Genomic DNA, 110,505 nt, shown 5'->3' with positions numbered 1-110,505 from the left:
TAAGTGAAACAATTGTATTTGGTTAAGTCAGCTATTGCCAACTTCGCAGTTTTTCAATTTGGGAACTGCAGGGTAGAAAAAGAGGGAACAATTGCCAGTCCGACGGGATTCAAACTACATTCCCCGTCCCTCTATTTGGAAGGATCACTAAGCTTTCTAACTTATTCATTTAAATGAAAACATGTGTTTCTCTTGTGTTTCAGCCATTCGATGCATCCTTGAAACCGGAATTGAAAACTGTCATCCTTACCATTATCCTCTCCTGGGCATTCTCGCTTGCAATTGCTTTTGTTCCACTCACAACTCAACTTCAACATTTGTTTGAAACCAAAGCTTGGATGAATGAGAATCCATTTTTTGACAATGTTGCAGTCGACTTTTCTAGTAAGATATTGTCGTTGATGTTGGTGTATACAGGCATGAATAACTTCATGGATCGATTTGTAACTTTCCAACACAACTTCACAAGCAACGATTCCCAAGAACTTAACACTGCCCTCATGCGAGTGAATGATGCTAATTCCTGGATGATTTTTATGGATGTTCTTGAGGATTACAATTACGCAGGGCTATTTGATATTTCTGGACATTTGGGGTTCGTTTTTATTCGCGCAAATTTTTTTTTCTAGCGAAATTTTATCGCCACAAAATTGTTTGTGTGTAGATATTACAGCAGCAGCAGTGTTTGCATCAGCAAACTATATGTAACAACCAACAACAAGGCATGGGGATATTCAATCGCTATTATTACTCCTAACTTCCTGGCCTTCATGTTCGTGTCAATTACGTATATTTGGATTTACAAGATGACAACTGCCAGTGCCAGGAAAGTGAACGAGAGACCAAGGGATGGAAGGGCTGCAAAACAAAACAAAGGTAAGCACATTCCTATTTGCAGACATATTATTCCATTAATGCTGTTTGTTTCTGCAGAAATGCAAAAGAAAATCCTCCGACTGATAATTACCGATTTTCTCTGCTGGGTTCCAATTTCCATCATGGCATTTGTAAACTTCAGTGGAGTCCCTATGCCTCCAGTGATGTACGCTGTGTCAGCAATTATCCTGCTCCCCATCAACAGCTATCTAAATCCCCTCATCCACTCCAACGCACCGAAACTGCTTTATGATAGAGTCCGGGATGACCTACGTGCCGTTTTCAGACGTCAACCACAGGAAGAGCAACAGGAGGATGTGGTTGTGGTTGCTAACCGAGAAAACTTACATGTGATTGAAGCAGAAACCGCTCTGTAAATAAACCTTTCATTCAATTTGTGAAAATGTGTTTTTTCCTGGCATAAAATGGATAGAACCGAATATTTTTTTGACGTCACGCGTACCTTCCATGTGTGGAATACTATTTAGTTTGTGATGGCAATATAATTACAACATAAAATTGATATATCAAGTTACAACGTTTGATTTAAAAATCTCACAAGAAGGACAAAGTAACATCTTTGACGTCAGACCCAAACAAAAGAACAAAAATACGTGGATTTTGGTTGGTGTACGCACTCCGTTTGCTTAGTTTTGCTTATTGGTTGTATTTTGTGGGTCTTTATTTCATGTACCAAAGTATGAGGCCACGTGATGGGTTGATCGGACGTCACACGTCATCCAACACATGGACACTCTTATCATGTGTGAGTGTTGGAAAGCTTGGCATCAACTTGGGTAGAATCACTTTGGACATTACAATGATGCGGTGATTCCCCTTGCTTCCAGTGACTTCCTTACTACATTTGTGTCTGGATCAACGTTTGTTTGTAAATATGATGTTATGATGTTGGAAACATTCCATGTAATCAACTCATGGAATACAAACTATCGACAAATGAAAATATAATCTTCTTCCTTCAAATATCACCAAAAAAAGTTTAAAACACTCCCCTCAAAACCCCCTCTCACACGCCTTGTACATAAACCTCGCCCTTTGTATTTTGTGTATCATAGATAATTACATTTTCCTGCAAACAATATGTCGTAAAATTCTTGGCAGGACAAACTCTCTGTGTAAATCGCATCATAATTCACATACTATCGTTAAAATTGCATCAAAGTTTTTTTTCAACTTGTTCGTTCGCGGCTAATTCAAACTTTCACCAAAATTAAATCGTTTTGTTGAATGTTTGCAGAAGAGAAGCCAAGCTCGTGAATTTCCCGAAAGTCAAATATCTTTATTTACTTTCAAACCATATCTGTCCCTGAATATTTTATTTACCTCCCACTCAACAACATGACGCAGGCCACGTTTCAACTCGCTGTTCGACTCTTCGTATACCAACATTGAGCTGCATTGCTATCTCTATTTATGCGATGGTAACGTGTTAATGCAGCTCACCAAGGTCTGTTATAGACCGCAGAAGAGGGAGGGTTTGACTGCCGTAAAGTTGTTTGTTCACTGAGGGTTATAAATTGTCTACAATTGCACGACACATTGACGAAAGCAGTTTCCAAGTTACTGCAAGCAGAGGGTCGCCAACAGGTTTGCTTTGGCAGCGGCTTCATTTGCGTGATGTGAAATTACGTATTTCGTGGAAGTCATGCAGTGAATGGAACCAATGTTGTTGATTAATGATAATAGGAAGTAAGAGGAAGACGGAAGTCGCGTGTCGTGCGTTCTATGCTCGTTTGGTCGCTTGTGGGTCCGTTTTTATGGTTGTCACACATTAAAACAGATGAATGAAGATATTGTCATGCTGGACATTACTAGTTGCGATTGCAGTGGAGACCAAATAACCAATAAATTGTTTGCCATACCCGAAAGTGCGATTGGGCACTGATAAAAATATAAGGGTCAACGAGTCAGGAATCCAACATTAAATATGCCAGACAACGTTGCTTGAGATCGCGTATTGTCGTTGGGATTTATGCTCGGTAATGGGATTGTACGAAACAAACACTGAGAAATTTAACACGCGAAGAACAACATTAGTACAGAAATATGTCGCTTTCACGCGACCAACCTCGTGATGACGGAAATATTTGAATGTCGAGCAGGAATTCAGTTGTTGTTGAAGAGGGAGACCGAGTGTTGGAATAAAAATCTGCGGGAAAACAGAGCTGAGACTCCGGCTAGGTTAAATTTAAATTTGGACCCGGCAAGGTTAATTTAATTAAGCGTTTTCCGAAAAGGTACAACTACATACAGCAGATGAGATGACAAGGCATTAGGATGACGTTTACCTTACCTGGATTTAACGAACTTACGTGGGTACAGGAAGTTATCCATTAAACAAAGGAACTTCCACTAATTATGTAAGAGTTAAGATCGGTATGATAATAAACCTACACAATGCAGACGTCAGAGATTTTGGCTACCGACAGGCCAAGACAACCCAAAGGTAATTCTGCTATGTGGGAAGTCTTGGAGTTGATAAACTGTGGGTGAAAATCATCAGAAAACGCAAAGATAGTAGAAAGGTTGCTTAAACCAGTGCATTGTACTTCACCAGCGTACGGTGATATATTGATGCTTCCATAGGGAATCAACAAATATTTGCAAAATTACAATATTTAATTTATTACTATGATTTCTTGGCCCTTTCCACTTTTGCAGGCATTTGATGTTTAGAATTTGAAGAGTATTTCTTGAATCACTTACATAACTCAAAATATTTTATGTTGTGAAAGTCTTTGGTTGATCTGAGAGAGAGTGGATTTAAGACGGATCAGGGCAGGGTCCGACAGACTTAAAATGGGAGCAAGGTTTGTGAGCTATTTAAATTCTCTTCATGTTAAAAAACTGCAACATTTTTGTCGAAAAAAAAACAATAAATATGCATAATTTTTACGCGAGATAATAATGAACAAAAATATCTTCTCGCGTCTAACTTAGCGCAAACATATTTTGCCGTTACTTCTGTACAGAGTCGCATCATGGTTGGGACAAGCATTTTGATTAGGGTTTCGTCTAGACTGGAGCTAAGTTAAACGCGTACAACCTTTGAATCAAAGTAAATGTTTAATGAGACTTTTCTCACGCTTCGCCAGTCGCATTGTGAGCGCGACACGAAATTTTAGTCCGTCAATATCGCGCAAAAATTATTTTAGAATACTACGGTCGCTTACAATATTTTCCGGGCCTCTAAAGCCCTGGAAACCCGACAGATTGGCTGGAGTAAGCTAAGCGTGGTTTAAAGTATTTGTATCAGACATATGGTTGAACCAGTGTTGTGATTAAAACTTTTGTTTTGCCAAAAATAACAAAAAAACCATTCAATGTAAGTTTCATCAAAAAATATGAATGGTTCCATGAGCTGTCGAGATTTGGCGAAAACTACTGAATATTTATTCTAAGCGTTTGAGCAACAAGCGGATGAGAATAGAAAGAAAAACGAAAAAGTGACGACAGTTTACATAAAAGCCATTTTGGAGGTTACCAGTTAACTTAAATAACCTTGCAGTGTTCCTTGGACATAAAGTTTGTATAACTCCACTAAAATCCATGATGGCGTCATTTCCCTGAATTAGAGAAATATATCATTACAAGATATAAACTCTTTGTGTTTTTATCAGGTATTGGTTGAAGGTGGTTGGAATCCTGCTCTCTTTCATCACAATTGCTTCAGCAAAGTATAAACGTAGCGATCGTAAGTATTTTGTTACAAATCATAAACTCTCAATTAATTTAATATATTGGTTAGTTTTGCGGATTTTGATGGATTTCAAATCGATTTACGTTCATGTGTTTTGTGCAGCGTTCACTTGCGATGATGGGTGGGAGGTGTTGGCTGAGTGGTTTTGTGATGGTATTTACACCGATTGCAGGGACGGAAGTGATGAGAAACCGGCCAACTTTTCCACTTATCCTGAAAACCTCACCAGTCCTTACATGAGGTGAAAGCACTTAAATATGTTCCCTACATTCGTTGTATTAGTGTTGACCAACCAATAGACGATGTTATCAGGGGTTTCACTTTACTTGAAATAACCAATTTTGAACAGTTTATATTAAAGTCGGGTCAAATAAGACAGTTTCAAAACCCCATGCGTTCAGAAGTGTTTTTAATATTTCAAGGGAATTATTGATTGCGAAACACTCACACGCAACAATATTGTTGTTGAGGTAAGAAGTGGCCAGTGGGTGGCGCAAAGAGTGAATCTAAGATTAGCAAAGGTTTATATCAGTGGTGGCCAACACGTCGATCGCATCACAGTTTGCGTTGACTTTACAAAATTTTAAATAAACGTAATCGTCATCAACGTCCGGAATCTTTTTCCATGGTTTTTTTGTATAAAGGCATTCTATAGGTAGCGTCTTGTCCAGCATCTCATTTCAAAATGTATAGCAACGGTTGCTTTCTCACGTGATTTGATCTCGTTACTAGTTTCTACGCATTAGCAGTGTTTTCATGTGATTTTATTGGTCAGCTTTAAATGTGTCGCCTTAGAGAAGTCCTTCATTCTTTTGTGTAAGAGTGCGTCTTTTGTTAACTGTTCGCTGACCGTTAGTCCTTCTTTTCACAACAATTCGTTCGCTTTGTTTCTCTCCGGTTTAAAATAATGTGACTTTCCGTGTGCGTTTAGCTTTAGCAGAAGCCAAGGCAGGGCCTACTGTGCTCTCCTCAGTTCATGAATTAACTTAGTTTGGCGTTGGTATAATTGCGTTTGTTGGTTTCGTATCCAAAATTGTTCATGGTAAATAAATATTGGTGTGGAGTTTGCATCGAGAGTTAATTGAGTCAGGTTAGGAAAACACAACAATTAGAACTCACGTGCGATCTTATGTCAAATGCATTAATCGAATAGGATTCCCCATCGATCATAAATAATATTGTAGGACCCAACTCGAGGCTTATACATTTGGCATATAGGTCGCAACTTTCTCTTTTTGGCGTCCCGAGTGAGGAGCTTCAAGGCATCAAATTCTCTTTTGGTGCCCACGAGCGATCTTTTGCGTTTTTGCAGAAGTTTTGTTGTTTTTTTGTCAGTCAGAGTTTAAGGTTTGGTCAAAATCAGGTTTGGACAGTTTGTTTTTCTTTTGATTTAATGTGTCGACTTATTTAAGATAAATGCCAAACTGCTCTTAGCATGTTTTGTGACATGTGAAACGTTTATTGTTAATAAGCATACGCCTGACTGTAGTGGCCATGTCGATATTATTTTTATTGAGTTTATAATGTTTAGAATACCGTCTGCACAAAAAAAGGTGACAGGTGAAAAGTGTTGTTTAGATTTAATTAAATCATGTACGAAACGTTAGTTAATTTCTTAAACGGATGTGACTGATGGCAATTTAGGGTTGATTGTGGAAATTGGTCATAGCTTTGTCGGCTCAGAAGTCCTCACGGAGGCATGACGTCAGTAAAAGGGCCTGACACGTTGTTTTCATTGGCGCTGACGAGGTCGCCGTCGGTTTGCGAATTTGGTTGCTTTTGTCCCTTTTTAGGAGAAACCCTCGTGCTAGTTTAGGGTTGTTATGTCTATTTGAAGCAAGAGATTACTAATTAACCACTCTCATGTATGATTTTTTGGCTATTTGATAGTTGACATGAGATAAATGCAAGTCTAAACCAGCACTTTTGCGTTTGAAATAGAGGTTAAAATTGATTCACAACAACCTGCGTGAGATTTGTCATAACTTTGTCAGTAACACCATGTTTTGTTGTGTATTGAAAATTTTGTTGTTGAATTTTTTCATTTGAATTTTGTGATGATTGTGGCAGATTGATTGCTGTGATGGTTGAAATGATTTTTCATTGTGGTGAATGTGATTAATTTTGTTGAAATTGTGTTGAATTGTGGTAGTTTCATTTGTTGAGGAAAGGTGTGGTGATATTGTGGAAATACTTAGTGTCATAACAATTTGTACATAACGTAGAAACAAGTAGATACAGTTCCATTGTGCCGTTGTCGTCGTAGATCGCAAATGGTCCGATAGTAGGGATGACAGTTATACGGTGATGCGCCATGGATGTCCGATTCCAAATATGGCAAGATCATGCTTCGGTTGACATTTCCCGATAGATGATGAATTAATGAGAAATAAAGCGCCTTTGGATGTTTCCATGATACAGGGCGACGCCAGTCTTGAAGGATGGCGGATTAATAAAATGACCTCCATATACGTGACAATAATTGGCAACAAAAAATTCAAGGAGGGTCATGCGGCCGTTAAGTAATAGTGTACCCAGAAATAAATCGCGCGTCTAGGCATATAATGTCTTTCCTGGCCAGGCTTGTTGTGTGCATGTAATGCAATGTCATGTAATGTGCATGAAATCCATTGTTTTGTGATGTGCATGTAAAGTTATGTTTTGAAATGAGCATGTTCTGTTAAGTATGTTATGTCTAATGTTTTTGTTTGGTTTGTGTTTGCATGTATAATAAAGAAAATGCTTGGCGACATTTTCGATCCAACAAAGACATCCCAACACACATGTGGTGTGCTACGACTAAAAAAGGCACCATTTCAAAAGGGGGAAATAAGCCAGTTGAAAAGATTGTTTTCAAATTGAGCATTGTTACCAAACACTTGGCACGTTGTTACGTAACATGTGGCAATGTTACCACACATGTGGTATTATTCGGCAATACAAAGAAGCAACATTCTGTGCCTTTAATTTTATTTTCCTCAGTAAAAAATTTTTGCGCAGAACGAAAGTTAAAATATTTGTGATATTGTAGGTGGTATAAATACGTTACAATCATAATGCATTTACTTCTACAACTCTGTGTTAAGGAATTGACAATTATATCGCACGAAAAGTGTATACCCACTTACAACAGGCACGTATTTAATGATATTCTGATTTACTTTCTTATAAATTCAGTACCTGGCGCACGTACCGACGTAAAAGCTTTTGTTTGTGAAATGCGTACTTTATTTCTTCGGTAATCCAACACAACTACGCAAACTACCTTAAATGCGACGCCGCAGAAACCCACATAGGTTTTCTGCCCAACTCGAACTCAATCAGCAAACATGGTTCTGCGAAAATATACAGGAAACTTCACCAAAAATTCGACCACCTTTTAAATATTCCGTCGCATGTGAGTCGATTATTCAGAGGCTCGATTATTTTCGCTGGCAAGTTGGCCACCTCTCCATACCAAGAAGAAAGTCTAATTGTGGCCGGGGTATCCTGGACAACTGTCTAGGAAACTTTCGTTTCAGGTTAAAATCTTTCAGTCTTCTTTAATTAGACATATATATTTCGCTTCGTTAAAAGCATCATCAGTGTCTTTAAAAGCAAATTAAGAATTAGGTTCGAATAAAATAAAGTAAAGGCTCTCCACTACCTCCCAACACGCCCTTTACACAACTAAAAACCTGCCACATACATCGGGTGGAAGCGTTGAGAAACCACGGAAAAGATAAGGACACAGGAAAAAAATAAAATAAAAACACGGTGATGAAAAAACACTTTTTGTTCACATTGCTTGAAGCACATACTGTTTCTTTGTTTGTTTCTTTATCTTTCCCGTGTTTGGATAGGCGTGAAATAGTGGTGTAAAGATTTCAAGGGTGGTTGTGCAGAAGTGACAGTGAGGGTTTGATTCAAAGGTCGAGTAATTTAACTATTGGCATTCCAAGGTTGTATTTAATGAGGGAAAGTTGGGGTGTTGTGGGGATTTCCAGTATGCGGGGTTTGTAATATTGTTTTGAAGGAGAGAGAAGTGAGAGGTCAACAAAGAGGGGGATGTTGACCGCGTCGTAACAACCAATCCCTACAGAGGCACAGATTTCAAGAGGATGGGACCGGAAGTCCTAAATGCACACACGTGTGTACGAAGTAGGCACCAAGTAGGCTTGGCCCAAGTATGGCCCTGTCAACGCAAGTTTGCTTTGTCTTCGATGCATTTTGTACAACGTTGCTTCGCACGCCTAACTGGTGCGGCCATTTCCTTTCTGACAATTATTTTTGTTGCAAGGCTGTGCCTGGCATTCTATGCTCTATCGATTGCCACGTAAACTGCTTATGTGAAAAGGATTGAAATTAACATTACCTGCTTTGTGTCTTCATATTGGCATTTGGTAAGAATAAAATTGTGCATACAATTGGAAGATTAATTAGTTTGAAACCAGAAGAAAGGAAATTGCCAAATTTAAGCCCCAATGCTCGGGCCTTTTGAAGGTCAAGGACTCTATAGTGAGGTTCACCTATTGCGGCATAAGTTGCAAAGTCATTTAGTATTATTGCCTCATACAGTTACACACAACCTTATCTCCGGGCATTAGATTATAACATGTGCCACATGTTCAACTAATCGATAAACACTGGCAGTTTGTGTTGTTACAATGGGATGGGTTTCATCCGGTGCCCTGTCGTCACATTGGCAAACACTGGAACCACTGGAGTTGTGGCGATATCTTTTTTTACCACACCGGGATTTGAACCCAGGTTGGGATACGAGTCGGGCGTCTGTCGTTTGGACGAGCGAAGCTGCGCCCGCCTCTGAGGTCTTAACCTTATCTACGGTTTGAGTGGTTTTGCACCTGCGTCTGCTGCCGCATTTGCTGCTGTTTTTCGTTCATTGACATTTATTGAAGCTTGGAAAGTCTTTCTTCTCACAAAATCACACTTTTTCGATCCTCAATTTTTTTTTACTAAAACGCAGGTGCTCAGGAATAACGTTTTGGGCGAGTACTGCTGATGCTTGCTGTTATGATGTTAATTGTTTATTTCATACATGAGGCTTTAAGTCACTGTAACTAAAGAACAACTGCAAAACACATAGATCGAAAGAAAACAGTACATACGCCTGGACAAGAACAAAAACCCCACTAACAGAACATAAGGTTCACAGGCTTCGCAGCCAAGGCATAACAGAACACGTGCGCGGCAGCACACGGTCAATCACTCACACAAGCGCAGAGCGCGCAAGGCTCAGGGCAACTTGCGTACCGCCGTTGGCACTTGCCTATTAAGACAAGTCCTGTCTTAATTTCACAACATTCTCCCCAGCTATAAATTGTTGCCATACCGCGGAGGTGGAACACCAAAATTGGAACGTGAAGAACGACGAAGAACTGGTTCTAGTGGCAAATTACTCGCGCGGTCATTATGAACAATATCGTCATTCACAGCTGGTTCACTGTTGGCCTCAGTGTCGAGCCCAACATTATCACCCGATTCATCCACATCAGACGATAAATTATGGTTTGATTCATCCGCAGGTGGACAAGGTGATAAATCACGCACTGACACATTATCCTCTCGCCCGTCAGAAAAACGGATTCTTGCGTACATGGGGTTAACATCTTTTAGTTCCACCTGTTCAACCAAATCATCGTTCTTATGAGAACGCAAAAATTTTCGGAGAAAAGCGTAATTGGAATCTCGTAGCCAAGATGGCAGTGATTTCCCATTCGGTGAGCGATGGGAAAAGGCGAAAAATAACTCATGGGGCGTGGAATTGGTAGCGGTGCACAACAACGAACGAATTGACCGGAGTGCATTGGGCAATACTAATTCCCATTGAGTAACTGGCATGTTGTTGGAATGCAAACATAGACGAACTGCTTTCCATATAATGCCATTAAATCGTTCAACTTGCGAATTACCAAGCGGATGATAAGGGGTTGAATGGCTGGACGCAATGCCACGTTGGAGCAAATAATCTTTTAACTCAGAAGATATGAAGGATCTACCGTGGTCCGAATGAACGTAACTGGGCAAACCACACAGAGAATAATGTTTCGAAACATTTTACAACAGTGGTTGATGACATCTTCGCACAAGGAAAAACAAATGGAAAACGCGGGTACTCATCTATGATCGTGAGCATATACACATTTTTTGTTGATGATGGCAACGGGCCTTTAAAATCAACAGATATCCTTTCCCACGGGTGTGTTGCCTTAATTAATGTAGCATCAGAAGGTGAATAGAACTTAGGCTTTAGTTCTGCACAAACTTTACACGAAGTGCAAGCTCGTCTGACATCACTCGTGGAGAAAGGCAAATTTTTAGACCGTACGAAATACAATAAACGTGTTACACCAGAGTGGCATAATCCAGCATGTATATCCATAAGCGACAATGGGAAAATAGAACAAGTTGCTCGAGTAAACGTGTCCGGGCCAATATTGTCTTTTCCAGGTCGGTATCGTATTTCATATGAATAAGAAGCAAGCTCCAATCTCCAGCATTGAATTTTGCTGTTCTTGATTTTGGATCGACGACGATTGTCCATCATGAACGAAACTGAACGTTGATCTGTAATAATAACAAAGGGAGCTCGGGCCAACAAATGACCCCACTTTCTCAAAGCCTCTATTATAGAAGTTGCTTCCTTTCGACTGCCGGGAAAAACCGTTCACTTCCTTGGAGAACACGAGACCAGAATGCAACCGGTCGTCCCCCTTGGTTAAGTGTGGCGGAGATAGCAACATCGGATGCGTCGCATTCAACCACGAAAGTCTGATGCTCATCGATGGCTGTCAATGCCGCACGTTCGATATCCATTTTCAACTTTTCAAAATCTTGAACAGACGCATAATCCAGAGGAAAAGTCTTGACTTGTCTCAGCCGATGAACTTTATTTGCGAAGTCTTTAATCCACTTGGAATAATACGCAAACAATCCAAGTACACGCTGCAAGGATCGTTTGTTTGATGGTGGCATGAGAGAGCGGAGTGGATCCAATCGATCAGCATCAGGCGCAATGGTACCATTTCCAACAGTGTATCCAAGAATATTGATTTTAGTTGCGTTGGAAACAGTTTTAGCCTCATTTAGTGTGAAGTAACGCGATGCTATGGCACTCAAAAATGCTTTTACATTGCGATCATGTTCTTCCTTTGTAATCCCAGCCACAGTCACGTTATCCAGATAAGGATATGTATCTTTTAGATTGCAGTCTTGAACAAGATTGTCCGTAACTCGTTGAAAAGCAGGGACACCATTAGTTACTCCAAACGGAATTCTGTTAAATTCCCATAACTTTACATCACCTTCGAAAGCCGTGTAGGGTTTGTCTTTCTCGCAAATTGGAACCTGATGATAGGCAGACTTGAGGTCAAACGTGGAAAACCAGAAGTATTTCGCAAGGTTGTTAACAATGTCATCAATCCGGGGTAACGGATTTTACTGCTATCGGGTGGCAGTTTTTGCTCAAGTTAGCAAATAGTGATGGAAAACGTGCTTCGGCAGCCGATATTCCACACACATCACTTTTGTCAATTCTTAAGTTTGGGAGATCACCATTAAAAGTGAAAACAAGCTGCTTATGCCTCATTTGAAAATCTTGTCCCAAAAGTAAATCGCAGCACAAGTCCTGAAAAACACCAAGCGTAGTTTGAGGATAGATTCGTTCATCAAGTTTAATATAAGCCACACATCGTCCAACTACTGTTCCTTGTAGACAAGGCGCCGCCATTGACACCTTTTCGATCATTGGCTGAACCTTCAGTTTCAGTGGCTTAGTCGTTTGTTCATTGATGTACGAACCAGAACTACCAGTATCAATCAGTGTTGACAACTTATATTCTCGAATATGGGCATTTACTGTTGCCGGACTTAAGGCTGTCTACAGATTGTTGCAGATGTATCGGATACTGACTTACACATCTTCGCAAAGTCACCCCGTTTTCTGCATTTGTAACATATCGTATTTCGCGCTGGACAGTCACGGCGGTCATGAGCAGAGTACCCACAAAACGAACACGGGGTTTTGCGCACAGCGCGATATGTGGAGGCTGTTGGTGTCGCGGTGGTCTCTTTTAAATCCTCTTCGTCTTGCAATTTTGAAGCTGTGGAAACTATGCCATTTGCCTCGTAGGCTATAGAATTCTTTTGTGCAACGTCATAAGCCGACGCCTGCACGAACGCAGTTTCTAAGCTCAGCTCTATATTTTCTAGGAGGCGCTGTCGTATAGAATTGGACAGTATTCCGCTAATAAATGCGTCTCTAACATATTCTTGTCGATAAACCTCAGCGGTCACCGACTTAAACTTGCAGTCTTTGCTGAGATTACGAGGTTTTTGCAAAAACTCGTCCAGAGATTGAGGATAATGTGTCAGTGTGTGATTTATCACCTTGTCCACCTGCGGATGAATCGAACCATAATTTATCGTCTGATGTGGATGAATCGGGTGGTAATGTTGGGCTCGACACTGAGGCCAACAGTGAACCAGCTGTGAATGACGATATTGTTCATAATAACCGCGCGAGTAATTTGCCACTAGAACCAGTTCTTCGTCGTTCTTCACGTTCCAATTTTGATGTTCCACCTCCGCGCTATGGCAACAATTTATAGCTGGGGAGAATGTTGCGAAATTAAGACAATACTTGTCTTAATAGGCATGTGCCAATGGCGGTACGCAAGTTGCCCTGAGCCTTGCGCGCTCTACGCTTGTGTGAGTGATTGACTGTGTACTGCCGCGCACGTGTTGTATTATGCCTTGGCTGCGAAGCCTGTGAACCTTTTTGCACCCGATTAGTGTACTTTACTGCAAGGCAAACGTAAACGAATATTGCCTAGATAGTAAAGAATATTTAGAGGAACTTCACAAGTGGAAGATGGAAAATGCTCAACACCTCTCCAAGAAAATGCGACACCAGGAACTGTGTATTGTAGCAAGTGATGTAAAATCATTATATCCCAATCTTCCCAGATCCATTATACGCCAGGCTTTGAAGGCGGCTTTGAATGGTCACTCAACATTCACCGCGCGGGCAAGAAACACTATCATTGAATTGACAATGTTTTGCATTGTCAACGCCTTACTGAGGAATGCAGATTCATTTTATTGCCAAAAAGAAGGTATTGTCACAGGTGACAATAACTCAGTATCGGTGGCTAACATTGCTGTTCACTTCATTGTTTGCAAAGCTGCCACAGCAATAAACAAGTCGTACATATTTAAGTTTATTGATGATATAATATGGTTGTGGCTTGGGGTTAAAACCACCAATGCTATACGACATAAGTTGGTGGAATGCTTTGGTAACGCAGGCTTGGAACTAACTTTCCGCCAAGCCACAACGGCAAAGTCATGCACTGGTGTTGAATTTCTTGATGTGTGCCACATTATCGACCCCATGTCACAGATGGGCTTCAAAACCACCAATCACACTAAGCCCACAGCACTTGACCGTTGCTTTCTTAATGGGCGTTCTCACCACCCAATCCATGTGTTTAAATCAATTGTGTTTTCCGAAGCCATACGGATGCGGCGCTTAAACGAGAATGAAAGCGACTACAAAAAGGCCCTATTGTGGCTGAAAGATAAAGCTGCAAAATCCAACTTCCAAGTGAGGATGACTTGCGATGTGTTGGCAACAGCGAGCACTTGGAAGACAAGATTTTTCCACAACAAGTCGGTAGACTCGCTTCCAAGGCACAAACTCATCTGGGCAACAGCATTCCCGAATATACTGCGGCTTTCTGCAGGCAAATGCTTCTATCGTTAATCGGAGAGGACCAACGATGTTCAAGAAACTATGCCACTACAAGCAGCTTGCCCACCACACCAAGTCTCTGGACACTGGCCAGGCGGCCCCTTGTGGCCACTGTGCGCTGTGTGGGCACCATGGTAACCACGAGCCCATGGTGCCAACGACTACCTTCCTGTGTACTCCCAAAGGCACAATAATGTTGCGTCAGAGATTGACATGTCGCGACTATGGAATATATGTGGCCTCGTGCAAAACATGCGGAGCCCAGTATGTTGGGCAGACAAAAAACAAGTTTTCCACTCGCTGGAATGCCCACAGGTCCACTTGGTACCAGTTCGAGTGCTCGCTAGATAGCGATGCAACGGCGCTAGGTAACCATTACCTGCGCAAGCATAGTGAAACCTTCCAGCAAAGACCCACATTGCCAAGTTGCTACGACGTGATGTTCGTGCAAAAACCACCTGCAGGAGGTTTGGATCTATATGAGGACTTATGGTTGCACAGAATACGGGCACAGATCAATGTGCAAACCATGGTAACGCCATCGTGTCAATAGCTTGGTTCACATTTTCCCGCCCGCAGGTTTATGTTTGCATTGCAACGGGTTGATGTTTTTGTGTTGTTTGTCGTTAGCCTGTTTTTATCAATTTTATCAATCACCGAGTCTTATCGGTCACACCTGTTCACCCACAGGCCTACATGCCTGCAGTTCGCGACATCCATTCCCTTTCACATTTTTTTCTGTTATTTCATTCAGTTGCTTCTGTCTGTTCGTGTGCTTACTCGGTGTCAGCGCCAGTGGTTTTAATAGTGCAGGAGTACAGGCGGGTTTAAACCCAGCAGTTATTGCTTGAAAACCGCATATTTTTATACCTTTATTTAATTTTTTATTCATTTTTAACTTTTGTAAAAAAAGCTTTTGCGTCAGGTACTTAAATTTTTCCTTTCTCTTTTTTCCTCTTTGGCAGTTGGAGAAACTGATGATGCTTTTTTAGGCGAAATATATTTTTCTCACAAAAAAAACATCTGAGCTGTCCTTAGATTGCTTTATGAAATTTAATATATCATTATATCGATACGGTGAGCGACCGACAGCCTGCCAGGGACCTCTGGTTTTGAATTGATTTAGTATTCATTCATAAATAACAATTTTCTTTCTATTAGGTATTTTTCAGAAGAAGTTACGCAAAATTATTGTAAAGTCGTAGGTTGTGTATTGTTATTCACACATCTGCATACACAATCATGCTTGAATAGTTTGCATTAAGCTGGTTTATTTAAAACCAAACCTAATGTATACAGATTGTCAGTCATTTGCAAGAACAATATGTCGCGAAACTATTGTTATATGACGTAATACATTACTTTTGTTACAGTTGCGACAACAAGTTTAGCTTCCTCGATTCAAAGAAAGTATGCGCCCTAAGAGTGAAGGAGTTTTGCAAAGGAATAATCCAATGTGTTGGAAAAACGCTGTGTGACATCTGCCCCTCCCAATTCCAGTGTCCGAATTCAGCTTGTTGGAAACGTTCGACCGTTTGTGATGGCGATCCTTGCAATGACTGTCCAGCTTTCCAACACTGGAATAATGGACATGGATTCAAATGTGTTCGGAATGGCAGGAATTGCAATCTTCCGCAGATGTTTCTATGGGACGGTATTGCCGATTGTGACGATAAATCTGATTTGTGTTACACCTCGGAGAATGGAGATGTCAGGTATTTTGTTTTTGATTGTTTTTTTTTTCTTGCATATTGCATGCCAGCACTGCCCCAGACTCCCCTCTTCCTCTGTGCTCTTGTTCTTACTATATTCGGCGTCACATTTCCTATTGCAGTGAAAATGAAAAAAAAACTGAAACTTTTGCAAAGATGAATATAGTTTGAGTCAAATGAGCTTTGTTGTTTTTATTAATGGTCATAAATATTAATAAAGAACAGCGATAACTTCTTGCTTGTGGTAAAATATTGCATCCATAAACAAATATGTTATTGCAGAGATATTCGTAATTCTTCATCTATGAACGAACGATTGTGTTTCCAATGTACAAACGACCCCATGATTATCTCAAGGTCAAGTGTTTGTGATGACGTCATAGATTGCCCTGATATGAGTGATGAATGCGGTTGTAATGAGAAATTCCATAAGCAGTGCAGCAACAACAAGAAAGGGTATTTGAGTAGTTTTGAAAAGACCTTTTATTTCGTTAATGCAAATACACTATTCATTTTATTTAGATCAACACCACGTTGTGATTGTTTCGACATTAATGGAGTCTGTTACAACACATTGGATCAAACCAACATTTCCTGTAACTCAAAAAATGAAATCTGCGACAAGCTTGCACATTGTCTGGGGAATTCCCCCATGTGAGTACCTCTGCCCCTCCCACTTCCAGTGTCCGAATTCAGCATGTTGGAAACGTTCGACTGTTTGTGATGGCGATCCTTGCAATGACTGCCCAGCTTTCCAACACCGGAATGTTGGACATGGATTCAAATGTGTTCGGAATGGCAGGAATTGCAATCTTCCGCAGATGTTTCTATGGGACGGCATTGCGGATTGTGATGATAAATCTGATTTGTGTTACACCTCGGAGAATGGAGATGTCAGGTATTTGTGAACTGTTGTGGTTGGTTAAAAATTCCTACAGATTAAGATCAGACAGAATGGACTTGTGTCATTTGCAGAGACATTCGAAGTTCTCAGACATTTAATCATCGTTCATGTTTCCAATGTACAAATGACCCCATGATCATCTCAAGGTCAAGTGTGTGTGATGACGTCATCGACTGTCCCGATAAAAGTGACGAATGTTTTTGTCAAAGTGGAAAAACCAAAGATTGTGGCAAGTTTCATTAGTAAGTTATAAAGCATTAGTTTATTCTTTGGATTGAAACCACTGACATCCAATGCGTCACCAGAAATCTATGACTTGCAATAGTGTAAGGTGTGTTAAGTGTCTGTAAATACTACGTGACTTGTTTTCATTGTCATGACTCATAAACTAATGCAGGTGTTAAGGATGTGTTTCGCCGTTGCAGGAAAATACCCATTCCTTTAATGTCGATTACGTTTTTGACCTTGTTTACAAAGTGTAGCATTTTAGTCGAAAAAGACTTTTGCAAGTCAGCACATATCTGGGCACTACAAGCCACCAACCTTTGGGACGCAAATTGTTTCAATAATGGACGACCAAGCATAGGAAATTGCATAATACCAAGTTTACAGTTTTAGTTGTTGGTTTAAAATAGTTTCAATTTGTTTTTCTGTTCTTCAGCTACCATGTTTTGAAAACCAATTAAGATACAGCGAATGTTTGGTATTGTTTATATTTCTTGACATACTATTGATGTTATGACAAAATGTTGTAACAAATCCAGTGAGGCATTTTTGCTTCAGTGGAGTGCAGCAGGTGTTTGAAGATTAAACTATCATCTGCATTCAATTAAGTTTTTAATCATTAAATAAACGCGAAACATTCAAATATTTTTAGTGTTGATGAGGAAGTGAAGAACGACTGCTCAACAACAACAACCAACTACATACAGGGGGAGTGGCGGTGTCAAGTAAGTGAGAATACATAACTTATTGTTTTGTCGGAAATAAGTGGTTTAGATGTTTACGTACATTTGTAGATTCTTACCAACACAATGTACTTACTCACTTGCTGGACAAACTCCAGTTTAAACAAACGTTTGCAACAATGTTTACGCAGTCGAACGTAATTATTACACGAACTTACAAAGATTTCGACTTATTTCGCCAAACGTGAATATTTGTTACCTCAATGGTTTGGTTTCTGTAGTTTTCCAAACTACTGTGGAACAAACCAACACTCAGAGACATGAAGCGAGTTACAACCAATGTTGTGGTTTTGCAATTCACCTGTTTCAAAGCGAACTAATCAACGAGGCACAACGGAAAGATTTTTTAATACGATGCTTCATTCTTATATGATCAAAGAACGTCACATTGAGCAGAAGTTTACTGTCGGTAACTTACGTCACACTACGCAACTACATGAATACCTGTGTCTCGAAGGTGTTTGTGTTAGATACGGCAATGTCGCAGTATCGAGACCATCCACTTATTCCAATTCAAAACGTCCCTGTCTGTGGCGCCTTCGCGACCACTTCAAACACTAAGACGTTGTTATACACCGGTGGACAACATTCAGTGACATCATACACAATACCCACACTACACCTACTTCGTTGCTACAAAACACAGGGTCCAAGTAATTCCTCCAAAGCGCGTTGCATTCGGCTGCTCTATGGTGGATATAACTTCAGCCGCATCTCACTTTGCCATTATCTTCACGGACGATGTACGAACCCGGTGGCTCATGAGGTTGAGCCTCTTCGTAATACCGAACTTAACCGTCGTAGCCGACAAAGATCCCCGTAATGTTGTTACGGATTCGTTTGAATACTTTTATCGCGAGTTATAAGCTCTTAGATATTTTCAATCAGATTCCTTATCATCATGGAAGATTGTTCGCTCTCTTTGACACATTGCACATCTTTTAACTGTTTATAATGTACTTAAATCTCAAAAGCTCGGAGTTTGGAATTCCATCCCATTGTTTAAAACCAACTATGGGATGTGGTGGCGAGTAAAACTAGCTTCGCATGCAAGATTGCTCATTGTGAAACATTGAAAAAAATAATTGAAATTTTTATATTGCAAAAATTGAAACAAGACTACGATTATACCTGATAATAATTATTTACAGAATCCTATTACTTTACTAAAGAAATACCTCCAAGGTTGCTAAAAGTTTCTTGTGCAAAGTTGACATGCGTGGAATTTATGTGGTATTTGGGTTGCACTGAACCACACAACACGGCATGTAGTACTGATTTGTGATAACTACATTTTTAACAATTGCCACAAAAATAACAGCAGACTTTTGTTGGTACTCAAAGTACTGCGACCACGGCGGATAGAATATTATAAAATGCGAACAAAGCTACGAAGTGTTTGGAAAACGAATCGCGTAAAAATTCAATTTCGTCGTCACATTCCACACGTTTAAGAGTAAATCCTCGCTTTCGTCACAAATCGTATTCGTTCGTCAAGCTTATTTTGCTATTTTCTTTGTTTTTTACCTGGTTGATGTAAAAACTTTAACAAAACTTAAAAAAATAAACATCTTGTAATGCATGACAATCACATAGTGATCACATTCCCAGGTATAAAAGTCTCGAACAAGTTTGCTGTCATGACGTCTGTTGCTGTCGATGTGTCGTTGGACGTTTGGAGGTGTCCCACATGGGCGCTGCTACCTGACAAATTGAGTTTATAAGCAACAAGTTTACGGTCACTGATCTGACGCCACCGGATTTACAGATTTTGTGGTAGAGAAATCTGTTTGAAAACTCACTATGAAACCGAATGTAACAGCCACGAAATCCCGACAAGCCTTAGAATTACTGATAAAAGATTCGTTTATAATAATTAGAAAATATTCCTTCCAGCATTGCAACAAAATGTTCGCACAAAAACATACCAGGAACCACGTGATGTGTATTATATAGGATCTGTTGATGGGGAGGAGTTTCGACAACAAATTACTGTTCGATGGGAGGCGGGATTGTGGGAGAAGGATCTACAAACCTGTCACAGATCAACGATTCGACCACGATGAAGATCCTCAACTTTGCAAACATCGGAAACACTGCGACACAAAAGACGGACTTCTCAATATTCCTATGTCCAAAGTATGCGACGGTTTCATCGATTGCAAGGATGAAAGTGACGAATATCCAGAACAAAACTGCACAAAGGAAGGAAGATTCTACTGTCCAACGTTAAATGGAGCCAAAGTAAAGTTATTTCTTGTCAACAAAACCACAAAAAATTCAAGACACCCTAATTGCAAGAGTTAGAGTAAAATCACTTCAAAGCTTTATTTTAACTACAAAAAGAAAGTAGGTTTCGATGTCTGTTGTTCAGTATTGTTTCATAATGCCCTATGTTTCTGTGACAGATTTCTATAAACGAATCGGTTGTTTGTGACCTAACAGTTAACTGCGATGATCAAAGTGACGAAATAAACTGCACAAAGGACGGAAGGTTTTATTGCGAAAATAAAGATCCATTGTTCGTTAAGAAGGAGAAGGTAAACACATGTCAACAATATTTAAAGTTTTGTGTCCTGTGGCAAAGATGTTTTGATTCCGTGCATGTTACTATTGTGACCGAAATTAATTCAGTTATCTCGAATTCGGACTAAACTTATTGGGAGGGCGGGTATGGAAGTTTTAGGATCGATTTTGAAAGACATTTTCTCCGTTTTTTAGCGCTTAATTACCCAACCCCAACCATGGTAAACGCTAAGTTCACCCTGCACTAACGACTCAACGTCAAAACAAAAGTTGGGAGCCAAACTACAGAGGCGGATACTTTCATAAATAAATAAAATGACGTTAATATGAATGAAACTTTAGAAGCGCCCAATGTTAAAAGGACGAATACCAAAGAATAAAGTGCGACCCACTGCACAAATCATGTTCTTTACACTTCACCACACAAGCACATCTCAACGTTTGCCACCAGACAAGAACTGTCAGTTTACCAAATATTTTTTATTTTTGTCGCCAGCTTTCTGGCCAATTAGCGCGTCACACGCCTTCCAAGTACACAAAACTACACATGCATTTTACAGTACACATTTTTTGCCCAATTTCCATAGTTCCGTTGTTCACCAATTACATACAAAACAGTAATTTCGCATTGTGCTGTTTACAGACGCCAATATGACCAACTTAACTACAAAGTTTTCTTTAATTTACTCCACATAGAAATTCAATGGAGTCGGCGACTGCTCTGATTGGTCAGACGAGTGCCCAACAAATACAAAAGTGATCAACGAAAACATATTTTCATCACGATACGAGTTGATTGCAAACCCATTTCTACGAGCCATTGTGTGGATAATGGGGGTGCTCGCCATTGTCGGAAATTTGGTAAATTAAACTAAGTTTGAGTATAAATAGACTGGCCCATATTGCTGTTAACACTGTCATGTTAAAGACGTTTCGACAAAAACTTTTGTCATCATCAGTCAGCATTATGAGAAAACCCGTGAGTTGTGTTCCTAAGTTTGTGGGCAACCATTACGGTAAACTAACAAAGAAAAGGCTCAGAAAAAAACTAAGTTTGTTTTGTCTTTGTTGCACAATAGGAACACGTGTTATATTCCTTTAATTTGTTTTGAGGTTGTCATGGTAATGGAAGGCAAAACGTTGGCGACGACAGAATCACAATCTGCTGCATTTCGCACAAACCATCTGCTCGTTTTAAATCTATCCGTTTCCGATCTACTCATGGGAGTTTATCTGATCATGCTGGGAGCCGCTGGTGTCAGATACTCCGGAAATTATTGTGCCAATGACCTTATTTGGAGATCAAGCGGAAGTTGCACCACAATGGGGGTATTGGTTTTGCTTTCAAGCGAAACATCGGTGTTTACAATGGTTTTGTTGACCATATTCCGACTGTATGCTGTGAAAAACGTAAGTGAAACAATTGTATTTGGTTACGTCAGCTATTGCCAACTTCGTTGAATCGGTGACGGCCCTTTCCAAAATTTTATGACAACTTTCTTTTTGGAAATCTTTTATCTCCGTGAACTTATTTATTATCACTCTCACAGCTATCGCTAGATTCTAAGCCTGACATGAGAAACGAAACTGCAACGAATATTGTTAAAATGACACAGTTTTGCTCAGTTTGGGATTTACAGGGTAGAGAAAGAAGAAACAATTTCCAGTCCGATGAGATTCGAACTGACAACTACATTCCCCGTCCCTCGATTTGAAACGAACGCCGAACTTGCAAACTTATTGTTTTTAATGAAAACACGTCAATGTTCTCTTTTGTTTCAGCCACTCGATGCATCCTTGAAACCGGAATTGAAAACTTTCATCCTTACCATTATCCTCTCCTGGGCATTCTCGTTTACAATTGCTTTTATTCCACTCACAACTCAACTTCAACATTTGTTTGAAACCAAAGCTTGGATGAATGAGAATCCGTTTTTTGACAACGTTGCAGTCGACTTTTCTGGTAAGAAATTGTCGTTGATTTTAGTGGTGAAACCAGTTTCGAATGACACTAGCGCTGCGTATACAGGCATGAATAACTTCATGGATCGATTTGTAACTTTCCAACACAACTTCACAAGCAACGATTCCCAAGCACTCAACACTGCCCTCATGCGAGTAAATGATGCTAATTCCTGGATTGATTTTATGGATATTCTTGAGGATTACAATTCCGCAAAGCTATTTGATATTTCTGGATATTTAGGGTTCGTTTTTATTCGCGCAAAATCTTCAATTTTATCGCCACAAAATTGTTTATGTGTAGATATTACAGCAGCAGCAGCGTTTGCATCAGCAAACTGTATGTAACGACCAACGACAAGGCATGGGGATATTCAATCGCCATCATTACTCTTAACTTCCTGGCCTTCATGTTTGTGTCAATTACGTATTTTTGGATTTACAAGAAGACAACTGCCAGTGCCAGGCAAGTGAACGAGAGACCAAGGGATGGAAGGGCTGCAAAACAAAGCAAAGGTAAGCATATTCGTATTGGCAGACATATTATTCCATTAATGCTGTTTGTTTCGGCAGAAATGCAAAAGAAAATCCTCCGACTGATAATTACCGATTTTCTCTGCTGGGTTCCAATTTCCATCATGGCATTTGTTAACTTCGGTGGAGTCCCTATGCCTCCAGTGTTGTACGCTGTGTCAGCAATTATCCTGCTCCCCATCAACAGCTCTCTAAATCCCCTCATCTACTCCAACGCACCGAAACTGCTTTATGATAGAGTCTGGGATGGCCTGAAGGCCGTTTTTAGACGTCAGCAACAGGAAAATGTGGTTGTGGTTGCTAACCGAGAAAACTTACATGTGGTTGAAACAGAAACCACTCTGTAAATAAACCTTGCATTCAGTTTTGTGCAAAAAAAAATACTTTTTCTGACATCGAATGGACAAAACCGATTCATTTTTTGTCCTTCCATGTGTAGAATTATATTTGTGATGGCAGAGTAATTCGAACACAGAATTGATATTTCAAATGACATCTTTCTGTTTCAACATCTCTCAAGTGTGACGAAGTAACATCATAGACGCCAGATCTAGTCTGCTCAAACCGTTTGGTGGTTTCCTTGTCTCTATTAATGCCCGGTCATGCTTTTTGGTTGTATTTAGTGAGTCATCATTTTATGTACCATGGTATGAGTTACTTGATGAGTTGGTTGGACTCGTCGACCACGTTCACACGTCATCCAACACATGGACACTCTTATTATGTGAGAGTGTTGGAACGCTTGACATCAACTTGGGTAGAATCATTTTGGATATCACAATCATGCGGGGATTCCCCTTGCTTCCAGTGACTTCCCCACCTTATTTTGTTTTCTATCGAATTGGAGGAAACATTTGAGTGCATTTGTGGCGTGTAAAGTACCAACCATCGTATATGAGATGAAATATGATGAAGTTGGAACATAATGGGGATGAAATCAGTGTGTTTAACAACGGATATGAACTTATCGTGTTGCTGGATGATCGATCACTTGTAAATATGATGTTATGATGTTGAAAAATTTCACCAAAAAAAGTTAAAAACACCCCCTCAAAATCCCCTCTCACACGCCTTGTACATAAACCTGTGTATCATTGTTGACATTGACAAGTATGTTTTTATGCAAACAAGTTGTTGTAAAATTCTTGGCAGTAAGAATTGACGTTTTATCGTTTACGTTGCATCAAACCTGCAGCAACAAGATTTTTTGTTTGAAGTTATTTCTTCTTGCCATCAATTACCGTTTGGTTCACACTAGCGGCTGGTTTTATACCTTTAAAATTTGTTCATTAAAAAATATTCAAACTTTCACCAAAATATAACAATCGTTTTGTCAAATGTTTGTTGATCGTCAATATTTTGTGCCACTTATCGTCGTCATCAATAAACCCAGTGTTGAGAGAGTAAAAGTTTGTGCATTCTTAAACTTTATAATGTAGAAGTTACAACCGTACGTGGTGAGGATGTAAGGGAATCTGAATCCATTCATCACTTGTATCGCCTGAATTCCGCCTCCATCGACGCCACATGAAGTAATGAACATCCGTTTTGGAAATAATGAGATTGTTAAAATCAATTGGAAACTCGATCTATATCCTGATCGAAATTATTGGCCAGGATAACCGCCGAAATTCGCGCCAAAGAATTTTTTGCGAAACGGAATCCTCGAATTATTGGAACCCGTTGTGGTGAAAAAATAACAATATAATCTAGAATATAAATAAACAAAAAACAGTGAGTTTAAGATCAAATGTTTAACCTGCGGAATCCTAGTTTAATGAAACTATGTGTGGTCAAGGTAGCCAATGTGTCTGGCTGCGTCCATTCTTTGTGGTCAGACATTTTTATGAAGAACATTGAAAATATTTTTGAGCAATAAAGGTTAACATCTCTTGGCGTAATGTTTATGTGTAATAGTAACATATGTATCAAAGACAGCTTTCTAATAAAGGCAAATATATTGCGTTGTGAAAAGGACAGTCAGTACACTATTAGAATGAATCCAATATACGTTAAAATGCTTGTGTTGGAACCAATAATGATTGGAGTGAGATGCGGTTACGCCACTGTTGCGAGGAATTTAATTCTCATCCGTTCAGCTTGCTGCCTGATGACTACTTGCCCGTAAAACCAGACGAAGACTTCAACATTATGTTGACTATTTTACTGGTTAAAGAGATGTCAGTGTCCTGGTAATAGTTTTATATGTGGCTGTGGAAGTGTAGCAAAAAGTTATAGATCACAATCTACAGTCGTCTTAAAAGCTATAAAGTTCCAGCACAAAACACAACATTTGCATGAAAATTTTGGAAACTTTTAAGTTGACCCATAAACTTTGCTAATGAATTAAGTCCTACCCCATAAATATCAAAGTCTCTTATTTCACCACAAAGATAGTATTGAAGCGAAGGCAATAACGACTTGGCAATGTAATCTTTCATTAAAGACGGTTGCCGGCAAAATGTTGTTGGCTATTAATGGTGGCGAAATGTTAAACGTCACTAAAAATATTGTTTTAGAATCAATACCTTTATGTGAGGGGGTTCCATCAGTATCTGCCTGCAATGTCCTTACAAAACATCAAAAATTAGAACAATATTCTTGTTGAATGGATTCTGTTTATTTAATTTGTGTTGTTACAAAGATTAGATCAAGCTTCGATGAACATTTTTGACCTATGTTGTGCTAATATTGACAAATGTCATCCGTTTCTGTACAAATCCAAATTTGGTGGCCGTTCCGTTTATCCGAGAGTCTTTGTCTTAAAATATATTTTTTTTATGAATTTTTCCACCCGAAGACTGTCCATACATATGTGCAGAAGAACCATAATTACCATTAGGAGCTGCAGGCAGGTGTAAACGGTCAACAGCTGCACTGATGAGTCCTTGCAGGTCGAAACAGTGTGTACACCTGTCTACTGCTCTCTCTTCCTCATATGTTCGTGTTGCCTAGTTACATATTATTAACTGCAGGAAGTTTAAAATCGTGGAGAAATGTGTTGAATAATCGTAACCTCAGCCCGCATTCATGTGGAATGTTGTAGTCATGGTCACAAATTTGCCGATATTCGTCCAACACTGTGTGAGGTGGGCAGTCGTAGACGTAGGGACCTCCCGAAACTGTGCACGTGTAGTACGTGGTGCACTCGTACATGTACTTTCCAGGCGCCAAGCTCTCCATGCACAAATGTGGTTGTAAAAATGTTAAAAATCCGAGATCTTTATGTGACACAGATGCTTAAATTTTTGCATATAATGGACATTTGGATAAAACAGGGATTTGATCTTTGGCAAACTCGGCTTCGTTTTGTCTGTAAAGATTCGTCAAGCCTTACAATAATCTTCCTGTAGTGAAACTTTTAGTTTAAGTTGACAGTTTTCATAAAGAGTCTTTGTATGTAACCACTATCTGAGAATTATGTACTTAATTATTTAATATGAACAGAATAGCCAATACAGTGCTCGAAAACTTCATGTAAACGTTTCGATTGTTTCTACAACCATTATCAAGTACTTAATTATGTTCAGTAAATCATATAACTACCATCACTAACCTGGTCACTAAGAAGGACCACTTCAAATTGGTGTTATAGTAGTGGTTGCACTAGTGGTTGTTGTGCTTGTGGATATACTGGTCGTAGTACTGGTTGTGGTGCTTGTGGATATACTAGTCGTAGTACTGGTTGTGGTGCTTGTGGATATATTGGTCGTAGTACTGGTTGTGGTGGTCGCCGGAACTTCATTTACCTCAGTGGTCGTAGTCGATTGCGGGTTCTGGATTAAAACGTAGTTTTTGTGTCAACCCGCGTTTGAACTGATTGAAAGTCACTCATCCAGTTTGGAGGAGCAAGAGTTGGTCCCGTTCCTATGGCAACGTCCGTAGAACTCTGGAGTCCGCATCCCAGACAGCATTCGCCCACCCCATCACAAGCCCAGGAGTTACCTTCAAGGAGACATATAGAAAATAGTTTGTCACTGACATTCGTTTTCGTTTAGTTTTCTCTTATATTTGGTTCGGTTTTAACCGAATGAGGCGAGATTTTATAAAGCGAATATTTTCGTATTGGCGGAGGTCGGCATCGCACCGGCGTGGTATCTCCACTGGAGTACGCACTGGTCACAGGTCAAACCAGTAGGAAGTTTGACCTTGATGTTAAAGATCCAAGGACATCCCCCTCCTGTGGTGACGTTATGCCGGGTTCCCCCACCAACCAACTCCAACAAGTTTCTGACAAAGAAATAAAATTTTAAGATAAACTTATGCAAACTGAAAACCTAGCAATAAATTTGCTTCTGTAGTTTGGTTTCTGCGTTTGCTTCCAAATGTGATGAGGTTGTAGATGCAAAAAAAGGTTGGCCCATAACCTTTCGAAATGCTAGTTTCTTATGTGTTGAAAACAACGTTTATTACGTAATGAGACAATCGTTCCTGGCTGGAACCTCTGGTTGGTTCCACTCGCACAAACGAAACTCGAAAAATCCAAGATTGTGGGCCGTCAATTCCATTGTGATGTCAATCTCTGAGTCTACGAAAACAAGAATTATTTCTGTCCAAATTCACAGCAGACTTACTATGAAAAGTACGCCTTGGTTAAAATGCATCATTTTCCTTTATCACCATTTGTGTTTTTATGTACTTTAAATCAGATTGGCTATTCTAAACAAAACTTTAACTAGCAAAAAAGTAGAAAATCCAATCTGCATTGAGGCACTGAAAACAAATTCGAATGCCGATGTGGTTTGTAGAAAGAAACGAGACTTAAATTGTAAAAGCCATTCAGCCAATAATGTTTTTTATAGTGACTTTGTCAGGGATCGCCAATCGAGTTTAAAATAAATAAAAACAGATATGTTTGTGGGTATATAAAAACGTTTATAAAAAGCGTAGATCTCCCATTTACGACTTGGATTGGTTTTGGAATTGAAGCGTTAAAATTCTTTTATTTTTTTATTTTTATTTACATTTTAATCTTTAAAACCGTTCTAATCCATCTGGTATGGTGCCTGTAAATGTTATCTTTACACCCGGGAGCCAACCGCTGATGCAACAACGTTTTTCGTTGCTACCGTTCAACTGCTGCTATGCTGGTGTGTTTTTCATTTGGTGTGGTACAGGATGGCGGTCTGGAGGTTAAGTGTTTGCATGTTAGTCTTGATGTGTGCTATTGATGCTAATCACTACGATTACTCTTGTTGTTTTTAGAATACTGAGGATGCCGCATAGGCGAAATATATATATTCAAAAAAAAACTTCTTGGTTGGATGATTAAGTAGAAATCTAGGACAGTCCTAGTTATCACTGTTTGTGGGTAGGTACTGAAGTACAATGATGCCCTTCCCGTACTTTCCGCCTGCTTCATTCTCACGAACTCCATACCAGGAATCACCGCAAATTCCGCATTTTCCTCCCAAATTCTGTTGGTACTGTTAAAGCATGTAATTGTTAACACGCGAGAAAATATAATACGATGTCAAACACCTGTCTGTGTTTTCTGGGATCCAAATCGAACCAACCAATAAAACAACCTGGTAAAATTAAACAATGCAAAACAAATTTTACGAAGCGCCGAAGAATGGTTTCCAATTCACTGGGTCCTAAACTAAAATGGGTAAATCCAAACATAACGACCGAAACCTAATTTGTTTTGTCAGAAGAGCTAATTGAGTTGATTGAACACCTAAAGTTACATTAAGTAACCTGGAACCCTCCGCAGAACAACTGATTGTCGCTCCAATTCTCCTCAACAAACTACAAGTAAGGTTTGATGTGGTCATCGTCTGGATATCTTCACAAAGTCAGACGACCATGTGATTCCACACAACACACAGGATAGGCAACGACGTAGATCACTAAAAACATTGAATTTATTGAGTGATGCAACTGCGGTGGAGAATTTCGTCTCTCTGACTATAACGGGTGCAAGTTGAAACAAAACGTATTAAAATAAGAATGCCTCTAAACAAGTAAACAATTTCAATATCATGTCATTCCTTTTCCTACCAAAAGAACATAGCTACTTATACCATATGTGTATGTGATGCAGACCTATTATAGGATATATACATAAATATAATAAATGTTTTATTAACTATTTAAAGTTACGAAACACATCGTAGGTAATTTTTGCCTCTAAGAATCATCTTTGCGCTCTTTGAAGATCCGCCAGGAGACTTGCTGCCAACTAACTCTGGATTAAAACCTTTGAAACTGGGCATACATAAGAAAAACATACGTTCCTATCAAAGTAATAACCACGTTGTTAAAGCTTGACGACATTGTTTCCAACCTATGCACGTTCCAGTCCACAGGAAAACACATCCTAACCATCATTACATGTTTCGCTCGTCTACGAATTTAAAGCGTTTATTAAACGGTTTATAGACGACCGCGGTTCCGTAAACGCGGGTCGTAAAAACCAGTAAACCCACCAGAACGACTGTTTTCTTTTCTACCTGTGTTCCCATTGTTTTGTAACAATGGAAACCTTTCACAGGATTGTTTATTATAAGAAGGATGCCTTTGTTGTTTCGCACCAAAAGTTTACAAAAGTATTCAATACCTAAAACAAGCTGAGGCGCAGTTTGCGCTAAAGAAGATCACAGCAGAAGAAACAAAGTACTTTCACGTGGTTTCGGCCTTGGACCAGGCCACAGCAGCGCAACTTATTGACTTGCTTGAACGATCGCCTGCCGAAAACAAGTTTGAAGCCATTCGAAGGCGCTTGCTGCAATCATTTGCTGTTTCCCCACAAGAACGTGCAGCTCGTCTCCTGAACATGCCACCGTTAGGTGACAAGAAGCCGTCGGTTTTAATGGACGAAATGCTTGCTTTGCTAGGTGACCACCACGCTTGCTTTCTTTTCCATCATTTGTTCCTACAGCACGTGCCGGAAGATATTAGGGTGGTTTTTGGCCCGTGAGGATACTGCAGATCCGCGGCAGCTTGCCCAACGGGCGGATTTATTGTGGTTTTCTCGCAATAACAGCGCGGAATTTGCTGTCAGCAAGGAGCAAAGCACTCGGTCAGCTCCACACCGCACTGCGAAGCCCTCCAGCATGTATTTTTATCACTGGCGCAGGAGCAGACGCGCGCCAATGCTGCCCTCCGTGCACTTATCAGGGAAACGACAACGCCGGTTGCCGGTAATGGCTCGGGCAACCGGCGTCTCTTCAAGCCTGTTCTTTCTTTGGGACAAGGTTTCCGGCCGCAACTTTTTGGTTGACACTGGTGCTGAAGTCAGCGCACTTCCCCCCACTGGCTTCGAACGTCGCACCACACAAGGGTTCCGTTCTCAAGGCCGCTAATGGAAGCTCCATAGCCACTTACGGCTACAAAGTTGTTCAACTGCACATCCCCTCTGGTGTTTACAAATGGAAGTTCGTGTTTGCCGATGTCTCACGTCCACTGCTCGGTGCTGACTTTCTCCGCGCTAATCGCCTGTTTTTCAACGTTGTCAGGAAACGTCTTGTTCACTTAGAGGTGTTCGCGAGCTACCCCTTGAAAACGTCTCTACAACAACCGCCACAACTTCGAACTCTCAATTCCGTGCTTTGCCCTACGAGAAGTTGCTGGAGAAGTTTCCAAAGGTAAAAACACCTAGATTTAGTGATTCCTTGCCTAAGCACGGTGTTCAGCACCACATTGTAACTGATGGGCGCCCTGTACATTGCCGAGTCAGGCGCCTCTCACTTGAAAAGTTAGTGTTGGCTAAAGCCGAGTTTCAAAAACTGCTGGATTTAGGCATAGTGCGCCGATCGGCCAGTCCTTGGGCATCCTCTCTCCACATGGTTAAAAAGCTTCCGGTGGCTGGCGCCCTTGCGACGATTATCTTCGCCTTAACGACGCCACACAGGCCGATCGTTATTCCATACCGCATATCCATGATCTCACCGCGCGTTTCGCGGGTTGTTCCATTTTTTCGAAGATAGACTTGGTACGTGGTTATCACCAGGTTCCCGTGGCTGAAGCTGACATTCCGAAGACAGCTGTAATCACGCCATTTGGCCTTTTTGAGTTTCTTCGAACCCCGTTTGGATTGAAGAATGCGGCTCAAACTTTCCAACGGCTCATGGACGCCATTTGTCAAGATTTGGATTTTATTTATGTCTATCTCGACGACATTCTTGTCGCAAGTCCAACACATGCAGCCCACATGGAACATCTCAAACAGCTTTTCCAACGGCTTTCGGACCACGATCTCGTCGTCAACTTACAAAAGTGCGAGTTTGGCAAAAGCAGCATCAAGTTTCTTGGGCATTTCGTCGACCAATGCGGCATCAAACCCTTGCCCAGCAAAGTTGACGCGGTGAAGAACTTCCCTGTGCCGACCACCATCAAAGGTTTACAGGAGTTTTCATGGATGGTCAATTTCTACCACAGGTTCGTGACCAATATTGCCAATATTATGAAACCGCTCTATGGTACTTTAGCGGGCAAACCTAAACAACTGGTGTGGTCGGTCGACCTGCAGCGGGCTTTCGATAGGCTAAATACGCTCTCGCCAATGCTACGCTTTTGCATCATCCACAGTGGCAAGCCTGCATCGCGCTCACGACAGATGCCCCTGCGACCGCTGTGGGTGCAATCCTTGAACAATTTTCCGACGGTCATTGGGCCCCACTTGCTTTCTTCAGCCGTCAGTTGAGAAAGCCGGAAACAAAGTACAGCGCCTTTGACCGCGAGCTTCTTGCGCTGCATCTGGCTATCAGGCACTTCCGCTATTTTCTGGAAGGGCGCAAGTTTACTGCGTACACCGACCACAAACCCCTTACTTTCGCATTCAGGAAGGCTGCCGACCCTTGGTATGCTCGCCAACAGCGTCAACTTTCTTCTGTTTCAGAGTTCACTATACCGATGTCCGGCACATTAGCGGCAAGTCGAATGCTGTCGCGGACGCACTTTCCAGGTCTCTCTTGAGTGCCCTACGTGTGCCTCTATTCGACCTTGATTGCGAGCCTCTGGCACGCGCGCAACAAACCGATGAAGTGCAGTCTTATCGCACAGCAATTACCGGGTTGCGTCTGCAAGATGTCCCGGTTGGCAATTCAGGAACCACGCTGCTGTGTGACACATCCCTTGGAAGACCTCGGCCCGTCGTTCCCTCGTCCTGGCAAAAGAAGGTGTTCGATGCCGTTCACGGATTGTCCCACCCGTCCATTCGCACTACGAAGAACCTTGTTGCCTCCAAATTTGTTTGGCATGGGTTAAAGAAGCAAGTAGCGTTGTGGGCCAAGCAATGTGAAGCTTGCCAGCGCGCCAAGGTTCAGCAGCACGTTCGGGCTCCACTTGCCGAGTACCGCCCTCCGATATCTCGTTTTAAACACATAAACATCGACATCGCTTGTCCTCTTCCACTTTGTCGAGGTCAAAGGTATTTATTAACTGTGGTCGACCGCTTCACCCGATGGCCGGAAGCGATACCAGTCGATGACGCCACCACCATCACTTGTGCACGTGCTTTCGTTTTTCATTGGGTTGCGAGGTTCGGCATTCCCAGTCACGTATCGTCAGATCGTGGCCCTCAGTTCACGTCCGAACTGTGGACAACCATTGGTCAACTGCTCGGTATCTGTCTTCACCGGACGACAGCTTTTCACCCACAAGCGAACGGCTTGTTGGAGCCATTTCATCGCCATTTAAAGAGCGCGTTGATGGCGCGTCTAACTGACTCCAATTGGTTGGACGAGTTACCGTGGGTGTTACTTGGTGTTCGTACCGCACCCAAAGATGACCTGCAGGCCTCTTTCGCGGAGATTGTTTACGGTACCAGTTCCCGCAGTTGCTGTACCCCAGCGAGAGGCAGACCAAGGTGCAATGTACGGCCACCGCAACGCTATTTAGTGTGACACTTGCCCCCTTCTGGAGGGGGTCCTGTGGCGACCGAACTGTAGTGTTCGCCTGTGCATTGAAGCGTGCTATTGCCCTTTTCCCGTGTCGCAATTGCCGCCTTATATACACGTGTTTCGCCCCTTTCTAACTCTCGCAATAATACATCAATCGGCTTTACTACGACAGAAACTGTTTTCGGTCAAAAAATGCGAAAACTTACGCTATTTTGACAGTGATCCAAATATCTTTGCAGAGTTTGATATTTTATTAGTTCAGCGATAATACCATAAAAGGATTTTAAAATGTTCAATGGCAGAAACCGTTAAGAGAAGTTTTGTAAAAGCCGTCTGGTATCAACAGGAAAAGGGGTTAAACTTTACGCAGAGTGGGCGGCTTTACGCTGGCAGCAAAATTTATCAAAGCAGTCGTTAAATTTAATGATCGGTAAAACTTTATGTTTTTCTGGTGTGCTGGATATAAACCTACTTTGGGTTGTTGACAAACTGGACCCTGAGGAAGTTATGTTTAATTGTGCCGAAAAGACAGAATAACAAAATAAAAACGAAAAACTTACAAAGTCATTTAAACGCAGCAATTCAATTTTCTCATTTCTACTGAAATCTTAACTCCCAATAACTTCAACCTTTCCTCGCTTTTCAAATAACGCGAGTTGAATAAAACACATACCTTCGTTCCTCTCATCCACCTTAATACCAAGGTAAACATCGTACCTACGTCACGAGAAGATATGACGTCATGTTATGCCGTGCCATGTAACATACCGTGTGTCGCCTGTTAAGGACATACCGCTGTTGTAGTAATTCGCGACCTACACATCACGTGATTATTGTAGCCAATGAGAACAGAGTAATACTGGAAGTATTTGGATAAAAAGATACTGTCGCATTTTGAACAGATCCACATGCAGTTTGTAAAGAAAGTGGAGCTAAACTTGTTTCGATTATATTTAGTGACATAAAATATAACACAAATATGAAGAGACAAACGCTCAAGGTCCACATGCAATGACACCTACAGTGACGACATGGGGTTGGTTGTTTTCATAAAGATCTCCAACATTAAAAACCTTCAATTGACAAATGATGAGGAAAACCTTTTCAACGTTAGTAATGGTTGGGAATTTTTAATAAATCTGATAACTCATTTGACACAACGACATCTTTGCCAGGATGTTGACCAGACGTAGGCAAGAAAATGGCCAAGGAAATGCCAGTTATGAATGTCAGTGGTAAAAAAACACAGAATTCGGAATATACCTATAATCATGTAGTAGGATGAGGACAATTTTCACGTTAGTACTGCTTCGGTTCTTTCAAAGTACATATATGCACACAACGACCTTTTGTTATGCCAGGATGTTTTTTAAACGTGGCCAATAAAATAGGTGCAAAATATGGCATAAAATTCGATCGCCATCAAATAGTTTAGATGGTTTTTATCAGCGTGCGTTGAGTTAAACATATGTCCATTGATATTGAAAGCGATTTATTTTGTCAAATATGGACAATATTCTGCACGATTACATTTTAACTGAATCATGTAAGTGAATCAAATCATGTAAGTGAATCATGAAATCATCACGAAATGCTTACAAATGAAATCATTTCTATTTTTTACTCTAACTACGCCAATGAACAACAAATACGAAACATAAAATGTCATGGGTCCATGAAACCATTTATGGAATAAGTCCGATTGTCGCGGAAAAATCCAAGTTTAAATTGTAGGGAAATAAACATGAATTCTAACCCCAAGTTCAGTCCCACAAAGGAAAAAATGCATGCATATCTTTGTTAATTACCTTCTGTTCTTTTGTTAGGTTATGGCCAATATACACACAAAAAGTCGATGACTGGTCGGTAATATGGCTATGTTTTCCCGTTCGATGTATGCGAATAAATAAAAATTCCAAGACAACGTGTCAACAATTTATCGACACACGAGAAGCGCAGAGCAAGAAGCTGTCAATCAACTTGCATCCATGATTGCAACGTCATGATTATGGAAATATTTAAATGCTGAGCAGGAAATCAGTTGTCACGCTGTTAAAGACGAACACTGAGCGTTAAAAAACAAAAATCTGCGGGAAGCAAGGTAAGATCTTCCCCTAGGTTGAAATTATACACTGCCTATATTCCTTAACTTTATACGATGCATGTTTCGAAACAAAAGAAGTCAACACAGTTGTTTTACAACATTCACTTTTAATCCGCGCCACCACAAAACAATTTGCCTTTTCAGGGAATTTTCTTCATAAACTTTCATAATATGATAAGCAATGTGGAGCCAATAATATGAATTTGTGCATAAGTCTGCAGTCTGCAGCTTGTCTGCAGCTTATACAGAAATTTCATAATATGATCTGTTATTTTCAATTTTAAACCGAAATTGTCGCAGGGTGGTGAAAGGATTTTATTTCATCAAAACCGAGGAAATTTGATGGTGAGTTGACCATAAACATCCCCACGCATAATTATCATTGCTTTTCTTTTTAAATTAGTTGGAAAAAACACATGTGTTTTAAGTTATTGCTTGTTGAGTCTTAGTATATTAAATATTATAACACCGGAGCATATGAGTGAGGTTTGTAGCGGTTGGGATGTTTAAGTGTGTAAATATATAGACTGCATGAACCGAGGAAATCCTTTTCAACGTTTGTCATAATTTGGATTTTTTTGACACAATGACGTTTGTTTCACAGGATGTCTTTGAGACGTGTGAAAGACAGTGGATTAGAAACTGTCAGTTTTAAATGTCAGAATATAAAGGAAGAATGCTTATAATCCATATATTAGTGCGGCAATATGTGGATATGTTTAATTGCCGCCTAGGGTGCGGATTTAAACCTATAGGAAGTAGAAAGGTTGCTTAAATAGAAACTAGGCTTCTCTCTTCAGTGAAATAAATATATTCATTTTGATTTCCGTTTCTATAAAACGTCTACAAATATTTTTGTTGCAGAGTTAGGATATTTTACTGTGATTTAGGCCAGCTTATTTGCAAACAAACTTTTCAATCTTATACAGGTATGGGTAGATTGGCTGCAATAAATCTATGTCAACAAACATTATATCATAAATTCGTTGGCCTTGTAGAAGTCGTTGGTTGATCAGAGGGTGGATTTAAAACGGATCAGGGCGGGATCTGTCGTGTTGACCACGGACCAAAAATGGGAGCAAGGTTTGTAAGCTATTTAAATTATCTCCAAGTTAACAAATAGCCACATGTTTCTCGGAAAAACCGTAAATAGGTAAACATTTTACGCGATAATAATGAAAATAAATATTCTCCCGGGTCAAACCAAGCGCGGACATTTTTAATTATTTAATGTTGTTATTTCTCTGCAAAGTCTTATCATGGCTGGGACTAGGGTTTGTTGAGTCAGGTTAAACTCGGCCTAGCATGTGAATCAAAGTGAATAATTAATTTGTCTCATAAACTTGCCCGGTGTCTCACGCTTTACCAGTCGCACTGTGACTGCGGGACGAAATTTTTAGTCCGTTAATATCGCGCAAAAAATGTGCCAGGTCACTATCTGACATCTGGTTATAAACGGTCGCTTACAATATTTGCCGGGCCTTGGTATGCACTGGAAACCCAACGGATCGGCTGGAGTAAACTAAGCGTGGTTTGAAGCATTTATATCAGACATATGGTTGAATCAGTGTGGTGATTAAACTTTTGTTTTGCCAAAAATGACAATAAAACTCTTTCAATGTAAGTTTCATCAAAAAATATGAATGGTTCAGTGAGCTGTCGAGATATGACGAAAACTACTGAATATTTATTCTAAGCGTTTGAGCAACAAGCGGATGAGAATAAAAACAAAAAACAAAAAGTGACGACAGTTTATATAAAAGCCATTTTGGAGGTTACCAGTTAACTTAAATAACGTTGCAGTGTTTCTTGGACATAAAGTTTATAAAACTCCACTAAAATCCATGATGACGTCATTCCCCCGAGTTAGAGAAATATATTATTGTAAGATATAAACTCTTTGTGTTTTTATCAGGTATTGGTTGAAGGTGGTTGGAATCCTGCTCTCTTTCATCACAATTGCTTCAGCAGGGTATGAACTTGGCGATCGTAAGTATTTTGTTACAAATCATAAACTCCCAATTAATTGAATGTATTGGTTAGTTTTACAGATTTTGATGGATTTCAAATCGATTTACGTTCATGTGTTTTGTGCAGATTTCACTTGCGATGATGGGATAAAGGTGCCTGCTGCGTGGTTTTGTGATGGTTCTAGCTCCCAATGCTTGGACAGAAGTGATGAGAAACCGCCCATCTTTTTCACTCAAAACCCCACCGGTCCTTACATAAGGTGAAAGCACTTAAATATGTTCCCTACATTCGTTGTATTAGTGTTGACCAGCCAATAGACGATGTTATCAGGGTTTGACTTTACTTGAAATAACCAATTTTGAACAGTTTATAATAAAGTCAGGTCAAATATGACAGTTTTAGAACCCCACGCATTCAAAAGTGTTTTTACTTTAATATTTCAAGGGATTATTGATTACGAAACACTCACACGTAACAATAATGTTGTTGAGGTAAGAATTGGCCAGTGGGAGGCGAAAAGAGTGAATCTAAGATAAGTAAAGGTTTATATTAGGGATGCACCGAAAGTTCGGTTTGCCGAATTTATTCGGCCGAAACTAAAGTTTTTATAATTATTCGGTTTCGGCCAAATAAAAAAAATGCTGCTAGTTTTTGTTGCCAGGCATCCTAATTAATCGGAATTGCTCTTCTGGCACTTAGTTTCTAAAGTATTTATTTAAAACCGACGTTTCGTCTGCCATTCGGCGAGACTTCCTCAGGGTTATGTCGATGCTAATGCATCAAACGCATAAACAACAAAATCCCAAGAAAAACGTAAGAAAAACACAAGAAAAAGGGGGAACGGATAACATTGGCACAGCTTGTATTGTCACGTGACCAGGTGTGTAGCGGGTCGTAACACTTACAACAAATTGTTGTAAACCGCTGGAAAGTACACACATTGTCCCTTGTCATTCACGCATTGGTTGTTCTTGTGAATGTGGAGCGTCTCTATGAATAAACGCTTTGTGTGGTCCTCCTCCATCTCTAGGATTTGGACCTCATTAAAGTTAACTCGGTGGCCGAGTGTGGCAGTGTTTCGCCAGTGCTGTCCTCTGTCTATTCTTCGCTGCAACGTCGCGTCGGTGCTCTTTTTACCGAGTCTGTAACGTTCTCCCTGTTTCACCGATGTACGCTCCACCGCAGTCCTTGCACGGAATGTCATAGACGACGCCTTTTGGTTGGGCAGTACCCTTCTCGATAGGGTGAGACAACATCCTGCCCAGTGTTCTGTGTGGCTTTGTGTGGACCGCAATACCATAGTACAACATCATACGCCTTAGCGTGTCTGTTAAAACCGGAACATATGGCAAAACGATCGTACCGGTAGTTGGCGCTGTTTCTTGTGGCTTGACTGCCGGCTTTCTTCTAAACATCCATTACGGTAGTGTGCGGCCTTGCGAGAAATGGCAGATAAGCCAAGTTACGCGCAAGTAGCATATAAAAAGTCGGCCGAATGGAGATGGCCAAACTGTCGAAGTTTGAAGGCGGAAGGCATTTTGAAAAGAGAAACTGTGTTAGAAACTCTTAATAATCTACAGTACTCAGTCAAATAGCTTACTGGAATTCCTGAAATGAGGGGAAACTCTTTTGACATCACCTGTACATCTAGAGAACATGTGCTCGACCTATATGCAAAGCTTAGTACCCTTGAAGGGATAAAACACCTACGACTTTATGAAAGCGACAAAGTTAATGTCGCTGTAGGATGGGTTCCAATACCCTTTCCAAACCAGGCAATCGCAGAAGAGTTGCCAAAGAAATATGGGAATGTTTCCGAGATGATACATCGTAAAGGAAGAGAAGGTTTGCTTTCAGGCGTGCGTATCGCCACAATGAATATATCCGACCTAGAAGATAACCCAATCCCAAGCTACGTCAGAATAATGGACTGCGAATTTTATGTTACCTACCATGGTCAGGTAGCAACCTGTAAATACTGCGGGGAAAGGGTCACAAACAATTCGTTTGCCCAAAACGTAAATTGGATTTCCCAGAGCTTGCAAATGTTCAGCCATCAAAACGGGCAAACACATCAGAATTGAAGCAAAAGAAAGGTAAAAAAAACCGGAGCACCAGGTGCAAGTCTGGAGCAACCTGATAAGAAAGCTGCGACTACAACTGATAAGAGCCCAAAGGGCGATAGTGCCAAAGTGCCAAACGCTGTAGCTGATTACAACTTGACCGATGAGTTCCAAGCCACGGAATTACCTCACGCAAGCACGCCCATTGATAACCACCAGAAAACGACCAACAAGAAGCCCTGAAGACCTGCCTAAAAGCAAGTCAATTAGTCTTTGCGAAAGTGTGATTTCCTTGAACTGTCCAGAATGTAAAGAGGAAATCTTGGTTTCCTCCAAATCTTAATCAACACGCTGCTGGAGATGCTCAAAAGAATGGAATGTGGCGGTACAATGTTGCAGAGATGAACTGTTCTTTGTGGAAGTGGGGAGTAAAGTCTGCAAATGTCCGACATGTCAAAGCACAATGCGACTTACGCCATGTTGCCAGGACTTTCAACCGAAATTTCGAAATGAGGAGGGCACCTTCGAATGTATCCAATGCGAAAGGTACTCTATCATATGTGTATGTAACGCGATGAATCGCGTCCCTAAGTCAACGATGAGCATTGAGTAACTGTGACTGTGGCAAAGTATTTGTGCAGCTCATAAACCCTGGCGAACCCTTTCGTTGTCCGTGCGGCATTGAATTTGAGTTGGACATCGAGATTGGACTAAAAAAATATTAAATAATGTCATAATGGCGTCCCATATTGTTTCCTTTAATGTTCGGGGCCTAAACAAGACTATTAAACGAAAATCGGTGTTTAACTTTTTGCGTCGCAAGTGTCGCGTTGCTTTTATGCAAGAGACCCATTCCAGTCCTGACAACGCGAAATTATGGCAACTAGAATGGGGCGGGGAAGCTATTTGGTCACATGGCAATACTAACTGCAGGGTAGTAGGAATCCTGTTCAACAAAGGCCTCTCTTATACGTTAAAAAACACCGTATCCGATCGCGATGGCCGATTCATTTTGGCTGAATTAGAAATTAACTCCAAAACAATAACCCTAGCTAATGTTTACGCACCCAACAACAACTCCCCAGAATATTTCCACAACAAAACCGGAAACGCCCATCACCCCAAACAAAAAAACAAAACCGGAAACGCCCATCACCCCAACAAACGAGCAAAGGAGGCCTTACAAAACTACATGCAACACTCGAATCTTACCGACATTTTTCGACTTAAATTTCCCTCAACAAAAATTGTTCTCCCGCACTCAGAAATCGCCACTGTCACTATCCCGAATCGACTTTTTTCTTGTCGATCGCAGCTTAATCAGGGACGTAGTAAATGCTGAACTTGTCCCAGGAATTATGTCAGATCACAGTGTGCTAACTTTAGATGTTGCAATAAACCCATCTCCGACAGGAAGGGGCTACTGGAAGCTAAATACTATGCATTTAAAAGACGAAAAATACAGGGCAACAATCAGGAAAGTCATCAACAACTTCATTCTTGAAAACCCAGAAACAGACACAAATTCCCACACCAGATGGGACGCATTAAAAGCAGTAATTCGGGGTTAGTCGATCCGATTTGCGGCCGTACTAAAGCGCAAATTAACCGTCAAACATAACGCCTTAGAGAAGCAAATTTCGTCACTGGAAACTGAGATAACCAACCTACAAGGGGGCGATAAACAGAAGCGAGTCGAAGCACTTTCAAAAGCTAAAGGAAACTTGGACACCCTTTTAGAGCGACAAACAAAAAGTGCCATTATTCGAAGTAGGGCACGTTGGGCAGAAGAAGGAGAAAAAAACACAAAATACTTCCTGAACTTAGAAAAACGACATGTCGCAAAAAAAATGTTCGACTCCAAATACCCTGCTGACAAGTAACCTAGAAAAGCTCGCGCTGCCAAAAATCACTTGCGAACAAGCGGAAAAACTGAATGAGGACACAGCAGAAGCGGAATTTTTCAATGCGATTAAAACCATGCAAAAAAACAAATCGCCAGGCTTGGATGGTTTCCCGGTCGAATTTTGCATGATTTTTTGGGATGATATCAAACTGGTCTACCTAAATGCATGGAAGTTTACGGTTGAAACCGGTAAAATGTCCGCGAGCCTATCTGAAGGACTCATCACCCTAATTCCCAAACCTGGGAAAGACCTTTTACAGACCCAAAATTATCTCCGCTAAACGTTGACAATAAGATCGCCGCGTGTTCAACACAAGACGCGGTGTTATCGACGATATCGTATCCAACGACCAAAACGGCTTTCATCCACGCCGATATATGGGAACAAATATCCGGTTGCTGTCCGACATGATTGACAGTACGGACCATTACCGCGTTCCTGGGGCAGTACTGTCTTTAGATATTTATAAAGCCCTTGACACTTTAGGGTGGGAATTTATCTACGCAACTCTCTCTGCGTTCGGTTTCGGAGTCAGATTTGTCAACCTCATTAAATGCTTTTACCAAAATGCCTCTGCGAGAGTCACCAATAGCAACTTTCTCTCAGAATCGTTTGACATAGAACGTGGCGTCAGACAGGGAGACCCACTCTCCCCAACGTTATTCGTGCTCTGCATCGAATGCCTAACAACTGCGCTTAGACAGGGTGATTTTGAAGGCATACGACTAACGACAAGAAAACATCATTATTTGCGGATGATACACTCGTTTTTACTAAAGGTTCTGATGCGGATTTCACCAAAATCTTTCAAATTTTGGAGGAGTTCGGCGAAATGACAGGTTGCAAAGTAAATATGGAAAAATCCTGTGCCTTTTTCATAGGTCCAAATCGCTCAAACCATCACAAACCATTTCAAAAGAATGGTCTTTAATGGCCCTCGGAATCTATTAAGTACCTTGGGGTTATAATACCACTTACAAAATACAAAGATGAGGAACTTATCGAACTAAACTTTTCTCCGGCACTAAAAAAAAGCGAAAAATAGACCTAGGAGCGCTGCACACCAACATCATAACGTGCGATTGATCATCAGCAAGACCTACGATGATTCAACAAGCGCAACCTCCATACGATCCTGACCATCTCCAACCAAAACCACCACGTTTGGACTGTCCTCGGGACGTTAAGGTCTGTCGATGTGAATCAAAGGAAACGTTCTGAGAACCGAGTTGGCGTTTGCGTTTCGATGGGTTTTGCTTTGGCCAGCACGGCCGGGTGGCCACCTTTTCGTCACATGCAGCTTGTCGCAACCCATCACCTCCCAGTGCGACTGGCTGCGATCCTACGGCAGACGGTGATTCTCCGTGAGGAAATCACCAATACATGGGCGCCTGACTCGATAACCTTTATGGTTTTATCGGTGCCCATGCCATTTCATTTCCTTGTTTTTTGTTCGTCGCGTAGTTGCTTTTCTCGCAAAATAAACATGATTTGAACAAGTATAATGAACCCTTCTAGGCAAAATAACAATAGCTAAGAGTCTCATTATACCCTTATTGACATATAAACTGTGCGTCCTACCAGTGATGATCCCAAAAAAGTGCATTTGTAAAATCGACCGAGCCTTATTATGGGGCTCATCTTGGGAACGAATTAAAAGAGTTACCCTGTGTAAAAGTTTGGATAACGGTGGGGCGGGTATGATACATATTGAGAACTATATGTTGACTCTAAAATTTAAAGCGCTCAGGGAATTATTTTGCGAGGAAACAAAAAATATAACGGGTCTTCAAACTCCATTCTTACACCCAAACAGATTGGAGGCACTATTAAACGCGACGGTCGGCCAATCAAGTACAATTTTGAGGAGCCTCATCCAATTGAGAACCCTCCGTTGTATCATAAACATTGCAAAATCAATCCTGAGCAAAAACGCCCGCGACGCATGCAACAGACCTCTCTGGCTCAAAAAACATTAAAAAAAACGCAGTAAACCCTTCTATTTCGAAAAATTTATAGACGCGGGAGTAATGGCCCACAACGACCTGCTAGACCACAACGGAGAATATTTGAAATTTAATGCACTTACTACAAAATTTAGTCTTGACCCAAGTACAATAGATTTCACTAAGTTTCTCAAGCTTATAGTCCCGAGGAGTGGGACTATGGACCAGTGCCTTCACATAAAAACCTAACAGACGTTTTAAAAATAGGCATTGCGTGAGCACGAAGACTTTGTATTCGTGGCTTCAAACCGCCAATATAATTCAACCCAAAGAACCGAAATATTACAAAAGAAAGTGGTCCTACGCTGCTTGACGTGAAGCATATACCCAGGAACTTGTCTCTTTTGCTCATTTCTCGCCATTGTGTTTAACCATTGTTTTTTTGTCTTCTTGCTTAGCCTTTTCTTCAATTGTACGCCTTTAGCGTCCTTTTTCAATAAAAAAAGTCATCGAAAAAAATAAAATTCTAAACATCCATGACGGATACAGTTTTTTCAGTAGTGCATTCTTCATGAACTTCACCTCTTTATCACGGTCTTCTTCTCGGGATACCTCTTTATCACTTTATGCATCAGCGACTGCACTACCGCTGTCTTGTGCTGTATCGGATGTGCCGACTTAAACGACAAGTACCGATTGGTGTGCGTCGGCTTGCGATACACACGAGTGCTGATTAAACCATTCTCATCACGGATCACCTCTGTATCTAAAAACGGTAGTGTACCTTTCTAAAGTAAATGTGATGGAATCCTCCACATGGTTAATGTGGTTAAGGAACAACTGGAGCTGTGCTTCATCAACGATGGCGAAGGTGTCTTCGACATAACGCTTCCAGTAACGGGGAGGATGTGCAAAAGTGACGAGTGCCTTATCCTCAATTGTTTCCATTACAATATTTGCCTCTACCACAGAGGTTGGTAAAACACACCACGAAAAGATAAATAGGTTGCGTTCAAACATAATTTCAGCCCTTCTGCGATATCCTCACAGGATAGCAACGTGCGCTGCTCAAGGTTACCGTCAACTTCTAAGCGTGCCATGACATTAGCAACAGCTACCGATATTGGCACATTGGTGAAATGAGACACGACGTCAAAGGACGCCATACACTCATCATCCGCTATTGCTAAGTCCCTCACTTCGGCTGCAAATTCACGTGAGTTTTTAACGTGACATGGGCTGTTCCCAACCAAAGGGGAAATAATCCTATAAATTTGGCGAGCATATAAGACGGTGACCCTATAAAGGAAACAATGGGTCTGAGGGGCACGCCTGGCTTGTGGACCTTGTGAAGCCCGTACAATTCGGGCGTCCTACCGTCTGTGCAATGCAGCTGTCGAAACTCACCAACAGATAACGCCTCACGCTCCCTGTGTAAGTAACCGATGAAGCGGTTTATTTTTCGTTCTAATGACGGGGTCGGGTTTCTGGACAACTTTTTGTAAGTTTTTGCGTCACTTAAAAGTTCCAGCAGTTTAGTGTTATATTCGGAACGGTTCATGACCACCGTTCGATTGCCCTTGTCGCACGCAATATGGCGATGGTCTGGTTGTTGCGAAGTTCTCGTGCAGCCGACATTTATGACCTAGGGACGTTAGAACCAACGGTATTGTGGCTACTGTGGCTACGAATACAACAACTTTGCCCTGCAGGCGAGTAAAGAGGATAGGAAAAAAACGCCAGAAAGAGGAAGTTATGTTAAACGTGAAGAGCAAAAAACAGAACAAATTAAGTAATGGTACAGGATTAAGTTTATCGGATGTAAGAATGGGGTGGAGAGAAGGTTAATTAATATATATTTATAAAATGTTTCACATCGGAGAAGTACGCTGAGGGTGTTTTGTTACCAGGGTTAATAAGTGCTGGATGGATGGGCAGTCGTGAAATAGGTGTGTAAAGATTTCAAGGATGTCAAAAGTGACAGTGAGGGTCTGATTCGAAGTTCGAGTAATTTAGCTATGCGGATTTCAAGGTTGTATTCAATGAAGGAAAGTTGGGGTGTTGTGGGGGTTTCCAGTTTGCAGGGTTTGTAATAGTGCTTTAAAGGAGAGAGAAGTGAGAGGTCAGCAAAGAGGGCAATTATTGACCGCGCCGTAACAACCAATCCCTGCAGAGGCACCGAGTTTAAGAGGTTGGGGCCAGAAGTCGTAAATGCACACACGCCTGTACGAAGTAGGCGCCATTGTCAAAAACAATAAGAAAAGTAAAAGATAATTAACCTCCGCATCAAAACCCTTTTTGACTGGGGCGAACTTCGACATGTATTCTAACAATGCCGACATTTTAATACGTGGGTGCACCTTCGACAAAAACACCCGCATTTCGTCGTCGCAGTGGGCGTTGGCGTAGACTGCCTTGCAACTAGCTCTAATTGCGGCAGCGAGCTCTTTGGCTTTGTAAGCGGAAGAGCAGTTAAAGAGCACCTTTCCATTCGGGTAAGGGATAACACCCTCCAAAGCCTGAATACAGACTTTTTGCTGTGTTAAAAGTTTGTACAGCTCTGGCTTCTTAAGCCCAGGGTTAAAGCGGGCTTCAACGTCGAGATTGGGGTCGGTTGCAAAGGGGGCAACCGCTTGCACATTTCCGGCCGAGACAACAGGCCGGGAAACTACTGCTTGAGCGTAGTTCAACATAACTGGTTTTTGTGCGTCTCCACAAATAACGCACGGGGTGGCCACTGGCAGCTCAACTCTCTTCTCAAAACAAAAGCAGCCCTTACAAGGGCTGGGCTGGCTTTGCTCAGTGGCCTTAATAAGTCTGTCACAACAGATCATAAAACAGAAATCTAAGGACGAAAACTTGATACTGCTTGAAATTGGCAGTTGGGCTTCATCCGGAGCCCACTCGTCACAGCGGTATTTTAAGTGTACTTTGCTACATAGACATTTAAGATGTTTTCCTGATGTTGCGTAGGTAGTGGGGCAGTACAATGTTTTTTCCGAGACCGCATTTCTTCCGAGACAGGCAGTACAATGTTTTTTTTTCTTTGCGAGACCGCATTTCGGTAATGCCGTTGTCACGCAAGGTTGACTTTGGGGTGGATGTGGCAACTGGTTACGTGGTTGCTTCAGTAGCAACCACTGGAGTTGCGGCGATATGAACCCAGGATGGGATACGAGTCGGACGTCTGTCGTTTGGACGAGCGAAGCTGCGCCCGCCTCTGAGGTCTTGCTATTATCTATGGTTTGCGGTGGTTTTGCGCCTGCATCTGCTGTCGCATTTGCTACTGCTTTTCGTTCATTGACATTTATTGAAATATTTTTTCTTCTCACAAAATCTCACCTTTTCGGTTGCCGATCATACATGACATCAACTGATTTTTTACCAAGACGCAGGCACTCAGGAATAACGTTTTGCACGACTCAAATGGCCAACGGGCTGGCCACTGGCATCTCAACTCTCTTCCAAAAAACAGCACAGACAAGGGCAGGACTGGCTTTGCACAGAGTGGCTTCAGTAAATCTATCAGAACAGCTCATTAAACGAGAAAGCTGAAACAAGAAAACGGAAACAGGAAAACTTCACAACTTCGCGAGAGACTTGGTGCATTTGGTTATGCTTGACAGAGTTTCAGACGCGAATAATTACCTGATTACGATAGTTTTCGTTTATAATATTGGCTCCAATTTGCTTTCCAATATTTTTTTTTCAGCAGATGTTACGCGAAAGTATTGTAAAGTCGTAGGTTGTGTTTTGTTATTCAGATATTTGCATACCCAGTCGTGCATGAATAGTTGGCAATAATCTGGTTTATTTAAAACCAAACCTAATATATACAGATTTTCAGCCATTTACAAAAACAATACGTCGCGAAACTATTGTTACATGACATATTACATTACTTTTGTTACAGTTGCGCCATCACGTTTGACAGTTACCCAAAGTTTCACAGTTTTTCGTTTGACGTCTACGATTTAAACAAAGCATGCGCCCTAAGAGTGAAGGAGTTTTGCAAAGGAATGATCCAATGTGTTGGAATAACACCTTGTGACATCTGCCCCTCCCACTTCTACTGCCCGAATTTAGCTTGTTGGAAACGTTCGACTGTTTGTGATGGCGATCCTTGCAATGACTGCCCAGCTTTCCAACACTGGAATAATGGACATGGATTCAAATGTGTTCGGAATGGCAGGAATTGCAATCTTCCGCAGGAGTTTCTATGGGACGACATTGCCGATTGTGATGATAAATCTGATTTGTGTTATACCTCGGAGAATGGAGATGTCAGGTATTTCGTTTTTGATTGTTTTTTGCATATGCGTACTTGCCAGCACTGCCCCAGTCTCCCCTCTCCCTCTGTGCTCCTGTTCTTACCATTATTCGGCGTCACTCTTCCTATTGCACTGAAAACGAAAAAACTGAAACGTTTGCAAAGTTGAATATAATTTTAGTCAAATGAGTTTTGTTGTTTATATTAATGTTTACAAATGTTAAAAAAGAACGGCGATAACCGCTTGCTTGTGGAAAAATATCACATCCATGAACAAATTTGTTATTGCAGAGATATTCGTACTTCTTTATCCCTGAACGAAAGATTGTGTTTCCAATGTACAAACAACCCAATTATCATCTCAAGGTCAAGTGTTTGTGATGACGTCATAGATTGCCCTGATATGAGTGATGAATGCGGTTGTAACGGGAAATTCCATAAGCAGTGCAGCCATAACAATAAAGGGTATTTTTGGTATTTTTGGAAGACCTTTTATTTCGTTGATGCAAATTATCGATTAATTTTATTTAGTTCAAAACCACGTTGTAATTGTTTCGACAATAATGGTGTCTGTTACAACACATTGGATCATGCCAACATTTCCTGTAATTCAAAAAATGAAATCTGCGACAAGCTTGCTCATTGTATGGGGAATTCCCCATGTGAGTACCTCTGCCCCTCCCACTTCCAGTGTCCGAATTCAGCTTGTTGGGAACGTTCGACTGTTTGTGATGGCGATCCTTGCAATGACTGTCCAGCTTTCCAACACAGGAATAATGGACATGGATTCAAATGTGTTCGGAATGGCAGGAATTGCAATCTTCCGCAGATGTTTCTATGGGACGGCATTTCTGATTGTGATGATAAATCTGATTTGTGTTACACCTCGGAGAATGGAGACGCCAGGTATTTCTGAACTGTTGTGGTTGGTTAAAAATTCCTACAGGTTAAGATAAGACAGAATTAACTTGTGTCATTTGCAGAGATGTTCGAAGTTCTCAGACATTTAATCATCGTTTATGTTTCCAATGTACAAATGACCCCATGATCATCTCAAGGTCAAGTGTGTGTAATGACGTCATCGACTGTCCCGATAAAAGTGACGAATGTTTTTGTCAACCTGGGAAAATCAAAGATTGTGGCACGTTTCATTAGTAAGTGATAAAGCATTAGTTTATTCTTTGGATTAAAACCACTGACATCCAATGCGTCACCAAAAATCTATGACTTGCAATAGTGTAAGGTGTGTTAAGTGTCTGTAAATACTACATTGTGACTGCCGTATTTTTGTCTAAAACAGTCACTGTGTTTAACAGCATATTCACTGTCTTGGCGGCGAAAACTAGTCAACTATAAAAATCTCAAATGATCGACTTGTGAGCACAGATACATGTGTAGATACATATGCGTACATGCAAATGTGTACATGCAAATGCGCACATGCGTTTTCTATAAGAAACAGAAAAAGAGTTACCAACTAAAACACACTGAAGTAATGAGACGTCATTGCAAACACTCACCGAATACTTGTGACTTTGAGAAACTTCACCGCGTGTTATAAATTGTTCGGTTAATTTAACTCCTAATTCCTTCAATTCAAATAGATAATAATAGGGATTGTTGCTACTTGAAACAGATACAAATTGTTACTAGTTTGACACATACGAGGGGCCAAACGGATCGTTTAAATGTGGTGTTAACACGTGCAAGATTTCGATTGGCAAAAAATATTAAATAAACGTTAAGGGGCAACTTTTCGCTGTTACATGCCGGCCCCTTTAAGCATTGGTCGTTTGAAATGCTTAATAGAACACACTTAGAAGACTGCATGCAAAGAAAAAGAATGAACGCCCATCATTCAGACTCGACCAAAAGGCACAATTTGGTAATTGGTCTTACAAGTAATGAACTTTGCGTTTGAATTTTAACACTACGGACAATACCATTTTTATCAGGAAACAATTCAATCACACGCCCCATTTGCCAAACATTTCGAGGCATGTTGTCAGCAAGCAGCACAATATCGTTGATTTTAAAATTACGACACTTGTCTGTCCATTTTTTTCTCTGCTGAAGCAGAGGCAGGTACTCCTTAGTCCATCTGGACCAAAACACATCAACCAGATATTGGACTTACTTCCATCGCCTTCTGGAGTAGACATCCTTCTTATCAAATAAACCGGGAGGCATCAGCACATCATCCTTCAGGAGCAGGAGATGATTGGGGGTCAAAACCTTCAGATCCTTGGGATCATCAGAGACTGTGGTGAGAGGTCGACTGTTGATAATGCATTCTACCTCACACATAAGAGTTGACAAACTTTCACCAGTCAAAGTTTGTTCTTTACAAATGCCACCAAGTATTTTCGTGACCGAGCGGATTTGTCACTCCCACACACCACCATGATGTGAAGCACTTGGTGAATTGAAGATCCAGTTTATTTTGCGTTGGAGTAAAAAATCAGAGATCTGCTTGTTGTTCCAGCTCTGGATTGCATCACAGAGCTCTCTGTCACCACCAACAAAATTGGAGCCATTATCAGAGCGAATTTGCCTTACTTGGCCTCTGCGAGCAATAAATCTCCGCAGAGTCAGAATAAATGATGAAGTATCCATACTGTGAGCTACCTCAATATGGATAGCTCTCATAGTAAGACATGTAAACAGTACACCATACCTCTTGAGGTTACTTCTTCCTTTGCGTACCATGAATGGTCCAAAACAATCCACCCCAACATAAAAGAAAGGTGGTTCATCTGGAATTAATCTTTCTTCTGGCAAATCTGCCTTCTTCTGCTTGCCTGCCATGCCATGTCTTATGCGACAGACCACACAGGCAGACAGCACTCTTCGAACAACAGTATTGGCCTTGGGGATCCACAATCTTTCATTAATTAGTGCCAGAACATGTTGTCGACCAGCATGACCTGCATCTTCATGTAGTTGTTTGACAATCAGATTTGTTACTGAGCATCTGGGGAGGATTATCTGGTGTTTGGCATCATACGGTATTGATGCAAATTGAATTCGACCACCGACTCTTAGTAGTCCATCTTGAAGAAAAGGGTCAAACTTGACAAGATGACTTGATTTTTTTATTGGTTTTCTGCTGGATAAAGTCATCACTTCTTCAATAAAGAATTTCCGATGTAAATATAGAAAAATTAGTTGTTCAGCATTGTAAACTCCTTCTACAGACAGGAATTGTTGAACAATAGTTGGCGGTGTCTTTAAAACAGCATTTTTCAATCTTAAAATCCATGCACAAACCCTTTTCATTTTATTCCAACTTGAAAAGCGTTCACATAGGTCATCCAAAAAGTGATCTTCACTACTTGTTGTTGCAAAGCTTTTGGTTTGTTTAATTTCTGGGTCTTCATCATGCAGTTGATTAACAAAATCTGGGGAAATTGGCCATTCAGATTTTGGTTTCCATAGAAAATCTGGTCTATTTTTCCATCGATTGCATTTCAAAAAAGCATCAACAGATAGTCCTCTGGAAGCATCATCAGCCGGATTAAGATTAGTAGGTACATACCTCCACTGACACACATCAGAACAGTCCTTGATTTGTTGAACTCTGTTGGCAACAAATGTGTGAAATGGTTTGTCTTCATTATTTAGATAACGCAGCACAGTTGTGCTATCAGTCCAAAATACAGAACTGGGATTTAGATGATTAAGTTGCAGTTCGTTCTGGAGCACAACATCAGAACGGGCAGAGACTGTAGCAGCACAAAGCTCCAGGCGGGGAATGGTAAGTGGTTTGAGTGGAACAAGTCTTGATTTCCCAAAGACCATCGAACAATGAATGTGGCCTTTGGCAGCCACTATCCTCCGGTACGATACAGATCCCAGAAGCATCCGAAAAATGATGTAATTGAGCTTGGACCACTTGATGGAAGTTAGGTGGCTTGTAACATCTTAAAATGCTTTTTTGAGCTTGGACCACTTGAATTGAGCTTGGACCACTTGATGGAAGAAAAGTCTTTTAGGCACTGGATCATCCCACCCTAGTTTTAATTTACATAACTTTTGAAGAAGAACCTTAACAGGTTGTACAACTGCAGCACCAAACCCTAAAGGATCATATATTGAATTTGCAATCGAAAGAATTCCTCGACGTGTTACAGGTTTTTCCCTAACCTTTACTCTAAAGCACAATGTGTCTTTCTGTTGGTAGACTGTCACTGGATAGTTCAAGATTAGTTGCTTCTTTGGACCATTCTTCTTTAGGAATAGATTGAAGAACTTCTCTGTTATTACTTATCCATTTTGTTAACTTGAATCCACCCCTGGAAAGAATTTTGATAAGCTCCTTTACAAGCTGTTTTGCACTTTCAACACTGGGAGTTGAAGTGAGACAATCATCAACATAAAAACAATTCAGTACTGTATCCACAGTAAGAGCATTGAAATCTAATTTGTTGTCTTCTGCAGTACGTTTCAAGGCAAAATTGGCACAGCTCGACGAACAGACTGTTCCAAACAGGTATACAGTCATTCTATATTCTTGGAGTTCATTTTCAAGATTTCCATCTTTCCACCAAAGAAATCTGAACATGTCACGGTCAGCAGCTGGTACCTTAACTTGATGAAACGTGGCTTGGATATCACCTTGTACAGCAATTAGATCACGACGAAAACGAAACAAGACACCAATTAACTTGTTGGTGATATCTGGCCCATGAAGCAGATTGTCATTCAAACTAATTCATTTAAATTTTGCAGAGCAGTTAATAACGACTCTAATTTTTCCTGGTTTTTCAGGATGGTAAACACCATGGTGGGGAACATACCAAGTTTTACCTTGGATTTCACTTGTATTGGTAACCTTTTCAGCATAACCTTTGTCAATCATGTCATCCATGAAAGCCTTGTAATCTTCGAAGAAATTATTGTCCTTTTTGAAACGGTGTTTCAAGTATGCAGCACGTTGTTCTGCTTGAACTTTGTTGAAAGGTAGATGCAAACTAGAGTTACGAACTGGCAATCCAATTTCATAATGCTGATCATCTAGATGCCTGATTGAACTGTTGACCATTTTCATAAAACGAGCTTGATCCACCGACAGCTCATCTTTGGAATTGGTCAAGGAATCTACCACATACTGCACATTTGATGTACAGCTGTTTTGACAAAGAAATTCTTGGTATGGTTCGATGAACTTGCTTTGCTTGGGCAGTTGACAATCCAGCCCAACACAGTTTTGATTGCATAGTAGCCAGATGGTACAAACTGATTCCTCAAAATCAAGCATCTCCAAATTACTGATTATTTTTGCCCTTCTATTCTCACGGCTTTGATTAATGGTGACTGTGCAGATATTGACTTCAGGGCATTTGGGGATTTGCAACCTTTTGATCAAACTATCAGTCAAAAAAGAATTGGTGCTTCCTGTATCCAGAAAAGCATTGGTAATTACAGTCCGGTTACTTCCCTTCAGACGAATCTTAACAGGAACTATTGGTAGCAAAACTCCTTTTTCATTATTGAGATTCACCAAGCCACTATGAACTTCCACTGCATTTTCTTTATTCTTTTGTTGCTCGTTCTCAGTTGGGTGCAGCAAAGTTGTGTGACGTTTCTTGCAACCAGGTTTCTTGCAGGGTTCCTTTCGATTACATTGTTGAGCCCAATGTCCTTTTTCTAAACAGGCAAGGCACAGTTGTTTTTTGTCAACAAACTCTCTTCGCTTTTCGTAAGCCATTTCTCCAAACCTTTTGCACTGATTCAAGTAATGATTTTCTTGGCAAAGTAGGCAAACAGGTCGAGATTTCGGAGAGGGTTGCACTTGTGCTGCAAATATGACACCCTTTGGCTTGTTTTGCTTAGATGCACTTTGGTCATGCTTCGTTAGCTTTGTTGCACTTTGGACATACTTCATTTGCTTGCAGTTGTCACAAAATATGTTGTTGCATTCCCTCGTTTTCCTTTCACAAATTCAGACAGGTCTTGAATTGTGACATCTCTGTCTTTCTTTGTCATAATGAAATCCACTTCATGATACCAACTTGGTAACCAGGACTGTGGAAGGCGTTTCATGATTTGTTCAATAACATTAATACTGTTCATTTGACTTAGACAATTTACTGCTTTAAGAGTACATATACAGGAAGTTAGTTTTGCATCAAATTTTATTAAAGCTTCATGATCATTTTGATTCAATGAAAGTCCTTCAGTAATTTCTGCCAGACAAGCTTTGGCAATTTTATATTTAATACCAAACCTGTTTTTCATCTTGGGTTCAGGAACATTGCTATCAATCAGTGTATCAAATGCATCCATAAATTGGCAACATTTTGCAGGATTTCCATCAAAAATTGGGCATTCTTTGGTGTAATCAATTGGAGGTTTGATTATAATAGATGGTAAAGCAGTATTGGGAATTTGTGGGGCTTGGGTTTGAATTGGTTGTGGTGTATGTATCATTGGTGGAATAGGTGACCAATTAGGGTTCGATAAAGGTACCGTATGGGTTTTGTTAGGTTCAGGTAATGTTGATGTATAAAGCAAGGTATTGGGATTGAAGGTAACATGGGTATTGTAATTGGAATAGGGTTACATTTCAGGTGAATAAGGTAATTTTTCAGGATTAAAATTGTTGTTTGTCTTGGATGCATAATGCGATTCCTTTTCATTTTGCACCAAGGCTTCAGTTTCATTTAAGCTTGCTTGCAATTCTAGTTGATACATTTCTTGCCGGAATTTTTTTTTCAAGTTGTTCTCGATATTTGGTTTGTTGAAATTCTAATTCTTTAGCCTTTTGTATTCTCAAAGCTTCTTCTTGTTTTCTTCGGTATTCAGACACCAACCCTTCTTGTGCTAGTTGGTTCTGTAATTTTAACTGATTTTCTTCAAATTGCAGTCTTGCATAGGTTTGTTGTTGTTTTACCTCAGCCAATTTCTTCTGAGACGCCAAACGAGACAGCAAAATGATTCTCCTGTCATTTGGATTGATTTGGGAGGAAATACTTCCACAACTTGTATGAGAAGAGCATGTTTTTGAATGGCTTCTTTGGGAGGATTTTAATTGTGACCTACAACTTCTTTTAGAACTGCCACTGAAAACATCATCTCTTGTCCGAGATGTTTGAGGTTGCATTACTCCCTTATACAGGAGCTTAGACATTGAACGTGTGACCATTCCTTGTGTTGGTGCTGATGCCTTCGCAGCAGATGAGGTTGGAGCATTTTCCACTAAGGTTTCCAACAACTGTCCTTCTTGAACTTGCACATTGTTAGAATTGAGCTGTGGAACTGCACTTGTTTCACCTTCTGTGGCATTATCAGCTATTTGTTGAAATAGATCACCTTTAAGACCACAAGCAAACTGGACATTTTCAGTAGTTTCTAAGTTTGTTTCTCCATCAGATGCCATTTTGCAATTCGAATACAGTAACTATGCTTCTTCAGAAAGTATTCGAAAACCGAATGTGACTGCCGTATTTTTGTCTAAAACAGTCACTGTGTTTAACAGTATATTCACTGTCTTGGCGGCGAAAACTAGTCAACTATAAGAATCTCAAACAACATATATTGATCGACTTAAGAGCACAGATACATGTGTAGATACATATGCGTACATGCAAATGTGTACATGCAAATGCGTACATGCGTTTTCTATAAGAAACAGAAAAAGAGTTACCAACTAAAACACACTGAAGTAATGAGACGTCATTGCAAACACTCACCGAATACTTGTGACTTTAAGAAACTTCACCGCGTGTTATAAATTGTTCGGTTAATTTAACTCCTAATTCCTTTAATTCAAATAGAAAATAATAAGGATTGTTGCTACTTGAAACAGATACAATTTGTTACTAGTTTGACACATACGAGGGGCCAAACGGATCGTTTAAATGCCGTGTTAACAGGAAAAAATACTTACATAGACAAGTCAGCTAAGACTCGCTTTTTCTCGTCTTTCTCTCTCTAACATGTTTCGCGGAAACTTACATGTGTTTAACTCATTTTCTTAAAAGTAAACCAACACAAACAAATGTTTAGTAGTTTGCACGTCATAGACAAAGGTTTATTTTTGCAACAAGAAACGTTTTGGTGTCCTACGACTAATACGGTTTCACCAAACCATACCCGACTTGTCTGCGTAAGTCTAAGAGAAAGAGAGAGAGACAAGAAAAAGGTGAGTCTTGCCTGACTAGTCTAATACCCGACTTCTCTACTAAGTCTGAGAGAGAGAGACGAGAAAAAGGCGAGTCTTACCTGACTTGTCTACGTAAGTATTTTTCCGTGTTAACACGTGCAAGATTTCTATTGGCAAAAAATATTAAATAAACGGTAAGGGGCAACTTTTCGTTGTTACACTACATGACTTTTTTCATTGGCATGACTCAAACTAATACAGGTTTTAAGGATGTGTTTCGCCCCTGCAGGAAAATACCCATTCCTTTACTGTCGCAGACGACAGTTCTATTTGTTGGGTTTAAGTGGTTTCAATATGTTTGTTTGTTCTTCAGCTACCGTGTTTTAAAACCAATTAGGATAAAGCGAATCTTCGGTATTGTTTATATTTCTTGACATACTATTGATGTTATGACAAGATGTTGTAACAAATCCAGTGTGAGGCATTTTTGCTTCAGTGGTGTGCAGCAGGTGTTTGGAGGTTAAACTTCTTTTCGTAATTTTGGGTCAGTTCGGAGCTAAATTCCCTAAATATCATCTGCATTCAATTTGAGTTTTTAATTATAGGAAAAACGCGAAACATTTAAATTTTTTCAGTGTTGATGAGGAAGTGAAGAACGACTGCTCAACAACAACAACAACAACAACAACAACAACAACAACAACCAACAACATACAGGGGAGGTGGAAGTGTGCGGTAAGTGAAAATACATAACTTATTGTTTTTTCGGAAATAAGTGGTTTAGATGTTTACGTACATTTGTAGGTTCTTACCAACACTTTGTACTTACTCACTTGCTGGACAAACTCCAGTTTAAACAAACGTTTGCAACAATGTTTACGCAGTCGAACGTAACTATTACACGAACTTACAAAGATTTTGACTTACTTCGCCACACGTGAATATTTGTTACCTCAATGGTTTGGTTTCTGTAGTTTTCCAAACTAATGTGGAACAAATCAACAATCAGAGACATGAAGCGAGTTACAACCAATGTTGTGGTTTTGCAATTCACTTGTTTCAAAGCGAACTAATCCACGAAGCACAATGGAAAGATTTTAATACGATGCTTCATTCTTATATCATCTAAGAAGGTCACACTGCGCAAAAGTTTACGGTCGGTAACTTACGTCACACTGCGCAATTACATGAATACCTGTGTCTCGAAGATGTTTGTGTTAGATACGACAATGTCACAAACCATCCATTAATTCCAATTCAAAACGTTACTGTCTGTGGCGCCATCGCGACCACTTCAAACACTATTGCATGTAGAAAGATTACGTTGTACACACGTTGTTATATGGTGGTGGACAACGTTCAGTGACATTACACACAATAACCACACTACACCTACTTCGTTGCTACAAAACACAGGGTTCAACTATTTTCTCCAAAGCACGTTGCATTCGGCTGCTCTAGGGTGGATATGACTTCTGCCGCATCTCACTTTGCCATTATCATGTAGTACTGATTTGTGATACCTACATTTTTAACAATTGCCACAAAAATAACAGCAGACTTTTGTGGGTACTCAAGTACTGCGACCACGGAAGAAAGAATATAGCAAAATGCGGACAACACTACGAAGAGTTTGGAAAACGAGTCGCGTAAAAATTCAATTTCGTCGTCACATTCCACACGTTTAAGAATTAATTCTCGCTTTCTTCAGAAATTGTATTTAATCGTCAGGCATATTTTGCTATTTTATTTTATTTTTACCTGGTTAATGAAAAAACTTTACCAAAACTTAAAAAATAAACATCTTGTAATACATGACAATCACATACTGATAAAAAATTCCAAGGTATAAACGTCTCGAACAAGTTTGCTGTCATGACGTCTGTTGCTGTCGATGTGTTGTTGGACGTTTCTAGGTGTCCCACATGGGCACCGTTACCTGACAAATTGAGTTTGTAAGCAAAAAGTTTACGGTCACTGATCCGACGCCACCGGATTTACAGATTTTGTGGCAGAGAAATGTGTTTCAAAACTTACTAATGACAAAAACCTCATGTAACAACCACGAAATCCCGACAAGCCTTAGAATTACTGATAAAAGATTCGTTTAAAATAATTAGAAAATATTCCTTCTAGCATTGCAACAAAATGTTCGCACAAAAACTTACCAGGAACCACGTGATGTGTATTATATAGGATGTGGTATTGGGGTGGAGTTTCGACAACAAATTACTGTGCGATGGGAGGCAGGATTGCGATGATAAGATCTACAACTCACATCAACGATTTGACCACGATGAAGATCCTCAACTTTGCAAACATCGGAAATACTGCGGCACTAAAGACGGACTTATCAATATTCCTATGTCCAAAGTATGCGACGGTTTTATCGATTGCAAGGATGAAAGTGACGAATATCCAGAGGAATTGTGCACAAAGCAAGGAAGATTCTACTGTCCAGCGTTAAATGGAGCCAAAGTAAAGTTATTTCTTGTAAACAAAACCACAAAAAATTAAAGACACCTTAATTGCAAGAGTTACAGTAAAATCACTTGAAAGCTGTATTTTAACAATAAAAAGGCAAATATGTATGGGTGTCTGTTGTTCAGTATTGATTTTCATAATGCCCTTTGTTAAATCTTTCGCGCACAGATAACCACAAAGACTATTTAAGTATTCTCAGATTTCTGTGACAGATTTCTGTCAAAGAGTCGGATGTTTGTGACCTCACAATTAACTGCGATGATCAAAGTGACGAAATAAACTGCACAAATGACGGAAGGTTTTATTGCGAAAATAAAGATCCATTGTTCGTTAAGAAGGAGAAGGTAAACACATGTTAACAATATTTAAAGTTTTGTGTCCTGTAGCAAAGATGTTTTGATTCCGTGCATGTTAATGTTGTGACCGAAATTAATTCAGCGATCCCGAATTCGGACTAAAGTTATTGGGAGGGCGGGTATGGAAGTTTTAAGACCGATTTAGAAAGACATTTTCTCTGTTTTTAGCGCTTAATTTCCCAACCTCAACTATGGTAAACGCTCAGTTCACCCTGCACTAACGGCTCACCGTCAAAACAAATTTTGGGAGCTGAACTACAGAGGCGAATACTTTCATAATTAAACAAAATCAAGTCAATATGAATAAAACTTTAGAATCGCCCAATGTTAAAAGGACGAACACTAAAGAATAAAGTGCGACCCACTGCACAAATCATGTTCTTTACAAATAACCACACAAGCACACCTCAACGTTTGCCACCAGTTAAGAACTGCCAGTTTACGAATTAATTCTTATTTTTGTCGCCAGCTATCTGGCCAATTAGCGCGTCACACGCCTTCCACGTACCCAAAACTACACATGCATATTGCAGTACAAATTTTTTTGTCCAATTTCCATAGTTCCGTTGTTCACCAATCACATACAAAACAGTAATTTAGCATTATGCTGTTTACAGACGCCAATATGAGCAACTTAACTGCAAAGTTTTCTTTAATTTAATCCACATAGAAATTCAATGGAGTCGGCGACTGCTCTGATTGGTCAGACGAGTGCCCAACAAACACAAAAGTGATCAACGAAAACATATTTTCATCACGATTCGAGTTGATTGCAAACCCATTTCTACGAGCCATTGTGTGGATAATGGGGATGCTCGCCATTGCCGGAAATTTGGTAAATTAAACTAAGTTTGTTTTGTCGTGGTTGCACAACAAGAACACGTGTTATATTCCTTTTATTTGTTTTGAGGTTGTCATGGTGATGGAAGGCAAAACGTTGGCGACGACAGAATCACAATCTGCTGCATTTCGCACAAACCATCTGCTCGTTTTGAATCTATCCGTTTCCGATCTACTTATGGGAGTTTATCTGATCATGCTGGGAGCCGCTGGTGTCAGATACTCTGGAAATTATTGTGCCAATGACCTTATTTGGAGATCAAGCGGAAGTTGCACCACAATGGGGGTATTGGTTTTGCTTTCAAGCGAAACATCGGTTTTTACAATGGTTCTGTTGACCATATTCCGACTGTATGCTGTGAAAAACGTAAGTGAAAGAATTGTATTTGGTTACGCCAGCTGTTACCAATTTCGTTGAATCAGGGACGGCCCGTTTCAAAATTTTACGACAACTTTCTCTCTGGAAATCTTTTATCTCTGGAAACCTATTTATTATCACTCTCACAGCTATCGCTAAATTCTAATCCCGACAAAATAACACAGTTTTGCCCAATTTAGGAACTACAGGGTAGATAAAAGAGGAAACAATTTCCAGTCCGATGAGATTCGAACTGACAACTACATTCCCCGTCCCTCGATTTGAAACGAACCACCGAGCTTGCAAACTTATTGCTTTTAATGAAAACACGTTAATGTTCTCTTTTGTTTCAGCCACTTGATGCATCCTTGAAACCGGAAATGAAAACTGTCATCCTTTCCATTATCCTCTCCTGGGCATTCTCCTTTACAATTGCTTTTGTTCCACTCACAATTCAACTTCAACATTTGTTTGAAACCAAAGCTTGGATGAATGAGAATCCGTTTTTTGACAATGTTGCAGTCGACTTCTCTGGTAAGAAATTGTCGTTGATGTTGGTGGTGAAACCACTTTCAAATGACACTAGCGCTGCGTTTACAGGAATGAATAACTTCATGGATCGATTTGTAACTTTCCAACACAACTTCACAAGCAACGATTCCCAAGAACTTAACACTGCCCTCATGCGAGTAAATGATGCTAATTCCTGGATGAATTTTATGGATATTCTAGAGGATTACAATTACACTGAGCTATTTGATATTTCTGGATATTTGGGGTTCGTTTTTATTCGCGCAAAATCTTCAATTATATCGCCACAAAAATGTTTGTGTGTAGATATTACAGCAGCAGCAGTGTTTGCATCAGCAAACTGTATGTAACAACCAACGACAAGGCATGGGGATATTCAATCGCCATCATTACTCTTAACTTCCTGGCCTTCATGTTTGTGGCAATTACGTATTTTTGGATATACAAAAAGACAACTGCTAGTGCCAGGCAAGTGAACGTGAGACCAAGGGATGGAAGGGCTGCAAAACAAAACAAAGGTAAATACATTCGTAGTTGCAGACATATTGTACCATTAATGCTGTTTGTTTGGGCAGAAATGCAAAAGAAAATCCTCCGACTGATAATTACCGATTTTCTCTGCTGGGTTCCAATTTCCATCATGGTATTTGTAAACTTCAGTGGAGTCCCTATGCCTCCAGTGATGTACGCTGTGTCAGCAATTATCCTACTCCCCATCAACAGCTCTCTAAATCCCCTCATCTACTCCAACGCACCGAAACTACTTTATGATAGAGTCCGGGACGACCTACGTACCGTTTTCAGACGTCAGCCACAGGAAGAGCAACAGGAAAATGTGGTTGTGGTTGCTAACCGAGAAAACTTACATGTGTTTGAAGCAGAAACCAATCTGTAACTAAACCTTGCATTCAGTTTGTGGAAAATGTGTTTTTTCCTGGCTTCGAATGGAAAGAAACAATTATTTTTTCTGACGTCACGCGTACCTTCTTTGTGTAGAATCCTATTCAATTTGTGAAGGCAAAGTAATTACACCATAAAATTGATATATCAAATTGCAAACTTCCATTTCAAAATCTCACAAGTAGGACAAAATAACATCTTTGACGTCAGACCCAAAACAAAGGAACAAAAATACGTGAATTTTGGTTGATGTACGCACTCCGTTTGCTTAGTTTTGCTTTTTGGATGTATTTTGTGGTTCTTCATTTGATGTACCATGGTTTGAGTCACGTGATGAGTTGGTCGGACTCGTGGTCCACGTCACACGTCATCTAACACATGGACACTCTTATTATGTGTGAGTGTTGGAACGCTTGACATCAACTTGGGTAGAATCACTTTGGACATTACAATGATGCGGTGATTCCCCTTGCTTCCAGTGACTTCCTTACTACATTTTGTCTCTGGATCAACGTTTACTTGTAAATATGATGTTATGATGTTGGAAACATTCCATGTAATCAACTCATGGAATACAAACTGTCGGCAGAGGGAAATATATTCTGCTACCTTTAAATATCACCAAAAAAAAGTTAAAACACCCCCTCAAAACCCCCTCTCACACACCTTGTACATAAACCTCGCCCTGTGTAATTTGTATATCATAGATAATTACATTTTCTTGCAAACAAGATGTCGTAAAATTCTTGGCAGGACAAACTCTCTGTGTAAATCGCATCATAATTCACATTCCATCGTTAACATTGTATCACATGTCCAGCAGCAAGATTTTTCGTTTGAAGTTTTTTTTTTCTAACAATCAATTACTGTTTGGCATTCAATATCAACTGGTTCGTTCGCGGCTAATTTAAACTTTCACGAAAATTGAATCGTTTTGTTGAATGTTTGCTGATTGCGCATATTTTGTGCTACTTGTTGTTGTTATCAATAAACACAGTGTTGAGAGGGTAAAAGTGTGTGTATTCTTGAACTTGTGAATTGTGATGAGGTACAAGGTTCAACCACACTTCATGAGTTTGTTGAGGAATTTCTAACCTGTTTGAGTTGGATCTTGTTTGAATTGTCGTCCGGTGTTCAACCGACTCCGTTATAAAGTTCGCAACCACAACGTAAAATCGAGACCAAATGGCCGCAACAAAAATCTTTTGTAAGGATTACCTCTGAAACAAAGGTAGGTGGCATCCAGGACCAAACGAAGACATCTACAATGTGTGACAGCAACGAGCAACATTGTTCCAATGTTAACTCGTTTCGTAATCTTTCTGCTGCTACGTTCGCGACCAACATTACCAGTACGTTGGTGAACAGGAAAACACATCGAACGAAACCATTACCTCTTCTTGCACACACAGCTCTTTTATCTGCTCAACAAAACATTTTGACGGTATTATTCGTCCTTCCTCACCACGGGTGCCCAAAACTTGGTCACGTTCAGCAAGATTGTCTGTAAACGAGCTTGAAAGGGACACCAAGCTCGTGAATTTCCCGAAAGTCACATACCTTTATTTACTTTTAAACCATATCTGTCCCTGACTATTTTATTTACTTTCCACTCAACAACATGACGCTGACCCCGTTTCAACTTGCTGTTCGACTCTTCGTATTCCAACATTGAGCTCCGTTGCTAGCTTCATCTAAGGCGATCGTAACGTTTAATATGCAGCTGACCAAGGACTGTGATAGACCGCAGAAGAGGAGGGTTTAACTGTCGTCAAGTTGTTTGTTCACTGAGGGTTATAAATTGTCTACAATTGCACGACAAATTGACGAAAGCAGTTTCCAAGTTAATGCAAGCAGAGGTCGCCAACAGGTTTGCTTTGGCAGTGCACTGGCTTCATTTGGGTGATGTGAAATTACGTATTTCGTGGAAGTCATGCAGTGAATGGAACCAATGTTATTGATTAACGATAACACGGAAGTCGCGTGTCGTGCGTTCTATGCTTGGTTGGTCGCTTGTGGGCCCGTTTTATGATCATGGTTCAGGAGATTCACAAGTCTGTGTGCGAAATTTATCGCAGGACGAAATGTTTCACCAACAAATAAAGTGCAAACGGGGAATCCACTTTGGCCCTAACGCGTTGTTATTTGTAACGAAACTGTCAAAATGAGACGGACCCACATTATAACACCCAGGAGAAATAGTCATAATGAACATTATCAACTGCGATTATTGTGGAGACCAAGTGCTTCTAACCAATGAATAGTTTGTGATTTAAAAATGATTGGAAAGTACTAACAACAGTTGATTACTGACGTGAAGACTGAAGTTTTAAGTGCGGCGAAAAGGTGTTGCATCATCCGGTAACACACCGACAGAAACCAGGAAAGGAGAAAGTTGCCTTGATTTTGTTGCCTGACGACGATTTGTCGCGTGAACCTGATGACTACCATATGCTGGTATTTATATATTTAGCGCAACCTCGTATCTATGTGCTGAGATTTTGTTTTCAAGAAATTGCTGAAATTAGCAAAAAAATTCAGTTTGGACGTTTGTTTGAAATCCGAAAGAAGACGTTGGTTTGACATGCTGCTAAGAAACGTTGTTTGTTTGGCGGTTTGATTCACAAATAGACACGAAAATTTTAGGGTGACGTTTTAAAAGAAGTCTGCGGATCGCTGCTCTATGTCATCATAATTCACTGTGACATCATAATCAAATACCTGACTAACTGCCATTATTTCTGTGCTTAGTTGAACGCATGAACAGTAAATATACGAAAGTAAAAATGGACACCGATAAAAACCATAAGGGTTATGCAGTCAAGAATCCGACATTAAATGCGCCAAACTCCATAGTTTACCTCTTTCCTCTCCAAGCGTATATGTATATAGCCTGAAATCGTCATCACGTAGCGATCACAAGCCTTGGCCGCGCAAAGATATACATTCAGGTGAATGTACTATAGAATGGAAAAAGTATTCCTTGCGCCAACAAAAGTCTCAGGTTCAACATCATCTGAAAGTGAGGATAATAGCCAAGGTGATTCAGGTCAAACGCCAGCCAAGAGAGGCAGATGTTCCGGACACGCAGGCCCCTGGTGCACTGTACCCAGTCACGAAAGGCCTGCAGACACCTAGGCTACATGCACAGATTAATCGCAATATACCATGACCTAACTACCCGAGTTGTGGCCAGGTACAGTTGTCAGCAAAGTTGCCATCATGGGCCCAATCTATGACAATGATAAGATTTAATCATGGCACCGTTTTGCTGTGAATGCAGAATATATTTTTTCATGAAAGCTTAGGGCTGCAAAATGCACTAACAAAACTACAGAAAACAGGAACATAAAACAATGCAATAAGTTTCAACCAAAACAACACTCTAAAACGTAAAATATTAATGACTGCAAAAGAGTATGATTTTCCTTGGATGATGCTACAGTATTATGACAAAATATTTTAGCTTTGGAATTGGGCTTTTATAGAGGGCGATGTTTTTCAACTCAGGAATGTAACACACAATAAATTTGACAAATCTTTGAAGCAAGAATAGTTTGGAATTCCTGCTTATTGGGGAAGTTTAACCCAAAAATGCATATGACATGTACAGGGTGGAAGTGTGAAGAAAGCAAGTTCTCAAACTGTGTGAGAAAAATATCAATTTCATTTCTTGAGAGTGTAAGGTACTAAACCGGGGTTGTGTTATAGCCTTAGCGGTTCCCTAATGATACGAGGTGCCATCCATGCTTTTGTAGGCTACGTTGCAGCTGTAAAAGAACCAACCGCGGACTGACAAAGTCGTCATACAGGGTTGAGTTAAACAGTTGAACGAAAGTTGTTAACGTCGCGCCACAGATCTAGTACAAATAGTTCTCTTGTCAGAACCAAACTGAACGAATAGTTCTCTTGTCAGAACCAAACTGAACTAATTGTTCAGCTTGGTTCGATTGTGGGCCGACGTGCACATTGTCCATGAAGTTCTTTCGACTGCCGTAACCAACGAAGAGAATAATAATCTGTTTCCAGCAAAAACTTCCTACCTAGAAGACTGCAGTTTGGTCGCAGATATCACAACAAGGAACTCTTTCGTGTCGTGAAATGGTTTCTTTTGGCACGGCTTTGGGACATCCTCCCATACTCAATGGCGCTCTACTTACCTTTCACGTTCTGTGACAAAATGCATCCAACGCATCTGTATCGACAACAAACCACCGTGTGGGATCTGGGTGTTGCAAAAAGGGCCCCGAAGTCAAACTCTCTTTGAAATTTATTTCATACGAAATTGCTTTACTTTTCCGTAAGTCGGTGAAGATGGGAAGCATAATTCTGTATATATTTTGCGGTAATATGACGTCAAGCATAGAAATTGACACACGTCTTTCACTGTTCGTGGCTGTGGCCATTCAGACAGGTCTTTATTTTGTTTTGGTCACAACTGACGCCGTCTTTCGATATGATATGTCAAAGGAAGTCAGCTTGGATTGATAACAAGCGCATTTAGATAGTTTAAGCGTTAATTCCGCTTCTTGTATGCGACACAAGACATAGGGAAATCTCTGCAAATGTAGGTCAAAACTAAAAGCGTGCACGATAATATAATCCATAAATGGTGCCGCGGATTTGATGTGCTTTCAGAACCAGAAGCATCGGTTGTTGAAATTGGACACAGTATAGCGAGTGATCATGGACACAGTATAGTTAGTGATAACGGACACAGTATAGCGAGTGATCATGGACACAGTATAGCGAGTGATCATGGACACAGTATAGTTAGTGATAACGGACACAGTATAGTTAGTGATCATGGACACAGTATAGTTAGTGATAATGGACACAGTATAGTTAGTGATAATGGACACAGTATAGTTAGTGATAATGGACACAGTATAGTTAGTGATAATGGACACAGTATAGCGAGTGATCATGGACACAGTATAGTTAGTGATAATGGACACAGTATAGTTAGTGATAATGGACACAGTATAGTTAGTGATAATGGACACAGTATAGTTAGTGATAATGGACACAGTATAGTTAGTGATAACGGACACAGTATAGTTAGTGATAATGGACACAGTATAGTTAGTGATAATGGACACAGTATAGCGAGTGATCATGGACACAGTATAGTTAGTGATAATGGACACAGTATAGTTAGTGATAATGGACACAGTATAGTTAGTGATAATGGACACAGTATAGTTAGTGATAACGGACACAGTATAGTTAGTGATAATGGACACAGTATAGTTAGTGATAATGGACACAGTATAGCGAGTGATCATGGACACAGTATAGTTAGTGATAACGGACACAGTATAGTTAGTGATAATGGACACAGTATAGTTAGTGATAATGGACACAGTATAGTTAGTGATAATGGACACAGTATAGTTAGTGATAACGGACACAGTATAGTTAGTGATAATGGACACAGTATAGTTAGTGATAATGGACACAGTATAGCGAGTGATCATGGACACAGTATAGTTAGTGATAACGGACACAGTATAGTTAGTGATAATGGACACAGTATAGTTAGTGATAATGGACACAGTATAGTTAGTGATAATGGACACAGTATAGTTAGTGATAACGGACACAGTATAGTTAGTGATAATGGACACAGTATAGTTAGTGATAACGGACACAGTATAGTTAGTGATAACGGACACAGTATAGTTAGTGATAAGGGACACAGTATAGTTAGTGATAACGGACACAGTATAGTTAGTGATAATGGACACAGTATAGTTAGTGATCATGGACACAGTATAGCGAGTGATCATGGACACAGTATAGTTAGTGATAATGGACACAGTATAGTTAGTGATCATGGACACAGTATAGTTAGTGATCATGGACACAGTATAGCGAGTGATAACGGACACAGTATAGTTAGTGATAACGGACACAGTATAGTTAGTGATAACGGACACAGTATAGTTAGTGATAACGGACACAGTATAGTTAGTGATAACGGACACAGTATAGTTAGTGATAACGGACACAGTATAGTTAGTGATAACGGACACAGTATAGTTAGTGATAATGGACACAGTATCGTTAGTGATAACGGACACAGTATAGTTAGTGATAATGGACACAGTATAGTTAGTGATAATGGACACAGTATAGTTAGTGATAACGGACACAGTATAGTTAGTGATAACGGACACAGTATAGTTAGTGATAACGGACACAGTATAGTTAGTGATAACGGACACAGTATAGTTAGTGATAATGGACACAGTATAGTTAGTGATAACGGACACAGTATAGTTAGTGATAACGGACACAGTATAGTTAGTGATAACGGACACAGTATAGTTAGTGATAACGGACACAGTATAGTTAGTGATAACGGACACAGTATAGTTAGTGATAACGGACACAGTATAGTTAGTGATCATGGACACAGTATAGTTAGTGATAACGGACACAGTATAGTTAGTGATAACGGACACAGTATAGTTAGTGATAAGGGACACAGTATAGTTAGTGATAACGGACACAGTATAGTTAGTGATAATGGACACAGTATAGTTAGTGATCATGGACACAGTATAGCGAGTGATCATGGACACAGTATAGTTAGTGATAATGGACACAGTATAGTTAGTGATAACGGACACAGTATAGTTAGTGATAACGGACACAGTATAGTTAGTGATAACGGACACAGTATAGTTAGTGATAACGGACACAGTATAGTTAGTGATAACGGACACAGTATAGTTAGTGATAACGGACACAGTATAGTTAGTGATAACGGACACAGTATAGTTAGTGATAACGGACACAGTATAGTTAGTGATAACGGACACAGTATAGTTAGTGATAACGGACACAGTATAGTTAGTGATAACGGACACAGTATAGTTAGTGATAACGGACACAGTATAGTTAGTGATAACGGACACAGTATAGTTAGTGATAACGGACACAGTATAGTTAGTGATAATGGACACAGTATAGTGAGTGATCATGGACACAGTATAGTTAGTGATAACGGACACAGTATAGTTAGTGATAACGGACACAGTATAGTTAGTGATAAGGGACACAGTATAGTTAGTGATAACGGACACAGTATAGTTAGTGATAATGGACACAGTATAGTTAGTGATAACGGACACAGTATAGTTAGTGATAATGGACACAGTATAGCGAGTGATCATGGACACAGTATAGTTAGTGATAACGGACACAGTATAGTTAGTGATAACGGACACAGTATAGTTAGTGATAAGGGGCATGGTCAGCCTATCTAAATGCATGGAGTTTCTTCATTTCGTTTTGACTTTCGTTTTGAAAAACGAAATTTCGTTTCGTATGACACTTTTTCGTTTCGAAACGATATACAAAAACGAAATTTTGGGTAAAAACATAATGCTAAAAAACAAAAAAAAATTGTAATTTAATGGGCACTTGATGATGCCCTTGAGCGAAACATGTCGGTTTGGAGGAAATTTTGTATCAAAACACACTTGCATTTTAAAATCAAAATTTTGTTTTTTTTTCGTTTCGAATAACGTTTGCGAAACGAAATTTCGTTTTCGTGTTAGGTTTGAAAACGAAATAGAAGTTGGTTTGGGTTCCCCCAAGAAATTAGTTTAATATTACAAAACTTAAATGAAATTGAGACACAATTGCGTGCCATTTCGAAATACTCGAGTTGTTTTACGCGACTGTAAAGTGTAATGATGTTATTTACGTAGAAAACAGTTGATTTCAGTGATAACATTATCACCACGCAATAAATAAGCGAAATTTCGCGGGTTTTACATCCAAGTAAAGCAAAATCGTGATTGTTCATCGTGATAAAGTGAATCCTGCACTATTTACGCCAAAAGATGATGAAAGATCTTGTTTCACATACGAATCTGACCGTGTGCCGCAAAGGGGAATTGGAAACGAAATTTTGGTTTTTAAAACAAAAATTCGTTTCGAATAACCTTTGCAAAAGGAAATTTCGTTTTCGTGTTAGGTTTGAAAACGAAACAGAAGTTGGTTTGGGTTCCCCCAAGAAATTAGTTAAATATTACAAGCCCACAATGAAATTGCGTCACAATTGTGTGACATTTTCGAATTACTCGAGTTGTTTTATGCGACTGTAATGTGTAATGATGTTATTTACGTAGAAAACAGTTTATTTCAGTGATAACATTCTCACCACACACTAAATAAGCGAAACTTCGCGGGTTTTACATCCAAGTAAAGCAAAATCGTGATTGTTCATCGTGATAAAGTGAATCCTGCACTATTTACGCCAAAAGATGATGAAAGATCTTGTTTCACATACGAATCTGACCGTGTGCCGCAGAGGGGAATTGGAAACGAAATTTTGGTTTTAAAAACAAAATTTCGTTTCGAATAACGTTTGCGAAACGAAATTTCGTTTTCGTGTTAGGTTTGAAAGCGAAATAGAAGTTGGTTTGGGTTCCCCCAAGAAATTAGTTTAATATTACAAAACTTAAATGAAATTGAGACACAATTGCGTGCCATTTCGAAATACTCGAGTTGTTTTACGCGACTGTAAAGTGTAATGATGTTATTTACGTAGAAAACAGTTTATTTCAGTGATAACATTATCACCACGCACTAAATAAGCGAAATTTCGCGGGTTTTACATCCAAGTAAAGCAAAATCGTGATTGTTCATCGTGATAAAGTGAATCCTGCACTATTTACGCCAAAAGATGATGAAAGATCTTGTTTCACATACGAATCTGACCGTGTGCCGCAAAGGGGAATTGGAAACGAAATTTTGGTTTTTAAAACAAAAATTCGTTTCGAATAACCTTTGCAAAAGGAAATTTCGTTTTCGTGTTAGGTTTGAAAACGAAACAGAAGTTGGTTTGGGTTCCCCCAAGAAATTAGTTAAATATTACAAGCCCACAATGAAATTGCGTCACAATTGTGTGACATTTTCGAATTACTCGAGTTGTTTTATGCGACTGTAATGTGTAATGATGTTATTTACGTAGAAAACAGTTTATTTCAGTGATAACATTCTCACCACACACTAAATAAGCGAAACTTCGCGGGTTTTACATCCAAGTAAAGCAAAATCGTGATTGTTCATCGTGATAAAGTGAATCCTGCACTATTTACGCCAAAAGATGATGAAAGATCTTGTTTCACATACGAATCTGACCGTGTGCCGCAAAGGGGAATTGGAAACGAAATTTTGGTTTTAAAAACAAAATTTCGTTTCGAATAACGTTTGCGAAACGAAATTTCGTTTTCGTGTTAGGTTTGAAAGCGAAATAGAAGTTGGTTTGGGTTCCCCCAAGAAATTAGTTTAATATTACAAAACTTAAATGAAATTGAGACACAATTGCGTGCCATTTCGAAATACTCGAGTTGTTTTACGCGACTGTAAAGTGTAATGATGTTATTTACGTAGAAAACAGTTTATTTCAGTGATAACATTATCACCACGCACTAAATAAGCGAAATTTCGCGGGTTTTACATCCAAGTAAAGCAAAATCGTGATTGTTCATCGTGATAAAGTGAATCCTGCACTATTTACGCCAAAAGATGATGAAAGATCTTGTTTCACATACGAATCTGACCGTGTGCCGCAAAGGGGAATTGGAAACGAAATTTTGGTTTTTAAAACAAAAATTCGTTTCGAATAACCTTTGCAAAAGGAAATTTCGTTTTCGTGTTAGGTTTGAAAACGAAACAGAAGTTGGTTTGGGTTCCCCCAAGAAATTAGTTAAATATTACAAGCCCACAATGAAATTGCGTCACAATTGTGTGACATTTTCGAATTACTCGAGTTGTTTTATGCGACTGTAATGTGTAATGATGTTATTTACGTAGAAAACAGTTTATTTCAGTGATAACATTCTCACCACACACTAAATAAGCGAAACTTCGCGGGTTTTACATCCAAGTAAAGCAAAATCGTGATTGTTCATCGTGATAAAGTGAATCCTGCACTATTTACGCCAAAAGATGATGAAAGATCTTGTTTCACATACGAATCTGACCGTGTGCCGCAAAGGGGAATTGGAAACGAAATTTTGGTTTTAAAAACAAAATTTCGTTTCGAATAACCTTTGCCAAAGGAAATTTCGTTTTCGTGTTAGGTTTGAAAACGAAACAGAAGTTGGTTTGGGTTCCCCCAAGAAATTAGTTAAATATTACAAGCCCTCAATGAAATTGCGTCACAATTGTGTGACATTTTCGAATTACTCGAGTTGTTTTATGCGACTGTAATGTGTAATGATGTTATTTACGTAGAAAACAGTTTATTTCAGTGATAACATTATCACCACGCACTACATAAGCGAAATTTCGCGGGTTTTACATCTAAGTAAAGAAAATTGTGATTGTTCGTCGTGATAAAGTGAATCCTGCACTATTTACGCCAAAAGATGATGAAAGATCTTGTTTCACATACGAATCTGACCGTGTGCCGCAAAGGGGAATTGGAAACTAAATTTTGGTTTTAAAAACAAAATTTCGTTTCGAATAACGTTTGCGAAACGAAATTTCGTTTTCGTGTTAGGTTTGAAAGCGAAATAGAAGTTGGTTTGGGTTCCCCCAAGAAATTAGTTTAATATTACAAAACTTAAATGAAATTGAGACACAATTGCGTGCCATTTCGAAATACTCGAGTTGTTTTACGCGACTGTAAAGTGTAATGATGTTATTTACGTAGAAAACAGTTTATTTCAGTGATAACATTATCACCACGCACTAAATAAGCGAAATTTCGCGGGTTTTACATCCAAGTAAAGCAAAATCGTGATTGTTCATCGTGATAAAGTGAATCCTGCACTATTTACGCCAAAAGATGATGAAAGATCTTGTTTCACATACGAATCTGACCGTGTGCCGCAAAGGGGAATTGGAAACGAAATTTTGGTTTTTAAAACAAAAATTCGTTTCGAATAACCTTTGCAAAAGGAAATTTCGTTTTCGTGTTAGGTTTGAAAACGAAACAGAAGTTGGTTTGGGTTCCCCCAAGAAATTAGTTAAATATTACAAGCCCACAATGAAATTGCGTCACAATTGTGTGACATTTTCGAATTACTCGAGTTGTTTTATGCGACTGTAATGTGTAATGATGTTATTTACGTAGAAAACAGTTTATTTCAGTGATAACATTCTCACCACACACTAAATAAGCGAAACTTCGCGGGTTTTACATCCAAGTAAAGCAAAATCGTGATTGTTCATCGTGATAAAGTGAATCCTGCACTATTTACGCCAAAAGATGATGAAAGATCTTGTTTCACATACGAATCTGACCGTGTGCCGCAAAGGGGAATTGGAAACGAAATTTTGGTTTTAAAAACAAAATTTCGTTTCGAATAACGTTTGCGAAACGAAATTTCGTTTTCGTGTTAGGTTTGAAAGCGAAATAGAAGTTGGTTTGGGTTCCCCCAAGAAATTAGTTTAATATTACAAAACTTAAATGAAATTGAGACACAATTGCGTGCCATTTCGAAATACTCGAGTTGTTTTACGCGACTGTAAAGTGTAATGATGTTATTTACGTAGAAAACAGTTTATTTCAGTGATAACATTATCACCACGCAATAAATAAGCGAAATTTCGCGGGTTTTACATCCAAGTAAAGCAAAATCGTGATTGTTCATCGTGATAAAGTGAATCCTGCACTATTTACGCCAAAAGATGATGAAAGATCTTGTTTCACATACGAATCTGACCGTGTGCCGCAAAGGGGAATTGGAAACGAAATTTTGGTTTTTAAAACAAAAATTCGTTTCGAATAACCTTTGCAAAAGGAAATTTCGTTTTCGTGTTAGGTTTGAAAACGAAACAGAAGTTGGTTTGGGTTCCCCCAAGAAATTAGTTAAATATTACAAGCCCACAATGAAATTGCGTCACAATTGTGTGACATTTTCGAATTACTCGAGTTGTTTTATGCGACTGTAATGTGTAATGATGTTATTTACGTAGAAAACAGTTTATTTCAGTGATAACATTATCACCACGCACTAAATAAGCGAAACTTCGCGGGTTTTACATCTAAGTAAAGCAAAATCGTGATTGATCATCGTGATAAAGTGAATCCTGCACTATTTACGCCAAAAGATGATGAAAGATCTTGTTTCACATACGAATCTGACCGTGTGCCGCAAAGGGGAATTGGAAACGAAATTTTGGTTTTTGAAACAAAAGTTCGTTTCGAATAACCTTTGCAAAAGGAAATTTCGTTTTCGTGTTAGGTTTGAAATCGAAACAGAAGTTGGTTTGGGTTCCCCGAAGAAATTAGTTAAATATTACAAGCCCTCAATGAAATTGCGTCACAATTGTGTGACATTTTCGAAATACTCGAGTTGTTTTACGCGACTGTAAAGTGTAATGATGTTATTTACGTAGAAAACAGTTTATTTCAGTGATAACATTCTCACCACACACTAAATATGCGAAACTTCGCGGGTTTTACATCTAAGTAAAGCAAAATCGTGATTGTTCATCGTGATAAAGTGAATCCTGCACTATTTACGCCAAAAGATGATGAAAGATCTTGTTTCACATACGAATCTGACCGTGTGCCGCAAAGGGGAATTGGAAACGAAATTTTGGTTTTTGAAACAAAATTTCGTTTCGAATAACGTTTGCAAAAGGAAATTTCGTTTTCGTGTTAGGTTTGAAAACGAAACAGAAGTTTGTTTGGGTTCCCCCAAGAAATTAGTTAAATATTACAAGCCCTCAATGAAATTGCGTCACAATTGTGTGACATTTTCGAAATACTCGAGTTGTTTTTCGCGACTGTAAAGTGTAATGATGTTATTTACGTAGAAAACAGTTTATTTCAATGATAACATTCTCACCTCACACTAAATATGCGAAATTTCGCGGGTTTTACATCCAAGTAAAGCAAAATCGTGATTGTTCATCGTGATAAAGTGAATCCTGCACTATTTACGCCAAAAGATGATGAAAGATCTTGTTTCACATACGAATCTGACCGTGTGCCGCAAAGGGGAATTGGAAACCAAAATTTTGGTTTCGAAAACAAAATTTCGTTTCGAATAACGTTTGCGAAAGGAAATTTCGTTTTCGTGTTAGGTTTGAAAACGAAATAGAAGTTGGTTTGGGTTCCCCTAAGAAATTAGTTGAATATTACTAGACTTAAATGAAATTGCGACACAATTGTGTGACATTTTCGAAATACTCGAGTTGTTTTATGCGACTGTAATGTGTAATGATGTTATTTACGTAGAAAACTGTTTATTTCAGTGATAACATTATCACCACGCACTACATAAGCGAAATTTCCCGGGTTTTACATCTAAGTAAAGAAAATCGTGATTGTTCGTCGTGATAAAGTGAATCCTGCACTATTTACGCCAAAAGATGGTGAAACATCTTGTTTCACATACGAATCTGACCGTGTGCCGCAAAGGGGAATTGGAAACGAATTTTTGGTTTCGAAAACAAAATTTCGTTTCGAAAAATGTTTGCAAAAGGAAATTTTGTTTTCGTGTTAGGTTTGAAAACGAAATGGTTTATAACTTCGAATTATAATTTCTTTTCGAGAAACGTCTGCAATTTTCTCAGCCAACGTAAAATCTGCGTAAATTTAATGTTTACTTTGATAAGCAAAGTTGTGATTGTTTTCATTACAAGTAGTCAGGCGTCCCTTCAACCGTGCAGGTTTCGATCGTTTATGCAGTTTATTAGGCGTCTGGTTGTCCCTGGGCTTTTTTCTCATTAGATGCCCAGCTGCGACTCGACCTACATTGCAAGTTATTTTTGCGTTGCCCCACTGTGTTGGAAATTAACTAGTGCGTCGTAACAGTGTTGGTGATGGTTTTACAAGGCTGTTAGCCACTATTTCAATTTACAAAAACGTCATGCAATATTGAACATGTTTTGTGAACAAAAAAAAAAACAATAAAAGCCTGTTTCGAACAGTTCCAAAATGTTCCGCACGTAGATCTCATTTGAATTCCCGTTTGAAAAATGCATGCAAACCAAATTTAGTTTTGATTTAACAACGAAATGCAAGTTGGTTTGGGTTCCGCCAATAAATTACTAAAATATCACACCACTTATGTTTATCAATAAAATTGTTACATAATTACGTCATAGATTTACAATAATAACAATCCACGAACTGCATGTTGCTATTCGAAAGTTTAAAGGTGTTATTTGTGTGAAAAGCAGTTTATTTTAATGTCAAGTTTACGCTAATTATGCGTAAATTGAATATTTACTTTGAAGTAAAGTAAAATTGTAATTGTTTTTATAATATTTAACAGAACAACGAACACTAAGGCGTGTTTCGAAACAATTCCAAAATGGATCGCACGAACATCAGTTATTTACAAGTAATCATGTTTCCCAACAACCAGGGCGTTGGAAACGCAAATTTTGGTTTCGAATTATAATTTCTTTTCGAATAACGTTTGCAATTTTCTCAGCCGACGATAAATCTGCGTAAATTTAATGTTTACTTTGAAGTAAAGCAAAGTGGTGATTGTTTTCATTACAAGTAATCGGGCGTCCCTTCAACCGTGCAGGCAGTGTTGCCAGGTAAAATTTTCTAAAACCGCCCAACGCCTTGCCAAAACTAGCCCAAAAACCGTCCAAACAAGAAATTTCTGAAACAAGCCCAAAACCAGCCCAATTTTACTCTGACTTAGCTTGAAATCGACAACTGTTAGTGAATTGTCGCACTCAGTAGCTTTAACCTACCGCGGTTACGTTTTTTCACATTTGGTTCTGACCATGGCGCTACCTATTACGTTTTCTTTAATTGCAAGGAGCATTAATACATAGCAAAAACATTGCAATATTTGATGAATTTGGGTCATAATATAACTAAAACTAACAACTTTAAAAAACGCAATCAATTAAAACATGTATTTTTACAACTACAAAATCTCGTACATCTGTATTCCGTAGTTTCGTCATACGCGTGTGTAAAGCGATCAAACGTGGAAGCTGTAAGCATTATGGCAAAAAAATTTACCCACTACGAAAGACCTCTTGACTGCATTGTTTTCTCAAGCAATCCTTAGTTCATTGGTTACTATATTTTTTAAATTTGTTTGCAAAAATAAAATTTTCTCAGCACCATTGCTGCTTTGCAAAAACGACTCCAGTTGCATGGTTCAAGTTTCTGTCGCACCCACCCACTGCGTGTTTCTCTGAACGCATTATTACTCTCTGCGCCGTACGATTGTTTCGTTTGTCGGGAAATGAACGCATTGGTTTACTCTTGGTATGAGACATTAGTGCCAGAATGCGTGATTATAGGGGTTGAAAATGTCATTGGCGAACCCGCCCAATAAACCGCAACCCGCAACTCGTAAAAATAACCCGCAACTCGATGTTGAAAACCAGCCCAATTGGGCGGGAATACCGCCACCCTGGCAACCCTGCGTGCAGGTTTCGATCGTTTATGCAGTTTATTAGGCGTCTGGTTGTCCCTGGGCTTTTTTCTCTTAAGTTTTAGATGCCCAGCTGCGACTCGACCTACATTGCAAGTTATTTTTGCGTTGCCCCACTGTGTCGGAAATTAACTAGTGCGTCGTAACAGTGTTGGTGATGGTTTTACAAGGCTGTTAGCCACTATTTCAATTTACAAAAACGTCATGCAGTATTGAACATGTTTTGTGAACAAAAGAAAAAAAACAATAAAAGCCTGTTTCGAACAGTTCCAAAATGTTCCGCACGTAGATCTCATTTGAATTCCCGTTTGAAAAATGCATGCAAACCAAATTTAGTTTTGATTTAACAACGAAATGCAAGTTGGTTTGGGTTCCGCCAATAAATTACTAAAATATCACACCACTTATGTTTATCAATAAAATTGTTACATAATTACGTCATAGATTTACAATAATAACAATCCACGAACTGCATGTTGCTATTCGAAAGTTTAAAGTTGTTATTTGTGTGAAAAGCAGTTTATTTTAATGTCAAGTTTACGCTAATTATGCGTAAATTGAATATTTACTTTGAAGTAAAGTAAAATTGTAATTGTTTTTATAATATTTAACAGAACAACGAACACTAAGGCGTGTTTCGAAACAATTCCAAAATGGATCGCACGAACATCAGTTATTTACAAGTAATCATGTTTCCCAACAACCAGGGCGTTGGAAACGCAAATTTTGGTTTCGAATTATAATTTCTTTTCGAATAACGTTTGCAATTTTCTCAGCCGACGATAAATCTGCGTAAATTTAATGTTTACTTTGAAGTAAAGCAAAGTGGTGATTGTTTTCATTACAAGTAATCGGGCGTCCCTTCAACCGTGCAGGCAGTGTTGCCAGGTAAAATTTTCTAAAACCGCCCAACGCCTTGCCAAAACTAGCCCAAAAACCGTCCAAACAAGAAATTTCTGAAACAAGCCCAAAACCAGCCCAATTTTACTCTGACTTAGCTTGAAATCGACAACTGTTAGTGAATTGTCGCACTCAGTAGCTTTAACCTACCGCGGTTACGTTTTTTCACATTTGGTTCTGACCATGGCGCTACCTATTACGTTTTCTTTAATTGCAAGGAGCATTAATACATAGCAAAAACATTGCAATATTTAATGAATTTGGGTCATAATATAACTAAAACTAACAACTTTAAAAAACGCAATCAATTAAAACATGTATTTTTACAACTACAAAATCTCGTACATCTGTATTCCGTAGTTTCGTCATACGCGTGTGTAAAGCGATCAAACGTGGAAGCTGTAAGCATTATGGCAAAAAAATTTACCCACTACGAAAGACCTCTTGACTGCATTGTTTTCTCAAGCAATCCTTAGTTCATTGGTTACTATATTTTTTAAATTTGTTTGCAAAAATAAAATTTTCTCAGCACCATTGCTGCTTTGCAAAAACGACTCCAGTTGCATGGTTCAAGTTTCTGTCGCACCCACCCACTGCGTGTTTCTCTGAACGCATTATTACTCTCTGCGCCGTACGATTGTTTCGTTTGTCGGGAAATGAACGCATTGGTTTACTCTTGGTATGAGACATTAGTGCCAGAATGCGTGATTATAGGGGTTGAAAATGTCATTGGCGAACCCGCCCAATAAACCGCAACCCGCAACTCGTAAAAATAACCCGCAACTCGATGTTGAAAACCAGCCCAATTGGGCGGGAATACCGCCACCCTGGCAACCCTGCGTGCAGGTTTCGATCGTTTATGCAGTTTATTAGGCGTCTGGTTGTCCCTGGGCTTTTTTCTCTTAAGTTTTAAATGCCCAGCTGCGACTCGACCTACATTGCAAGTTATTTTTGCGTTGCCCCACTGTGTTGGAAATTAACTAGTGCGTCGTAACAGTGTTGGTGATGGTTTTACAAGGCTGTTAGCCACTATTTCAATTTACAAAAACGTCATGCAATATTGAACATGTTTTGTGAACAAAAGAAAAAAAACAATAAAAGCCTGTTTCGAACAGTTCCAAAATGTTCCGCACGTAGATCTCATTTGAATTCCCGTTTGAAAAATGCATGCAAACCAAATTTAGTTTTGATTTAACAACGAAATGCAAGTTGGTTTGGGTTCCGCCAATAAATTACTAAAATATCACACCACTTATGTTTATCAATAAAATTGTTACATAATTACGTCATAGATTTACAATAATAACAATCCACGAACTGCATGTTGCTATTCGAAAGTTTAAAGTTGTTATTTGTGTGAAAAGCAGTTTATTTTAATGTCAAGTTTACGCTAATTATGCGTAAATTGAATATTTACTTTGAAGTAAAGTAAAATTGTAATTGTTTTTATAATATTTAACAGAACAACGAACACTAAGGCGTGTTTCGAAACAATTCCAAAATGGATCGCACGAACATCAGTTATTTACAAGTAATCATGTTTCCCAACAACCAGGGCGTTGGAAACGCAAATTTTGGTTTCGAATTATAATTTCTTTTCGAATAACGTTTGCAATTTTCTCAGCCGACGATAAATCTGCGTAAATTTAATGTTTACTTTGAAGTAAAGCAAAGTTGTGATTGTTTTCATTACAAGTAAACAGGCGTCCCTTCAACCGTGCAGGTTTCGATCGTTTATGCAGTTTATTAGGCGTCTGGTTGTCCCTGGGCTTAGATGCCCAGCTGCGACTCGACCTACATTGCAAGTTGTTTTTGCGTTGCCCCACTGTGTTGGAATTTAACTAGTGCGTCGTAACAGTGTTGGTGTTAGTTATTTAAAGCTGTTAGCTGTTTAAAAAAAATGAAAATTTTTTGTATAAAACGCATAAGAACGAAAGCTGGAGCGCATTTCGAAACCGCACCAAAGATCAGTGTTAGTCAAGCAAATAAGCCGTACCAGAAAAAGAATAATTCAGCGCCGCGGCAGTAGTGCAATTGTTATTATTTCTGGGTAGATTGAGCCCTGATGATATTTGAATGAAAAATCTTTTAACAGTTTATTTTATTTTTTTTTTTTTAAATTGACGCTTTATTCTGTAACCAATAGTTATTCACTCAAATGAAAGAAGGTTTTATGTCAAATTATTTTCGGCTACATTGATTTCAAAGTCTTTGTTCGGCACAGTTTTTCTTTGTCAAAGTTACGTGGTTCAGCGGAGGGCGAAATGGACAATTTCAGAAGGAGAAAGTTGTTTGCCAAGTAAGCTTAATTAACTTTTTTTTTTGAAAAAATGCTTGTTCTTTAATTTTAACTTTTGTGTGTTTTAAGTTGATGTTAAGTTTTGGTAGTGATGTATCGAAGCTTCGGTTAACCGAATTTATTTAAAAAATTTTATCAACAATAGCGTGTGGACCGCATGAAAAATTTTTAATACTATGAAGATCACAGTCTTTTGTGCGAAAAATCTTTTTTTTATAATTGTGTTTCACACATGACGTAACAATTAGCTATTACGAATGCGAGTTATTTATGTAAGTCGTAGCATTTACGATGCAGTTGATTGGTGACCGCGGTCAAACACATTTCGTTGCGATACACTTATAGGTGTTTAAAAAACTCAACAATAATGTAATGTACATGTTCTGTGCTTATTCTTCACCATTTTTTTGAACATTCTATGACCCGGAACATCATTAAATTGACACTTGTATGCAGCGCCCAAATGCTCGCTATCTACGCATTATGTAACTATTCATTTTGATCACGGTCAAACCCATTGCGTTGCGATTATACTTCATAGGTGTTTAAAAAAATGCAATGATAACGTGATTTATATGTTGTAAGCTTGTTCTACACCAATTTAAAAAATTCTCTGGCCCGGAACATTATTATTTTGTCACTTTTATGCACTGCCCCAAATGTTCGCTGTAACAACGCAGAACGCACATCTTGAGATTCACACAGCGTAACCGCGGCTGTAACTATAAGTAGTAATTAGATTAGTGGTTCTTAAACTATTTTGGTCGCGCCCCCTTACTAGTCAAATCTTGCCCCCCTCTTAGTCCGACAACTTAAAAAATGCGCAATTCAAAAACAAGCTTTTTTTAACGTTTGTCAATGGGAGGGATGTGACTGCATTTTTGAAACGAAACAATCTGCAAATACTCTGCACTGCTCTTTTTTTCTAAACTTCGATATCTTTAAATATTTGCCGCAGATAAAGGTAGCAAAACTATTTTCGACAATATAATGATCAATTTTGGTACACAGTTACCATTGTAACAAAACTGATGTAAAGAGGGACAAACATCATAATCTTTCAAACATTTAAACAAAGGTTTCTTTGCATGGAAATACTAAATACAAATGGAACGCTGATTGGTCATTTTTGAAAATGTTTGCGCTCCCCCTTGCCAAGCATCTACACCCCCCCTCCCCACTTTAAGAACCCCTGGTTTAGATAATGAATTTAATGTGCATTTTACACAAGTTGTTTAAAGCCCTTTTCATTCATATTTTCACAAAATTTTATGTTTTGGGCACTTTTTTTCATAGCATTTTTCACTCTTGCTGTGTAATTTATTTTATTTTACTTGCTGTGTAATTTATTGCATTTTTCACTCTTGTGGTGTAATTTATTTTATTATCATTTTTAGAGACTATAAGAAGGATGAAAAAGCTTCAAAGAAACATAAAAGGTATATACAACGTTTATTGGCTTCTTATCAGTTGTCTTGGCTTCTGATCAGTGGTAAAACTTTAAAAAAAATGTTTTTAACTCCCTCATCTAAGAATGGTTTTTGGCTTCTTTAACAGTCTTGGTGTTGCAGAAATAAAAGAAAATTGGGTTGTTTACTTTATAATTTTAATTTTTTAACAGAACCCTACAGTTTTCTGATAGCAGCAGTGATGAGGATAGCTTATATTGGTAAATATATGATTACTAGTGCTTTTAACTTCTGAAAACCGTTGGGTGATGTAAACATGTATTTTCTTTTTATTCAAGTTTATCATCGTCATCTGATGACTCTACTGAAGAAAGCAGTAGCAGTAGTTCCTCCAGCAGCAGTAGCAGTGACTATAAACAATACCAACAATTTCTGAAATGGTAAGTGTTTTGTTACTTTTTACATGCTGTTTACATCAGTCGGGGGGAGGGGGGACTTAACCATTTTTAATTGGGGACACAAGCTCTATAACAAAACTTCCATTTTTTGTGGTAAATTTATTGTCCTATGCTGCACAATATGTCATATTTTCAAAAAGTGTCCAAAAAAAATCTTCAACGTTTTTCAAAAACTAGTCATTGTGACATTACTGTTACATAACAAAATAGAGTTGCGTCAGTAAAAAATTTTTATTAAGTTGATCTGTTTTGTGTCAGGTTGATTAGGTCAACATTTAAAAAGAGGTTTTGGTTTAAGGATTTAGACAAAAAAAATACAGTTGCATTCATTCATTTATGAGAACTGAAAAAAAATGTTTGCTAACTTTATGCAATGGTGTAAACTTTAAAATGCCAGTTATGTGACAATTGCACAAACAACTGTGTTTGCATGTTTCCATTAAAAACTATTTAACACGTCTTTAAATCTCCTAAATAGGTTGAAAAGCTTCACATCCTAAATAAAAAAAAAGCTAGAGTGTTTATCATTTGATTAGTTTCAAACATGAGGAAACCTCAAAATTACTTTACCTGACCTTTCATTTTTTTACACTTTAAGCAGACTTATGATAAAATTGTGTTACATACCCGACCATGCCATTTTTGTTTTGCAATATATTTTATCTATTAATGTTTGTTAAAATTTTTAAATAATAGACAATTGGCAACCTGCTTCCTATAGAGAAACAGCGAATAATTAGTGTCTGAATGAATCAATAGGTTTACAAGATTTTATACTGTTGTTTTTGTTTTTTTCAGGAAAGCAAAAAAAGACCAAAGGTTAGAATTTGCTAATGTCTTGTGTTATGTAACAAAGATTTTACCACTTCACTAATTTGCAGAAAAAAAATTGAGCGATATCACCATAAAAGGAGAAAAGACCGCAAACACTCAAAAAAAATGTTCAACCCAGAAAGCAACATAAAAAGTATGCTTTATAAGTTACATAAATTTTATTCTAGGTTAGTCAATTAAAAACTAAAGTAAAATACGTGTAAAATTTTTGGATATGCCTTCAGTAACGTTTAATATACTTTGTAGAATCATCAAGTGGTTTGAGGGAATGCCATGCATGTGATAAGCTGTATAAAAATGTCACATACCACTACAAAACATACCATCCAGACATGGACAAGTCAGAATTCCTGTATGCCAGTAGGGCGAAGAAAAACAGAATTGGAAAGTATCAAAATTTTGAGGGACACTTCTGTCCCATTTGCGGAAGGGCAGTAAAGAATTTATCTAAGCATTATGAAAATTTACATAAAACAATCGACACCAAATCCAAGCAATTTCAAACTCTTGTTGCAAAGACCCAGATTGGTTCTTTGCAATCTGTAATAACTAAATATGAGGAGCACTTATCAAAGTTTGGAGTAGGGAAACGCAAAAGAGTTGACAAGGCAGTGGCCCACTCAAATGCCAACCAAATAAGAACTTTAATACCAACTATTGAAGTATTTAAAAACCCCCAAAAGATTTTTGAAAATTTAGAGCAACATTTGAAAGGTGAAGGTCAAGTTTCATCAAAAGTTGCATATTTGTCTACATTACTGAATTTCCTTAGATTTTACAAAAACAATCAGTTTGATTTGATTTCCGAGAAATGTTTAAATTTAGTGCATTCGGAAACAATGGACCTGCATGCACGCATAAACAAAGAGAAAAAGAGAAGAGAATTTTACACTAAAGAAAAATCCAGAAAGAAGTTGTCCAACATAAAATCAAATGCATATAATGCCATACTACAGTACGAAAAAAGCGAAGAATTCAAGAGAGTTGCAAGAATTAGAGCCATGTCTGAATCCCAAGTTGGAAACGAAAACCTGCAACTATTGTATGGGGATATTTTCTGCAGGGTGATATGCAGACTAGGCTGTAGACCATCTGTAATGATTGGTCTCCTCATTAGAGAGCTCCAGGACTATGAAAAAACTGACGAGGGCAATTACTCAATTCTGGTGGTGGACCAGAAGGACAAGCAACCGGCGTGCATTGTTTTAAATGCACTTGAATTACAAGACATTGAAACCACCAGTAAATTGGCTTGGATGTATCACAAGATAAAACCTACAGGGCAGTCGCCAGTTTTTCCAACAACGTCAGCAAGAAACTTAGCAGCAACAGGTTCATTTAAAATGACAAATGCAGAATTTTCAAAAATTTTTAAAAAGGTTATTCCTTTTGTGTTTGAAAACACATCTTTAACGGCGACTGAAGTACGAAAACTCATACACACATGGATGGCAGATGAGCCAAAAGAGGTTCAAATTGCTGTGGCAAAAGCCTCTGGTCATTCACTTGCTGTTGCTGACCAAGTATATAATGTACAACACCCACACAGAAGGGTTGAAAAGGCTCGACTGTTGTTGGAGGCTCGTGCCTCTACATCTGGTAAGTGTTGTGTGTGATTTGTATTATATTAAATATATTTCTTCAGTGAATGGTTAACTTTTTATTTGTTTTTGACAGATGTTCAACCAGCACCATCACAACAACAAGATGATTTGCAAGGTTTGCACTATTGATTGCCTCTGTATAGTTAAATTTTTAAAGACAAAATAAAATATGGTTAACCTTTCAATTGTTTTTGACAGATGTTCAACCAGCACCATCACAACAACAAGATGATTTGCAAGGTTTGCACTATTGATTGCCTCTGTATAGTTAAATGTTTAAAGACAAAATAAAATGTGGTTAACCTTTCAATTGTTTTTGACAGATGTTCAACCAGCACCATCACAACAACAAGATGATTTGCAAGGTTTGCACTATTGATTGCCTCTGTATAGTTAAATGTTTAAAGACAAAATAAAATGTGGTTAACCTTTTGATTGTTTTTGACAGATGTTCAACCAGCACCATCACAACAACAAGATGATTTGCAAGGTTTGCACTATTGATTGCCTCTGTATAGTTAAATGTTTAAAGACAAAATAAAATGTGGTTAACCTTTCAATTGTTTTTGACAGATGTTCAACCAGCACCATCACAACAACAAGATGATTTGCAAGGTTTGCACTATTGATTGCCTCTGTATAGTTAAATGTTTAAAGACAAAATAAAATGTGGTTAACCTTTTGATTGTTTTTGACAGATGTTCAACCAGCACCATCACAACAACAAGATGATTTGCAAGGTAATGAATACGAACAAATTACTAAAATATTGTTAAAGTGTTTATCTTTGTCTGGCTTTTTGTTTTGTAGAGGTCAAGTTTATTCGAGTAGTGTTCTTGGATGATGGTGAATGCCTTGACATCTACCGGATTACAGATTTGAAAACGGAAGGCCGAAAGAAAATAAAACACTTTGAAGAAATAAAGGTGAAAGATTTGTGCTTCGCTCGCTGGCCTGGAAACAAACTGTTTTACAAGGCAGGGAGAATTGCCAAAGATGAAGGTAAAATGAATTATCAGTTCTAATTTTGTTAAGCATAATAGAATCATGAGTTGTTTTTGAATGCTGGGAAACAGTACATAATTTAAGCTTTTTTTCTGTGAACAGGTCGGTCAAGCTGCACACATTCTGATTCAGAGGCCTCAAATATGTCCCCATCAAAACCAAAAAGCTAACAATGAAATGCAATTTCAGCCTTTGATTAATGTTGTTAGTTTACATTAACGTTTTTGAGTGTGAATGGTCTGATTATTTCTGTCAAGTGTTATGCTGTAAATGACTTAGTTTACTTAAAATTGCCTTCAAATGCTTTAATATTTCTGCTGGTACCAAGTGTACGCTGTGAATGACTTTGTTCACTTATAGAAAAATTGCCTTCAAATGCTTTAATATTTCTACTGGTACCAAGTGTTTGCTGTAAATGACTTAGTTTACTTAAAATTGCCTTCAAATACTTTAATATTTCTGCTGGTACCAAGTGTTTGCTGTAAATGACTTAGTTTACTTAAAATTGCCTTCAAATGCTTTAATATTTCTGCTGGTACCAAGTGTTTGCTGTAAATGACTTTGTTCACTTAAAATTGCCTTCAAATGCTTTAATATTTCTGCTGGTACCAAGTGTTTGCTGTAAATGACTTTGTTCACTTAAAATTGCCTTCAAATGCTTTAATATTTCTGCTGGTACCAAGTGTTTGCTGTAAATGACTTTGTACACTTAAAATTGCCTTCAAATGCTTTAATGTTTCTGCTAGTACCAAGTGTATGCTGTAAATGACTTTGTTCACTTATAGAAAAATTGCCTTCAAATGCTTTAATATTTCTGCTGGTACCAAGTGTTTGCTGTAAATGACTTAGTTTACTTAAAATTGCCTTCAAATGCTTTAATATTTCTGCTGGTACCAAGTGTTTGCTGTAAATGACTTTGTACACTTAAAATTGCCTTCAAATGCTTTAATATTTCTGCTGGTACCAAGTGTTTGCTGTAAATGACTTTGTTCACTTAAAATTGCCTTCAAATGCTTTAATATTTCTGCTGGTACCAAGTGTTTGCTGTAAATGACTTTGTTCACTTAAAATTGCCTTCAAATGCTTTAATCTTTCTGCTGGTACCAAGTGTTTGCTGTAAATGACTTTGTTCACTTAAAATTGCCTTCAAATGCTTTAATGTTTCTGCTGGTACCAAGTGTACGCTGTAAATGACTTTGTTCACTTATAGAAAAATTGCCTTCAAATGCTTTAATATTTCTGCTGGTACCAAGTGTTTGCTGTAAATGACTTTGTTCACTTTTATAGAAAGTCCTTCAAATGCTTTCATAATTTTGCTAGTACTGAGTGTTATGCTGTACATTAATTTTCTTTATTCACTTTCCATCAAATAAAGTCTTTACGCTTAATAGTTCTGATGTATTTACATAATTTTGGGGATTTTTGACAGTTGTGATGTGTGTTGCTCAGCAAACTTATGTCGTTTCCGATTGGTTCACTGGCCAACGAGGTTACCGCCATGGAGAATACTTAGGTTCGAAAAGTCTTGCTACTTGTTTTGAATTGAATAAGGGTCAACCTTTTTTGAGACGTGTCAATCACCTAGAACGGCGCACGTTTTGGAGCAAATCATTCAATAAATCACAAACTATTTTGTTTATGAGTCTGAGAATCGCTGGGCTTTTTCTTATTGGTATCTTGTACCTGTAGGTCAAAAATGACTAGTGTAGCTTTTGCACTTTTAAATTAAATAAGGGTCAACCTTTTTTAAGACGCGTCATTCGCCTAGAACGGCGCACGTTTTGGAGCAAATCATTCAATAACTCACAAACTATTTTGTTTATGAGGCTGAGAATCACAGGGCTGTTTGCTATTGGTATCTTGCATGTGTAGTTTAAAAATCACTATTATAACTTCCGTACTTTAAAATGTAATATGGGTCAAACTTTTTTGAATCGCGTCAAGCCGTTTATTTGCTTGTTTCAACTTCAATTTTAATAAAATTTTGCAACGTGATACTACTGTCCATTTGATATCGGACTGTGGAAACCGTTTGCTTTTAATTACATTGACTTTAAATTGGAAAACGAATAGACGTTTTAAACAGCTTGATCCTTATTATCAACTCAAATACTACGAATTTCAGTCCTATGCATACAACAATGTGTTAGATATTGAATGATTATCGTTGAAACAGGCCGCTAATCAGAATTTCAAGTAGCTTGACCCTTATTAACTCCAAAACTACATAAGCCACAACATTAATCTTTGCAGTACTTATAGTGGATACCAACATGAAACAGCACAGCGAACTTCAGTCCTATGCATACAACAATGTGTTAGATATTGAATGATTATCGTTGAAACAGGCGCTAATCAGAATTTCAAGTACCTTGACCCTTATTAACTCCAAAACTACTCAAGCCACAACATTAATCTTTGCAGTAGTAATAGAGGATGCCAACATTAAACAGTACAGCGAATTTCAGCACTGTACATCGAAAAATGTGTAGAATATTCGATGATTTGCCTTAAAACGGGCGCAAATTTTATGACGGTGGTTTGACGCGTTTTAAACATCTTGACCCTTATCAACTCTAAAAGTACGATAGCTACAGCATTCATGTTTGCAGTACTTATAGTGGATATCAACATGAAACAGCCCAGCGAATTTTAGCACTATGCATACAAAAATGTGTTAGATATTGAATGATTATCGTTGAAACAGGCGCTAACCAGAATTTCAAGTAGCTTGACCCTTATTAACTCCAAAACTACTTAAGCCACAACATTAATCTTTGCAGTAGTCTTAGAGGATGCCAACATTAAACATTACAGCGAATTTCAGCACTGTACATCGAAAAATGTGTAGGATATTCGATGATTTGCCTTAAAACGGGCGCAAATTCTATGACGGTGGTTTGACGCGTTTTCAACACCTTGACCCTTATCAACTCTAAAAGTACGATAGATACAGCATTCATCTTTGCAGAATTCATAGTGGATACGAACATGAAACAGCCCAGCGAATTTCAGCACTATGCATACAAAAATGTGTAAGATATTCGATGATTATCTTTAAAACAGTTGATTCGAATTTGATATAGCTTGTATCCACTGAAGTAGTAAACCTGCAACATTCATGAAAGTGCTCTTACGGGTCTATCCATCAGTTGAACAACACTATTCCGATATGAAATTTTTTTTTTAATTTTTTTCGCAATAGAAAATTTTGTTTACAGAAGTGAAATTTTATTTACAAACTCAAAATTTTGTTCTCAAAAGGGAAATTTTGTTTGCAAACTTGACATTTGGTTTACAAAAGGGAAACTATGATTTCGTTTGATGTTTACAAAAGAAATTGTAGTTCATCGTGTTTCCGCCAAAGTTTTCACCTAGGATTGTTTGGCATTTTGATAGTGCATTATAAAAGTTTTCATAAAATCAACACCGAACATCTACCAAGCGTTTTCTCATTCCCCGCTACTTCCTAAAACAAATTAATGAATGCTTTTTGGTGTGGCAAGAAAAACATAAAACATGTAGCGTATTACGTTTTTCAATGATCGTCTTGACGTGGCTGCAGTATATATCTGCTAAATTTCAATTCGCTTGTATGTAAAAGTAAATACTAACATGCGATCACCTGTAAAAGACAAGGTTATTACACGCTATACGTCAAAATAAAGAGAAGTTTTTCGGCATTGTCTGCTACATGACTGTGGTATTTGTCTGCTAAATTGCAAATCAATTAATTTAGTCCACCATTGCGACAATTAACAAGAATTTATATTTCCTAAATCGAAGTGTCCGACGAACATTTGCTACACCTACAGCTAAATCACGCAATTTGGGTTTGATTGTAATGCCAGTTGATGTAATCCAGTATTTCTATGATAAGATCGTTTAAGAACTAAGAATCAATCGCCAAATCAAGGCAAATTGTACCGCATATCTACATAGTCCTCTTGCGACACCATGCGAAAAATTGGAAATTTGAAAACAAAATTTCAAAACGAAAATTTCGTTTTCAAATTTTTTTTTTGTGTCGGACCGTGCTATAGGACACAGTATAGTTAGTGATAACGGACACAGTATAGTTAGTGATAATGGACACAGTATAGTTAGTGATCATGGACACAGTATAGCGAGTGATCATGGACACAGTATAGTTAGTGATAATGGACACAGTATAGTTAGTGATAACGGACACAGTATAGTTAGTGATAATGGACACAGTATAGTTAGTGATAACGGACACAGTATAGTTAGTGATAACGGACACAGTATAGTTAGTGATAACGGACACAGTATAGTTAGTGATAACGGACACAGTATAGTTAGTGATAATGGACACAGTATAGTTAGTGATCATGGACACAGTATAGCGAGTGATCATGGACACAGTATAGTTAGTGATCATGGACACAGTATAGCGAGTGATCATGGACACAGTATAGTTAGTGATCATGGACACAGTATAGTTAGTGATAACGGACACAGTATAGTTAGTGATAACGGACACAGTATAGTTAGTGATAATGGACACAGTATAGCGAGTGATCATGGACACAGTATAGTTAGTGATAACGGACACAGTATAGTTAGTGATAATGGACACAGTATAGCGAGTGATCATGGACACAGTATAGTTAGTGATAACGGACACAGTATAGTTAGTGATAATGGACACAGTATAGTTAGTGATAATGGACACAGTATAGTTAGTGATAACGGACACAGTATAGTTAGTGATAATGGACACAGTATAGCGAGTGATCATGGACACAGTATAGTTAGTGATAACGGACACAGTATAGTTAGTGATAATGGACACAGTATAGTTAGTGATAATGGACACAGTATAGTTAGTGATAACGGACACAGTATAGTTAGTGATAACGGACACAGTATAGTTAGTGATAACGGACACAGTATAGTTAGTGATAACGGACACAGTATAGTTAGTGATAACGGACACAGTATAGTTAGTGATAACGGACACAGTATAGTTAGTGATAATGGACACAGTATAGTGAGTGATCATGGACACAGTATAGTTAGTGATAACGGACACAGTATAGTTAGTGATAACGGACACAGTATAGTTAGTGATAAGGGACACAGTATAGTTAGTGATAACGGACACAGTATAGTTAGTGATAATGGACACAGTATAGTTAGTGATAACGGACACAGTATAGTTAGTGATAATGGACACAGTATAGCGAGTGATCATGGACACAGTATAGTTAGTGATAACGGACACAGTATAGTTAGTGATAACGGACACAGTATAGTTAGTGATAAGGGACACAGTATAGTTAGTGATAACGGACACAGTATAGTTAGTGATAATGGACACAGTATAGTTAGTGATCATGGACACAGTATAGCGAGTGATCATGGACACAGTATAGTTAGTGATAATGGACACAGTATAGTTAGTGATAACGGACACAGTATAGTTAGTGATAATGGACACAGTATAGTTAGTGATAACGGACACAGTATAGTTAGTGATAACGGACACAGTATAGTTAGTGATAACGGACACAGTATAGTTAGTGATAACGGACACAGTATAGTTAGTGATAATGGACACAGTATAGTTAGTGATCATGGACACAGTATAGCGAGTGATCATGGACACAGTATAGTTAGTGATCATGGACACAGTATAGCGAGTGATCATGGACACAGTATAGTTAGTGATCATGGACACAGTATAGTTAGTGATAACGGACACAGTATAGTTAGTGATAACGGACACAGTATAGTTAGTGATAATGGACACAGTATAGCGAGTGATCATGGACACAGTATAGTTAGTGATAACGGACACAGTATAGTTAGTGATAATGGACACAGTATAGCGAGTGATCATGGACACAGTATAGTTAGTGATAACGGACACAGTATAGTTAGTGATAATGGACACAGTATAGTTAGTGATAATGGACACAGTATAGCGAGTGATAACGGACACAGTATAGTTAGTGATAACGGACACAGTATAGTTAGTGATAACGGACACAGTACAGTTAGTGATAACGGACACAGTATAGTTAGTGATAATGGACACAGTATAGTTAGTGATAACGGACACAGTATAGTTAGTGATAACGGACACAGTATAGTTAGTGATAACGGACACAGTATAGTTAGTGATAATGGACACAGTATAGCGAGTGATCATGGACACAGTATAGTTAGTGATAACGGACACAGTATAGTTAGTGATAATGGACACAGTATAGTTAGTGATAATGGACACAGTATAGCGAGTGATAACGGACACAGTATAGTATAGTTAGTGATAACGGACACAGTATAGTTAGTGATAACGGACACAGTATAGTTAGTGATAATGGACACAGTATAGTTAGTGATAATGGACACAGTATAGTTAGTGATAACGGACACAGTATAGTTAGTGATAACGGACACAGTATAGTTAGTGATAACGGACACAGTATAGTTAGTGATAACGGACACAGTATAGTTAGTGATAATGGACACAGTATAGTTAGTGATCATGGACACAGTATAGCGAGTGATCATGGACACAGTATAGTTAGTGATAATGGACACAGTATAGTTAGTGATCATGGACACAGTATAGTTAGTGATCATGGACACAGTATAGCGAGTGAGGTTTTGTTGCGAAAACAAAGATGCATTGTTCGTTAAGAAGGAGAAGGTAAACACATGTTAACAATATTTAAAGTTTTGTGCCCTGTAGCAAAGATGTTTTGATTCCGTGCATGTTAATGTTGTGACCGAAATTAGTTCAGCGTTTCCGAATTTGGTCTCAAGTTATTGGGGGACCGATTTAGAAAGACCTTTTCTCCGTTTTTTAGCGCTTAACTTCCCAACCTCAACTATGGTAAACGCTGAGTTCACCCTGCACTAACGACTCACCGTCAAAACAAAAGTTTGGAGCCGAACTACAGAGGCGGCTACTTTCATAATTTGGAAGCGGCCAGTGTTAAAAGGACGAATATCAAAGAATAAAGTGCGACCCACTGCACAAATCATGTTCTTTACACCTAACCACACAAGCACACCTCAACGTTTGCCACCAGATGAGAACTGCCAGTTTACGAATTAATTCTTATTTTTGTCGCCAGATTTCTGGCTAAATAGCGCGTCACACGCCTTCAACGTACACAAAACTACACATGTATATTGCAGTACACATTTTTTGTCCAATTTCCATAGTTCCGTTGTTCACCAATTACATACAAAACAGTAATTTACCATTATGCTGTTTACAGACTCCAAGTTGTGTGGATAATGGGGATGCTCGCCATTGCCGGAAATTTGGTAAATTAAACAAAGTTGGTTTTGTCTTGTTTGCACAATAAGAACACGTGTTATATTCCTTTAATTTGTTTTAAGGTTGTCATGGTGATGGAAGGCAAAACGTTGGCGACGACAGAATCACAATCTGCTGCATTTCGCACAAACCATCTACTCGTTTTAAATCTATCTGTTTCCGATCTACTCATGGGAGTTTATCTGATCATGCTGGGTGCCGCTGGTGTCAGATACTCCGGAAGTTATGGTGCCAATGACCTTATTTGGAGATCAAGCGGAAGTTGTACCACAATGGGGGTATTGGTTTTGCATTCAAGCAAAACATCGGTGTTTACAATGGTTCTGTTGACCATATTCCGACTGTATGCTGTGAAAAACGTACGTGAAACAATTGTATTTGGTTAAGTCAGCTACTGCCAACTTCGCAGTTTTTCAATTTGGGAACTGCAGGGTAGAAAAAGAGGGAACAATTGCCAGTCCGACGGGATTCAAACTACATTCCCCGTCCCTCTATTTGGAAGGACCGCTAGGCTTGCTAACTTATTCATTTAAATGAAAACATGTGTTTCTCTTGTGTTTCAGCCATTCGATGCATCCTTGAAACCGGAATTGAAAACTGTCATCCTTCCCATTATCCTCTCCTGGGCATTCTCGTTTACAATTGCTTTTATTCCACTCACAACTCAACTACAACATTTGTTTGAAACCAAAGCTTGGATGAATGAGAATCCATTTTTTGACAATGTTGCAGTCAACTTCTCTAGTAAGATATTGTCGTTGATGTTGGTGGTGAAACCAGTTTCGAATGACACTAGCGCTGTATATACAGGCATGAATAACTTGGATCGATTTGTAACTTTCCAACACAACTTCACAAGCAAACATTCCCAAGAACTTAACACTGGCCTCATGCGAGTGAATGATGCTAATTCCTGGATGGTTTTTATGGATATTCTTGAGGATTACAATTACGCAGGGCTATTTGATATTTCTGGACATTTGGGGTTCGTTTTTATTCGCGCAAATTTTTTTTTCTAGCGAAATTTTATCGCCACAAAATTGTTTGTGTGTAGATATTACAGCAGCAGCAGCAGTGTTTGCATCAGCAAACTATATGTAACAACCAACAACAAGGCATGGGCATATTCAATCGCTATTATTACTCTTAACTTCCTGGCCTTCATGTTTGTGGCAATTACGTATATTTGGATTTACAAAAAGACAACCGCCAGTGCCAGGAAAGTGAACGAGAGACCAAGAGAGGGCAGGGCTGCAACACAGAACAAAGGTAAGCACATTTGTATTTGCAGACATATTATACCATTAATGCTGTTTGTTTGGGCAGAAATGCCCAAAAAATCCTCCGACTGATAATTACCGATTTTCTCTGCTGGGTTCCAATTTCCATCATGATATTTGTAAACTTCGGTGGAGTTCCTATGCCTCCAGTGATGTACGCTGTGTCAGCAATTATCCTGCTCCCTATCAACAGCTCTCTAAATCCCCTCATCTACTCCAACGCACCGAAACTGCTTGATGACAGAGTCCAGGATGGCCTACGTGCCGTTTTCAGTCGTCAACCACAGGAAGAGCAACAGGAAAATGTGGTTGTGGTTGGTAACCGAGAAAACTTACATGTGATTGAAGCAGAAACCGCTCTGTAAATAAACATTTCATTCAATTTGTGAAAATGTGTTTTTTCCTGGCACAAAATGGATAGAACCGAATATTTTTTTGACGTCACGCGTACCTTCCATGTGTAGAATACTATTTAGTTTGTGATGGCAAAATAATTACACCATAAAATTGATATATCAGGTTACAACTTTCCATTTAAAAATCTCACAAGAAGGACAAAGTAACATCTTTGACATCAGACCCAAACAATGGAACAAAAATACGTGAATTTTGGTTGGAGTACTCACTCCGTTTGCTTAGTTTGGCTTATTGGTTGTGTTTCGTGGGTCTTTATTTCATGTACCAAAGTATGAGGTCACGTGATGGGTTGATCGGACGTCACACGTCATCCAACACATGGACACTCTTATCATGTGTGAGTGTTGGAATGCTTGACATCAACTTGGGTAGAATCAATTTGGACATTACAATGATGCGGTGATTCCCCTTGCTTCCAGTGACTTCCTTACTACATTTGTGTCTGGATCTACGTTTGTTTGTAAATATTATGTTATGATGTTGGAAACATTCCATGTAATCAACTCATGGAATACAAACTGTCGACAAATGAAAATATAATCTGCTACCTTCAAATATCACCAAAAAAAGTTTAAAACACCACCCTCAAAACCCCCTCTCACACGCCTTGTACATAAACCTCGCCCTTTGTATTTTGTATATCATAGATAATTACATTTTACTGCAAACAAGATGTCGTAAAATTCTTGGCAGGACAAACTCTCTGTGTAAATCGCATCATAATTCACATACTATCGTTAACATTGCATCAAATGTCCAGCAGCAAGATTTTTCGTTTGAAGGTTTTTTTCTAACAATCAATTACTGTTTGGCATTTAATATCAACTTGTTCGTTCGCGGCTAATTTAAACTTTCACCAAAATTAAATCGTTTTGTTGAATGTTTGCAGAAGAGAAGCCAAGGTAGTGAATTTCCCGAAAGTCAAATATCTTTATTTACTTTCAAACCACATCTGTCCCTGAATATTTTATTTACTTTCCACTCAACAACATGACGCAGGCCACGTTTCAACTCGCTGTTCGACTCTTCGTATACCAACATTGAGCTGCATTGCTATCTCTATCTAAGGCGATGGTAACGTTTTAATGCAGCTCACCAAGGTCTGTTATAGACCGCAGAAGAGGGAGGGTTTGACTGCCGTAAAGTTGTTTGTTCACTGAGGGTTATAAATTGTCTACAATTGCACGACACATTGACGAAAGCAGTTTCCAAGTTACTGCAAGCAGAGGGTCGCCAACAGGTTTGCTTTGGCAGCGGCTTCATTTGCGTGATGTGAAATTACGTATTTCGTGGAAGTCATGCAGTGAATGGAACCAATGTTGTTGATTAATGATAACACCGAAGTAAGAGGAAGACGGAAGTCGCGTGTCGTGCGTTCTATGCTTGGTTGGTCGCTTGTGGGCCCGTTTTTATGGTTGTCACACATTAAAACAGATGAATGAAGATATTGTCATGCTGGACATTACTAGTTGCGATTGCAGTGGAGACCAAATAACCAAGAAATTGTTTGCCATACCCGAAAGTGCGATTGGGCACTGATAAAAATATAAGGGTCAACGAGTCAGGAATCCAACATTAAATATGCCAGACAACGTTGCTTGAGATCGGGTATTGTCGTTGGGATTTATGCTCAATAATGGGATTGTACGAAACAAACACTGAGAAATTCAACACGCGAAAAACAACATGAGAATAGAATTATGTCGCTTTCACGTGACCAACGTCATGATGACGGAAATATTTGAATGTCGAGCAGGAATTCAGTTGTTGTTGAAGAGGGAGACCGAGTGTTGGAATAAAAATCTGCGGGAAAACAGAGCTGAGACTCAGGCTAGGTTAAGTTTAAATTTAGATCCGGCAAGGTTAATTTAATTAAGATTGCGATTTTCGAAAAGGTACAACTACATACAGCAGATAAGATGACAAGGTATTAAGATGACGTTTAACTTACCTGGATTTAACGAACTTACGTGGGTACAGGAAGTTATCAATTAAACAAAGGAACTTCCACTAATTATGTAAGAGTTAAGATCGGTAAGATAATAAACCTACACAATGCAGACGTCAAGAGATTTTGGCAACCCTAAGGTAACTCTCACTGTTAATGTTCTGCTATGTGGGATGTCTTAGAGTTAATAAACTGTGGGTCAAAATTATAGAAGAGTTAAGATCGGTTAGATAGTAAACCTACGTAAAGCTGATGTCAAAGTTCTTGGCTACTGACGGGTCGAGACAACCCAAAGGTAACTCAGACTGCTCATGTTCTGCTATGTGGAATGTCTTAGAGCTGGTAAACTGTGGGTGAAAATCATCAGAAAACTTAAAGATAGTAGAAAGGTTGCTTAACCCAGTGCATTGTTCTTCACCAGCGTACAATGATATATTGATGCTTCCATAGGGAATCAACAAATATTTGCAGAGTTACAATATATAATTTATTACTGTGATTGTTTAAGTCTTTCCACTTTTACAGGCATTCAGGTTCTGATATTTACAATTTAAAGATTATTTCTTGAATCAGTTTCACAACTCAAAACATTTTATGTTGTAAAAGTCTTTGGTTGATCAGAGGGAGGATTTAAGACGGATCAGGGCAGGATCCGACAGACTTAAAATGAGACCAAGGTTTGTGAGCTATTATTTAAAAAACAGCCACATTTTTGTCGAAAAAACAATAAATAGGCATAATTTTTGCGCGAGATAATAATGAACATAAATATCTTCTCGCGTCTAACTGAGCGCAAACATTTTTTGTCGTTACTTCTGTGCAGAGTCGCATCATGGTTGGGACAAGCATTTTGATTAGGGTTTCGTCTAGACTGTAGCTAAGTTAAACGCGTACAACCTGTGAATCAAAGTAAATGTTCAATGAGACGTTTCTCACGCTTCGCCATTCGCATTCTGAGCGCGTCACGAAACTTTAACCCGTTAATAACGCGAAAATAATTTAGTATAAAAACCGTCCCTTACCAAATTTACCGGGCCTTTATAAGCGCTGGAAACCCGACAGATCGGCTGGAGTAAACTAAATGTGGTTTAAAGTATTTATATCAGACATATTGTTGAACCAGCGTGGTGATTAAACTTTTGTTTTACCAAAAATTCTTTGAGATGTCGAGATTTGGCGAAAAGTACTGAATATTTATTCTAAGCGTTTGAGCAACAAGCGGATATGAATAAAAACAAAAAAAAAGTGTCGACAGTTTGTATAAAAAACATTTTACCAGTTAACTTAAATAACGTTGCAGTGTTCCTTGGTTATAAAGTTTGTAAAACTCCACTAAAATTCATGATGACGTCATTCCCCTGAATTAGAGAAATATATCATTGCAAGATATAAACTCTTTGTGTTTTTATCAGGTATTGGTTGAAGGTGGTTGGAATCCTGCTCTCCTTCATCACAATTGCTTCAGCAGAGTATAAATATGGCAATCGTAAGTATTTTGTTACAAATCATAAACTCTCATTTAATTTAATCTATTGGTTAGTTTTCCAGATTTTGATGGATTTCAAATTGATTTACGTTCATGTGTTTTGTGCAGAGTTCACTTGCGATGATGGGATGGAGAGGAAGGCTTGGTGGTTTTGTGATGGTCGTTACACCACATGCAGGGACGGAAGTGATGAGAAACCGGCCAACTTTCCCACTTATCCTGAAAACTTCACCAGTCCTTACATGAGGTGAAAGCACTTAAATATGTTCCCTACATTCGTTGTATTAGTGTTGACCAACCAATAGACGATGTTATCAGGGTTTGACTTTACTTGAAATAAACAATTTTGAACAGTTTATATTGAAGTCGGGTCAAATAAGACAGTTTAAAAACCCCACGCATTCAGAAGTGTTTTTACTTAAATATTTCAAGGGAATTATTGATTACGAAACACTCACACGTAACAATAATGTTGTTGAGGTAAGAATTGGCCTGTGGGAGGCGCAAAGAGTGAATCTAAGATAAGTAAAGGTTGATATTAGGGATGCACGATGCTCTTTTAACCGAATCTGTAACGTTCTTCCTGTTTCACCGATGTACGCTCCACCGCAGTCCTTGCACGGAATGTAATACACGACGCCTTTTGGTTGGGCCGTACCCTTCTCGATAGGGTATGACACCATCCTGCCCAGTGTTCTGTGTGGCTTTGTGTAGACCGCAATACCATAGTACAACATCATGCGCCTTAGCTTGTCTGTTAAAACCGGAACATATGGCAAAACGATCGTACCGGTAGTTGGCGCTGTTTCTTGTGGCTTGACCGCAGGCTTTCTTCTAAACATCCATGACAAAAAAAAATTCTAAACATCCATGACGGATGCAGATGTTTCCGCAGTGCATTCTTCATGAACTTCACCTGTTTATCACGGTCTTCTTCTCGGGAAACCAGAGCCTCGGCTCTATCCATCAGCGACCGCACTGCCGCTATCTTGTGCTGTATCGGATGTGCCGACTTAAACGACAAGTACCGATTGGTGTGCGTCGGCTTGCGATACACACGAGTGCTGATCAAACCTTTCTCATCACGGATCACCTCTGTATCTAAAAACGGCAGTTTACCACCACTTTCCTTTTCTAAAGTAAATGTGATGGAATCCTCCACATGGTTAATGTGGTTAAGGAACAACTGGAGATGTGCTTCATCAACGATGGTGAAGGTGTCGTCGACATAACGCTTCCAGTAATGAGGAAGATGCGCAAAAGTGACGAGTGCCTAATACTCAATTGTTTCCATTACAATATTCGCCACTACCACGGAGATGGGAGAACCCATCGCCGTACCAAACACCTGTTGGTAAAACACACCACGAAAAGAGAAAAAGGTGGCGTTCAAACATAATTTCAGCCATTCAGCGATATCCTCACAGGATAGCAACGTGCGTTGCTCAAGGTTACTGTCATCCTCTAAGCGAGCCATGACATTAGCAACAGCTACCGATATTGGCACATTGGTGAAAAGAGACACGACGTCAAAGGACGCCATACACTCATCTTCCACTATTGCTAAGTTCCTCACTTCGGCTGCAAATTCACGTGAGTTTTAACGTGATATGGGCTGTTCCCAACCAAAGGGGAAATAATCCTTGCTATAAATTTGGTGAGCATATAAGACGGTGACCCTATAAAGGAAACAATGGGTCTGAGGGGCACGCCCGGCTTGTGGACCTTGGGAAGCCTATACAATTCGGGCGTCCTACCGTCTCTGCAATGCAAACTCACCAACAGATAACGCCTCACGCTCCCTGTGTAAGTAACCGACGAAGCGGTTTATTTTTCGTTCTGATGACGGGGTCGGGTTTCTGGACAACTTTTTGCAAGTTTTTTCGTCACTTAAAAGTTCCAGCAGTTTAGTGTTATATTCGGAACGGTTTATGACCACCGTTCGATTGCCCTTGTCGGCACGCAATATGACGATGTTCTGGTTGTTGCGAAGTTCTCGTGCAGCCGACAAATGTAACCTAGGGATGAACGAACGGTATTGTGGCTACTGTGGCTACGAATACAGCCAACAACTTTGCCCTGCAGAAGTGACTTTATATGCGCGGGCTGTCCTTTCTCAACAGAAGCCAAAATCTGTTTCCATGGTATCACGTTGGGTGTGATGGCAAAATTCATACCTAGCGACAAAACACCATGCTGTTCTGGTGTGAGCTCATGGTCTGACAAGTTGGTAACGCAGCCCTTTACCGTCAATTCCTTCCTTTTTTTTACGCCACATACCGAGTTTTTCTTCGCATTTTCTTCTTTCCTTCCTCACATGTGCCTTCCTCCACGTAAGACTTCAGTGATGAAAACACATTCATGTCAAGGTCTTTCTTTAACCACTCTGTAATCCCCTTCAGCTCATGCGTGTTGTTTTTAATGCGCAAATGTGCATCTTTTTAGCGGTAGTTTCAAAAAACAAAACCCACAAGATCGCTTTATGTCTCTTCCTTGTTTAGATGCCACAGGCGATCTAAACCTTAGACTTGGTGTTAATACTTTCTCTCTGAGACAAGAGTGATTGTGATGCAAATGAACCTTGCTGCTGGTGACGCCAAAATTGAGTCGCACAAACCTTCAAGCCATTCTTAAGTCATGAGATCCATACAAGTCTCTTACTACAACAAATATAATGCTATTTTTGTTGCCAGGCATACTAATTAATCGGAATTGCTCTTCTAGCACTTAGTTTCTAATGTGTTTATTTGAAACCGACGTTTCGTCTGCCATTCGGCGAGACTTCCTCAGGGTTATGTCAACGATAATGCATCAAACGCATAAACAACAAAAACCCAAGAAAAACGTAAGAAAAACACAAGAAAAAGGGGGAACGGATAACATTGGCACCGCTTGTATTGTCCCGTGACCAGGTGTGTAACGAAGTGTAACACTTACAACACATTGTTGTAAACCGCTGGAAAGTACACACATTGTTCCTTTTCATTCACGCATTGGTTGTTCTTGTGAATGTGGGGCGTCTCTAGGAAATAACGCTTTGTGTGGTCCTCCTCCATCTCTAGGGTTGGGACCTCACCAAAGTCAACTCGATGGCCGAGTGTGGCAGCGTGTTTCGCCAGTGCTGTTCTCTGTCTATTCTTCGCTGCAACGTCCTTGCACAGAATGTAATAGACGACGCCTTTTGGTTGGGCCGTACCCTTCTCGATAGGGTGTGACACCATCCTGCCCAGTGTTCTGTGTGGCTTTGTGTAGACCGCAATACCATAGTACAACATCATGCGCCTTAGCGCGTCTGTTAAAACCGGAACATATGGCAAAACGATCGTACCGTTAGTTGACTCTGTTTCTTGTGGCTTGACCGCAGGCTTTCTTCTAAACATCCATGACGGATACAGATTTTTCCGCAGTGCATTCTTTATGAACTTCACCTCCTTATCACGGTCTTCTGGATCTCGATATTTGTCATGTTTCCTACAGCTGGTGACGAATTTGTAAAAAGTTTTCTGTTGATAATATTGACAGGATTTGTTTATCTTGCATGCAAGCAAAGTGGAGCCAATAATATGAATTCTGTGAGCTGCAGACAGATGGCCACTGTTTATTTTCTTTTTGTTCGGAAAACTAATCCGCCAACACGAATATCACACAAAAACTTACACAAAGTAATAGAAACAGAAAATAATATAAACGATGGCAAAAAACGGAAAACACATATTTCATAACATTAAATGGAAAGAAAAATGTGGGAGAAGAGTAAAGAGGATAGGAAAAAAACGCCAGAAAGAGGAAGTTATGCTAAATGTGAAGAGTAAAAAAAACAAATTAAGTAATGGTACAGGATTAAGTTTTGCGTATGTAAGAATGGGGTGGGGAGAAGGTTAAGTAATTTATATTTATAGAATGTTTGACATCGGAGAAGTACGTTGAGGGTGTTTTGTTACCAGGGTTATTAAGAGCTGGATGGATGGGCAGTCGTGAAATAGGTGTATAAAGATTTCAAGGGTGTGTGTGCAGAAGTGACAGTGAGGATCTGATTCGAAGGTCGAGTAATTTAGCTATTGGGATTTCAAGGTTGTATTCAATGAAGGAATGTTGGGGTGTTGTGAGGGTTTCCCCCACAGTATATGCGAAGTCTGTAATATTGTTTTAAAGGAGAGAGAAGTGAGTGGTCAGCAAAGAGGGGGATGTTGACCGCGTCGTAACTACCAATTCCTACAGAGGCACCGAGTTTAAGAGGAGGGGACCGGTCCAAAATGCACACACGTATGTAGAAAGTAGGCACCATTGTCAAAAACAGCAAGAAAAGTAAAAGATATTGGCTGAATAAAAACAGGTTGTGTTGAAGTGATTTAGTATTATTGCCTCATATAGTTACACACAACCTTCTCATCGGGCATTAGATTATAACATGTGCCACATGTTCAACTAATCAATAAACACTGGAAGTTTGTGTTGTTACAACGCGATGGGTTTCATCCGGAACCCAGTCGTCACAGCGGTATTTTAAATGTACTTTGTCACACAGACATTTAAGATGCTTGCCTGATGTTGCGTATGTAGTTTGGCAGTACAATGTTTTCTTCCGTTTGCGAAACCGCATTTCGGTAATGCCGTCGTCCCGCATGGTTGACTTGTGGCAACTGGTTGCGTGGGTGCTTCAGTAGGAACCACTGGAGTTGTGGCGGTATCTTTTTTTTACCACACCGGGATTTGAACCCAGGATGGGATACGGTTGGCGGCACACCATCAGCGACAACACCTGCCACTATTTCATTGTCCGCAGGTGTGACGTCAGCTGTCACACCTGTAGTTGTAACCACCTGATCGTCTGGAGCCTTCGAACCTGCCATTGGGACGAGCGAAGCTGCGTCGCATCTGAGGTCTTGCTCTTATCTATGGTTTGAGTGGTTTTGCGCCTGTGTCTGCTGCCGCATTTGCTGCTGCTTTTCGTTCATTGACATTTATTGAAAAGTCATTCCTTTCACAAAATATCTCACCCATGCAGTATCCCTTTACACACAACCTCAACCGTTTTTTGACAGTGGCTGTTTAGTTACCACAACGTGCGGAAGTATTTGCCTGACCGGATGGTCGGCATGATCGTCAGCATCAGTCGCACCAAGCTGTACTGTTGAGACCTTATAGGACGAAACAATGGTCAACTGTTTGCAGCTCACAGAATTTCTGATATTGGCTCCAATTTGCTTTCTATTAGTTATTTTTTTCAGCAGATGTAACGCGAAATTATTGTGAAGTCGTATAGGTTGTGTATTGTAATTCACACATCTGCATACCCAATCGTGCATGAATAGTTGGCAATAATCTGGTTTATTTAAAACAAAACAGATGATCAGCCATACAGATGATCAGCCACGACGATTCTTCATGTTTCAACTTTTGCAAACAGAAATCTCGCGAAACTATTGTTATATGACGTAATACATTACTTTTGTTACAGTTGCGACAACAAGTTTGACTACTACGATTCAAACAAAGTATGCGCCCTAAGAGTGAAGGAGTTTTGCAAAGGAATAATCCAATGTGTTGGCAAAACGCTGTGTGACATCTGCCCCACCCATTTCCAGTGTCCGAATTCAGGTTGTTGGGAACGTTCGACTGTTTGTGATGGCGATCCTTGCAATGACTGTCCACACCGGAATGTTGGACATGGATTCAAATGTGTTCATAATGGCAGGAATTGCAATCTTCCGCAAATGTTTCTATGGGACGGCATTGTCGATTGTGATGATAAATCTGATTTGTGTTACACCTCGGAGAATGGAGACGCCAGGTATTTGTGAACTGTTGTGGTTGGTTAAAAATTCCTTCCGTTAAGATTAGACAGAATGGATTTGTGTCATTTGCAGAGATATTCGAAGTTCTCAGACATTTAATCATCGTTTATGTTTCCAATGTACAAATGACCCCATGATTATCTCAAGGTCAAATGTGTGTGATGACGTCATTGACTGTCCCGATAAAAGTGACGAATGTTTTTGTCAAACTGGGAAAACCAAAGATTGTGGCAAGTTTCATTAGTAAGTGAAAAAGCATTAGTTTATTCTTTGATTGAAACCACTGACATCCATTGCGTCACCAGAAATCTATGACTTGCAATACTGTAAGGTGTGTTAAGTGTCTGTAAATACTACATGACTTGTTTTCATTGGCATGACTCATAAACTAATACAGGTGTTAAGGATGTGTTTCGCCGTTGCAGGAAAATACCCATTCCTTTACTGTCGATTACGTTTTTGACCTTGATTACAAAGTATTGTAGTCCCCAATCAAAAAATTTCGCCCGGGCCTTAACCGCTTTTCTTTGGTTAGCTTGGCAGATAGGTATGGCCCGTATATGGATTTCGAACCTTAGCCAGACATATATCTCTGGTAAAAGTTCGACAAAGAAACACTACCAGCGATGGCCGTAGATGCGGGTCTTGTTTGGCTCATCCTTATTACGGAAGTTAGGCCGAACAATATAACTGTGCATGTTCAGGCCTATTATCTAACCTCAACCTACTATGTCCCGCACATACTGAATGATATACCCTGCATACAATTATCATTGACACAACAATTCCAATAACCTTTCTTTAATTTATTGAAACAAACAATTTGCGTAATTATGAGTTCGCCCACCATCGCAGTTCTCCACTCCGGACAGAGATGGGATTTTTTCAATCACTGTAAAATTAAAAACTTTTTAATGGCACATAAATAAACATAAGTAAATAGTTAGGCAAATTTGCTCGAAAATTAGGCTAACAGTACCACAGACACATAAACAACAGAGGCAAACTCACAAATATATAACATGCTGCAATGTACTGTACTTACCATTGGGTCAGTTATGATATTTATCAAATCTGCAGCCATAATTCTTGTAGGTGCTGCATCCTTTTCTCTCAATTATACTTTCAAATTTATCATTGTACAAACATGGGTTTTCTTTTCTTAATACCTATAGCAGATATTTAAATTAAAGGTAGCCTATCTGATGTACTACAAAATCTTAAAACAGAAGCATCTGCCACTATTAATGCTGACAATGACACAATATTATTCCCAAATGATGCAATAAAACGGATTCAGTCAGATACGCAACAAAAAGAAGACATAACGTCTGTTCACAGCGGACTCGTCTTTACCAGACCACGCTTTTCACGCATGAATGAATCCGAAGTAAAATTGCGCAATTTATTCTCACACATTGAAAGTTCAACCACGGTAATGACAAAATGTGGCTATCATAATTCCATGACCACATCATGAAAATAAAATCGCCAAATTTTATCAAGAATAACACGTAATATCAAAATTATTTCGAAATAAATATGATATATCGCAATCGAAAATTTGCCTTTGAAATCTCCAAAAAATTAAAGTGTTTGTATTATTGTTCGTAAATTCAATTTTATGCAAGGCACCGTAGAGATATTTAACTTAGTCACTAGGGCTAAATTCATATAAGGCAAACATGTTCGAGCCTTCAACGTATTGATACCTTCCAACCACACGCCGCGCAAGCGTCGCATTGCCACAGTTGAACCTTAGTAGATTTTTTAGCTAATTATCAAGCATGGCAACACCATACCTAAACCTATTATGTATGCACTCATTTCGTACGTTATTCACATGCTTGGCCGCACGAGACATAATCGCAGAACAGCCGATTGTGTGATTAGAATGGCCGGAGATAAACGGTAGAATTTTTTTGATTGGGTCGAAAACGACTTTAAAAGCAAGTTATCGCATATCTGGGCAAGCATATATTGTGACGTAACAGTATTTTAATAATGGGCGACCAAGCATTAAATTTGCTTTGTACCAATATTTTGATAGTTTTTTTTGTTGGGTTAAAGTTGTTTCAATATGTTTGCAAAAATTTGGTATTGGTACAAACAAACACGTTTGTTTAATTACTACATGAGTCGCAAGTAAATATCATCTGCATTTAATTTAAGTTTTTAATCACAAAATAAACACGAAACAATTAAATATTTTTAGTGTTGATGAGGAAGTGAAGAACGACTGCTCAACAACAACAAAAACAACAACAACAACCAACAACATCATACAGGGGAGGTGGCGGTGTCAAGTAAGTGAGAATACATAAATTATTTTTTGGTGGGAAATAAGTTTACCAGACTTAATGAAAATGGTTTAGATGTTTACGTACATTTGTAGATTCTTACCAACACAATGTACTTACTCACTTGCTGGACAAACTCCAGTTTAAACAAACGTTTGCAACAATGTTTACACAGTCGAACGTAATTATTACACGAACTTACAAAGATTTTGACTTATTTCGTCAAACGTGAATATTTGTTACCTCAATGGTTTGGTTTCTGTTGTTTTCTAAACTACTGTGGAACAAACCAACAATCAGAGACATGAAGCGAGTTACAACCAATGTTGTGGTTTTGCAATTCACTTGTTCGTTTCAAAGCGAACTAATCCACGAAGCACAATAGAAAGATTTTTAAATACGTTGCTCCATTCTTATATGATCAAAGAACGTCACACTGAGCAGAAGTTTACGCTCGGTAACTTACGTCACACTGCGCAACTACACGAATACCTGTGTCTCGAGAATGTTTGTGTTAGATACGACAATGTCACAGTACCGAGATCATCCATTTATGGCAATTCAAAATGTTCCTGTCTGTGGCGCCATCGCGACCACTTCAAACACTGTTGCGTGTAGAAAGATTAAGTTGTACAGACGTTGTTATATGCCAGTGGGCAACATTCAGTGACATCATACACAATAACCACACTACACCTACTTTGTTGCTACAAAACACAGGTTTTAACTAATTCCTCCAAAGCGCGTTGCAATCGGCTGATCCAGGGTGGATATAACTTCCGCCGCATCTTACTTTGTCATTATCTTCACGGACGATGTACGAACCCGGTGTCTCATGAGGTTGAGTCACTTCGTAATACCGAACTTCACAGTCGTAGCCGACAAAGATCCCCGTAATATTGTTACGGATTCGTTTGAAAACTTTTATCGTGAGTTATAACCTCTTAGATATTTTCAATCAGATTCCTTTTCATCATGAAAGATTGTCCGCTCTCTTTGACACATTGCACATTTGTTAACTGTTTGTAATCTGCCTTAATCTCAAAAGCTCGGTGTTTGGAATTCCAACCCATTGTTTAAAACCAACTATGGGATGTGGTGGCGAGTAAAACTAGCTTCGCATGCAAGATTGCTTATTCTGAAACATTGAAAAATAATTAAAAAGTTTATTTTGCAAAAATTGGAACAAGACTTCAATTACACGTGATAATAATTATTTACAAAATCCTATTACTTTACTAAAGAAATACCTTCAAGGTCGTTAACAGTTGGAAGTTTTGCTTGTACCGAGTTCCCCAGAGGTTTCCTGTGCAAGGTTGACATGCGTGGAATTTATGTGATCTTTGGGTTGCACTAAACCACCGAACACGGCATGTAGTACTGATTTGTGATAACTACATTATTAACGTAATTGCCACAAAAATAACAGCAGACGTTTGTGGGTGCTCAAAGTGCTGCGAACACGGCGGATGGAATATTATAAAATGCGGACAAAACTACGAAACCTTTGCAACGAGAGGTTGGAAGAGGAGTCGCGTGAAAAGTCAGTTTCGTCTTTGCATTCCACACGTTTAAGAGTTAATTCTCGCTTTCGTCACAAATTGTATTTGTTCTTCAAGCTTATTTTGCTATTTTCGTTGTTTTTTACCTGGTTGATGTAAAAACTTTACCAAAACTTATAAAAATAAACATCTTGTAATGCATGACAATCACATAGTGATCACATTCCCAGGTATAAAAGTCTCGAACAAGTTTGCTGTCATGACGTCTGTTGCTGTCAATGTGTTGTTGGACGTTTCTAGGTGTCCCATATGGGCACCGTTGCCTGACAAATTGAGTTTGTAAGCAAATAGTTTGTGGTCAATCCTGGCATGTCGCCACCGGATAGACAGATTTTATGGCAGAGAAATCTGTTTCAAAACTTACTAATGATAAAACCACATGGAACAGCCACGAAATCCGGACAAGCCTTACAATAACTAATAAAAAATATTCGTTTAAAATAATAACAAAGTATTTCGTTCGCACAAAAACATACCAGGAACCACGTGATGTGTTTTACACAGGTATGGTGGTTGGGGTGGAGGTTCGACCACAAACTAGTGTGCAATGGGAGGCGGGATTACTCTCATTGCACTTTTTGGATCGGCAGCACATCTTTTGACCACGATGAAGATCCTCAACTTTGCAAACATAGAAAATACTGCGATACAAAAGACGGACTTATCAGTATTCCTATGTCCAAAGTATGCGACGGTTTCATCGATTGCATGGATGAAACTGACGAATATCCAGAAGAATTGTGCACAAAGAAAGGAAGATTCTACTGTCCAACGTTAAACGGAGCCAAAGTAAAGTTATTTCTTGTCAACAAAACCACAGAAAATTAAAGACACCCTAATTGCAAGAGTTAGAGCAAAACCACTTCAAAGTTGTATTTTAACTATAAAAGGCAATGGTATCGGTGTATGTAGTTCAGTATTGTTTGTCATAATGTCCTTTGTAGAATCTTTCGCACACAGTTCACCACAAAGACGGTTTAAGTATTTCCCAGATTCTTGTGACAGATTTATATAAACGCATCGGGTGTTTGTGACCTCACAATTAACTGCGATGATCAAAGTGACGAAATAAACTGCACAAACGACGGAAGGTTTTATTGCGAAAACAAAGATCCATTGTTCGTTAAGAAGGAGAAGGTAAACACATGTTAACAATATTTAAAGTTTTGTGTCCTGTGGCAAAGATGTTTTGGTTCCGTGCATGTTAATGTTGTGACCGAAATTAATTCAGCGTTTCCGAATTCGGACTAAAGTTATTGGGAGGACGGGTATGGAAGTTTTAGGACCGATTAAGAATGACATTTTCTCCGTTTTTAGCGCTTAATTTCCCAACCTCAACTATGGTAAACGCTCAGTTCACCCTGCACTAACGACTCACCGTCAAACAAAAGTTGGGAGCCGAACTACAGAGGCGGATACTTTCAAAAATTAAATAAAATGACTTCAATGTGAATGAAACTTTAGAAGCTCCCAATGCTAAAGGGACAAATATCAAAGAATAAAGTGCGACCCACTGCACAAACCATGTTGTTTACACCTAACCACACAAGCGCACCTCAAAGTTTGCCATTTTTGTCGCCAGATTTCTGGTCGATTAGCGCGTCACACGCCTTCCACGTACACAAAACTACACATGCATATTGCATTACACATATTTTGTCCAATTTCCATAGTTCCGTTATTCAACAATTACATGCAGATTAGTAATTTCGCAATAGGCTGTTTAAAGACGCCAATATGACCAATTTAATTACAAGGTTTTCTTTAATTTACTCCACATAGAAATTCAATGGAGTCGGCGACTGCTCTGATTGGTCAGACGAGTGCCCAACAAATACAAAAGTGATCAACGAAAACATATTTTCATCACGATACGAGTTGATTGCAAACCCATTTCTACGAGCCATTGTGTGGATAATGGGGGTGCTCGCCATTGCCGGAAATTTGGTAAATTAAACTAAGTTTGTTTTGTCTTTGTTGCACAATAAGAACACGTGTTATATTCCTTTAATTTGTTTTGAGGTTGTCATGGTAATGGAAGGCAAAACGTTGGCGACGACAGAATCACAATCTGCTGCATTTCGCACAAACCATCTGCTCGTTTTAAATCTATCCGTTTCCGATCTACTCATGGGAGTTTATCTGATCATGCTGGGTGCCGCTGGTGTCAGATACTCCGGAAATTATTGCGCCAATGACCTTATTTGGAGATCAAGCGGAAGTTGCACCACAATGGGGGTATTGGTTTTGCTTTCAAGCGAAACATCGGTGTTTACAATGGTTTTGTTGACCATATTCCGACTGTATGCTGTGAAAAACGTAAGTGAAACTATTGTATTTGGTTACGTCAGCTATTGCCAACTTCGTTGAATCGGTGACGGCCCTTTCCAAAATTTTATAACAACTTTCTTTTTGGAAATCTTTTATCTCCGGGAACTTATTTATTATCACTCTCACAGCTATCGCTAGATTCTAAGCCTGACATGAGAAACGAAACTGCAACGAATATTGTTAAAATGACACAGTTTTGCTCAATTTGGGATTTACAGGGTAGAGAAAGTGGAAACAATTCCCAGTCCGATTGGATTCGAACTGACAACTACATTCTCCGTCCCTCGATTTGAAACGAACCACCGAGCTTGCAAACTTATTGTTTTTAATGAAAACACGTCAATGTTCTCTTTTGTTTCAGCCACTCGATGCATCCTTGAAACCGGAAATGGAAACTGTCATCCTTACCATTATCCTCTCCTGGGCATTCTCGTTTACAATTGCTTTTATTCCACTCACAACTCAACTTCAACATTTGTTTGAAACTAAAGCTTGGATGAATGAGAATCCGTTTTTTGACAATGTTGCAGTCGACTTTTCTAGTAAGAAATTGTCGTAGATGTTGGTGGTGAAACCAGTTTCGAATGACACTAGCGCTGCGTATACAGGCATGCATAACTTCATGGATCGATTTGTAACTTTCCAACACAACTTCACAAGCAACGATTCCCAAGCACTCAACACTGCCCTCATGCGAGTAAATGATGCTAATTCCTGGATGGATTTTATGGATATTCTTGAGGATTACAATTCCGCAAAGCTATTTGATATTTCTGGATATTTAGGGTTCGTTTTTATTCGCGCAAAATCTTCAATTTTATCGCCACAAAATTGTTTATGTGTAGATATTACAGCAGCAGCAGTGTTTGCATCAGCAAACTGTATGTAACGACCAACGACAAGGCATGGGGATATTCAATCGCTATCATTACTCTTAACTTCCTGGCCTTCATGTTTGTGGCAATTACGTATTTTTGGATTTATAAGAAGACAACTGCCGGTGCCAGGCAAGTGAACGAGAGGCCAAAAGATGGAAGGGCTGCAACACAAAACAAAGGTAAGCATATTCGTATTTGCAGACATATTATACCATTAATGCTGTTTGTTTCGGCAGAAATGCAAAAGAAAATCCTCCGACTGATAATTACCGATTTTCTCTGCTGGGTTCCAATTTCCATCATGGCATTTGTAAACTTCGGTGGATTCCCTATGCCTCCAGTGATGTACGCTGTGTCAGCAATTATCCTGCTCCCCATCAACAGCTCTCTAAATCCCCTCATCTACTCCAACGCACCGAAACTGCTTTATGATAGAGTCCGGGTTGGCCTACAGGCCGTTTTCAGGCGTCAACCACAGGAAGAGCAACAGGAAAATGTGGCTGTGGTTGCTAACCGAGAAAACTTACATGTGGTTGAAACAGAAACCACTCTGTAAACAAACCTTGCATTCAGTTTTGTGCAAAAAAAAAATACTTTTTCTGACATCGAATGGACAAAACCGATTCATTTTTTGTCCTTCCATG

The 110,505-nt window shown here is 39.2% G+C and overlaps 6 protein-coding genes and 2 pseudogenes across 6 annotated transcripts; 5 read left to right on the top strand and 3 right to left on the bottom strand.

The window, feature by feature from the left end:
- Nucleotides 1–806: 806 nt before the first annotated feature.
- On the top strand, nucleotides 807–48,218 carry LOC145895977 (uncharacterized). Its single transcript, XM_082984744.1, has 8 exons — nucleotides 807–876; nucleotides 3,220–3,343; nucleotides 4,518–4,591; nucleotides 4,700–4,838; nucleotides 15,725–16,066; nucleotides 16,346–16,519; nucleotides 47,595–47,969; nucleotides 48,047–48,218. The coding sequence occupies exons 1-8, from the start codon at nucleotides 807–809 to the stop codon at nucleotides 48,216–48,218; spliced, it is 1,470 nt and encodes a 489-aa protein (XP_082840870.1).
- LOC145894596 (uncharacterized) lies at nucleotides 25,913–28,819 on the bottom strand. Its single transcript, XM_082983214.1, has 8 exons — nucleotides 28,787–28,819; nucleotides 28,658–28,708; nucleotides 28,260–28,383; nucleotides 27,371–27,479; nucleotides 27,045–27,187; nucleotides 26,789–26,902; nucleotides 26,565–26,696; nucleotides 25,913–26,178 (listed from the first exon to the last, which is right to left on the bottom strand). The coding sequence occupies exons 1-8, from the start codon at nucleotides 28,817–28,819 to the stop codon at nucleotides 25,913–25,915; spliced, it is 972 nt and encodes a 323-aa protein (XP_082839340.1).
- LOC145894593 (uncharacterized) lies at nucleotides 38,323–41,778 on the top strand (annotated as a pseudogene).
- Nucleotides 48,219–49,196: 978 nt separating the features above from the next.
- Nucleotides 49,197–50,927, bottom strand: LOC145895976 (uncharacterized). Its single transcript, XM_082984742.1, has 2 exons — nucleotides 49,741–50,927; nucleotides 49,197–49,341 (listed from the first exon to the last, which is right to left on the bottom strand). The coding sequence occupies exons 1-2, from the start codon at nucleotides 50,925–50,927 to the stop codon at nucleotides 49,197–49,199; spliced, it is 1,332 nt and encodes a 443-aa protein (XP_082840868.1).
- Nucleotides 50,928–51,216: 289 nt separating this feature from the next.
- Nucleotides 51,217–52,773, bottom strand: LOC145895975 (uncharacterized). The gene is made up of 2 exons (XM_082984741.1): nucleotides 51,873–52,773; nucleotides 51,217–51,743 (listed from the first exon to the last, which is right to left on the bottom strand). The coding sequence occupies exons 1-2, from the start codon at nucleotides 52,771–52,773 to the stop codon at nucleotides 51,217–51,219; spliced, it is 1,428 nt and encodes a 475-aa protein (XP_082840867.1).
- A 26,425-nt stretch (nucleotides 52,774–79,198) lies between these two features.
- On the top strand, nucleotides 79,199–84,508 carry LOC145893951 (uncharacterized; annotated as a pseudogene).
- Nucleotides 84,509–92,430: 7,922 nt separating this feature from the next.
- On the top strand, nucleotides 92,431–93,509 carry LOC145895974 (relaxin receptor 2-like). Its single transcript, XM_082984740.1, has 4 exons — nucleotides 92,431–92,608; nucleotides 92,675–92,849; nucleotides 92,919–93,137; nucleotides 93,191–93,509. The coding sequence occupies exons 1-4, from the start codon at nucleotides 92,563–92,565 to the stop codon at nucleotides 93,507–93,509; spliced, it is 759 nt and encodes a 252-aa protein (XP_082840866.1). The 5' UTR covers nucleotides 92,431–92,562.
- Nucleotides 93,510–108,569: 15,060 nt separating this feature from the next.
- On the top strand, nucleotides 108,570–110,417 carry LOC145895973 (G-protein coupled receptor GRL101-like). The gene is made up of 6 exons (XM_082984739.1): nucleotides 108,570–108,599; nucleotides 108,675–108,971; nucleotides 109,345–109,525; nucleotides 109,592–109,769; nucleotides 109,829–110,040; nucleotides 110,098–110,417. Exons 1-6 carry the CDS (start codon nucleotides 108,570–108,572, stop codon nucleotides 110,415–110,417), a joined length of 1,218 nt encoding a protein of 405 aa, XP_082840865.1.
- Nucleotides 110,418–110,505: the final 88 nt, after the last annotated feature.

The sequence above is a fragment of the Ascidia mentula genome, chromosome 3 (genome assembly GCF_947561715.1).
Source record: "Ascidia mentula chromosome 3, kaAscMent1.1, whole genome shotgun sequence".
Lineage (NCBI taxonomy): Eukaryota > Metazoa > Chordata > Ascidiacea > Phlebobranchia > Ascidiidae > Ascidia > Ascidia mentula.
The sequence above is the reverse complement of the archived record's forward strand: the minus strand, read 5'-3'. Positions and strand labels throughout refer to the sequence as shown.

Excerpts from the sequence above, each read along its gene's own strand:
- LOC145895976 (XM_082984742.1), bottom strand. The coding sequence starts at position 50,927 with ATGCTTCTGGGATCTGTATCGTACCGGAGGATAGTGGCTGCCAAAGGC. Across the intron at positions 49,342-49,740 it reads GGAAGAAGTAACCTCAAGAG|TCGACCTCTCACCACAGTCT; the intron begins GTATGGTGTACT and ends CATTATCAACAG.
- LOC145895974 (XM_082984740.1), top strand. The coding sequence starts at position 92,563 with ATGAATGAGAATCCATTTTTTGACAATGTTGCAGTCAACTTCTCTA. Across the intron at positions 92,609-92,674 it reads TGTTGCAGTCAACTTCTCTA|GCATGAATAACTTGGATCGA; the intron begins GTAAGATATTGT and ends CTGTATATACAG. Across the intron at positions 93,138-93,190 it reads GCAACACAGAACAAAGGTAA|AAATGCCCAAAAAATCCTCC; the intron begins GCACATTTGTAT and ends TTGTTTGGGCAG.
- LOC145895977 (XM_082984744.1), top strand. The coding sequence starts at position 807 with ATGACAACTGCCAGTGCCAGGAAAGTGAACGAGAGACCAAGGGATGGA. Across the intron at positions 4,839-15,724 it reads CTCACCAGTCCTTACATGAG|TTGCGACAACAAGTTTAGCT; the intron begins GTGAAAGCACTT and ends CTTTTGTTACAG. Across the intron at positions 47,970-48,046 it reads TCGGAGAATGGAGACGCCAG|AGATGTTCGAAGTTCTCAGA; the intron begins GTATTTCTGAAC and ends TGTCATTTGCAG.
- LOC145894596 (XM_082983214.1), bottom strand. The coding sequence starts at position 28,819 with ATGTTTTTAGTGATCTACGTCGTTGCCTATCCT. Across the intron at positions 27,188-27,370 it reads AGGAACGATTGTCTCATTAC|AAACTTGTTGGAGTTGGTTG; the intron begins GTAATAAACGTT and ends TTTCTTTGTCAG. Across the intron at positions 26,697-26,788 it reads TGCTCCTCCAAACTGGATGA|TTCCGGCGACCACCACAACC; the intron begins GTGACTTTCAAT and ends AGGTAAATGAAG.
- LOC145895973 (XM_082984739.1), top strand. The coding sequence starts at position 108,570 with ATGGGGGTGCTCGCCATTGCCGGAAATTTG. Across the intron at positions 108,600-108,674 it reads TCGCCATTGCCGGAAATTTG|GTTGTCATGGTAATGGAAGG; the intron begins GTAAATTAAACT and ends ATTTGTTTTGAG. Across the intron at positions 109,770-109,828 it reads GATATTTCTGGATATTTAGG|ATATTACAGCAGCAGCAGTG; the intron begins GTTCGTTTTTAT and ends GTTTATGTGTAG.
- LOC145895975 (XM_082984741.1), bottom strand. The coding sequence starts at position 52,773 with ATGGCTTACGAAAAGCGAAGAGAGTTTGTTGACAAAAAACAACTGTGC. Across the intron at positions 51,744-51,872 it reads CAATACAAGTGAAATCCAAG|ATATCACCAACAAGTTAATT; the intron begins GTAAAACTTGGT and ends TTCATGGGCCAG.